Source organism: Ipomoea nil, unplaced genomic scaffold (assembly GCF_001879475.1).
Source record: "Ipomoea nil cultivar Tokyo-kokei standard unplaced genomic scaffold, Asagao_1.1 scaffold1277, whole genome shotgun sequence".
NCBI classification, from domain to species: domain Eukaryota; kingdom Viridiplantae; phylum Streptophyta; class Magnoliopsida; order Solanales; family Convolvulaceae; genus Ipomoea; species Ipomoea nil.
Genome location: NW_017617705.1, coordinates 231,333 through 375,511, shown reverse-complemented (window position 1 = coordinate 375,511; position 144,179 = coordinate 231,333). Strand labels below are relative to the sequence as shown.

The 144,179-nt window shown below is 38.1% G+C and overlaps 1 protein-coding gene and 2 long non-coding RNA genes across 6 annotated transcripts; 2 read left to right on the top strand and 1 right to left on the bottom strand.

The window, feature by feature from the left end:
• The first annotated feature begins 58,516 nt into the window (after positions 1-58,516).
• Positions 58,517-83,472, top strand: LOC109184664 (serine carboxypeptidase-like 18). 3 transcript variants are annotated; one of them, XM_019334689.1, is made up of 14 exons: positions 58,519-58,758; positions 59,174-59,319; positions 61,870-61,946; positions 62,040-62,162; positions 62,243-62,345; positions 63,071-63,108; positions 63,610-63,711; positions 69,530-69,565; positions 71,905-72,024; positions 74,108-74,176; positions 82,182-82,300; positions 82,952-83,065; positions 83,159-83,204; positions 83,287-83,472. In XM_019334689.1, exons 1-14 carry the CDS (start codon positions 58,583-58,585, stop codon positions 83,368-83,370), a joined length of 1,353 nt encoding a protein of 450 aa, XP_019190234.1. In that variant the 5' UTR covers positions 58,519-58,582; the 3' UTR covers positions 83,371-83,472. The 3 variants fall into 3 exon arrangements, with proteins under 3 accessions (XP_019190236.1, XP_019190234.1, XP_019190235.1); XM_019334691.1 differs by lacking the exon at positions 74,108-74,176 and having other exon boundaries at positions 58,517-58,758; XM_019334690.1 differs by lacking the exon at positions 69,530-69,565.
• On the bottom strand, positions 83,427-95,778 carry LOC109184665. Its single transcript, XR_002054845.1, has 3 exons — positions 95,767-95,778; positions 85,371-85,376; positions 83,427-83,504 (listed from the first exon to the last, which is right to left on the bottom strand). It is a non-coding gene; the product is annotated as an uncharacterized LOC109184665 (long non-coding RNA).
• A 41,241-nt stretch (positions 95,779-137,019) lies between these two features.
• Positions 137,020-137,898, top strand: LOC109184666. 2 transcript variants are annotated; one of them, XR_002054846.1, is made up of 3 exons: positions 137,020-137,124; positions 137,390-137,593; positions 137,729-137,898. It is a non-coding gene; the product is annotated as an uncharacterized LOC109184666 (long non-coding RNA). The 2 variants fall into 2 exon arrangements; XR_002054847.1 differs by lacking the exon at positions 137,020-137,124 and having other exon boundaries at positions 137,331-137,593.
• The last annotated feature ends 6,281 nt before the right edge of the window (positions 137,899-144,179 follow it).

Below are 144,179 nucleotides of genomic sequence, written 5' to 3'. Positions count from 1 at the left end.
TTGGGTCGGAACCCTAGTTTCTTTCTCTTTTTCTCGCCGAGTCTCTCAAACGAGGCGACTCCTGTAGGCTTTTTCTCGAAAACGTCTAAGGGTCAGTGCCTTGTTTCCTTATCTCTTATCGCCGAGTCCCTCAGTCGAGGCGACTCCTTAGGCTTTTTCTATCTCAGAAACATCCTGGGTCGGAACCCTAGTTTCTTTCTCTTTTCTCACCGAGTCTCTCAAACGAGGCGACTCCTGTTGGCTTTTTCTCGGAAATGTCTAAGGTCAGTGCCCTTGTTTCCTTATCTCTTCTCGCCGAGTCCCTCAGTCGAGGCGACTCCTTAGGCATTTTCTATCTCAGAAACGTCTTGGGTCGGAACCCTAGTTTCTTTCTGTTTCTCACCGAGTCTCTCAAACGAGGCGACTCCTGTAGGCTTTTTCTCGAAATATCTAAGGGTCAGTGCCCTTGTTTCCTTATCTCTTCTCGTTGAGTCCCTCAGTCGAGGTAACTCCTTAGGCTTTTAATATCTCAGAAACGTCTTGGGGTCGGAACCCTAGTTTCTTTCTGTTTTCTCACCGAGTCTCTCAACGAGGCGACTCCTGTAGGCTTTTTCTCGGAAATGTCTAAGGGTCAGTGCCCTTGTTTCCTTACCTCTTCTCGCCGAGTCCCTCAGTCGAGGGGACTCCTTAGGCTTTTTCTATCTCAGAAACGTCTTGGGGGTCGGAACCCTAGTTTCTTTCTTTTTCTCGCCGAGTCTCTCAAACGAGGCGACTCCTCTAGGCTTTTTCTCGAAAACGTCTAAGGGTCAGTGCCTTGTTTCCTTATCTCTTATCGCCGAGTCCCTCAGTCGAGGTGACTCCTTAGGCTTTTTCTATCTCAAAAACGTCTTGGGGTCAGAACCCTAGTTCTTTCCCCTTTCTCGCCAAGTCTCTCAAACGGGGCGATTCCTGTAGGTTTTTTTCTCGGAAACGTCTAAGGGTCAGTGCCTTTGTTTGCTTATCTCATCTCGTTGAGTCCCTCAGTCGAGGCGACTCCTTAGGCTTTTTCTATCTCAGAAACATCCTGGGGTCGGAACCCTAGTTTCTTTCTCTTTTCTCACCGAGTCTCTCAAACGAGGCGACTCCTGTAGGCTTTTTCTCGGAAATATCTAAGGGTCAGTGCCCTTGTTTCCTTATCTCTTCTCGTTGAGTCCCTCAGTCGAGGTAACTCCTTAGGCATTTAATATCTCAGAAACGTCTTGGGGTCGGAACCCTAGTTTCTTTCTGTTTTCTCACCGAGTCTCTCAAACGAGGCGACTCCTGTAGGCTTTTTCTCGGAAATGTCTAAGGGTCAGTGCCCTTGATTCCTTACCTCTTCTCGCCGAGTCCCTCAGTCGAAGGCGACTCCTTAGGCTTTTTCTATCTCCAGAAACGTCTTTGGGGTCGAACCCTAGTTTCTTTCTCTTTTCTCGCCGAGTCTCTCAAACGAGGCGGCTCCTGTAGGCTTTTTCTCAGAAACGTCTAAGGTCAGTGCCCTTGTTTCCTTATCTCTTCTCGCTGAGTCCCTTAGTCGAGGCGACTCCTTAGGCTTTTTCTATCTCAGAAACATTTTGGGGTCGGAACCCTAGTTTCTTCTCTTTTCTCGCCGAGTCTCTCAAATGAGGCGACTCCTGTAGGCTTTTTCTCGAAAACGACTAAGGATCAGTGCCTTGATTCCTTATCTCTTATCGCCGAGTCCCTCAGTCGAGGGGACTCCTTAGGCTTTTTCTATCTCAGAAACGTCTTGGGGTCGGAACCCTATTTCTTTCTCTTTTCTCGCCGAGTCTCTCCAAACGAGGCGACTCCTGTAGGCTTTTTCTCGAAAACGTCTAAGGGTCAGTGCCTTGTTTCCTTATCTCTTATCGCCGAGTCCCTCAGTCGAGGTGACTCCTTAGGCTTTTTCTATCTCAAAAACGTCTTGGGTCAGAACCCTAGTTTCTTTCCCCTTTCTCGCCAAGTCTCTCAAACGGGGCGATTCCTGTAGGTTTTTTCTCGGAAACGTCTAAGGGTCAGTGCCTTTGTTTGCTTATCTCATCTCGTTGAGTCCCTCAGTCGAGGCGACTCCTTAGGCTTTTTCTATCTCAGAAACATCCTGGGGTCGGAACCCTAGTTTCTTTCTCTTTCTCACCGAGTCTCTCAAACGAGGCGACTCCTGTAGGCTTTTTCTCGGAAATATCTAAGGGTCAGTGCCCTTGTTTCCTTATCTCTTCTCGTTGAGTCCCTCAGTCGAGGTAACTCCTTAGGCATTTAATATCTCAGAAACGTCTTGGGGTCGGAACCCTAGTTTCTTTCTGTTTTCTCACCGAGTCTCTCAAACGAGGCGACTCCTGTAGGCTTTTTCTCGGAAATGTCTAAGGGTCAGTGCCCTTGTTTCCTTACCTCTTCTCGCCGAGTCCCTCTGTCGAGGCGACTCCTTAGGCTTTTTCTATCTCAGAAACGTCTTGGGGTCGGAACCCTAGTTTCTTTCTCTTTTCTCGCCGAGTCTCTCAAACGAGGCGGCTCCTGTAGGCTTTTTCTCAGAAACGACTAAGGGTCAGTGCCCTTGTTTCCTTATCTCTTCTCGCTGAGTCCCTTAGTCGAGGCGACTCCATAGGCTTTTTCTATCTCAGAAACATTTTGGGGTCGGAACCCTAGTTTCTTTCTCTTTTCTCGCTGAGTCTCTCAAATGAGGCGACTCCTGTAGGCTTTTTCTCGAAAACGTCTAAGGATCAGTGCCTTGATTCCTTATCTCTTATCGCCGAGTCCTCAGTCGAGGGACTCCTTAGGCTTTTTCTATCTCAGAAACGTCTTGGGGTCGGAACCCTAGTTTCTTTCTCTTTTCTCGCCGAGTCTCTCAAACGAGGCGACTCCTGTAGGCTTTTTCTCGAAAACGTCTAAGGGTCAGTGCCTTGTTTCCTTATCTCTTATCGCCGAGTCCCTCAGTCGAGGTGACTCCTTAGGCTTTTTCTATCTCAAAAACGTCTTGGGGTCAGAACCCTAGTTTCTTTCCCCTTTCTCGCCAAGTCTCTCAAACGGGGCGATTCCTGTAGGTTTTTTCTCGGAAACGTCTAAGGGTCAGTGCCTTTGTTTCCTTATCTCATCTCGTTGAGTTCCTCAGTCGAGGCGACTCCTTAGGCTTTTTCTATCTCAGAAACATCCTGGGGTCGGAACCCTAGTTTCTTTCTCTTTTCTCACCGAGTCTCTCAAACGAGGCGACTCCTGTAGGCTTTTTCTCGGAAATATCTAAGGGTCAGTGCCCTTGTTTCCCCTATCTCTTCTCGTTGAGTCCCTCAGTCGAGGTAACTCCTTAGGCATTTAATATCTCAGAAACGTCTTGGGGTCGGAACCCTAGTTTCTTTCTGTTTTCTCACCGAGTCTCTCAAACGAGGCGACTCCTGTAGGCTTTTTCTCGGAAATGTCTAAGGGTCAGTGCCCTTGTTTCCTTACCTCTTCTCGCCGAGTCCCTCAGTCGAGGGGACTCCTTAGGCATTTTCTATCTCAGAAACGTCTTGGGGTCGGAACCCTAGTTTCTTTCTCTTTTCTCGCCGAGTCTCTCAAACGAGGCGACTCCTCTAGGCTTTTTCTCGAAAACGTCTAAGGGTCAGTGCCTTGTTTCCTTATCTCTTATCGCCGAGTCCCTCAGTCGAGGTGACTCCTTAGGCTTTTTCTATCTCAAAAACGTCTTGGGGTCAGAACCCTAGTTTCTTTCCCCTTTCTCGCCAAGTCTCTCAAACGGGGCGATTCCTGTAGGTTTTTTCTCGGAAACGTCTAAGGGTCAGTGCCTTTGTTTCCTTATCTCATCTCGTTGAGTCCCTTAGTCGAGGCGACTCCTTAGGCTTTTTCTATCTCAGAAACATCCTGGGATCGGAACCCTAGTTTCTTTCTCTTTTCTCGCCGAGTCTCTCAAATGAGGCAACTCATGTAGGCTTTTTCTCGAAAACGTCTAAGGATCAGTGCCTTGATTCCTTATCTCTTATCGCCGAGTCCCTCAGTCGAGGGGACTCCTTAGGCTTTTTCTATCTCAGAAACGTCTTGGGGTCGGAACCCTAGTTTCTTTCTCTTTTCTCGCCGAGTCTCTCAAACGAGGCGACTCCTGTAGGCTTTTTCTCGAAAACGTCTAAGGGTCAGTGCCTTGTTTCCTTATCTCTTATCGCCGAGTCCCTCAGTCGAGGCGACTCCTTAGGCTTTTTCTATCTCAGAAACATCCTGGGATCGGAACCCTAGTTTCTTTCTCTTTTCTCACCGAGTCTCTCAAACGAGGCGACTCCTGTTGGCTTTTTCTCGGAAATGTCTAAAGGTCAGTGCCCTTGTTTCCTTATCTCTTCTCGCCGAGTCCCTCAGTCGAGGCGACTCCTTAGGCATTTTCTATCTCAGAAACGTCTTGGGGTCGGAACCCTAGTTTCTTTCTGTTTTCTCACCGAGTCTCTCAAACGAGGCGACTCCTGTAGGCTTTTTCTCGGAAATGTCTAAAGGTCAGTGCCCTTGTTTCCTTATCTCTTCTCGTTGAGTCCCTCAGTCGAGGTAACTCCTTAGGCATTTAATATCTCAGAAACGTCTTGGGGTCGGAACCCTAGTTTCTTTCTGTTTTCTCACCGAGTCTCTCAAACGAGGCGACTCCTGTAGGCTTTTTCTCGGAAATGTCTAAGGGTCAGTGCCCTTGTTTCCTTACCTCTTCTCGCCGAGTCCCTCAGTCGAGGCGACTCCTTAGGCTTTTTCTATCTCAGAAACGTCTTGGGGTCGGAACCCTAGTTTCTTTCTCTTTTCTCGCCGAGTCTCTCAAACGAGGCGGCTCCTGTAGGCTTTTTCTCAGAAACGTCTAAGGGTCAGTGCCCTTGTTTCCTTATCTCTTCTCGCTGAGTCCCTTAGTCGAGGCGACTCCTTAGGCTTTTTCTATCTCAGAAACATTTTGGGGTCGGAACCCTAGTTTCTTTCTCTTTTCTCGCCGAGTCTCTCAAATGAGGCGACTCCTGTAGGCTTTTTCTCGAAAACGTCTAAGGATCAGTGCCTTGATTCCTTATCTCTTATCGCCGAGTCACTCAGTCGAGGGGACTCCTTAGGCTTTTTCTATCTCAGAAACGTCTTGGGGTCGGAACCCTAGTTTCTTTCTCTTTTCTCGCCGAGTCTCTTAAACGAGGCGACTCCTGTAGGCTTTTTCTCGAAAACGTCTAAGGGTCAGTGCCTTATTTCCTTATCTCTTATCGCCGAGTCCCTCAGTCGAGGTGACTCCTTAGGCTTTTTCTATCTCAAAAACGTCTTGGGGTCAGAACCCTAGTTTCTTTCCCCTTTCTCGCCAAGTCTCTCAAACGGGGCGATTCCTGTAGGTTTTTTCTCGGAAACGTCTAAGGGTCAGTGCCTTTGTTTCCTTATCTCATCTCGTTGAGTTCCTCAGTCGAGGCGACTCCTTAGGCTTTTTCTATCTCAGAAACATCTTGGGGTCGGAACCCTAGTTTCTTTCTCTTTTCTCACCGAGTCTCTCAAACGAGGCGACTCCTCTAGGCTTTTTCTCGGAAATATCTAAGGGTCAGTGCCCTTGTTTCCTTATCTCTTCTCGTTGAGGCCCTCAGTCGAGGTAACTCCTTAGGCATTTAATATCTCAGAAACGTCTTGGGGTCGGAACCCTAGTTTCTTTCTGTTTTCTCACCGAGTCTCTCAAACGAGGCGACTCCTGTAGGCTTTTTCTCGGAAATGTCTAAGGGTCAGTGCCCTTGTTTCCTTACCTCTTCTCGCCGAGTCCCTCAGTCGAGGGGACTCCTTAGGCTTTTTCTATCTCAGAAACGTCTTGGGGTCGGAACCCTAGTTTCTTTCTCTTTTCTCGCCGAGTCTCTCAAACGAGGCGACTCCTGTAGGCTTTTTCTCGAAAACGTCTAAGGGTCAGTGCCTTGTTTCCTTATCTCTTATCGCCGAGTCCCTCAGTCGATGTGACTCCTTAGGCTTTTTCTATCTCAAAAACGTCTTGGGGTCAGAACCCTAGTTTCTTTCCCCTTTCTCGCCAAGTCTCTCAAACGGGGCGATTCCTGTAGGTTTTTTCTCGGAAACGTCTAAGGGTCAGTGCCTTTGTTTCCTTATCTCATCTCGTTGAGTCCCTTAGTCGAGGCGACTCCTTAGGCTTTTTCTATCTCAGAAACATCCTGGGATCGGAACCCTAGTTTCTTTCTCTTTTCTCACCGAGTCTCTCAAACGAGGCGACTCCTGTTGGCTTTTTCTCGGAAATGTCTAAAGGTCAGTGCCCTTGTTTCCTTATCTCTTCTCGCCGAGTCCCTCAGTCGAGGCGACTCCTTAGGCATTTTCTATCTCAGAAACGTCTTGGGGTCGGAACCCTAGTTTCTTTCTGTTTTCTCACCGAGTCTCTCAAACGAGGTGACTTCTGTAGGCTTTTTCTCGGAAATGTCTAAGGGTCAGTGCCCTTGTTTCCTTATCTCTTCTCGCCGAGTCCCTTAGTCGAGGCGACTCCTTAGGCTTTTTCTATCTCAGAAACGTCTTGGGGTCGGATCCCTAGTTTCTTTCTCTTTTCTCGCCGAGTCTCTCAAACGAGGCGACTCCTGTAGGCTTTTTCTTAGAAACGTCTAAGGGTCAGTGCCCTTGTTTCCTTATCTCTTCTCGCCGAGTACCTCAGTCGAGGCGACTCCTTAGGCTTTTTCTATCTCAGAAACGTCTTGGGGTTGGAACCCTAGTTTCTTTCTCTTTTCTCACTGAGTCTCTCAAATGAGGCGACTCCTGTAGGCTTTTTCTCGGAAACGTCTAAGGGTCAGTGCCCTTGTTTCCTTATCTCTTCTCGCCGAGTCCCTCAGTCGAGGCGACTCCTTAGGCTTTTTCTATCTCAAAAACGTCTTGGGGTCGGAACCCTAGTTTCTTTCCCCTTTCTCGCCGAGTCTCTCAAATGGGGTGATTCCTGTAGGCTTTTTCTCGGAAACGTCTAAAGGTCAGTGCCTTTGTTTCCTTATCTCTTCTCGTTGAGTCCCTCAGTCGAGGCGACTCCTTAGGCTTTTTCTATCTCAGAAATGTCTTGGGGTCGGAACCCTAGTTTCTTTCTCTTTTCTCACCGAGTCTCTCAAACGAGGCGACTCATGTAGTCTTTTTCTCAGAAACGTCTACGGGTCAGTGCCCTTGTTTCCTTATCTCTTCTTACCGAGTCCCTCAGTCGAGGCAACTCCTTAGGCTTTTTCTATCTCAGAAACGTCTTGGGGTCGGAACCCTAGTTTCTTTCTTTTTTCTCGCCGGGTCTCTCAAACGAGGCGACTCCTGTAGGCTTTTTCTCGGAAACGTCTAAGGGACAATGCCCTTGTTTCCTTATCTCTTCTCGCCGAGTCCCTCAGTCGAGGCGACTCCTTAGGCTTTTTCTTTCTCAAAAACGTCATGGGGTCGAAACACTAGTTTCTTTCTCTTTTCTCGCCGAGTCCCTCAAACGGGGCAACTCCTGTAGGCTTTTTCTCGAAAACGTCTAAGGGTCAGTGCCCTTGTTTCCTTATCTCTTCTCGCCGAGTCCCTTTGTCGAGGCGACTCCTTAGGCTTTTTCTATCTCAGAAACTTCTTGAGGTCGGAGCCCTAGTTTCTTTCTCTTTTCTCGCCGAGTCTCTCAAACGAGGCTACTCCTGTGGGCTTTTTCTCGGAAACTTCTAAGTGTCAGTGCCCTTGTTTCCTTATCTCCTCTCACCGAGTCCCTCAGTCGAGGAGACTCCATAGGCTTTTTCTATCTCAGAAACTGTTGCCAGGAATCGAAAAGCCATATGTATTTTATTCAAGGTCAAACTTTAAACAGATACACGTGACTGACCTTTCACTGATAATATTTCTTCAAGTGGATTACATTCCAGATCCGGTCGACGGGCTTTCCTTCTATGGTTTCTAGTTTGTATGTGCCGGCCTGGACCACAGCGACAATGCGATAGGGCCCCTCCCATTTGACAGCGAACTTTCCCCCCTCCGTGGGTTGACTAGCCTGTAGGTTTCGCAGCATGAGGTCGCCCACTTGGAAGGCTCATGGGCGAATTCGGCGATCCCGGTATCTCTTCACAGTCTGCTGATATTCCACCATGCGTGCAAGCGCGACCTCCCTTCGTTCTTCTAAGAAGTTCTTTTCAATCCTGAGGCTCTCCTCGTTTCTCTCATCCGAATAATTGCAGACTCTGTGAGTGGGCTCGATGACTTCTATAAGTACCTTGGCTTCGAAGTCATATGCTAAAGAGAATGGATTCTCGCCAGTCGCCCGTCTTTGGGTGGTCCGATACGCCCATAGGACCCGGTCAAGCTCGTCCGCCCAGTTTCCTCCGACGACTTCTAACTTTTTCCAGATACCGTCTACGATCGTGCGGTTTGCATTTTCAACTTGCCCGTTAGCCTAGGGATAGGCGACCGACACTTTAATGTGTCGTATGCTGTGTCGTCGGCAAAAATCGGCAAATGGTCGACAGTCGAACTATCGACCATTGTCACTAACTATGTGTTCGGGTAGCCCGAATCGACAAATCTCCTTCTTCCATCGAAAGCGTCGACATTGATACTCAGTGATGGTGGCCAGCGACTCAGCTTTAATCCACTTGGTGAAGTAATCGATTGCTACCACACAGAACTTTAGACGTCCGGGGGCGACCGGTGGAGGACCCAGCAGGTCAATACCCCATTTTGCGAATTGGATAGCCGTGGTGACTGGCGTGTAAAAGGTAGCGGGCCAAGTATCTTTCCGGGCGAAAGCTTGACAGACTACGCAATTGGCTATCCACTCTATGCAGTCCCGCATCATAGTAGGCCAATAATAGCCCTGAACGACTAACTTACAGGCGATTGTGTGTGCGCCTTTGTAACACCTCGTGTTACGGCCTCTAAACCAATTAATTATTTAATCATTTACCCAAAAGAAAGAATTAAATTTCATTAATTAATCAGGAAGGGTCCACCATAAGCCCATGAACCCTTATCCCTAAAATCCATCCCTTAGTCCTATAGGAAATAGAATTTGCAAACCCATACCATTTAGATCCTAATTAGGACTCTTAGATATATAAATAGGAACCTAGGAGGCACCTAGAACTCACACCACAATAACTTTCACCACACAAGAATTTCCAAGAATTCCCATAGGAGAAATCAAGAAAGAAGAAATCTTAAAAGAAAGACCCTTCATAGCCAAGGAAATTAATTAAGGCTAAGAGGTAACCCATGTCTCAACAAAACCTATTTTCTTTGCTATAATCTTCTCCTTTGGCCTCCCTCTATATGCTCGTGTCTTGATGATTATCTTTATGTTATTCGCGATGTAATCCGGTTGATTGATGTGATGATTCTATGTGTGATCTTGATGTCAAAAAGAGGTTCTTGATATTTATGTGATGATTCTTGATAAATCTTGATGTTTCTTGATGATAGAGATAAAATATGATTTTGATGATTTGGATGGGATTAGAGCCCAAGGTTGGATTGGGAATTTGAATTGTGATGTTCTTGATTTACATTTGGGTGGGAATTCACATGTTCGGGTGTTATTTATGTTTAGAAGTCATGTTAGGATGCGGTCAATATGATTCTTGCTTTTGATCCATTAATTGCCTACGTGGTGTCGTTATTTGCGTTTAAAAGGGTCTAAGCATGGTTTCGGGTTCCACAAAGGATACGGGGGCGTTTAATTTGGAAAAGAGCCAGTAGGGGGTAGGTGGGGATAGGGGGACCCGCCACCTACCCGCTGCCCAAAGAGACACCGCTAGGCAGCGGGCAGGCGTCTGCCCGCTGGGCACCCGCTGCCCGAAAGTTCGTCGCCGGCTACCCGCTGGTTCGTCACTCACTCCGAGTCTTTGGCTTCCCCGTTTGATGTTCCCCAATCCTTGTAGTGTCCCAACGGACCCCGTTTGTCGTGCATGAGTCTAGTTTGATGTTTCGGGCGTCATTAGTAGGGTAGAAGAGTCTTAGGAATTTCATGCTAGTTTAATCGGTAACCCGTTGGCCTAGTTGGAAGATGTATGAACCCCTTAAGACTATTCTTAGTACGTGAATGATCACACATAGGTTTATTTATACGTCTCCCCCTTCCCAATGTGCCAATACGTGCTACTATGTGTTATGTGATGCGTGATTCCCCAATTTGGTTGCGATCAAATTGGGAGTTCCTGAGATGCGGTTCAGAACTTGGCTGCGGTCAAATTGGTTACTTGTGAGTTGCGGTTCATTTTCCTGGCTGCGGTCAATGATTCACTTCTTCGGCTGCGGTCCACATGGGCCTCGTGTGCTATGGTCTTCCGACTGGACGCGCCAGGCGGTGTGTAGGGCCATTAGCCCGAGGAAGACTGTAGCCCACCGAATTAGTGATCAGGCGGTGTGTAGGGCTATGGTTGGCTGCGATCCACCGAGTGTATGGGCCAGCGGTGTGTAGGGTCGTAGTCTCCGAAGATCATCGCCCACCGAATGAGTTCCTCAGGCGGTGTGTAGGGCTTGATCTACTTCGACCCACCGACTGAGTTCGTCATGCGGTGTGTAGGGTCGCAGTCCCCCCTTGTAAAGAGGATCACAATCCATCGACTGAGCGCGTCAGCGGTGTGTAGGGATGTGATCCGTCGTCGAGTTCGTCGACGGTCTATACGGTTGGTTGCGATCAACCCCTTCATGCCGCGGTATGAGGTAGGGTGTTGCGGGGCCGTGTTAGTACTATATGTACTAACCCTCATGTTCGGGGCATGCGATTAGTCCCGTGGCGCCACCAAAGTATGCTTGTGTGACTTGAATGATGATTGAATGATTATGTGAATGATCTGAAAGTGAACGGTGACCCTAGATACATGTTCTTTATGATATTGCTTCTATATAACTATCTATCATCGCTTAATGTGCTTTTCCCTATCTGTCGAGTCTATCCCTGGTTTTAAAGCTAGAGTCTCTTAAGTTTATATCTTCCTGCTTCGAAATGGTTTTCATATAATCTCTCTCTCTCTCTCTCTCTCTCTATATATATATATATATATATATATATATATATATATATATATATATATATATATATATATATATGTACGTATGTATTTCAACGCGTTGGAGTGGGTTACCAGCATCATTCGCTTAACAGATATATTTGGCTTTCAGGCACAGATGAGTAGACCCCGGAGCGCGCTAGAGATCCGGAGCGTAGATTAGTTAGTTTCCCTTTCGGCCTGCGTGCCACGATTATGTATTGACATTGCTTTGAGGATATTTAGTTAGCCTGTGCATCTGAGTTCTCCAGCTCAGATGTGGCATAGCACCCCACACTCTTGTGTTTAATTTTGGGATTTAATGAGAATTCACCTTTATTATTTAAGTTTTAAATGATTCGAAATTTCGGGGTGTTACAGTTGGTATCAGAGCCTAAGTTTGACCCTAGATAAGACTCTTAAGACCAGATTTTAGGACATTAGGCTTAAACTCTAGGAGTTTAGGAACAATAGGATTTAGGAATCATAGGACGCGCAGTGAGATTGTGAGACCCCTAAACTTTCCCTCACCCTAATTTACACTTAATTTAAAAGAACTTCCCTTACACTCATAGCATCAAGGTAAGGATGCAAAATAATATCAGCCTATGAACCCCCAGGATGGCACTGACAAGGAAACAGGCAAAGGCACCAGGACTCCCCACACAAGAATCCTTGATTCAGAATCTACAACGTCTGGCCCAAATTGCCCAAACACTAAACAACACAGTCCTCCACCCTTCACCACCAAACAGAAACTTGGAAATCCACCGCCAAATCTCAGAACACCGACCGCCTACCTTCTCCGGGGATGAAAGCCCCACAATTCTCGAAGAATGGATCGGAACCTTTGACAAAATATTCAGAGCAACGGGATGCCCGGAAAACCACCAAGTAGAAACGGCCTCCTTCTACTTCCGGCACGAAGCCGACATCTGGTGGGTCCACGAGAAACCCAGTTGCGAACGAAGCCCGGGATTCAACTGGGAGGCCCTAAAAACACGATTACGGAAACGATTCTACCCCAGTCACGTGAAAACAACCATATACGAAGAATTCCTCCATCTAAAACAAGGACCAACCCCAATCGCATAATACTACCGGCAGTTCCTCAAGCTAGCTTGCCTCACACCCGAACTGGTACCTATAGAGTCAATCAAAATCAAGAAAATTTATAACGGGCCTCAACCTCGAGAACCATAAGGCCCTAACCATACGAAAACCAAGAACTCTTGAAGAAGCCTATGCCAAGGCATTCCAACTACAACAAATACCAAGCAAGCCACAGGAAACGCACCTGGGACACAAAAGAAAAATCGAAGGAAACCACACAAACCGCCTTTCAATGGGACGACAACTGCACCTCAGCCTTCGAAGAACTAAAGGAAAAGCTGACCACAGCACCCGTCCTAGCTCTTCCCTCTGGAGTGGAAGGATTCAAAGTTTTCAGCGACGCCTCCAAAAAGGGACTGGGATGCGTACTAATGCAATGGGGCAAGGTAATAGCATACGCATCCAGACAACTCAAAACCCACGAGGAAAACTACCCCACACACGACCTCGAGCTAGCTGCCATCGTATTCGCCCTGAAAATTTGGAGGCATTACCTATACAGAGTACAATGCAAGATTTATACAGATCATAAAAGCCTAAAGTACATCTTCACCCAGAAGGATCAAAACATGTGACAACGAAGATGGTTGGAACTTATAAAAGATTATGACCTAGATATTCAGTACCACGAGGGGAAGGCTAACGTCGTAGCAGACGCCCTAAGCCGAAAGACTAACCACTCCCTCAACACCACCTGGATCCTGTCAAACGAGCTATGCAAGGACTTCCAAAGGTTGAATTTGGAGGTAGTGTGATGTGGATTCCACCGGATTGATATTGGATATAAAGGCCTAGAACTCCACCGCTCAAGTCACGATCCGTTTTCCCAATTTCTGTGTACTGATTTTGAAGTGTAGGGGTTGTTTTTTGTGGATTGTGGTTGATGTGGGGTATGGGAAATGGGTGAGGACGTGTATGGATGAATAGGGAAGCCGCCACACGGGGTTGAAGGGTGATAAGGCCAATTGGGACGCCACAAGGAGGGTAATATCCTTGATAAGTCAGAAATTCTTCCTAGAATGCTAGAAAGGAAATGGAAGTGCAAAGCACATATCCAAATGAATTCAACTTCAATAATCTACCCAAAAATGAGTTCTTTAGGCCTTTTAAAAAGGGCTATACACGTTCAAAGAAGGTGCATTTACTCCTTAGCTTGTAACATAAAAATACTTAAATTCAGAAATTACTACTATTGAATTTTGAAGTAAATGACACTTAATTCTTCCATGTGACTTGAGTTTAGCTCCTTTTGTCTTCTCCTAAGCTTAAGCCACGAAATTGAACCATTCTTAAAGGATTTCCCCACTTATTTTATGCCCAACTTATTGTTTCAATTCAGCACAATTAGCTTGGCACATTTCTTCAACAATTTGGTCTTCAAATTCTAGTTGGGCCTTGATTCTTTGTTGGTATTTAAATGGCAGCTTCTAAGGCCTCCAAATGCAAGGTTAAGATATTGACCCACTTGGTATCTTCCATGTTAAGTCCATCATGTATCTTGGTGCCATCTTCTTGCCAAAGTGTATGGATCAGTCCATTCATGGTCTCTTGCAAGTTTTTGGCTCTTGAACGAGTAATTGGACCTTCTCTTATTTGATGTGGGTCTCCAAGCCTTTGGTTGTCCACAACATTTCTCCCCTCTTCAAAAGGATTCGCCCACGAATCTTCAAAGGGAGACAAATCAGCTACGTTGAATGTTGTGCTCACATTATACTCACCGGGTAACTCTAGGACATATGCATTGTCATTCACTCTTGAAAGCACTTGGAATGGTCCATCTCCCCTGGGCAGCAACTTAGACTTCCTTTGGGCAGGAAAACGTTCTTTTCTCAAATGCACCCAAACCCAATCTCCAGGTTTAAAGATCATTGGTTTACGCCCCTTATTGACAAACTTTGCAATTTGCTCATTTTTCCTTGCAATTTGGCGTGTCACTTTTTCATGGATTGTCTTGACTGCCTCCGCCCTCTTTGCTCCATCTGTATTCAACACTTCCTTAATAGGCAAAGGAATTAAATCCAACGGGGTTAGTGGTTGAAATCCATAAACAATTTCAAAAGGAGATAACCCAGTGGTGCTATTAACATGGCGATTGTAAGCAAATTCAGCAAATGGCAAGCAATTTTCCCAAGTCTTTAAATTTTTCTTAACTAAAACCCTTAGTAAGGTTCCTAAAGTCCTATTTACTACTTCAGTTTTCCCATCAGTTTGAGGGTGACTAGTAGTAGAAAATAAGAGTTTAGTTCCTAGTTTTCCCGATAGGGTTTTCCAAAAATAGCTAAGAAACTTCACATCACGATCTGAAACAATTGACTTAGGCATGCCATGCAAACGCACAATTTCTCTAAAGAAAATATCAGCCACATATTTAGCATTATCAGTTTTATGGCAAGGAACAAACTGTGCCATTTTTGAAAAGCGGTCCACCACAACATATATAGAATCATGTCCCTTTTGTGTTCTAGGCAGCCCAAGGACAAAATCCATTGAGATATCAATCCAAGGATGTTCATCCACAGTTAAGGGTTGATAAAGTCCATGAGGCATGCTTTTAGACTTAGCTTGCCTACACATTATACATCTAGAACAAACCCTATGAACGTCTCGTTTCATTTTAGGCCAATAAAAATGTTCACATAAGACATCATAAGTCTTATGGATCCCATAATGCCCCATAAGGCCTCCTCCATGGGCTTCCTTGACTAGCAATTCCCTTAAAGAGCACATATGAATGCATAGTCTATCAGCCTTAAACAAAAACCCTTCATGCACATAGAATTTTTCATGAGAACTATTTTTGCATGCATGAAAGATATTGGCAAAGTAAGGATCATTTGCATACAAGTCTTTAATATGCTCAAAACCCAAAAATCGTGTATGCAAAGAGGTAAGTAAAGAGTATCTACGGGAAAGTGCATCAGCAACCACATTATCCCTACCATGCTTATATTGGATCACATAAGGAAAAGATTCAATATATTCAACCCTGATGCGGCCCAACATATGAAGATCCATTAAGAATACTAATTGGGCCAATCACAAGGCCCAAGTCCAAACAATTAAGGCAACTCTTCATTGGTGATGTTCAAAGATGGTGGAAATCCAAGTCAAGCCCATTTGCAAAATATGAAGAATAACTCAAGGCTTTTTTATAATTGTTTAAGTGCTGATTTTGGTGATTAAATTAGGCCCAAATCAGCCCTATTATTTTTGGTCATCATTAATTTAAATTGTTTGGCATAAAAGAGAAAACACTAGTTGTATTTAGAAAGGATTCCTTAAATCCTTTTCTAAATAAAACTCTATTTACTTGTTTTCTAGATTAGGTTTAGGACTCTTTTTCCCATTGTATTTAGATTACAATGCTGCCCTATACCTATAAATAGGGCACATCCATATCAGTTTTAGACAGGCTTTAATTCAATAAAATTCTTAAGTTTTTCTTTACACTTGTGTAAGAAACCTTATGGCTAATTGTGGACTCAATTAGTGGCTAGTCGTGGACTCGACTAGCAAATTGATTCGTGGACTCGAATCAATCTTACTTTCTTCAACCTTAGATTTAGGTTCGTGGACTCGTTCTTGAATCGAAGGAAACTAGATCCGACTCTAGTTGATTGAAGATTGCAACATCGAGGTACTTGAAGCTACATGGGATTCTTCCAAGTCTTCGCGGATTCGAGACAAAGGGTTTCTCGTGAGGTTTAAGGTATTTTGATCCATCTCTATCTTTACTTTGAGAGCATTCTTGGGACAATATTCCATCTTATTTGAACCTTGGACTAGGTTCATATCAATTTGGTATTCAGAGCCTAGGTTTGGCTCGTTATCATTGGAAATTTGGTTTCTTTGGTTCCCTAGGTTTATCTCGTTCTTATCTAACATACTACATTTATTCGTGTCTTATTCATTATAAAAACCCCAAAAAAAATTTCTTTTGCATTCTTGATTGTGTTCTTGAATCTTGATACATGTTCTCCAGTTTCTTGAAAAACAATCCCGAAAGTGTTTTCCCTTTTCCCCGTCCAATATCAACGTGACCACACACCTCCTAAGCACCATATTACCACATATTCTGTTAAGAAAACAACCCCATCTCACCCTTACCTATATCCGAAGCACATTTACGCGCAATCACGTCTCAATCACACCCTGTCCAGATTTCCGTGAGCTGTGACCAGTTTCAAAGAATTACCTATATCTCGGGATCCACTGGTTAGTTTCAAAGAAATTTGGATATGTTATAGATCTCTTCTGGGGCGTTCGTTTGATATATTATACACTGTCTAATTCCTTCTGGTTAGTGAGATATTGATTTTCAAAGTCAGGGCATTGTTTCTGTTTTTCTAGGCGATTCTTGAAATTCTTGATTCTGTTTTGAAGAGGTTGTGTGGATCCTCTTGGTCCGAAATTTTTGATGATATTTACAATAATTATTTGGAGGTTATTTATCAAAAAAATCAAAAAAAAATCAAGAAAGTTGAAAAAAAAAAAAGCAAAAAAGAGAAAGCAATAAAGAAGAATAATAAGGTTGGGGAAAGAATTTGGCTGGTAGGAGAATTTTGGAGGGACAAGGAAGGGGAAAAGTATAAGGTTGGAAGGAGTTTTTTAATGATTCCTAATTGGTTGTGGTACACGTGAACCCATTTTATATTCTATTTGTCTCTATCTTTTGATATTGGTCTTGCATATCTTTCTGCCATACTTCCTTCTTTAGTTTCCTTTTTCTTTCAAATCTTATTTAGTTTCTTTGCTCGTATTGTCCTTTTTCTTTGCTTCTTGCTCTCAATTTTATTATCTATCTCACGATACACCCTTACTCTCAAAGGCTTGTGAAGTCTTCCAAGGTACGTTTTCTTGAACTTTGAGGTTGAATCCATATCAACTTGAGTACCGGACTAGAATTTTCCTTTTTGGAAAAAGGTTTGTGAGAGTATCTGCCACCTTGAGCGATACACGAGTGGAGTGTGTGTTTGTAAGAGTGTGTAGTACACCACCAGAGCCATATAATCCACCTCTTACCTGCGAGCTGAGAATAGTGAGGGAGCGAGCCAACTTTTTGGTTTCACTAACGTGATTACTCACACATATTTTTTTTTTTTAGATATTTTGTTTCCTATACAGATGGCTGATCAAGTTCCAAACTTTCCCCAGACATTAGAACAAAAGATAGACAGGTTACTCAAACGAATGAATAATTTGGAGCAACGCTCACAGCAAGTGTAACCACCACACAATGATGAGCGACACCTGCCACCAGTAGGAAGAGTGGATCCTATATGTCAAAGGATCCAGCAGCGTAATGCGGAGTTGGGAAACATTAAACATGAAATTCCTAACTTCACCGGTGAGAAAGGACCTACCGAATACATAGAATGGGAGAATGCTGTTGAAACTCTTTTTTATTTAAAGCAATATTCTGATCTTACAAAAATTAGGATAGTTGCTACATCTTTTAAGGGGTATGCATTATCTTGGTGGCGAAAAAGAAATATAGAAAGAGTTGCTAATTTTATTCCCTATGAATCTTGGGTTCAAGTGAGGGAAGATATGCGCCTAACTTTTCGTCCTAAATCTTTTTTCTATGATCTTGAAAGAAAATTGCAGGGAACGGTGCAAGGAAAAAAGTCAGTTGATGAGTACTACCAAACTACAAATATTTTGCTTAAACAGGGAGACATACATGAAGAAGAGACAAAAACTGTTGCTCATTTCGTACATGGATTGAACTTAGAAATTCGATGTGGAATGAGTATTCAGAGATATGACACCCTTTATGATGCCTTGTATGCTGCACGTGAATCTGAGGCAAAAATCAAAGAGATGAAATTGTACAAGTCCAACAATGGTGCATCAAGATGGAACAACACAAGTTCCACCCCTAAAAGGCGTGATGAACATCCCCCTCCAAGAGATGATTCACAAGAAAAAGGTAAGGAAAAGGTAAGTGAGGCAGTGAGGCCTCAACATGATAGAGAATTGATTTGTTATAGATGTAATGGGAGAGGCCACATAGCTCGTGATTGCCCTAACAAAAGGGTAGTTAAGATAACAAAACAATCTGAAAATTTTGCTTCTTGTCTTGAATATAAGTCTAAGGATGAGGTATGTGACCATTTTGAAACTCTCAATGAACATGTTGAGGGAGAACCATTCATACCTTTAGATTCTGATTCTAAATATGTTGCTAGTGAGTCTAGTCATACTGTTGTTGTTAAGGAGGTTTTGAATGTTCACCCTTTAAAAGAAGATGAGTCTCAAAGAGAAAATATATTTTGTACTAAAGGGTCAATTAAAGAGAATGCTTGTCCTATGGTAATAGATTCTAGAAGTTGCACAAATGTGGGTAGTGCAGCTATGGTTAAATTTCCCCAGTTACCTTTGCTTAATCATCCAAATCTTTATTGTTTGCAATGGTTAACTGATGTAGGAGAAGCTAGAGTAACCAAACAGGCTCTTATTCCTTTATCTATTAACAGCAGGGCCGGATTTTAGGCTGTGCAAGCTGGGCTACCGCACAGGGCCCCCAATTTTAGAGGGGCCCCAAATTTTAGAGGCCCAATATTTAATATTTACCTAGCTAGTTTAGAAATAAAAATTAAAAGTTTACAATTAATCTTAAAAGGTTCTATGAAGAGATGGTTGAAATATGTATTTATTGTCTTTTAACTTAGAGGTCAAAGGTTCGAAACTCGTATATGTTAGTTTTAAAAATCATGATTTTGGAGGGCCTCAGTTATTTACCAGAACAGGGCCACAAAAATCTAAAATCCGGCCCTGATTAACAGTTACTCTGATGAAATCTTGTGTGATAATATCCCAATGCAGGATGCTCATATCTTGTTAGGTAGACCATGGCAATTTGACAGAAAAATAAGTTATGATGGAATGAGGAACACTTATGTGTTTTACATGAATGGAGTTACATATGTCTTGCCTCGTTTGTATCTTAAACAAGTAGAAGAAATTCAATTGACATTGATGCAAGCTCTCAAACCAGCATCAAAGGAAGAAATCAAAGAGAGAAAAGTGGAACCTCCATGTTTGGAATTGCAATCACCACTCCAATCTTCTATTTCGGTTTGTAGCCAAACAAAGGGACCACAATCAGTGATACAGTGGAAAGGACCAGCCCAAGGTGTCAAAGTGCAACCTCTCTTGGTAACTACAAAGGATATTAAGCAAGAGAAAAGAAGGGGAGTAACTATTTACTCATTTTTATTTCAAAAGCATGCATTAAAATTCTCTAGATTTGTTTGTCATGTTTCTATTAATGAGCTCCTTGCTAGATGTGTTAGAAATTTGTTTGCGTCCATACATCCGAGATTCCTTAATTTTGATTTTACTGAAACTTTATTTGATAGAGATAAGGAATCACTGGGAAGTTATAAGGCACATTTGAAAACTTCTTATGTGAAATACTACTTGCTCAAGGGGTTTTCGTTCAAAGTCAATGGGATTGGCACTTTTTGCTTGGATTTGAGCAATGATTTAATTATTGATTCACATAAAGGACAATTTGATTTTCCAAAGAGTGATGATGTTTTGCATGGATATTTTCATTGGCCAAAGAAGAAAAAAGATGTAGAATCTTATGTGCATAATTGTGCTACTTACCACCACAATGCATCTAAATCATTACTTGACAATTCAAACAAGATGCATAAATTTAATATGTCTCATTTTGTTGAATTATTACCATCCAGAATGTTTAAATTCCCTGATGTGTCATTAGACTTAATTGCCTTACTTGTTGATTGTAGGGTGATGATTGGAGCGACTCATGTCAAGCATCCCAAGAAAAAGTTCCATGAGCGTGATAAAACAGAAAGTGAGCTTGCTACTTTGTCTTTCACTGAAGACTTGGATTCGAGGACGAATCCTTTTCAAGAATGGAAGAATAATAGGAACCAGTACACATGGAATCCAGAAAGGGTAAATAGTGGGCTCATCACAAGGCCCATAACGACGACCTTAAAACATCATTGGTGGAAGAAACAACAAAGACCAATAATAAGTCCATTCGATAGAGGAAAATATTATAGTGGCCAATTTCAAGTGATATCATGGATCGAAGACAATGCTTACAAGATTCGAGGTCGAATCATTTTCAAGAAGGGGAGGATGATGCGGCCCAACATATGAAGATCCATTAAGAATACTAATTGGGCCAATCACAAGGCCCAATCCAAACAATTAAGGCAACTCTTCATTGGTGATGTTCAAAGATGGTGGAAATCCAAGTCAAGCCCATTTGCAAAATATGAAGAATAACTCAAGGCTTTTTTATAATTGTTTAAGTGCTGATTTTGGTGATTAAATTAGGCCCAAATCAGCCCTATTATTTTTGGTCATCATTAATTTAAATTGTTTGGCATAAAAGAGAAAACACTAGTTGTATTTAGAAAGGATTCCTTAAATCCTTTTCTAAATAAAACTCTATTTACTTGTTTTCTAGATTAGGTTTAGGACTCTTTTTCCCATTGTATTTAGATTACAATGCTGCCCTATACCTATAAATAGGGCACATCCATATCAGTTTTAGACAGGCTTTAATTCAATAAAATTCTTAAGTTTTTCTTTACACTTGTGTAAGAAACCTTATGGCTAATTGTGGACTCAATTAGTGGCTAGTCGTGGACTCGACTAGCAAATTGATTCGTGGACTCGAATCAATCTTACTTTCTTCAACCTTAGATTTAGGTTCGTGGACTCGTTCTTGAATCGAAGGAAACTAGATCCAACTCTAGTTGATTGAAGATTGCAACATCGAGGTACTTGAAGCTACATGGGATTCTTCCAAGTCTTTGAGGATTCGAGACAAAGGGTTTCTCGTGAGGTTTAAGGTATTTTGATCCATCTCTATCTTTACTTTGAGAGCATTCTTGGGACAATATTCCATCTTATTTGAACCTTGGACTAGGTTCATATCAAACCCACTTAGCATGACGCCTATTGAGTTTGCCTTTACCTCGCAAATATTTCAAATACTCATGGTCAGTATGAATGACAAACTCTTTAGGTCTCAAATAGTGCTCCCAATGTTCCAATGCTCCAACTAGAGCAAGGAACTCCTTATTATAAGTTGGATAATTTAGGCTTGCCCCATTTAGTTTTTCACTAAAATAGGCAATTGGTTTGCCACCTTGCATGAGGACAGCCCCAATACCAACTCCGGAAGCATCACAATCAATCTCAAAGGCTGCTTCAAAATTTGGAAGAGCAAGAATAGGAGAAGAACTCAATTTTTCTTTTAAAATTTTAAAAGCTTCATCTTGCCTCTCTCCCCAAATAAACCCAATATTCTTTTTTATCACCTTGGTTAGTGGAGCAGCAATAGTACTAATGTCTTTCACAAAACGACGATAGAAACTAGCTAGGCCGTGAAAGCTTCGTACCTCACTAACTGTCCTCGGTGTTGGCCATTCAAGGATAGCCTTAACTTTAGCTCCATCAACCTCAATTCCATTTGCACTCACAATATAGCCAAGAAAGTGAATTGAAGATGTACAAAATTCACACTTTTCAAGGTTGGCATATAGTTTATGCTTCCTTAAAATGGTGAATATTTTGTGCAAGTGTGTGACGTGTTCATTCAAATCATGGCTGTAAATAAGAATATCATCAAAGTAAACCACCACAAACTCACCAATATACCCCCGTAGCACATGATTCATGAGCCTCATGAAAGTGCTAGGAGCATTTGTGAGTCCAAATGGCATGACAAGCCATTCATATAGACCTTGTTTGGTCTTGAATGCTGTCTTCCATTCATCACCCTCACGGATTCTAATTTGGTGATAACCAGATTTTAAGTCCACTTTAGAAAACACGCAAGCACCACAAAGTTCATCAAGCATATCATCTAAACGGGGGATGGGAAATCTATATTTCACCGTAATCTTGTTGATTGCTCAACAATCAACACACATCCTCCATGTTCCATCCTTCTTTGGCACTAGTATCACGGGCACTTCACATGGACTAAGGCTTTCTCGAATTTGCCCCTTAGCTAAAAGTTCCTCCACTTGCCTTTGAATCTCCTTAGTCTCCTCAGGACTACATCTATAGGTTGGACGGTTTGGAATTGGTGCCCCGGGTACCAAATCAATACGGTGCTCGATTCCTCTCAAAGGGGGCAATCCCTTAGGAAGTTCCTTTGGAAAAACATCACCAAATTCCTGTAAAAGAGAAGATATTTCCTTGAGCATATGTTCAAGGCTAGTATTTTCAAGGTTAGCCTCTTTAAAAAGTATCAAGTAAATAGGTCTCCCCTCTCTCAAAACTTTTTCCACGATTTTTCCAGTACAAAAGAAATTTTGTTTCTTCTTTTTCTCCTCTCTTTTTTGTGCACTCATTTCTTTTATCTCTCCTTGTTTTCCACTCAATTCTTTTTCACTCAAATTTTCTATTTCACTCATTCTTTCTTTTCCATTCTTTTTTTCTTTTTCTCTCTCTTTCTTTTCATCCTCAAAAATCTGTTTTGGAAATAAAGGTACAAGTACAATTTTTCTACCATTATGAAAGAAAGAATATCTGTTGGTGTGTCCTTCGTGAGTTGTCTTCTTGTCAAACTACCAAGGACGCCCCAACAACACATGAGCAGTTTGCATAGGCACCACATCACACAAAATGCTATCTTCATATTTTCCAATAGACATGGGCACCATCACTTGCTTGTCCACTTTAATCTCCCCAGTTTTGTTTAACCATTGCAAAGAATATGGGGTAGGGTGTGATCTAGTTTGCAAGCCAAGCTTATTTGCCAATTCAGTGCTAGCAACATTAGCACAACTTCCACCATCAATGATCACCTTGCAAACCTTCCCATGAACATGACACCGTGTGTGGAAGATGTTCTCCCTTTGTGCCTCATCTTCTTTGGCTTGAGCATTCCACATTCTCCTCACCATCAAGAACTCCCCTTCTACAGCTTCTTGAATTTCAGCACTTTCCCCTTGTGAATCCTCATTGCTCATCTCTTGATCTTGGTCAGATTCAGTTTGAATATCACCAAAATCATTAATTATCATTGTTTTCTTATTAGGACAGTCTTTGGCAATGTGTCCTCTTCCTTGGCACCTAAAACAACGAACACCACTTGGTTTAGTTGAAGAAAATTCAACTTTACCTTTACCTTTATCAACAGCTTCTTTCGGTTTGCTAGCTTCTCCTTTGGAGTCATTTTTCCATTCCTTTTGTCCCTTGCTAGCTTTCCAATTTGAAGTGTTGGATGGGCCCTCTTTTTCCTCTTCATGAGCTTTTTCTCAATTTGGACAGCCTTTTGAACCATCTCTTCATAGTCCACAAAATCATGCATTTCCATCTCCTCACGGATGTCCCAATTTAGCCCCTTGATGAAACGGGCAATGGTGCTTTGTGGATCCTCCTCCAAACCCAGCTTTGTCATCAATTTCTCATTTTCATGGTCATATTCAGCTACGGACAGCCTCCCTTGCACCAAATCTTGGAGTTGTTGATAGAGCTCACGGTAGTACCAAGTTGGAATGAACTTCTTGCGCATGGCTATCTTCATTTCTCTCCATGATTCAATAGGCCAGTCTCCACTTCTTCTCCTTGTCAACACTAACTTATCCCACCATAAAGTGGCATAATCAGTGAACTCCAAGGATGCCAATTTCACCTTCTTCCTCTCCGAATAATTGTGACAATCAAACACCCTCTCTACCTTACTCTCCCACTCTAGATAGGCATCCGGATCACTCTTCCCCTGGAAATTAGGCATACTCATTTTAATGTTGCCCAAATCATCATCTACATCCCTTCTTGCTGCCCTTCTTCTCCCTCTTTCTCTCCTTCCCATTTCTATCTCACTATCCTCAATCTCCTCACTATCATAGCCCGTAGAAGACTCAACTCCCTCTCTCACATTCCCTTGGGCTCTCAAATTATTTCTCCTCCGTTCTCCCTCATTCCCTTGTGCCCTTTGATCATTTCCTCCCTCATTTCTATTTTGTTCCCTCTCCAATTCTAACCTCTCCAAACGGTCAGCCAACCCACTCATTAAATTACCAAGCCTAGTAAACTCCCCTTTCATAGCATCCACCATAAACTTGGTATTTGGACTCATGCTTGACTCATTATTAGATTGGCCAGACCCCGACATATTGAGATGCAATAGAAACAAAAGTGAAACAACAAGATAAAAGATTAAGTTGGACCTCACTTCTCTCCCTCACACTCACTCTTTTTAGGGGGTGATCACTCAAATTTTACCACTCATGTATGAACACTCTATTATGCTCACAAGTTCAAATCACACAAGTTGAATTCAAGGACCTTTCTTGGAATTCTAAGAACAATTTCAACTCAAACAAGGAGATACCACACACAAAGACGTAAGATGACAAGAATAAGAAAGGATATGAATGAAAGATAGAGGATATACAAAGTATATTTATGTGTGGCAACAAAAAAAAAATGAACAAAACTCAAAAGACAGAACTAGAAGATATCATCCCCAGAAAACAAGATTCTGCCAGTGTATTTCTCAGAATTTTCTGTGTTTGTGTATGGATTCTTTCGGCAAATTTTTTTTGTGGAAGGGAATATTGATGAGTTATCTATTACCACAAAAAAATTCAGATCAAATAAACAAGAGGAACTATTTTTTCAGATTTTTTTTCTAGCAGCGCAAATAGGACAATCCTGGCAGATTTAGAATATAGGATGGTTTGATGTGACTTTCAGTGTCTATCAACATATATGGATCTTTTTGAATGAGTTTAGACACATAAAAGACATATAGCGGAAGCAATATATATAGAAAAATTGACAACAAACCATGAAAAGAAAGCTTTTCATGCAAACTTGCATTCAATTCACAGATTTTGACATGGAACAAATTGACACAAGAAACTAAAGAGAACAAGTATTTCGTGACCTGATTTTGATGAGAATGGCAACCAAGGCTCTGATACCAAGATGATGTGGATTCCACCGGCTTGATATTGGATTTAAAGGCCTAGAACTCCACCGCTCAAGTCACGATCCGTTTTCCCAATTTCTGTGTACTGATTTTGAAGTGTAGGGGTTGTTTTTTGTGGATTGTGGTTGATGTGGGGTATGGGAAATGGGTGAGGACGTGTATGGATGAATAGGGAAGCCGCCACACCGGGTTGAAGGGTGATAAGGCCAATTGGGACGCCACAAGGAGGGTAATATCCTTGATAAGTCAGAAATTCTTCCTAGAATGCTAGAAAGGAAATGGAAGTGCAAAGCACATATCCAAATGAATTCAACTTCAATAATCTACCCAAAAATGAGTTCTTTAGGCCTTTAAAAAGGGCTATACACGTTCAAAGAAGGTGCATTTACTCCTTAGCTTGTAACATAAAAATACTTAAATTCAGAAATTACTACTATTGAATTTTGAAGTAAATGACACTTAATTCTTCCATGTGACTTGAGTTTAGCTCCTTTTGTCTTCTCCTAAGCTTAAGCCACGAAATTGGACCATTCTTAAAGGATTTCCCCACTTATTTTATGCCCAACTTATTGTTTCAATTCAGCACAATTAGCTTGGCACATTTCTTCAACAATTTGGTCTTCAAATTCTAGTTGGGCCTTGATTCTTTGTTGGTATTTAAATGGCAGCTTCTAAGGCCTCCAAATGCAAGGTTAAGATATTGACCCACTTGGTATCTTCCATGTTAAGTCCATCAAGTATCTTGGTGCCATCTTCTTGCCAAAGTGTATGGATCAGTCCATTCATGGTCTCTTGCAAGTTTTTGGCTCTTGAACGAGTAATTGGACCTTCTCTTATTTGAAGTGGGTCTCCAAGCCTTTGATTGTCCACAACATAGTGGAGCAAGGACAAACAAATTATGAGATCCACTTATTCAATGTCAGGATCATACCCACACTACTCGAAGAGATCAAAGCCGGGCAGCAACAAGACTCAGAACTAGATAAAATACGGCTCGACCTAACTCAGGGAAAGGACGGACCATTCGAAATATGCGAAGATGGTAGCCTCCGCTATCAAGGAAGATGGTGCGTACCCACGACACACCCCTACCTAAAACAACAAATCTTGGAAGAAGGGCACAACTCACCATACTCGGTGCACGCCGGAGGCGACAAACTATACCTAGATGTGAAAAAGATGTTTTGGTGGCCCAACATGAAAAAGGAAATCGCAGGCTTCGTGGGCAAATGTCTAAACTGCCAAAGGGTAAAAGCCGAACGATGCAAGCCCAAAGGACTCGTACAACCCCTTGAGATACCACAAGGAAAATGGGACTCCATATCAATGGACTTCGTCGGAGGATTACCCACAACACAACAGGCAAAGATAAAATCTGGGTGATAGTGGACCAGCTAACCAAGACTGCATGGTTCATTGCCATGAAAGAAACATGGACAATGACAAAACTAGCCAAGGCCTACCTAAACCGAGTAGTGAAGTACCACGGAATCCCCCGAAACATTGTGTCCGATAGGGATCCCAGATTCCTCTCACAATTCTGGAAGTCTCTACAAACAGCCATGGGGACACGGCTGAACCTAAGCACTGCCTTCCACCCCAATACCGACGGTCACACCGAGAAAACCATTTAGACCCTTGAAGATATGCTAAGAGCCTACATGTTAGACTTCCAGGGGACATGGGAAGAACACCTAGACCTCATCGAATTCTCTTACAACAATAGCTATCACGCAAGTATCCGCATGGCTCCCTACGAAGCACTGTACGGTCAAAAATGCAGAAAACCCTTATGTTGGGAAGACATGGTCAGCCCAGTGGCACTGGGACCCCCAATACCTACAAGACACCATAACTAAAGTCAAACACATACAAGAAAGAATGAAAGCCGCCCAAGACCGCCAAAAATCTTACGCCAACCTGGGAAGAAAGCAAGCCGAGTTCACCGTCGGGGAAAAGGCCTGGCTAAGAATCTCACTCACACGAGGGGTGATGAGGTTCGGAAGAAAGGGGAAACTCAGCGAAATCTTAGGAAAAGTCGGAACCTGGCCTACGCCTCGCCCTACCCATCGAACTGGAGCGAGTATACAACGAATTCCACATATCCCAACTAAAGAAATATATACACGATCCAAGCCACGTACTGCAACCCGAGGCCGTGGACCTTGACGACACACTAACTTACGAAGAGAAACCCATAAGGATCCTGGACTCCAAAACAAGAACCACTCGCCAGCGAACCATAGAAATGGTAAAAATCCTCTAGACCAACCACGGGGCCGAAGAGGCAACATGGGAACTCAAAGACACAATGAAGGAACGCTACCTCGAACTCTTCACACAAGGTAACCAAGGCGAAGGCGTAGGATAAGGGAAGAGGTCAACTCAGCAAAAACCAAAGCTTGAGGGGCGAAGCTTGCCATTAAGGGGGGGAGAGTGTAACACCCCGTGTTATGGCCTCTAAACCAATTAATTATTTAATCATTTACCCAAAAGAAAGAATTAAATTTCATTAATTAATCAAGAAGGGTCCACCATAAGCCCATGAACCCTTATCCCTAAAACCCATCCCTTAGTCCTATCGGAAATAGAATTAGCAAACCCATACCATTTAGATCCTAATTAGGACTCTTAGATATATAAATAGGAACATAGGAGGCACCTAGAACTCACACCACAATAACTTTCACCACACAAGAATTTCCACGAATTCCCATAGGAGAAATCAAGAAAGAAGAAATCTTAAAAGAAAGACCCTTCATAGCCAAGGAAATTAATTAAGGCTAAGAAGTAACCCATGTCTAAACAAAACCTATTCTCTTTGCTATAATCTTCTCCTTTGGCCTCCCTCTATATGCTCGTGTCTTGATGAATTCCTTTATGTTATTCGCGATATAATCCTGTTGATTGATGTGAATATTCTATGTGTGATCTTGATGATCTTGATGTCAAAAAGAGGTTCTTGATATTTATGTGATGATTCTTAAAAAATCTTGATGTTTCTTGATGATAGAGATAAAATATGATTTTGATGATTTGGATGGGATTAGAGCCCTAGGTTGGATTGGGAATTTGAATTGTGATGTTCTTGATTTACATTTGGGTGGGAATTCGCATGTTCGGGTGTTATTTATGTTTAGAAGTCATGTTAGGATGTGTTCAATATGATTCTTGCTTTTGATCCATTAATTGCCTACGTGGTGTCGTTATTTGCGTTTAAAAGTGTCTAAGCATGGTTTCGGATTCCACAAAGGATCCCGGGGCGTTTAATTTGGTAAAGAGTCAGTGGGGGGTAGGTAGGGATAGGGGGACCTGCCACCTACCCGCTGCCCAAAGAGACACCGCCAGGCAGCGGGCAGCGGGTAGGCGTCTGCCCGGCGGGCACCCACTGCCCGGAAGTTCGTCGCCGACGGGCAGGCGTCTGCCCGCCGAGCACCCGCTGCCCGGAAGTTCGTCGCCGGCGGGCAGCCAGCGGGTGGCCCTCCACCCCCCGGCTACCCGCTGGTTCGTCACCCACCCGGGTCTTTGGCTTCCCCGTTTGATGTTCCCCAATCCCCGTGGTGTCCCATCGGATCCCGTTTGTCGTGTATCAGTCTAGTTTAATGTTCCTGGCTGCGGTCAGTGATTCACTTCTTGGGTTGCGGTCCACATGGGCCTCGTGTGCTATGGTCCACCGACTGGACGCGCCAGGCGGTGTGTAGGGCCATTAGCCCGAGGAAGGCTGTAGCCCACCGAATGAGTGATCAGGCGGTGTGTAGGGCTAGGTTGGCTGCGATCCACCGAGTGTATGGGCCAGCGATGTGTAGGGTCGTAGTCTCCGAAGATCATCGCCCACCGAATGAGTTCCTCAGGCGGTGTGTAGGGCTTGATCTACTACGACCCACCGACTGAGATCGTCAAGCGATGTGTTGGGTCGCAGTCCCCCCTTGTAAAGAGGATCACAGTCCACCGACTGAGCGCGTCAGCGGTGTGTAGGGCTGTGATTCACCGTCGAGTTCGTCGACGGTCTATACGGTTGGTTGCGATCAACCCCTTCATGCCGCGGTATGAGGTAGGGTGCTGCGGGGCCGTTTTAGTACTATATGCACTAACCCTCATGTTCGGGGCATGCGATTGGTCCCGTGCGCCACCAAAGTATGCTTCTGTGACTTGAATGATTATGTGAATGATCTGGAAGTGCACGGTGACCCTTGATACTTGTTCTTTATGATATTGCTTCTATATAACTGTCTATCATCGCTTAATGTGTTTTTCCCTATCTGTCGAGTCTATCTCTGGTTTTAAAGCTACAGTCTCTTAAGTTTATATCTTCCTGCTTCGAAATGGTTTTCATATAATCTATATATATATATATATCTATATGTATTTCAACGCGTTGGAGTGGGTTACAGCATCATTCGCTGAACAGATATATTTGGCTTTCAGGCACAGATGAGTAGATCCCAGAGCGCGCTAGAGATCCGGAGTGTAGATTAGTTAGTTTCCCTTTCGGCCTACGTGCCACGATTATGTATTGACATTGCTTTGAGGATATTTAGTTACCCTGTGCATCTGAGTTCTCCAGCTCAGATATAGCATAGCACCCCCGCACTCTTGTGTTTAATTTTGGGATTTAATGAGAATTCACCTTTATTATATAAGTTTTAAAAGATTCGAAATTTTGGGGTGTTACAACCTTGGTGGGTCGCGCGTATTCCACGATGAGCCTCATCCATTATCCTTTCCGCATCCGTTCTGAGCATGCACTTGAGGAGGGGACCCCCGAATGATCGCTTATACAACTGCCCCTCTATGATCTCAAATGAAGGAGCCTTGCGGCGAACTCGGGCAGCGACCACGGGGTCATCCGGCAGTTCTCCCTTCTCTTTGTAACGACGAATCTCTTCTATCCAAAACGTTTCCGGGTTTTGTCACGGTCCCATTCCTGGGTCGTCACTTGTTGAATCTCAGTGGTTGTTTCATCTATGCTGGGTCGAAGCAGTTCCTCCTTCTGACAAATTCTCACAAGATGGTCTGGCACGCCTTCCAAGGCGATCTTCGATAGTATATCAGCCTCCATGTTGTCGGCCCGCGCGATGTATTCTATCTCGTAAGCCATAAATCCCTTCATTAATTCCGCTGTCTTCTCTTTATATTGAGCCATCCGGGCGTTCTTAGTTTCGCAGGTTCCGGACACCTGTCTTACTACCAGGCGCGAGTCAGTCTTGATCCGTAGGCGATCCGCCCCTAATGTCTTGGTGAGTCGTAGCCCTCCCAGTACTGCTTCGTCGGCCTCGTTATTGGATGTCTGGAACAAGTAACTCAGAGCGTAGCAGAACCTGAACCCTTCGGGTGTGATCAGCATGACTCCGCCGCCGCAATGCTGGCGACTCGCTGCTCCATCCGCATGCATCTCCCACCATTCACCGGGGCCCTCCTCTGAGGTCGAGGTCTTGTCATCTTCTCCTGCGGTGCACTCGACCAAGAAGTCGGCCAGGGCCTGCCCTTTAATCGAGGGGCGAGGCTGGTACTCGATTCCATATTGGGTTAGCTCTATCGCCCATTTCACGAGCCGTCCGGACGACGTGGGATTCCGCAACACACTTCCCAGAGGTTGGTCGGTCAGGACTCGGACAGTGTGGGCCTGGAAGTAGGGTGCCAACTTTCGCACTGTGATCACCACGTCATAAACTATTTTCTCCAGCGGCGTGTACCGAGTTTCAGCCGACTTCAGGGAGCGACTCACGTAATACACCGGGTGCTGAGTCCGTTCGTCCTCTCGAACAAGTACCAAGCTTATAGCCTTGAGGGACATCGCCAGGTATAAGAGTAAAGGTTCGCCGACCTGGGGGGGTGGACAGCACTGGAGGTGTGGAAAGGCACCTTTTCAGCTCTTCAAAGGATTGTTGGCACTCGGCCGTCCACACAAAAACCTCTTTCTTCTTCATGGCCTCGAAAAAGAGCACAGTCTTGTCCGCCGACTTACTTAGGAAGCGGCTCAGGGCGGCCAGTCGACCGGTCAGTCGTTGCAGATCCTTAACGGTGTCGGGAGGCTGCATATCCATTATAGCCTGCACCTTCTCGGTGTCGGGAGGCTCAATGCCTCTCTTGGTCAACATGTATCCCAGGAACTTCCCCCCTTGCACGACGAAGACACATTTCTTGGGTTAAGTCATAAATTATACTTAAGCATTACTTGGAAGCAGTCGACTAAGTCCCTAGCATAACTGACTTCTTCCTGGCTCTTCACTAGCATATCATCCACGTATGCTGCCATGGATTTTCCCAATAGGTCCTGAAACATCCGGGCAACCATTCGTGTATACGTGGCCCCTGCATTTTTTAGCCCGAAGGGCATAACTTGGTAACAGTATACGCCATCCGGGGTCAGGAAGGCTGTTTTCTCCTCATCGGCCTTGTGCATGTGGATTTGGTGATACCCTCGGAAGGCATCCATGAAGCTCAACAATGCCGACCCTGCCGTCTCTTCGACTAACTGGTCAATCCTGGGAAAAGGAAAAGGGTCCTTTAGGCAGGCTTTGTTAAGGTCGGTGTAATCTACACACATCCTCCAGGCTGGTGGTTTCGGCACAAGCACCACATTGGCTAACCATTCCGGATACTTGACTTCCCGGATATGGCCGGCGGCCAGCAGTGTATTTACCTCTTTCTTGACAAATTCTCTGCGATCATTAGCCAGGTATCGCTTCTTTTCGATCACAGGTCGGTGGCAAGGGTCGACGGCGAGCCGATGAGAGATTATGGACCTGTCAACTCCAGGCATATCATCGGGCCCCCACGCAAAAACCAAGCGGTTTTCTCGGAGCACCTTGATGACTTCCTCTCGCACCTCTTCGCGGAGGCCGCTCCAATCTTCACTCGCCTTTCTGGTTGAGACGGGTCAATCTCAACTTCCTCCAGTTCTACGGCCGGCTCGGGGTGAGGTGGCATCGTCTTCTTCGGGGGTCGTTCCGTGATCTCATGAACCTGCATCTCTCGTTTGCCCATACCTCGACAAGCTTGCAGGTTGCAGCCGCGGGCGGCTCTCCTGTCGCAACGCACCGTACCTACACCGCTTGGTGTGCGGAATTTTAAGCAAAGATGCTCGACGGAGATCAAAGCTCCCAGATCCTCCAAACCAGGCCGGCTGAGGATTGCGTTGTGAGAGCATGCCAAGTCGACCACGATGAACTTCATGTCTAGCTTCTATACAGCAGGATAGGTCCCAACCTCAACGGATAGAATAATGGATTCCTCAGCTTCCACGGAGTCACCTGTGAAACCAGCTAGTGGCGTTTTGACAGAGGCTAGTTGTTCCCGTGATAGCACCATTTTGACGAACGTCTAGAGATATAAGACATTGACGCTGCTCTCGGTGTCCACCAGGACTAACCGAACGACCACCCCATTTACATCCATAGCAATGACCAGGGCGTCGCGATGCGGTGTCTCTCCGGCGGGCAAATCTATGTCTGTGAAGATGATAGGCTCCCGGCACACTTTCTTCGAACCGCCTTCTCGTCCATACACGGTCCCTACATACAGTTGCCGAGCCCAGGCCTTTCTAGTGTTGGCAGAATCGCCTCCTTCAGGTCCGCCGACTATCATGTTGATAACCGGCTTCTGCCTCCACTGGGTTTCACCTTTGTCTGTCGCCGGCTGCTTGCTGCGATTGCCTTCAACCACCTTTGGGGGGTCGCCATCTTACTTAGTCGCCGATCTTCTTCGCCATTGGTTGGGAGGCGGCGTCCCTTGTTGGATGATCCCCTCGCTCCATGATCTTCTTCAGGTAGTAACACTCCTCCGTGTTGTGGGTGTAAGATTTGTGGTATCGACAATACTTAGACGACTTACCCGGGTCCTCATTTACTGCGCGCTCTCCGGTCGGAGGAAGTGGAGGCGATGCGACGGCCTGCACTTCATGTACCGAATGCTGGGAGATCGGCCGGTTAGGCTGGATGCTGGGCCTGTCGTATACGCGTCGAGCCTCGGGTCACCGGGCCGAGTCTGGACGTCTCTCCCGTACCTCTGACCGGGTTCGCTTTCCCCCGGAGGATTCTCTGATCTCACGTTGTCGTTTATGTTTCACGGCTTGTTCCGTATTGGCTCGCTTGTTGGCCATGTGAATAGCCTTCGCGTAGGTGGCGGGCCGGTTGTCTCTGAGGTCGCGATAAAGTTGGCCGGATCGCAGCAACTCGATGAATAAGGTGAGGGCAGTCTGATCCTCTACCTCTTCGATGGACTGAATCTCCTTTTGCCACCGGGCCAGGTAAGTTTTAAGAGATTCGCCCTCCTCTTGACGGATATTTCCCAGATATGTCAAATCTTTTTACGGTTTGATGTTAGCCGCATAATGACTCATGAAGCGATCGGCCAACTCTACGAAGCTGCGGATTGAGCCTGGGGGTAAGGCCACGAGCCATCTTTACGCCGAGCCCTTCAACGTTGGCAGAAAAGCGCGACACATGACGGGATCTCGGACCCCTAGGAATTGCATTTTGGCTTGGTAACTAAAGAGATGTTCGTGCGGGTCGCCGGATCCGTCGAAGGTGGCCTACTCCGGGAATTTAAAGTCATCGGGTATCCTATACGCCATAATCTCGGCCGAGAAGGGCAAGGCGGTGAGCAACGTCTGACCTGGAGACTTGGTTCTACCTTCCACTTGCTCCATCAAATTCCGTAGCTCTTGGTCCAAGTGGGCCACATCTTCGGCGTTTCGGGTATGGTTTCCCGTGGACTCGGTGCTTTCGCCGACCTGCGACTCGGCCTACCGCTCTTCATTGCGAGTAGGTCGCTCGGTCTGCCGTGCCCGAGTTCGAGTCTTCCTGGTGCGGGTTTTCTCTCGGGTAACTTCTTGATTTCGTTGGTTTGCCGGTGTGCGGCTGGGTTCTCTTTCCCCCAATCGTTCTCTCACCGATTGGCGTGCTGCATTCAGACCTAGCCTCAAATGGACTGATCGCGTCGGCGGATCCTCCGCTCGTCAATCTCCTCGTCTATCCCCATCCGACCTTTGGGATGGTTGCTGATTGCACGGCGGTGGTCGTGAAATCGACGGTTCTCCTCTCTCCCGATTCTCGGCAGCGATCGCTCGTCCAATGGCCCGAATCTGCTCCGGGGTGAGAGGTATCATCGGCGGGGGTCGGTTTCAGGGTGCCGAATCATTTCCTGACTTTGCGCATTTCGCTGATTCAGCTGATCTCTCAAGTCGGCTTCCGGTTTGCGGTTACGGTCGGAGGCACGGCTTTGTTCTTCAGACATTCTCTCACTTCGCTCGTCTCTCTTCTTTCGTGAACTTTGTTGCTCAGGAGCAAACGCGATCCTTCGTGGGTTCGATCCCCACAAACGGCGCCAGTGTTGGTTTTAGGGTTTATGGGCCCATGGAGGTCCAACAAAACCTTGGTCGATGGATTCACCTTTCAATAAAGCTAGAAAAATAGAATGGGGTGAATGAAAGTAGCAAAAGTGTGTTTTCTCTTCTCTGGGCATGGACTCTCTCCCTCTTTACATTCTATGATGGACTTTTATATAGGAGGCCCTCCTTTAATTCGATTTTAAGTACATTAAGGGGGTCTTAAGTGCTAATTACGTCGCAGGGCCGTTGGGGCTGCTGTTACTGGGCCTCCCAACGGCTCCTTGACCGAGCTCTTCAATGTCGTCAAAAATGCCGCACAACGGCTCTTTGCTGATCCGGCCGAGTCCTGGTCCCGACCTTGGGCTCGAACTGACTCCTAGACTCGGCCCGAGCTTCTTCCGGGCCTTGTTACTTATTCAGGCTCACCCCCCTTGGGCCGTATTTTATTCTTCCTGGGCTTCTTTATCCTTCTTAGACTTCTCCCTTCCTCTTGGGCTTCTCCTTTCGTACTTATTCTTCTTGGGCCGGGGTCCACACCCCATCAGTGGGCCTGAAATATTATATTCTGTGTATTTATGTAGTTGATTTTGTGCATCCATGTAGTAGTTCGCACGTTCTCACCTAAGAGGTAGTTCTCACTTGAACGTAAGCATGTATATATATATATATATATATATATATATATATATATATATATATATATATATATATATATATATATATATATATATATATCTGTGTGTGTGTGTGTGTGTGTGTAGGGAAGGGATCAGGTGCGGCAATGGCTTCCCGTGCGGTTGGGCGCACGTTAAGCATTTAACTAACGCACATTAAGAACACAACACACGCACATAAATAAAAAATCTTAAGAACAAAAATCACGCACCTTAAGAACACAAACCACGCACCTTAAGCACATAACAAAGCACCTTAAGAACACAAACCACGCACCTAAGGTTTTAAAAATGGTTCACTTTAAGTTTCACAGAACTGACACACCTTAAGCATACAAATCACGCACCTAAAGGAGGAAAACAACGCACATTAAGAACGAAACTCACGCACCTAAGATTCAACAACTACTCACATTAAGCACAAACCCACGCACCTTAATCACAAAACTGTACTCATGCACCTTAAGCACAAAACTCACGCATCTTAAGCACAAAACTCACACACCTTAAGCACAAAACTCACGCACCTTAATTTTCAACACTACGCACATTAATCACAAACCCTACGCATTTTAAGCACAAAACTCACGCACCTTAAACATAAGACTCACGCACCTTATATACAAAACTCACTCACCTTACTCACCGCACAACCGCCGGTTGACGCACCTTAAGCATTAAAATGGTGCACCTTAAGTACAAGTACAAACCACGCACCTTAAAGCACACAAACAAAACACCTTAAGAACACAAATCACGCACCTTAAGTACACAAACCACGCACCTTAAGCATACAACAGAGCACCTTAAGCATACAACAGAGCACCTTAAGAACACAAACCACGCGTCTAAGGTTTTAAAATGGTTCACCTTAAGTTTCACACAACTGACGCATCGTAAGCAAACAAATCACGCACCTTAAGAAGGAAAAATCATGCACCTTAATTAAGAAGGAAAATCACGCACCTTAAGTTTCAACAACTACTCACATTAAGCACAAATCTCACGCACCTTAAGCACAAAACACACGCACCATAAGACGAAAAACCACGCACCTTAAGTTTCAACAAATACTCACATTAAGCACACAAACCACGCACCTTAAGCACAAACCTCACACACCTTAAGCCCAAAAATGACGCGCCTTAAGAAGGAAAACCATGCTCCTTAATTTGACCTAGATGCAAAAATTACCAAATTACCACCGCTTTTTTTTTTTTTTTTTTTTTGGTTACCATATACTTTGATTTAACCAAGATCAATGGCTCATATTTTACCACACAACCGCACCTTGGCACACCAACCGCTATATGTATGTATGTGTGTGTGTGTGTGTGTGTGTGTGTGTGTGTGTGTATATATATAGGGAAGGGATCAGGTGTGGGAATAGCTTCCCGTGCAGTTGGATGCACATTAAGCATTAAACTGACGCACTTTATGTACACAACACATGCACATTAAGCCCACAAAAAAAACACCTTAAGAAAACAAACCACGCACCTTAAGAACACCAACCACGCACCTTAAGGGAGTGTTATGCCCTGGACCCGTGTCCACCATGTGCATGGTGGACACGCTGTACATTCATAATTTCTATGCTGTAGATTTATAATTTCTATACTGTAGATTCATAATTTTTATACTGTAGATTCATAAAATTTATAATGTAGATTCATAATTTCTATACTGCACATTCATAATTTTTGTACTGTACATTCATAATTTCTATACTGCACATTCATAATTTCTGTACTGTAGATTCATAATTTCTATACTGTAGATTCCTAATTTCTATACTGTAGATTCATAAAATTTATAATGTAGATTCATAATTTCTATACTGCACATTCATAATTTCTGTACTATAGATTCATAATTTGATAACGATGTGTTCATAATTTGATAACTATACAGTTTAGAAATTATGAGTCTACATTATAGAAATTATGAATCTGCAGTACAGAAATTATGAATGTGCAGTATAGAAATTATGAATCTACATTATAAATTTAATAAATCTACAATATAGAAATTATAAATGTACACCGTGTCCACCATGCACATGGTGGACACGAGTCCATAACATAATTTGCCCACCTTAAGCATGTAACAAAGCACCTTAAGAATACAAATCACGCACCTAAGGTTTTAAAAATGGTTTACTTTATGTTTCACAAAATTGGCGCACCTTTAAGCATACAAATCACGCACCTTAAGATGAAAACAACGCACATTAAGAACGAAACTCACGCACCAAAGTTTCAGCAACTACTCACATTAAGCACAAACCACTCACCTAAGTTTCAGCAACTACTCACATTAAGTACAAACACACGCACCTTAAGCACAAAACTCACGCACATTAAGTACAAAACACACGCATCTTAAGCACAAAACTCACGCACCTTAAGTTTCAACAACTACTGTCATTAAGTACACAACCCACACACCTTAAGCACAAATCTCACGCACCTTAAACACACAAACTCACGCACCTTATATACAAAACTCACGCATCTTACTCACAAAAATCATGCACCAAACATTTGACCTAAATGTAAAAAATTATCAAAATGCCACCGTATTTTTTATTTAATTTTGGTAATCTAAACGTTGATTTAAACAAAATCAATGGTTCTCCTTTCACCGCACAACCGCACCAGACACCATCAACCGCACTAGAACCCATTTCTATATATATATATATATATATATATATATATATATATATATATATATATATATATATATATATATATATATATAGATGATCAAGGGTTGAAATTAAAGAAAAAATGCGGTAGCATTTCTATAATTACAAATGTGCATCTTGTAATGTCAGATTGTACATTCGCAGATACTTAATTGTGCATCTCGACACATTTTCTAAATGCCCTACCAAGTATTTAAAAAAAATATATATGGTTTCATTTTTGTAATTAAAGTTGTGCATCTTATAATGTTTGATTCTGGGAGTACAGTTAGATAACTGATTGTGCACTGTGGCCATCGTAATTGTGCAATCTCCGATGTTAAGTTGTGCATTTTCACTGTCGGTATTGTGCAATTCGCGTTTCTAGTGTAGATTATTTATGAGTCACTTGGGGGTGTGCATTGTAGGTGTGACAGTTGTGCGCGCAATTGTGGGTTCACCCATATGTTCATTTGTCTTGGGTGGTGTGCAATGTACTGTTGGGTGTTGTTGCATCTGAAGTGTGCATCTCTGTCGTTAAGTTGTGCATTTCCCTAGTCGGTGGTCTACATTTTGGGTTGTGGCGGGAACGAGGGTGCTGAAAATCCTCCACTAAAGGTCGTGCGGTCGAAGTTAGAGCAAAAGGAGATGAATGAGTTGTGATCAGCTTCTTAATCCTACTTTTGGTGACAAGTAGTTGTAGAACTGGAGGAAAAGTGGGGTTCTCTCCTTATTTTGTCGATGTGTTGCTTTTTTTTTTTTCTTTTTTTTTTCTACTGGAAGGGGGGACCCAAAAACATACACAAGATTTAGTTATTCACAACATGACGCCACAAAGGCACACAGTGAAGATCATCATCTATAATATTCAGCATCTCCTCTGGGGGACTTTGAAGAACATGAAGGCCATTGGTGAAGTTTCTGGCCCCCACAGTTAAAGCATCGGCAAGGCGATTCTGTTCACGCACGACTAGCGACATACTCCATTCTTCTAAAACATTAGCCTCTTGTACGCAAGCGTCCAACAGATTCTGAACTAGATGTGTTACTTTTTTAGATTGATTAATTTACCCTTATGGCCTAATATGAGTAATTTACGATTCGTAATTTTTTTTTGTCTTTTCAAAAGAAAAGAGAGAGAGAGAGAGAGAGAGAAATAGTTAATCCAAGCCATATATTGTGAAATATGAAGAGCCCAAATTTTTCAACAAATTTTAAACTGGAGAGTGGTTCTCATGTGATGTAACAATATTTAACCCATTTTACTTGCACTAAAGTTCGAGTTATTTACAAAAATGTCATTGTGTTTTTTGTTTTAATTACATCTGATTCGTTGTATTATCAGATAGATGGCTCATTTTAGTTCTTTATTTCTCTTCTGCATGTCTGTTTTCACTAGAGTGCTTCCCTATATATATATATATATATATATATATAGAATTAGGTTCTGGTGCGGTTAGGGTGCCCAGGTGCGGTTGTGTGGTTTAATCTGGGGCATTCATCTCGCTTAAATTAACATTCATGATTACCAACATTTAAAAAAAAACGCAGTGGCAATTTTGTAATTTTTGCATCAAGGTCAAAATTAAGGTGAGCGGTGCTGTGATTAATGTGCGTGAGTTTTGTATATAAGATGCGTGAGTCTTGTGCGTAAGGTGCGTGAGTTTTGTGCTTAATGTGCGTGTGGTTGTGCCTAATGTGATCGAGTAGTTGTTAAAACTTAAAAAGTGTGAGCTTTTGTGCTTAAGGTGCGTGAGATTTGTTCTTAATGTGAATGGAGTTTGTGCTTAATGTGCGTAGGGTTTGTGCTTAATGTGTGAGGTTAGTGATTAATGTCAGTAGTTTGTTGAAACTTAAGATCTGTGAGTTAATACTTAAAGTGCGTGAGTTTTGTGTTTAATGTGCGTGAAGTTGTGCTTAATGTGCGTGGGTTTTGTACTTAATGTGTGTGAGCTTGTGCTTATTGTGAGACATTTTAAAATCTTAAGTGTGAGTTTTGTGCTCAAAGTGCTTTGTTCTGTGCTTAATGTGCTCGAATTTTGTACTTAAGGTGAGTGATTTGTGTTCTTAAGGTGCTTTGTTTGTGGATTTAAGGTACGTGGTGATTTGTGTATTTAAGATGTGCCATGTTAATGATTAAGGTGCGTCCAACTGCACAACCGCACGGGAAGTCATCCCTGCACCTGAACCCTTCCCTATATATATATATATATATATATATATATATATATATATATATATATATATATATATATATATATATATATATATATATATATTCAAATTTCTGATGATCTACCCATAAAAAGATTTTTTTCTTTTCATATTTGTTGTAATGAAAAAAGTACGTGAAAATATTTAGAAATATATATAACACCGTCAATTTCAATGGAAATATTTTCTTCACATATTTCAAGAAGAAAAGTTCTTATCTCAACGAGTACAATGTGCTGAGCATATAATCATTAATGTACAATCCAACTATCAGCTTAGGCTTTTAGTTGAGATGGAACACATGCTTCATTTTGGTATCAGAGTCAGATCAAAGGTCTTTAGTTGAGATAGAACATATGCTTCAATTATGTATGGAGTAATTATTATTTTGGTGATCGATAAATTGTACGGAGTATATCTTGAGAAAATAGTATTATCGATAAATATTACGGAGTATTATCTGTTGGAAATAGTCCATTCAAAGGACATCATTTACGGACATAGTTGTGTGGCAGCATGAATTGCGCTAGTGTGTGGATGGGGCTGGTTGAAGGTTTCTTAGTCCTGTACTATAAAAGGGGCAACCCTCTTTTGTCTAAAACACACCAAAAAGAAATATCTTCTTCTTTCATTCCTTCTTCATTACTAATATATATTATATAATATTATATATATATATATATGAATATATAATATATAATATATAATTTCGGGCCTGCCTATTCAAGTCTGAGCAATAGTGAGGTTCGCCTACGTGATTGCTAGTGCAAGCTATCCGTAGTAGGTCTGTGTAGCCTGTCGAAAGCGTGTCTGGGTTCTATCTGCACCGTTACCGGGCAAATAACGCTTTTAAGATAGTGTTATTATAACACGGCACAGATTTCCTTTCAACCATACACAATAATGTCCGTGCTTCTTAAAAAGCTTCCAGATCGCACGTTGACGTTGCAATTTTCCGCAACAGTTAAAAGCGTTATTTTGCAACAGTCAACCTTTAGCATTATGGCACATTCTGTCTTATCGGATCTATCAAAAATCACCGCGCTTGATGAGAAAAATTACAGTAGGTGGGCTCAAAGAATGCTTATTCTCTTTGAACAATTAAAGTTGGTTTACGTGCTATATTTAGTTGCACCTGAACCTACTCCAACAGTGTTCTCTCCCTTTGTTGCTACAAAAGCTAATCATGAATCTGATTACATTCCGGGTGAAGAATCGAGAGAAAGCAGTCCTGAAATAGATTACATTCCGGGTCAAGAACCGGGTGTAATGTGACACCCCAAAAATCCACATTTCAATCCATGAATTAATTGAGTAATTAATTCTATATCTTTTGAGGAATTGATTCCTAAAATCCTGATTTTTAATACTCAAGGACTAGAATTTGACTAGTCAACCTTTAAGTTGTGTTGTACCTTGTGCTTTGAGGGGAGTTCCCTTGTTCCTTACACTTTCTAAGGGTTAGTAAGGGTATCCTTGTCTTTTCACCAAGAGTTAGTATTGTAACATAACCTAGAAGACTTCTTCATTTCATTCTTTACAATTCCTAGAAAAATATCTCTACCTTCTCTCTAGAAAAGAAGTGTAGCTTATTCTCCAAGCCAAGTTGAGACCCTTGTCAAGATTGCAGGTTTTGCTTCCAAGATTCAACCTTTCACCTATTTGGGCATCTAGGAGGGTAAGATCTAAGCTTGTCTTGTGTTTTTGGTTCCATCTTAGTTGTCTTTTTCTTAAAGGTAGGATCTTTATGATCTTTTGGTTTTATCTTGAAGTGGGTTTGGAAAGTGAGCCTAGTGAAGAGCTTGTGTGGTGTAAAGTGAAGTCTTTTGTTCTTCAAGAGGTAACCCATGCTCTACAAAACCTATTTTTCTTACCTATATGAATATTTCTTGGATTCTACATGTGTTTTGCTATGAAATGTGAGGGTTTATGCATTTATCTTGTGATATTGCATATCTAGAGCTTGTGTTTAGGGTTCCTTTGTGCCATTGCTTGGCATTTTCCATGGTTCAAGTCATTTTGTTGTGTTGGGTGAGATTTGGCATGTTTTGGACTTGAATTTGTGTTTGGAGAAGAAAATCCCCGAAGGGATTATTTACACAGGAGCATGTACCCGCGGGCGGAACGGCGGGGAAAGCCCTACCTGTAACACCCCAGATTTTCAAAACATTTAAAACTTATAATAAAGGTAGAATCTTATTAAATCCCAAGCTATAAATACAAGTGTTCGGGGTGCTATGCCACACCTGGGCTAGAGAACCCAAGTGCACAGGCTAACTAACTAATATCCTCAAAGCGTAAATACGTAAACGTGGCACGCAGGCCAAAAGGGAAACTATCTACTTCTAAGTTCTAGCGCACTCTAGTGACTTAATCTTCTGTGCCTGAAAGCCAAATATATCTGTTCAGCGAGAGATGCTGGTAACCCACTCCAACGTGTTGAAATACAATACATATATAGATATATATATATAGATATACGAAAACCATTTTGAGCATGAAGATATATCCTACGAACTCTAGCTTTAAAAACTGGGAATGACTCGACAGATAAGGCCAGACACAAGCGACAGTTATAACGAGCATATGCAGTTCACAACAAATAAGGCAGATAAGGCAAAGCATAAACAATGATCATAATCCAACATGAACAATCCCCAACATAAATCCCATAGTCACATCCCCCAAGATACTCGTAATCACAACTCGTCCCTGTCACAACACATAACACACTTTGTTGGCGCCACAGGACCAATCACATGCCCATACATGAGGGTCAGCGCATATAGCTCTGACATGGCCCTGCAGCACCCTGCCCCGTATCGCAACACGGAGGGGTCGATCGCAACCGACCGATGAACCGCAGCTCATCATAGTGTTTGATCGCAACCAAACAGTGGACCGCAGCCCAAGAGAATGTCATCTGACCGCAGCCAGGAAAAAGGACGAACCGCAGCTCGTATAGAAACGTTTGATCGCAACCAAACGGTGGACCGCAGCCCAAGAGTATCAATCTGACCGCAGCCAGCTTCTGAACCGCAGCTCAGGATAACCAATCCGATCGCAACCGAATTGGGGTAACACACACACATAACACATAGCAAGCACATGCAACCCACATTACACATTATGAAGGGGGAGAAAACGTATAACAAAACCTATGCGTGATCCATCACATACTAAGAATAGTCCTAAGGGATTCATACTTCTACCACCTAGGTCAACGGGGTACCAATTCAACTAGCATGCAATATAATAGACTCATAAACCTACGAACGGTACCCGAAACATCAAACTAGACATAGGCACGATAAACGGAGTCCGTTGGGACACCACGGGGAACGGGGGAACATCAAACGGGGAAGCCGGGATCCCAAGGTGGGATAATTTCCAGTGGGTAGCCGGTGGGTGGGGGGGCCACCCGCCGGCTGCCCGCCGGACTTTACTGTTCCGGGCAGCGGGTCGCCGGCGGGCAGCTGCCCGCCCGCCGGCCACCCGCTGCCGGGCGGTGTTTCACGGCCGTGGGTAGGTGGCGGGTCCCCTACCGTACTGACTCTTTTCACACACTTTACGCCCTGGGAACCGTTGTGGAACCCGAAACCATGCTAAGACACTTTACAACGCAATTAACGACAACACGTAGACAATTAACGAATCAAATACAAGAAACGAACGGCACATAACCTATCATGCTTTTCTAAATATAATCAACCCCCAAACATGCGATTTCCCCACCCGATAATCCAAGAATAAGATCATACGATACAACCTAGGGTTCTAATCACTTTTATATCAACAAGAATACGGTTCGTCTTCTAATTGCAAGATTCGGTAAGAATAACACATAAACATCAAGAGCATCACACAATTATCAAGAACAACACATAATCATCAAGAACTCCATATAATCATCAAGAATCTCCCAATATCAAGATTATCAAGATCCCCCATGGGATCATCACATCAATTACCAATAATAATCACCATAACTCGCCAATATACAATAATATGGGGAAACCCTAAGGGGGAATTATAACTATGAAAATAGGTTTTGTTGAGACATGGGTTACCTCTTAGCCTTAATTAATTCCTTGGCTATGAAGGGTCTTTCTTTAAGCTTTCTTGCTTTCTTGATTTCTTCTATGGGGATTCTTGGAGTTCTTTCGGGGTGGTGGGGCGTTATTTTTGTGGGGAGGTTCTAGGTGCCTCTTAAGTCCCCTATTTATATCTTTAGGAGTCCTAATTAGGAACTAATATTATAGGCTTGCTAATTCTATTCCTTTTGGAACTAAGGATTGGGTTTAGGGGTTGGGTTTATATATGAGGGCCCACGGGCTATGGTGGGCCTTTTTCCCTAATTAATCATTATAATTTATTCTTTCTCTTGGGCTATTGATTAATTAACTAATTGGTTTTAGGACTCGTAACACGGGGTGTTACACTCTCCCCCCCTTAACAGGAAGCTTCGTCCCCGAAGCTTGGCCCTTGGTGAAAGGTTTTCTTTTAGTTACCTGGTGTGAAAAGCTCGGGATACCGCACCTTCATTGTGTCCTTAAGTTCCCATGTTGCTTCCTCGGTCCCGTGGTTGGTCCAGAGGACTTTCACTATTTCTATGGCTCGGTTCTGGGTGTTTCTTGTCTTGGTGTCCAGGATTCTTACGGGTTTCTCTTCGTATACTAGTGACTCGTCGAGGTCTACGACCTCGGGTTGGAGTACGTGGCTTGGGTCGTGTATGTATTTCTTTAGCTTAGATACGTGGAAGACGTTGTGTACCCGTTCTAGTTCGATGGGTAAGGCAAGGCGGTAGGCCAAATCCCCGATTTTCTCTACGACTTCGTAAGGGCCGATGAATCGAGGGCTGAGTTTTCCTTTTCTTCCGAACCTCATTACTCCTCGTGTGGGCGAGATCCTTAGCCAGACCTTGTCCCCGAGGTTGAATTCGGCTTGTTTCCGCTTTAGGTCGGCGTAAGACTTCTGGCGGTCTTGGGCGGCCTTCATCCTTTCCTGGATGTGTTTGACTTTAGCTATGGTGTCTTGGAGGTATTGGGGGCCGAGTGTTACCGGGTTGACCATATCTTCCCAACATAAGGGGGTTCTACATTTCTGACCATATAGTGCTTCGTAGGGTGCCATGCGAATGCTCGCGTGGTAGCTGTTGTTGTATGAGAACTCGATGAGGTCTAGGTGCTCTTCCCATGTCCCTTGGAAGTCTAGCATGCAGGCTCTTAGCATGTCCTCGAGGGTTTGGATGGTTCTCTCGGTTTGGCCGTCTGTGGTGGGGTGAAAGGCTGTGCTTAGTTTTAGTTGCGTCCCCAACGCCGATTGTAGCGATCTCCAGAATTGCGAGAGGAACCTGGAATCTCTATCGGACACAATGTTTCGGGGGACTCCGTGGTACTTCACTACCCGGTTTATGTAGGCCTGGGCTAGTTGCGTCATTGTCCATGTTTCCTTCATGGCAATGAATCGTGCTGTTTTGGTCAGCCGGATCCACTATGACCCAGATTTTGTCCTTGCCGGTTCTCGTTGAGGGTAACCCTCCGACGAAGTCCATGGATATGGAATCCCATTTTCCTTGTGGTATTTCAAGGGGTTGTACGAGCTCCTTGGGCTTGCATCGTTCAGCTTTTACTTTTTGGCAATTTAGGCACCTGGCCACGAAGTCTGCGATTTCCTTCTTCATGTTTGGCCACCAAAACGTCCTCCTTACGTCTTGGTATAACTTGTCACCTCCTGGGTGAACTGAGTACGGGGAGTTGTGCCCTTCCTCCAAGATCCGTTGTTTCAAGTGAGGGTGCGTTGAGGGTACACACCACCTTCCTTTGTAACGGAGACTGCCGTCCGGGCGTGCTTCGAAGGGGCCTCCCTTCCCTTGGGTTAGGTCGTGGCGAATCTTATCTAGTTCCGGGTCCTGATGCTGCCCTGCCTTGATTTCCTCGAAGAGGGCGGGTATGGCTTGCGTGTTGAGTAGGTAGGCATTGGGGCGGGTTTGTCCTTGCTCTATTATTTCTAAGTGTAGTTTTTGGAAGTCCCTGTACAGTTGGTCCGGTAGGACCCACGTGGTGTTGAGGGAATGGTTCGTCTTTCGGCTTAGGGCGTCCGCAACGACGTTAGCTTTTCCCTCGTGGTATTGGATGTCTAGGCCGTAGTCTTTTATGAGTTCTAGCCACCTTCGTTGTCTCATGTTTAGGTCCTTTTGGGTGAAGATGTACTTTAGGCTTTTATAGTCGGTGTAGATTTTGCATTGTACCCCATACAGGTAGTGCCTCCAGATTTTTAGTGCGAATATGATAGCAGCTAGTTCGAGGTCATGGGTGGGGTAATTCTCTTCGTGGGTTTTGAGTTGTCTGGATGCGTACGCTATTACCTTGCCTTTTTGCATCAGCACGCATCCCAACCCTTTCTTGGATGCGTCACTGTAGACCTCGAATCCTTTCGTTCCGGAGGGGATGGCTAGTACGGGTGCCGTGGTTAGCTTGTCCTTCAATTCTTGGAAGGCTGAGGTGCAGTCGCTGTCCCATCGGAAGGGGGTTTCCTTTTTCATGAGCTTAATGAGGGGTTGGGCTATTTTGGTGAAGTCGGGTACAAACCTCCTGTAATAACCTGCCAGGCCCAGGAAGCTTCGGACTTCCGAGAGTGAGCTCGGCGTGGTCCATTCTCTAACGGCGCAAATCTTAGCGGGGTCCACCGTGATCCCCTCTTTGGTTATCACGTGGCCCAAGAAGGCTACGCTGTCTTGCCAGAATTCGCACTTGGAGAATTTAGCGTAAAGTTGGTTTTCTCTGAGGGTTTGCAGTGATATGCGAAGGTGTTTCTCATGTTCTTCTTTATTTCGGGAGTAGACTAGGATGTCGTCAATGAATACAATGACGAAGTCATCCAGGTGAGGTCGGAATACTCGATTCATGAGGTCCATGAATATGGCGGGCGCGTTAGTGAGGCCGAAGGGCATTACGGTAAACTCGTAGTGGCCGTAACGTGTCCGGAAGGCTGTTTTCTGGATGTCTGGTTTGGCCACTTGGATTTGATGATACCCGGATCTTAGGTCGATCTTTGAGAATACCCCTGCCCCTTTAAGTTGGTCGAATAAGTCATCTATTCGGGGAAGGGGGTACCTATTCTTTATTGTAACTTGGTTGAGTTCCCTGTAGTCGATGCACAGGCGCATGCTTCCATCCTTTTTCTTAACGAATAGTACCGGTGCTCCCCATGGGGAGGTGCTGGGTCGGATGTAACCCTTATCTAGCAGTTCTTGGAGTTGCGTTTTCAGTTCCTTCATTTCCTTTGGTGCTAGTCTGTAGGGTGGTTTAGAGATCGTGGCGGCGCCCGGTATGAGGTCTATGGTGAACTCGACCTCTCTGGCCGGGGGTGCCCCGGGAATTTCGTCTGGGAAGACGTCGGTGAACTTGTTTACCACTGGGATGGCTCGTGGTTTGAGTATTTTGGCGTTGAGGTCTTCGACTGAGCATAAGAAGGCCTCGTTTCCTTGGCCCAGATACTTCTTAATTTTCATCATGTTTACAAGTTTGATCTCCGGATCCTGGCGGGTACCGCGGTATGACACCCTCTTACCGTTTGGTCCTCGTAGGACCACTTTCTGCTCTCCGCACAGGATTTGCGCTTGGAATTTTCCTAGCCAGTCCATGCCCAAGATTACTTGCATCCCATCTAGTTGGAACTGGATTAGGTTGCTGGGAAATTCCACTCCTTGAATGGTGATCATTACATGCTCGTACATGCGATCACATTTTATGATCTCGCCCGAGGCCACCTTGACTTGGAGTCGGACCTTGGTGCTGGCGTTAAGGCCGAGCTGGGCGGCGAACTTGGTTGCTATAAATGAGTTGGTAGCCCCCGAGTCAAATAGTATGGTGGCTGGGGTGGCGTGCACTAGGAAAGTTCCGGAGACTATGTTGCTATCTCCGATCCTGGCCTTGCTTAGGGTAAGGATCCTTCCCCGGGCAGTCGGTGTGATGGCCTGGTCAAGTGAGGTGGTTTTGGGGTTCTTAGGTTCTTTGGTGGGAATTGGGTGACTTCTTTCGGGCTTCCTTTTATACCCCAGTTGCGTCCCTTGGGGCGGGTTCGTTACCTGTTGTAGTTTGCATGCCTTGGCGTAGGCTTCTCCGAGGGTCTTTGGTTCTTGGGCGGCCAAGGCCCTCTGGTGTTCGGGGTTAAGGCCTGCTAAGAATTTCATGACCTTGATCCCCTCGGTGGATACTAGTTCGGGGGTGAGGCGAGCCAGTTGGCAGAATCGTTGGTAGTATTCTGAGACTGGGGCTGCCCCTTGTCTTAGATGGAGGAATTCCTCGCATGTGGCGGCTTTCAGGTGGTTGGGGTAGAACTGTTCTCGTAACCGTGTTTTTAGGCCTTCCCAGTTGAATCTGGGGTCTTGTTCGTACGTAGGTCCCTCATGTGCCCACCAGATGTCGGCCTCGTGTCTGAAGTAGAAGGAGGCTATCCCGACTTGGTGGTGTTCGGGGCATTGGGTTGCCCTGAATACCCTGTCAAAGGTCTCAATCCATTCTTCGAGGGTCGTGGAGTCTTCGTCTCCCGAGAAGGTGGGTGGTTGGTGTGCCGAGACTTGGTGGTGGATCTCCAAGTTCTCGTTTGTTGGTAGAGGTTGGGGAATGACAGTACTTAGTGCCTGGGTGATTTGGGCCAGGCGTTGTAGATTCTGGGTAAGGAATTCCTGAGTAGGGCGTCCCGGTGTTCCCGTCTGTTTCTTCTTGGGTGCCATCCTGGTGGTTAAAGGTTGATATTATTTTGTGTTTTCACCTTGATGTAATAAGCGGAGGAGAGTTTCTTTATATTAGAGAGGGATGAAGTGAGGGGAGGTGATGTGTAGGTTTCTCAATCTCACCGTGCGTCCTAAGATCCCTAAGACCTATGTTCCTAAGTACCTGGAGTTCAAGCCTAATGTCCTAAGGTCCGGTCTTTAAGAGTCTTTTCCTAGGGTCAAACTTAGGCTCTGATACCAACTGTAACACCCCAGATTTTCAAAACATTTAAAACTTATAATAAAGGTAGAATCTTATTAAATCCCAAGCTATAAATACAAGTGTTCGGGGTGCAATGCCACACCTGGGCTAGAGAACCCAAGTGCACAGGCTAACTAACTAATATCCTCAAAGCGTAAATACGTAAACGTGGCACGCAGGCCAAAAGGGAAACTATCTACTTCTAAGTTCTAGCGCACTCCAGTGACTTAATCTTCTGTGCCTGAAAGCCAAATATATCTGTTCAGCGAGAGATGCTGGTAACCCACTCCAACGTGTTGAAATACAATACATATATAGATATATATAGATATACGAAAACCATTTTGAGCATGAAGATATATCCTACGAACTCTAGCTTTAAAAACCGGGAATGACTCGACAGATAAGGCCAGACACAAGCGACAGTTATCACGAGCATATGCAGTTCACAACAGATAAGGCAGATAAGGCAAAGCATAAACAATGATCATAATCCAACATGAACAATCCCCAACATAAATCCCATAGTCACATCCCCCAAGATACTCGTAATCACAACTCGTCCCTGTCACAACACATAACACACTTTGTTGGCGCCACAGGACCAATCGCATGCCCATACATGAGGGTCAGCGCATATAGCTCTGACATGGCCCTGCAGCACCCTGCCCCGTATCGCAACACGGAGGGGTCGATCGCAACCGACCGATGAACCGCAGCTCATCATAGTGTTTGATCGCAACCAAACAGTGGACCGCAGCCCAAGAGAATGTCATCTGACCGTAGCCAGGAAAAAGGACGAACCGCAGCTCATATAGAAACGTTTGATCGCAACCAAACGGTGGACCGCAGCCCAAGAGTATCAATCTGACCGCAGCCAGCTTCTGAACCGCAGCTCAGGATAACCAATCCGATCGCAACCGAATTGGGGTAACACACACACATAACACATAGCAAGCACATGCAACCCACATTACACATTATGAAGGGGGAGAAAACGTATAACAAAACCTATGCGTGATCCATCACATACTAAGAATAGTCCTAAGGGATTCATACTTCTACCACCTAGGTCAACGGGGTACCAATTCAACTAGCATGCAATATAATAGACTCATAAACCTACGAACGGTACCCGAAACATCAAACTAGACATAGGCACGATAAACGGAGTCCGTTGGGACACCACGGGGAACGGGGGAACATCAAACGGGGAAGCCGGGATCCCAAGGTGGGATAATTTCCAGTGGGTAGCCGGTGGGTGGGGGGGCCACCCGCCGGCTGCCCGCCGGACTTTACTGTTCCGGGCAGCGGGTCGCCGGCGGGCAGCTGCCCGCCCGCCGGCCACCCGCTGCCGGGCGGTGTTTCACGGCCGTGGGTAGGTGGCGGGTCCCCTACCGTACTGACTCTTTTCACACACTTTACGCCCTGGGAACCGTTGTGGAACCCGAAACCATGCTAAGACACTTTACAACGCAATTAACGACAACACGTAGACAATTAACGAATCAAATACAAGAAACGAACGGCACATAACCTATCATGCTTTTCTAAATATAATCAACCCCCAAACATGCGATTTCCCCACCCGATAATCCAAGAATAAGATCATACGATACAACCTAGGGTTCTAATCACTTTTATATCAACAAGAATACGGTTCGTCTTCTAATTGCAAGATTCGGTAAGAATAACACATAAACATCAAGAGCATCACACAATTATCAAGAACAACACATAATCATCAAGAACTCCATATAATCATCAAGAATCTCCCAATATCAAGATTATCAAGATCCCCCATGGGATCATCATATCAATTACCAATAATAATCACCATAACTCGCCAATATACAATAATATGGGGAAACCCTAAGGGGGAATTATAACTATGAAAATAGGTTTTGTTGAGACATGGGTTACCTCTTAGCCTTAATTAATTCCTTGGCTATGAAGGGTCTTTCTTTAAGCTTTCTTACTTTCTTGATTTCTTCTACGGGGATTCTTGGAGTTCTTTCGGGGTGGTGGGGCGTTATTCTTGTGGGGAGGTTCTAGGTGCCTCTTAAGTCCCCTATTTATATCTTTAGGAGTCCTAATTAGGAACTAATATTATAGGCTTGCTAATTCTATTCCTTTTGGAACTAAGGATTGGGTTTAGGGGTTGGGTTTATATATGAGGGCCCACGGGCTATGGTGGGCCTTTTTCCCTGATTAATCATTATAATTTATTCTTTCTCTTGGGCTATTGATTAATAAACTAATTGGTTTTAGGACTCATAACACGGGGTGTTACACTACCCGCCACCCACCCGCAGGTACATGGGAATGTGGGTGGTGTACCTGCGGGCAGAACCACGGGTAGGGGCCTACCCGTGGGTCCACCCGCGGGGAACACGATGGTGTTCATTCGGGATTTGTTCTCCGTGATTTGTTTGTCTTGGAACTTGATCTTTTGGCTTCCCGATGTTCTTGTGTGGAACTATTTGAGCATCTTCTTGATGTTTCGTAGGTCTAGAACTATATGGTAGGTATCCATGTAGGACTTTGGTGTCTTGAATCGTGCTAAGTGTTCAACATTGTGTTTCGTTGGACCAAGAGGTGTCTTGTGTGTTCCTCGGAACTATCTTGAGTTTCCCCGCTGTTAAGCATGCTAGTTCGTTGTCTTAATACTAGCGTGTGTGTAGTTTGTACCTTCCATTTGGTTGATGATAACTTGTGTTATTCATCGTTGTTGTTGTTGGGCTGTGACCTGTTCCTTGATTGAGTATGTTTCATATCTTCATTGCAATCCTTTGATTGATTCCTGTTGAGGTGTGGTGTGTGTGGCTTTACCTGGATTGCACGATTAGTGGTATGGGACACTAGTCACCAAGGTATTGCAGCGGTCCTCGTGGTGGCCGTGACGTGATTATGGAGTGTGACCTGTGTGTCAGGTTCACGTATTTCTTGGGTAAGGCGTGTGTCGCCGAGGCGTGTGTCGCCATGTGTGTGAAATTGGTGGTTTTGTTGGTGGTCTGTTGGTGGGGGACGACGGTCCCAGGAGGGAAAAGGTTGGACTAAGAAGTACAGGGGTTCCTGGAGGTAATGGTTGGAAAGAATATACAAGGTTGGGGGTAGCCATAAGGTTGGAACAGGACATAAGGCAGGCATACCAACTCGTGATGGGTGATGTTGCGAGGGCTTGTAAAGCCGGCGTTGTGTAATCTTCTCTCGTGACGTGTGTAGTCACGGAGGCTTGTGTTGTTTGGCATGTGTTGCCGTTGGGTGAGTCTTTATCATTGCGTGTGGTTAACCTTTGTGGTTTGGGATGTGTTCCCGGTGTTATCTTTGTGAGTGGTGAGTCTTGTGTTAACTATTGATCTTGGCTTTTGACTTATATACTTATGTATTCCGTTTCGAAAATAGTTTTATGGCTTATATCTATCTATATATGATACTTAACGGTATTGGTGGGTTACCAGCATTATTCGCTGACCGGGCGTCGTCCCATGTTTATCTTTGTATCTTTCAGGTGATGTTTAGACGAGCGCGATGTCTAGAGCCTGGTAGCTTAGCTCCTTTACCTTTGTGGTTTTTGTGGCCTGTGCGCCAATGTAGTTAGATAGACTGATGTTTGGGATAGATGTACACTTGCAGATTGTTTGCCGTAGCGTTTACCGTGTTTGGTAGACGTGGCGTGACACTCCGTTGGATTTCTTTTTATCCAGTTTCGTTTTTATCTTCCGCTGTGCTAGTTTTGTCGCTTAATCTGCATGTGTTTAAGGCTTTTATATAGGTCTTGTTTGGGGGGTGTTACAGTTGGTATCAGAGCCTAGGTTTGAGCCTAGGAAGAGTTAAGTCTAGACTTTCTAAGTGGTTAAGTGTGCTTTGAGACCTCTAAGCGACCTTAAGAAGCTAAGTGTTAGGCTTAGGACTCTAGGTTGCGCGGTGAGATGTGTGTTGCTTTCTGTCTTGCCTGTTTGCTCTTTTGGTAATCTCGTTGTTGTTGTAGAAGTTTGCGATGCCTCCTCGTCCCCGCGCTCACACCCCAGAGACCCCGACCAACGAGCAACTCGCTCAGAATCTCCATCAGCTGACGCAGACGATGCAGTCGCTCAGTGAATCCTTGCTGAACAACAATCAAGCTGTGCCGCCTCCTCCTCCCGCTGGGCATCGCGATGTAGGTCGTTTGGTGTCAGGGCATCGGCCGCCAACCTTCGCTGGCGAGGAAGACCCTGTAGTCCTAGAAGAGTGGCTACGGGTGTTTGATAAGATCTTCACCGTGGTGGGCTGCCCCGATGATATGAACCTAGTCCAAGATTCAAATAAATGGAATATAGTCCCAAGAATGCTCTCAAAACTAAAGATAGAGATGGATCAAAATACCTTAAACCTCACGAGAAACCCTTTGTCTCGAATCCTCAAAGACTTGGAAGAATCCCATGTAGCTTCAAATACCTTGATGTTGCAATCTTCAATCAACTAGAGTCGGATCTAGTTTCCTTCGATTCAAGAACGAATCCACGAACCTAAATCTAAGGTTGAAGAAAGTAAGATTGATTCGAGTCCACGAATCAATTTGCTAGTCGAGTCCACGACTAGCCACTAATTGAGTCCACAATTAGCCATAAGGTTTCTTACACAAATGTAAAGAAAAACTTAAGAATTTTATTAAATTGAAGCCTGTCTAAAACTGATATGGATGTGCCGTATTTATAGGTATAGGGCAACATTGTAATCTAAATACAATGGGAAAAAGAGTCCTAAACCTAATCTAGAAAACAAGTAAATAGAGTTTTATTTAGAAAAGGATTTAAGGAATCCTTTCTAAATACAACTAGTGTTTTCTCTTTTATGCCAAACAATTTAAATTAATGATGACCAAAAATAATAGGGCTGATTTGGGCCTAATTTAATCACCAAAATCAGCACTTAAACAATTATAAAAAAGCCTTGAGTTATTCTTCATATTTTGCAAATGGGCTTGACTTGGATTTCCACCATCTTTGAACATCACCAATGAAGAGTTGCCTTAATTGTTTGGACTTGGGCCTTGTGATTGGCCCAATTAGTACTCTTAATGGATCTTCATATGTTGGGCCGCATCATCCTCCCCTTCTTGAAAATGATTCGACCTCGAATCTTGTAAGCATTGTCTTCGATCCATGATATCACTTGAAATTGGCCACTATAATATTTTCCTCTATCGAATGGACTTATTATTGGTCTTTGTTGTTTCTTCCACCAATGATGTTTTAAGGTCGTCGTTATGGGCCTTGTGATGAGCCCACTATTTACCCTTTCTGGATTCCATGTGTACTGGTTCCTATTATTCTCCCATTCTTGAAAAGGATTCGTCCTCCAATCCAAATCTTCAGTGAAAGACAAAGTAGCAAGCTCAATTTCTGTTTTATCACGCTCATGGAACTTTTTCTTGGGATGCTTGACATGAGTCGCTCCAATCATCATCCTACAATCAACAAGTAAGGAAATTAAGTCTAATGACACATCAGGGAATTTAAACATTCTGGATGATAATAATTCAACAAAATGAGACATATTAAATTTAGACATATTAAGTCTAATGACACATCACGTATTTCTTGGGTAAGGCGTGTGTCGCCGAGGCGTGTGTCGCCATGTGTGTGAAATTGGTGGTTTTGTTGGTGGTCTGTTGGTGGGGGACGACGGTCCCAGGAGGGAAAAGGTTGGACTAAGAAGTACAGGGGTTCCTGGAGGTAATGGTTGGAAAGAAGATACAAGGTTGGGGGTAGCCATAAGGTTGGAACAGGGCATAAGGCAGGCATACCAACTCGTGATAGGTGATGTTGCGAGGGCTTGTAAAGCCAGCGTTGTGTAATCTTCTCTCGTGACGTGTGTAGTCACGGAGGCTTGTGTTGTTTGGCATGTGTTGCCGTTGGGTGAGTCTTTATCCTTGCGTGTGGTTAACCTTTGTGGTTTGGGATGTGTTCCCGGTGTTATCTTTGTGAGTGGTGAGTCTTGTGTTAACTATTGATCTTGGCTTTTGACTTATATACTTATGTATTCCGTTTCGAAAATGGTTTTATGGCTTATATCTATCTATATATGACACTTAACGGTATTGGTGGGTTACCAACATTATTCGCTGACCGGGCGTCGTCCCATGTTTATCTTTGTATCTTTCAGGTGATGTTTAGACGAGCGCGATGTCTAGAGCCTGGTAGCTTAGCTCCTTTACCTTTGTGGTTTTTGTGGCCTGTGCGCCAATGTAGTTAGATAGACTGATGTTTGGGATAGATGTACACTTGCATATTGTTTGCCGTAGCGTTTACCGTGTTTGGTAGACGTGGCGTGACACCCCGTTGGATTTGTTTTTATCCAGTTTCGTTTTTATCTTCCGCTGTGCTAGTTTTGTCGCTTAATCTGCATGTGTTTAAGGCTTTTATATAGGTCTTGTTTTGGGGGTGTTACATGTAACTCTGATGCAGTTTAGAAATGACAATTTGGCAGCCAGATGATACCTTCTGTCACAAATGAATGACGATTTGTTCGACATCTATGTCAAACAAGACTCGGCAAAAGTCATTTGGGAATCACTGTCAGAAAAGTACGGTGCCAATGAAACTGAAAATCAAAGTGTCAGAACTGTCTACGACAAAAGGAGTAGAAAAATCAAGAAGTTCAAAGGAAGGTGTTTTGCGTGCAGAAAGCAAGGACACCAAGCACACCAGTGCTACCATCATAAGGGCAAAACTAGCAAAAGTCAATCTAACAGAGCAAGATGAGTATTGAGTCTCTTGAAATAAGTAGTTATTTTTGAGTAACTATATTTGCTCTAGTTCTAAGGGTTCGCATGAAGTATAATTATCTTAGTACTGAATTCTAGTTGAGTTGTCTAGATTTTGATTACTTGGTAGTACTAACTTCTTTAGTATGTTGAATACTAATGACATTGATTGAAATAATATGTGCATAGATATTGCTCAAACTTTTTACTAAAATTATTTATAAAGAATAAGAGCATATATCATAGGCTTCAATTGTAATTTAATGAGAACATGGGAAAGTCATCATTCTTGAACACTCTGTCTAGGAAGATGGTTTTTAAGTAAACTTCGGTTTCACCACTCGACCTGGGAGTACTTAAGAAGTAGGGTGTTGATCATGCAGGCTAGTTAGAGCGCCACTTGATCTTCACCTGAAATGAGGATGACTTTCATATGCGCTAATACAATCAAAGCATTGCAATAAAAGTTGTTGAAGTACTGCAATATTAATATTGATCTGCATCCTATGAATGCTTTATATGAGTTTTAAATTCCTTAAGGGAAGGGAAAATTGTGCAAGTGGCAACTCTGAAGTCTCATTGTTGAGAGATATTCCGAATAAATATGAGCTCGAACATATTCCTTTTGTATGAGATTAATTTCTTATAAGAATATGATGTGAATTTTGTGATTATGTTGTTCAACTTGATGTAGCATGTGGACAACATTATTTCTATGGCTTACTAACAATGAGCATTTGTATATATATTATTTAAACTCTTGGTTGAGTCATATTGAAATACCTATAATTCCTAGTTAAAGGGTAATTGTGATCAATTGAGATAACCAAGTTTGTTGAAATATATTCAACTGTTGAGCATGTATCAGGCAGAGTGCGAAGCTTCTATAATGCTCCATAAAGCAAATCGGCAAAACTCAGTCTACAAAGGAGCTAAGGTTGGGCACCAAAGATCAGTCTGGGTAAGAGATCATCAAATACGTTTGACAAAAATATTTGTGAGTGTTGCATTGTGGGGGTAATAAACTCATATTTTCATCAAAAGTTTCTCTATGGTATTGAGAATAATGATGAAAGAGAATGTTTCATGTTAAACATGAAAATCTCAATGGATTATTTACGAGTAAACGAAGTACTCGTCAAAGTGCATGTAAGTTTGGTCAAGAGAATCAACTTACTTGAGGGCTAATTATGAGGATTAGTCATTGACTCATTGGAAGGACTTAAAGTCCAAGTAATAATGAATTCATGGTGGATCCCACTTCTGTGGTCAAACGAAGCCATGAAAAGAGTTACAAAATAGTGCACTAGTTGGTCATTCCGACAGTGTGTGTACTTGTGAGGTTGAGCTACAGCTCTTAATGAATTCATAACTCTTTGAGATGGGGTGGTTTTGTTGAGACAAACCTAATGAATTCACCGCATAATGACATGAGTACAAAGTGCTCTTGGTGCCTTATACTCAATTGGGATGGTCTATGGTGAGATAGACCTAAAGAGATCCCTAACTTGAGTGGAAAAGGGCTAACCGCCTCTTATGAAAGACAATGGGGTTATCCCAAGAAGCTGAGTGGCTAAGAAACATGGTGATAACCGTGCAGTTGTGGGGGGTGTCCAACACCTCCACCACATTGTGATTCACAAACTGTCGTTTGCGTTGCAAATAACAGTGCCTATGATAGAAAGAAAAGACTTACAACTGATTTATGTCTTTAACTACTCTATAAGACTTTAATGGTAGTCTATATTGAGATAGACTTGATAGAGTTAAAAGTCTATATTGAGATAGACTTGACAAGACGTAAAAATCTGTAATGCGGTAAGACTTGTCAGAGTTAAAAGTCTATGTTGTGATAGACTTTGACAGGGTAGAAATCCATTTTGAGACAGACGTAACATTCTTGAATATTAAGGGTATTCATAAGGATCAAAGAGTTTGACTTTCGTAGAACCTGCTTTTTGAGTTGGTGTGTGCATTCGAGTTCAAAATTTATCTAACCGGTGAGTTCAAGATTCACATCACTCCCGGGAAGAAAATTACTCAGTGTCACTACGTGTCAGTTCAAGTTCTCAAACACTGACATTAAGATCAACTCATTTGTATTGCTCAGACATTATTTTCTTCTAGCCTTCTACTTTGAATGTGTGGGGGATTGTTGGAAATAGTCCATTCAAAGGACATCATTTACAGACATAGTTGTGTGGCAGCATGAATTGCGCTAGTGTGTGGATGGGGCTAGTTGAAGATCTCTTAGTCCTGTACTATAAAAGGGGCAATCCTCTTTTGTCTAATATATATTATATAATATCTGTTATATATATATATATATATATATATATATATATATATATATATATATATATATATATATATATATATATATGAATATATAATATATAATTTCGTGCCTGCCTATTCAAGTCTGAGCAATAGTGAGGTTCACCTACGTGATTGCTAGTGCAAGCTATCCGTAGTAGGTCTGTGTAGCCTGTCGAAAGCGTGTCTAGGTTCTATCTGCACCGTTACCGGGCAAATAACGCTTTTAAGGTAGTGTTATTGTTACACGGCACAGATTTCCTTTCAACCATACACCAATAGTGTCCGTGCTTCTTAAAAGGCTTCCAGATCGCGCGTTGACGTTGTAATTTTTTCCAACATTATCTTGAGAAAATAGTATTATCAATAAATAGTACGGAGTATTATCTTGAGAAAATAGTATTATCTTATGATTTGATTGGATGATGAATATTATAATTAAAGGGTAGTTTAAGTAATTCAATTATTATAATAAATCGTAGAGTCACGTGTAAGCTCGTAACTCTTGCAGAAGAAGCAAACTAGTCCGTATTAATAAAAATTAGAATTTAGGTGCGAAGCCGCTGTCACTATATGTTTTTGTTTGTATAAAAGAGCAACAACATAGCAGCGAGCAAAAATGGGCCTTTTCTTCTTCTGACAATTAAATTAAATTTGACGAAAATGTTGTTGGCAAATCTTTTGCGACGAAGATGCTCCGGTTCTCTTCCCTTGCTTCTAGGAACCGTCGTTGTTTTATGGTTTTGCTCTTCACATCATGTCGCAGCAACAGGCTCTAAGGTGGAGTATCTCCCAGGGGTTCGACCTGAAGGGCCTCTTCCATTTGAACTTGAAACCGGGTACAACTCTCATCTTATTATCATAATTCATATTCAAATACTTTGAAGAGTAGGGTCCTTTTTATAATAATTGCAAATTTGAAAGTTTAGTAATACTAAGATTTTACTTTTTGATTTTCGAGATGGAAGGTGTGGATGCATTCACGCTTTCAATTATCTGGAATACACTGTCAAGCATTTCTATTTTTCAATGGACAATCGTAATTAATAAAATTTACAAAAATATCATTATATTTTTTCTTATTTTTCATTAATTTTTAACCTTTGATCATCCTAGATGGACAGATCAGATTTGTCCACAATTCTTGCTTGGTTATTCTCATTTGATATCTCAATTATATATATATATATATATATATATATATATATATATATATATATATATATATAATGAATTTAATGTACTTTGGTGTAGATATATCGGTGTTGGAGAATTAGAAGATATACAACTTTTTTACTATTTTGTAAAGTCTGAATCAAATCCCAGTATTGATCCTATTGTGCTTTGGATCACCGGTGGTCCCGGATGCTCTTCTTTTGTTGCAATGACGGAAGAAATTGGTGAGCTTTAAATTTGTACTTTTTATTATTATTATCATAGGTTTTTTACATGTGCAACTTTGATGTGTTAGAAAAATATTTTAAAATTATTTTTGTTAGTAAATATTTTTATTTTTCTTTAATTATTTCAACAGATTTGTTGTGATTTATTTTCTAATGTGACATTTTGTTGCTTAACAGAACTTTTAATTTAGTCTTTAGATATGTAAATTTTATCCGCTAATATTAAATTAAATACCATAAAAATTGAATTATAACTAACTTGATTCAAGTATAATTATATAAAGAGTTAATTCCAGCAATGGTCCTTCAACTATTGTGATTTTCCAAAATTGGTCCTTGTCTTTTAATTTGGACAAAATAAACCTTTGACTATCAGATTTGTTCCACCATTGGTCCTTCCGTTAACCGTCAGTTAAATAGGTGTTAAATGAAGGGCTAAAAAGGGTAATTTCCTCTGTCCAATCGTCATTTTGCAATTCTGCCTGCCAACACCACAGAAGATCATAACCTTCGAATTTAGCTTCATCTTCTCTTCCAAGTTCCAACCCATAGCGAAATTAAAGCTCCACTAATCTGTCATGTATTCCAGCTAACTAAATCGGGCCACTATCAAGAAGCTATCTTTAACTTCTTTGTCTACAGTTCCAATCCCTCTCCCAATCCATGGTCTGGTCGTTTTCATCATGCTCTCCATAGTCTTCGAGTGGGGGAGAAAAGCTTTCAGATTTATACTAGCGGCCATGGAATCGAACCAGGAGACCCAGAAAAAAATTCATGATTTTGAGCCGTCTACAAGGAAGAGGATCGATGATGGCAGAGAAGAAGTGGAGATGGTTTTCGGCAGGCTGGGGATTTTTTGCCACTCCGAAGCTGCAAAGATTCAAGAGCGGTTCGACTCGGAAGACCTGTCGCCATAGATGACGAGGTCAAAGGTGCATGCTTTCGATGTGTTTGATGAGAACAGAGATGGGTTTATTGATGAGAGGGAGCTGCAGAGAGTTCAGTGCCTTCTGGGAATGAAGGAAGGGTCAGAGGTGCAGAGGTGCGAAGATATGATCAGAGTGTTCGATGAAAATGGCGATGGGAAGATAGATTTCCATGAATTCTCAAAGCTTATTTGAATTCGTACTACTTCGGATTGAGACAATCAGTGACACTATCTCGCTGCTTTCCACACCATCTCTCTGCTTGTTTGTTCATTTGTTTCTGACATACAAAAGGATAATAATATATCACGATGCTCTTCTTTTATTTATGTAAATCCCTTTAGGCTAGAATGCAAGAGATGAAGGAAAAGGGACACAAGTATTTGGGTAATGGGGATGCAGATTCACATGTGTGCAAAGTGTGTTTTGAATCTCCTACAACAGCAATGCTTCTTCCTTGCCGTCATTTTTGCTGTAACTTGTCTCTAGATTTTAATTTATTTTCTTTTCTTTCTTGTGGTATTCATAGTTAAGCCATTTTGATTCATGTAAATATGTCTTGTAATAATATTTGCAGTGTGCAAGTTCTGTTCCCTTGCCTGTGCCAAGTGTCCACTTTGTCGGACAAAGATTGTCGATAGGATTAGCTTCTTGATGGTGGCCCGGTTTAGGCAGTTGGGAGACATGGCGGATTAGGGAAGCTTTAATTTCGTTGTGGGTTGGAAGAGAAGATGAAGCTAAATTTAAAGGTTATGATCTTCTGTGGTGTTGGCAGGCAGAATTGCAGAATGGCGATTGGACAGAGGAAGTTACCCTTTTAGCCCTTCATTTAACACCTATTTAACTGATGGTTAACAGAAGGACCAATGGTGGAACAAATCTGATAGTCAAGGGTTTATTTTGTTCAAATTAAAAGACGAGGACCAATTTTGAAAAATCACAATAGTCGGAGGACTATTGCTGGAATTAACTCTTATATAAACAAGAGTACAGTGAATTCCATTTTTGGCCCTACACTGTTATAGGGGCGTTTCCAATTTTAGTTCACCTTAATTTTTTTTGCCACTTTATAACCACTATTATTGAATGTGTTCCACTTTTAGTCTCACCGTTAGTATTTACATCAAGAGGCCGTGTAATCTAGGGGTATTTTGACATTTCTTCTCATCCAAGACTATGTTTGACTAAAGAAATGAGAACATTAAACCTAAAACCTAAGAAACCTCGCCGGCCCTTGTTGGAACGAACGAAACGATGTAGCTTTGGCTTCCCATTCTCGTTGTTCGAAGAGCCATCTTCGAATATCGGAGGAGGAGGACGAAGCGCCTGGATTAAAAGAGAAGAGACAAACATAAAAAGATCAAAATACTCTTTGATTATATACAGCCTCTTGACGGAAATATTAACGGTGGACTAAAAGTGGAACACATTCAATAACAATGGTTGTAAAGTGACAAAAAAATTAAAGTGAACTAAAATTGAAAACGCCTGTATAACAGTAGAACCAAAAATGAAATTCATTCTATATACAATGCCTATAAATTGTTTCAAGGAATAACTGACAGTAATACAAATATTATGTCAAGGAAAAAATTCTAAATTAAATTAACCATATGCACAGGGCCATTGTCATTTGATCTACCAAAGAATAACTGGACTTTGCCTACATTGTCACTAAATCCTTATTCATGGACAAAGGTACTTTACTTTGTGCTTTTATAGAACATTATTAATAAATGTTAAGGTCAATTTCAATTGGCTAATATATGAAGTGCATAAAATTATTGCTAGGTTGCAAGCTTTATCTATCTAGATTATCCCGTGAGAGCAGGATTTTCGTATGCTAAAAATTCAAAAAATTATACTGCGAATGATGTAGAAGCAAGTTATCATGCAGCTGAATTTATTCGCAAGGTAAACACTTTTCAATTTTCATTGTGATAAGCACATTGTGAAAATTGCATTAATTAACTAATACTTGGATTATTCTATAGTGGTTTGAAGATCATTTTCAATATCAATCCAACTCATTCTATGTTGGTGGAGATTCATATTCTGGTATTACCGTTCCAATGGTTGTTCAAGCCATATCATATGGTAAGTCATTAAGAAATATTCCATTGAAATGTATGTGATTCATTAAAAAAAAAAAAACAAAAAAAAAACATGATAATTAAACTAAGAATGTATCAAATATGAATTTGTAGCATTGGATTTATAGACTTACAGTAGTTACTTAATGAACATCTGCTAGTAACTTTATTAACATAGAATAATTAATTAATGAATAAGTTGTAGTGATTTTATGAACATATAGTAACACATGCATTACTGACTTCATGAACCTAGAATAGTGACTTATTGAACTAGTAGCATTCACTTAATAAACATACAATAGTAACTTAATTAACTTGTTGTAGTGAATTTATAAATATGTAATAATGAACCAGCAATAGTGACTTTATGAGCCTATATATTAGTTTAATTTTTTTAAAAAAAATTAATATAATCTCATTTTAAAGATCTCAATTAAAGTTTCTAATGATATTTTTTATACAGAAATTTTATTTGTATTAAAAAAAAATTAAGTTAGAAAACAAATTTAATGATATGTTTGGAATTATGTGATATATTTTGACTGAGTTGGGTTAATATTCTTTTGGTAGGGAGAGTTGGGTTAATATTATTATATGAAAATTGGTCCAAATACTATCCATCATCAAATGTTTGAATATCATGAATCTTTATTAATAATTTAAATTTACAGTCAATATAAGTATATAACATAGTACTTCAATAATTGCCCACATGTTAATTTACAGGGATTGATGCAAGATTTAAGCCACACGTTAATCTTAAGGTTGGTAAAGATTTTAAGTATGAACATGTTTCATTTAAAAGAAAAAAAAAAAAAGACACACACACACACACACATATATATATATACATATATATATATATATATATATATATATATAGACACACACACACACAATGACATTAAAGTACAACAAGTGACAATAAAGTGCAACTAAACAAAGTTATGGAGTGCACCTGTTGAAAAATGTAGCAACATTTTTACAAAGAATTTAAACTTTAATTTAAAGTGCAATTAATAATAACATTATAAAGTGCAACTATCAACACTATAAATTAAAGTGCATCTTTTAATTGTACTTATGCGTATGAGAGGTGCACTTTTTGGTGTAGTTAGTTACACTCTATGATACTATTAATAGCACATTAAAATTTGAATCATTTCTTCCCAGTTTCATTGCTTTGAGTAATTCCTAGTTCTATCATATTAGAATGTTCTTATTTCATTCAAATCCTACATGTATATATGTAATACGTGCATTAGGGCTACGTCGTTGGAAATGGAGTCACAATTCAATCTGTCAACTACAGCGATATTTTTCGAACGGCTCGCGGATTAAGTCTTATTTCAGATGAACAGTATATGGTAATTGTTCTTGAGTGTTCTTCTTTTATGTATTAGGTTTGTAGAAACTTCACAATACTTAAAGCATATCATGCCTAATATTATACTCCGTAAATAACAAGGGGCAATACAATTTTTGTCAATAAGATGATACTTGTTTAGATAATTAATTTTTTACACGCATTGTGCGAGTGGGATAATATCAATAATTATTTTTAAATAAGTACTTCAAAGTATATCAATGTAAGATTATACAGGAGATGTTATGCGTAGGCAACTGAATGTTGAATTTTTTTATTTAAATCAGTAATTCAAAGTATATATGAATTCAAGATAATATAGGAGAGATTGATTATAATTGTCAATAAAATAAATGTTTGCAACTTTGTAATAACGCTAGTCTAAATACCTAGCCTAAAAACGATATGATAGTCTAAATAAATACTACTTTTGGTTGAATTTATCTAAGTCTTCTTAATTCTCTTTTGGGTAGCATTGCCCTTGTTTTCATCTTCAGTAGTACTAGTCGTCTTCTTTTTTATTGAAGTTTTCATGCATTGATAAAATTTTGAGAATGATGTGTAAACAGGTTCAATTGGAGCCAGTGAAATGTCAACATTGTCAATTCTTTGGACAATGGTCCTACTGTTTAAAGTCTAGGTGTTGTTGTATTTCTGATCAACAACTTTGTAGTTACGTCGCGCAAGTTTGGCAATGATGTAAGAACAATTTTGTCCGATAAAAAATAATAATACAATATTTATAAAGTAATGTACAATTGTACCATTATAGAAATACATAAAATAAAAATATTAATATTAATACCATAATGACCTAAATCATTCCAATATTGCAAAAGCATAATTGAGATATTGAGTATTGTTCTAAATAATCAAAAGAAGATTAATTGAAGGGGGTAAAAAAAAACTTAACCTAAATTTGTTTTTAAAGGAATAAGGATCAAATAGGCCAACTGCACACAATAATGTAATTAGGCCACTGAACCTAAAAAGGCTACAATTGGATATCTAAACTAACCAGTTTCATGCAATTAGTCCAATTTGTAGGTTTTTAAGGTTTCTAGCAGGTCATCTCTAATTTAAAATATTTTTTAAAAAATTATTATTTAAAATAATTATTTTATAATTTAAAAAAAAAAACAATCGGAGATGAAGGGGTCCCCTTTGTCTCTGGCTGTTTTTTTTTAATTATTTTTTATTTAAAATTATTAAAATAAAAGTTAAAAATTATTTTTAAATTCGGTAACCGATATAATAGGTAAACAAGTCATTTTTGGTGGAATTGGATTCATTTGAATTGTTTAGGGACCTAATTGTAATTTTTTTGAGTTCGGTGGCCTAATTGCATTTTGGTGTGTAATTTGATGGCCTCTTTGACCCTTATTTCTTTTCTTTTCTTTTTTTTTTTAAATGTAAGAAAATTGATTTTCAAAGTTCATGGTTTTCAACTTTGAATGCTATGTATTTAGTCGGGCTAATTATTTGACCAAAGTTTATGTTAAATTATTCGTAGTATATGTTTACGAATTATGCCAATTCTTTCGGAGAAGAATTATGCCAATTCTGGTAGGATGGGGTTTGAACCTAATACCTTTATTATAGAACTTAATGAATAAGTTAAGAATAATAAATAGTTGACCAGAATATTCTGTTACTAAAGTTTAACAAACGAAATATGAGGTTATTTAAGGGAAGAAAATAATATAATAGATGGTAAAGAAGAAAAATCATAAAAAAAAAATACTAAAATCAAAATAATATGTACCATTCATTTCAACAAACAATTACACTTACATTTTTTACTTCCCGTTAGAGGCCTAACTTTATTGGTTCTTATTAGATTTGTATATTTTTACTACTTGTTTTTTGTACTCTCTACCCAATTTTATGTGTCTTGGTTAATGAAGGTTTACTAGAGTTATTTACAATTCAAAATTTTAAAATATTAAGTTTAGTGTTAGTATATACTCCATAAAATTTATATATATACTAGTTTTTTACGCGCATGGTGCGATTGGGATAATGCCTAATGTTTTTTTTTTAAAAAAAAAATAAGTGCTTTAAAGTATATCAAGGAAAGATTATATTGAAATTGTTCATGCATAGATAATTGAATGTTGAATTTGCGTATTTCAATAGGTAATTCTAAGTTTACAAATGCAAGATAATATAGTCAAGATTGATTATAATTGTCAATAAAATAATTGTATAGGTATAGTTGAAGCCAAATACGGAAAATAAGGGAGAGCAAATAAAAATTAGGGCATAAAATATTAAATAGATACTAATATTGAAGAGCTAACTACTGATTGTCAAACAAAGACATTGCGAGATAGTTTTCCACTTCAATCTGTTGTGTGATTTGAATACTTTTTTTTGTCAATAAATCTCCCAAGTTTAATATGATTGGCTTAATTATATTTTTAAAACAATTATTATTATTATTATTATTATTATTATTATTATTATTATTATTATTATTAAATATATGTATACCATTAGGTTATTTTACATGTTAATCTAAACAGTTAATTTTTTCAAATATCTTTTTACCAACCGTTGATATAATTTGTTGGTCAAATCCACTACCACTAACTGCTGATTATCAAACAAGGACATTGCGAGGTAGTTCTTACTTCAATTTGTTGTGTGATTTGAATACTCTCTTTGTCAACAAAACCCTCAAGTAGTTAATATGATTGACTTTATTAATTATATATATTTTTATTTTTTCATGGTATTAATAAAATACTTGGTAAATAAATATATAGCATTATTTTGTATTATAACTTTGATATTTAATTAAAAAATAGTGCACAAAAAAGGATAATAGACAATGTAGTGAATATACAATTGATGAATTTGAATGTAAAGAATTTTTACATTGGAGAAAAATAAAGACAATATATAACTAATAAAATTATTTCTCTTAATTAATTTATTGATAATGAATAATATTTTTTTTTAATAAAGACATTGTAGGGACAATGTAGCGAATATAATCAATTGATGAATTTGAATGTAAAGAATTTTTATATTGGAGAAAAATAAAGACAATATAACTAATGAAATTATTTCTTTTATTTAATTTATTAGTAATGAATACTTTTTTTCTTGAATAAAGACATTGTAGACATATAATTCTAAACTAAAGAAATGCATATGCATTATTTTTTGTTGTAGCTACTAAATTATTATTTTTAATTTAATAAGAGTAAAATAGAGTACTAATTATGCCAACTTTGATTGGGATGTGGTTCGAACCTAAGACCTTTCTTATTGAAATCAATGAGTAAGTTAACGGTGAACTAACATAAATTAACAAAAATTTTTTACTTAGGTGCACTTAGTATTGATGCTCAGTGTAAATTTTTACTTGCACCCATAATGCAATTTACATGCACTTGTAATACATTTTACTTGGACTTCGATGTTCAATTATTTACGAAAATGTCACCGTGCTTTTTTAAAAAAATCAGTGTTTCTCATCCATTATATTAGATCTGGACAAGTGGACGGACAGAATTCATTCCTATTTTGCGCCTGAGCGAAGTATTCGCACCTGAGTGCGATTCTATATATATATATATATATATATATATATATATATATATATATATATATATATATATATATATATATATATCTGTGTGTGTGTGTGTGTGTGCGCGCGCGCGCAAGCGCAAACATGTGTATTATTATTATTATTATTATTATTATTATTATTATTATTATTATTATTATTATTATTATTATTCCAAAAGGCTGAACCCCAATCCTAAGGGCCTTATTATTATTATTATTATTAGTAGTAGTAGTAGTACTAGGGAAACGTTTGCTTCAAATCTTAGAATCGAAATTCTAATAAGAATAAAATATTTAGTAATTGTAATAAGTTTAAGAAAAAAAAGTTCCTTTGCTTCGTAGGAAATAAAAATTGAATTAAGATAAAAGTAATTAATTAACTAAAATCAAAGTATACAAATTTATATATATATAAAAAAAAAGTATATAATACACTTATACACATATATTAGCTAATTGTCATTAGTGTGATTACATCTTAGTTACCTTTTCAAATATATTAAATGCATTCATGGCAACGGTTTTTTTATTTTATTTTTTAAAATTTTTTCCTCCCTCATTTTTGATTACATTGTTCAAAACTAGAGAAATGAAAGATTAATAAGTTTTATGATAACTAAGATTTAAATTCAAAATGAGGACCAAGACTATGTGGTCTAATGGTATCTGGGTTAGACTTCCATTTGGAAGGTTATGAGTTCAAGCCTCAGTGGAGGCGTTATTGGTTCTTTGTGTTTCAGTAGGTTGAGAAAGTATATGAACAGATACTACAATGTAATAGGGCCAGTGACATTCAAAAAAAGAATAAATGAAAAAAAAATTCAAAATGAGGATAGTAAAGTTTGACAAACAAACGCCACATTAATTATTTTTAGTTTTATTTATTTAACTAATCATTTATTTTTGGGATAAGGGTCAAATATATCTTCCAACTATATATCAAATTAAAGTTCAATTAGACCCATGTTTCCAAAAAAAAAAAAAAAAAAAAAAATCCAATTAGACCCGTAAACCTGTTAAATTTGCACAATTAACTTATTTAACAAGTTACCAAAAGGTAACCTGCCAACTTTTCTTACATGACTTGCATCTTTTGTCGAATCTTATTTAAAAATTAAAAAAAAATTATTTTAAAAACTAATTAAAAAAAAATTCCAACTTGATAAAGAATCCCGGACATCTCTGTTAAGCTTCTTCGTCTAATCTACTATGGATGACTGCCAGGTAGCCATGGTGGGCTTCTCCGTCTAGGATGGAGATACCCGCCAAGATTTTTCGTCCATGGCAGCAGCTTCTTTGGCAGCCAAGCTGCCGTCGATTTCCATGACAGCTTGGCTACCATGTTTTTTTTTTTAATTTAATTTAATTTTTTATAAATAAATATTATTATTTTAATTTTTATACGGAGTAATTTTTTAAAAATGTTAATGTAAGAGGCATCTTATGTGGCATCCTACATGGCAGGTGACTTAGGAGTAATATGTTATTATAGGTTAAATATGTTAATTGCACAAATTTAACAAGTTTAAGGGTCATCAAGCACCTTGTGCTCTGATGGCACCTCTGTGATTCTCCTTGAGAGAAGGTCACAGGATCATACTCCGGTGGTGGGGTATTGACTCTTTGGGCTGTAATAGATAGAAAGAGTATATAACAGATATTACCATGTAATAGAGTCAACACTATTCAAAAAAAAAAAAGTTCTAATTAGAGGTTTTTTTTTTTTTTTTTTTTTTTTTTTTTTTTTTTAATTCAAGGATCTAATTGCACTTTAGTATATAGTTGATGATTTTTTTTTACCCTAATCCATTTAGTGTTTTTTTTTTTTTTTTTTAATTCCAATTTCCTTTTATTACCAAACATTTGTTCTACTTTTTCTTAAATCCATAGCTATTGCTAATTATTTAATTCCTAATATTATTCAATTCTCATATCCCAACTAAACGTGACCTAAATTTATAAACGGGATATGTTTTTTTTTTTGAGTTCTACTACAAAGACTTCCAAAATTCTACTACCTGAGGTGGCAAATCAGAATTGCTTATTTTCATCATGTGGGTCCACAGAAAAATGTCTACGTTAAGAGCATGTGAGAGAGAGTACAAGTTGGGCGTTTAAAATTAGAGTACATCAAATATTTTCTTTTTTTTTTTTTATTTATTTAAGTACAACTGACTCGGTTATAATCTAGATATGTTAATTGCATTATAATGGCTAACTACAATCACGTGCAGACAGGGAAAGATTGTACGGGAGATTGCAATGGTGCGGTAAGCAATCATTTAAATTATATTTTTATCGTGTATAAAATATATGAAAGATACACACACACACACAAAAAAAAAAAAAAAAAAAAAAGCTTAGATGGAGTATATATATATATAATTCAGTTCTCGTGCGATTGGGTGTCTCTCGTATGGTTGTGCGGTTAAATCTGAACCATTGATCTTGCTTAAATCAACGTCCAGAATTACCAAAATTTAAAAACAATGAAAAAAAATGTGGTGACAATTTGGTAATTTTTACATCTACGTCAAATTTAAGGTGCGTGGTTTTTGTGATTAAGGTGCGTAAGTTTTGTACTTAAGGTGCGTGAGTCTTGTGCTTAAGGTTTGTGTGTTTTGTGCTTAAGGTGCGTGGGTTGTGTGCTTAAGGTGCGTGCGTTCTGTGCTTAAGGTGCGTGCTTAATGTTGGAATTTTTAGCTAAAAATGACATTTTGAGTGATGATTTTGTGGTACAAATATATGTGGGTCCACTTCCGATTTGGGTCGGGTCAAAGTGGATTCGGGTTCTTCGTAGTGAGACGAAGAATTTGATATAATGTACGCTCAAAATGGGTAATAGGTGAATGAGAAATTGATTATCAAAGTGAACCTATTTTGAGAGAAGTCAACAACTTAAACCTATTGTTTAGTGGCTAATTAAGATTAGCACTAATCTTGATGCTAATTACTTAGCATTCACGCAAGAATGCTTGTAATTAGGCTTTGGTAAAAGGTTAAGTGGTAATTAAGCTTTTGAAAGCTTGATTAGTGAATTGGGAAGTGTACTTTCGTGTTATGCCTTCATGCATGGACGAAAGATGCTGCACGAAACTTGAAAGTTTAATTGTAAGCTTTGGTTTTGGTGCCTTGATTTTTATTAATCTTTGGCTTAGGCACCTTTCGTGCTATGGATTCGGTGAGCATGAGTCAATGCTATATGCATTGATTCGTGCTGCACCGTTTCGGTGCGTGTGGATCACTCGGGTGTGGTTTTCGGTCCCAATTCGTTAAACCTTCGGGTTTGTACAGACTTCTCGGTCACTCAGATATTTTGAAACAGGTCGTTGTGGTCGGTACGAATTAATCGCGTATTAAGTTCGTGACCGTTGGAATTATTACGATAATAATTACGACCGTTTCAAACGTTATTATCCAATTATTAAATCTTGGATTTATGTTGGTTAATGGCCATTATAATGCTACTTAATTCCTCTTTCCCTACAAATAGCTTGTTATGTTGGCATAATGTTTTTTACACCATTTTTTTTTGAAACTCAAAAAACCATTGTTTTTCTCTCTAATCTCCCTGATTTCAAAAGAGAAAATTGTTTGCCAACATAATTCCATAAAACATCGGAGTGCTCAACTTGTGTTCTAGTTCGCCGGGCTTTGGGTTGGAGTGCTCGAACGCCAAAGTCGTAGTCCGTTTTATCCTGGGAGACTGACGCCACAACGATCCTAGCACCCTCGGGAGGTGGCGAATCGGTTTTAAGGAGAGTGTGTGTACACACGACTCGGGCTTCCTCTGCTTCATCTTTCTTCTCGTTGGGTTAAAACCACAGGTTAGAAACCCGTTCTTGCTTTTATTTTGTTCTTGGTTTCGGACCAAGTGGTGGGATTAATCTCAGATAGATTAAATCCTTGTACTAGTTTTGTACTAGTTGTGGTGGGATTAATTTCGTGGAAATTAAGTCCCGTGTACTAGTTTCGTACTAGTTGTAGTGGGATTATTTTGATAAAATAAATCCCTAGTTGGTTAATATATATACGAGGTATATATATATGTATGTAATTTTGGTTTCGTACCAAAATTGGTTGGAATTAATTTTGTATAAATTAAATTCCATCTTTCGGGACAAATATATATTTTTTATATATATTTTGTGTATCGATTTATTCACTAATTTCCAACACTTAAGGTGCGTGAGTTCTGTGCTTAATGTGAGTAGTTGTTGAAACTTAAGGTGCGTGATTTTTCTTCTTAAGGTGCGTTGTTTTCCCTTCTTAAGGTGCGTAATTTGTACTTTTAAGATGCGTCAGTTGTGTAAAACTTAAGGTGAGTCATTTTAAAACTTAGGTGCGTGGTTTATGTTCTTAAGGTGTTTTGTTGTGTGCTTAAGGTGCGTGGTTTGTATACTTAAAGGTGAGTGGTTTGTGTTCTTAAGGTGCTTTGTTTGTGTACTTAAGATGCGCAATGTTAATGCTTAAGGTGCGTCCAATCACACAAAACCGCACAAGAAGCATCACCCGCACATGAACCCTTCCATATATATATATATATATATATATATATATATATATATATAATCTTCTGTCTTAACGGGGCATGTCCAATAATGTGCAGTTGGGTGCAGAGATTACTGGGGAACATTATTATTGGCCTAATGTTATTGGAGAAGACAATGATGCTAAGAGGTTTCGTGGGTACAATGTACATGCCTTTGATCGTCATTTAATATTTAAGGTAAGATCTTATTTTTTTAAACAATTAAATTGTAACCCAATTTCTTTTGTATGAGATTGCTATTGGAAATAATGAACCAAAGTCGATTTAATATCGTGAAATAATATTTATATATATACACAGAAAGTATATAAATTATTATTTGATATATATATGAAATATATATATATATATATATATATATATATATATATATATATATATATATATATATATATATATATATATATATATATATATATATATATACACACACACACACGAAAAAATATATATAAAACGGACCCCAAAGGTTATATATATAATATATATATCAACCAAAATGGAATTTATAATCCTTAGATTATAATTCCAACAAAAAAGAAACGGAGTAAGGATTTATTGCTTAAAAGCATAATCCCAAAACCGGAGAAGAAAGGAGATGAAGAAGAGTGGTAAGTACGAGTCAGGCGAAACACCATTTTTCCTTAACTTTATTTGCCACCTCCCAAAAGTGCTAGAAGCGTTGTGGCCTAGGCTTCCCAGGATAAAACGTACTACGATTCAACGTTTGAGCACCCAAACGAATGAACCCGGCGAACTAGAGCACGGACAGAACAGAGCAGCAAGAACGGAGTAGCTAGGAGCAGAGTTTTCAGAGAAGAAAACGAACTTCTTGTTGTGTGTGTTGTGTCTTGTTCGTAGTAAAACCTGCTGCCCCAACAACATACTTATATGGGAGATTGAGGTGTAAATAACATTCAACAACGACATTAATTCTGGAAATAACATGACTGGCTTCACCCTGCTGCCCCAACAACAAACTTATATGGGAGATTGAGGTGTAAATAGCATTCAACAACGACATTAATTCTGGATTTTAATATGACTGGCTTCACCACTCCATTCCGGGCCACTTCAGTAGCTATGTGTTGGAAAACTATTCGGAAAGTTGGCATAACTTAGCTTGTAAGGCCTGGCAATTTTCAGACAACATTCATGCATGCAGGTGCCGGCGCACACGAGCTCATGTTTAAATCAAGCCTTTTCGATATACTATACAATTCAACCCCCAAACCCCTCCCCTGTGCGCAAGAGAGAGTGTCTGTGCTATACAATTCTATAAGCTAGCCTTAAAAGAGCTCTTGTATAAATAGTAGTGCAAGTCTACTTCCCAAACCAATTTGGGACAAAAGCTACACTTTTTCCCTTCATTTTCCAACTCAAATGGGTCTACTTTGAGAATCAATATCTCATTCACCCATTATCCGTTTTGAGCGTACAATATATCAATCTCTTCGTCTCACTATGAAGAACACGAATCCACTTTGACCCGACCCAAATTAAAAATGGACCTCACTGATAATTGTACCACAAACTAGCTACTGAAACTGCCATTTTAATTCTATTTTTTCAACAATTGCCACATCATCTGTAATAAATTTCAAATATTTAATATGTTTTATAATTTTTAACAATAAAGAACCAATCACATTTATTTGGAGGAAAAAATGTTTTTTTTTTTTAAATACATAAACATCCGAAATCACTTTTCATTCTAAACTAATTAAATCTACACATATATATCTAATGAGTTAATACCATCAGAGGTCCTCCGAGTATAGTGATTTTGCCACGTTTAGTCCTAAACTTTCAAATTGACCATTTGTGGTCCTTCAATTTTCAAATTTAACCATTCGTGATCCAAGTTAACCACCCATGGTCCTTCAAATTTTGAAATTTAACCAGTCGTGGTCCTCTTGAAAGGACCATGATTGGTTAAAATTTAATAGTTAAAGGACCATAGGTAGTAACTTGGATCACGAATGGTTAAATTTAAAAATCGAAGGACCACAGATGGTCAATTTGAAAGTTTAGGACTAAACGTGGCAAAACCACTATACTCGGAGGACCTCAGATGGTATTAACTCTATATCTAATACTCCAAAAAAAATTGAGCGGCATTCTTTTTCTTTTTTTTTTTTAAAAAAAAAAAATCATAATTACTTTTAAAATTCAAACTCAACATTTTTGTTCTTTCATCTTAATTTTTCCAATGAATAAATTAATGTTCCTAACTGTGATATTAAATGCAACATATTAGGCTGCACTAATTGCTTCTCAGTGGATGAATCATGATGATAACGTTCAAGAGGCCCTGCATGTTCGGAAGGTAATAATTTTTTTTTTTTTTGTTTTCTTTAAATCTACCATCTACAATACATAGATACAAATATCTACATCTACATCTACAATTCTAATAAGAGCTAATAATGTTAAGCCCTTAACTGGAACAAAAAAAATGTCGGTCCTATTGTTTCTTAAAATGAATGGTCCATATTATAATATTGTTTCTTAAAATGAATGGTTCATATTATTTTTATTGTAGTATTTTTTATTGATTTTCCTTATTTGCCCTCTATTATATTATTTTCTTCCCTTAAATAACCTAAATTCCGTTAGCATAAACTTTAGTAACGGAATATTCCGTTAAGTATTTATTATTTTAACTTACACATTAATTTCTATAAGAAAAGTCTTAGTTTCAAACCACATCCCAATTAGAGTTGGCATAATTGTTAAACATATACTACGAATATGTTAAAATATATTTAAAATATCTATCTACTATACTAATAAGAGCCCAAGAGAGTTAGGCCTATAATGAGTAGAAAAAATGGCGGTCAAATTTTTTAATCAAATGAATGGCTCAGATTGATCAGATTTTAATTTTTCCTTAAGATTTCCTAATTTATCCTTAATGAATATGATTTTCCGTTAAATATTATCTTTTCTGTTAATTTCTGTTAGTTCACCGTTAACTTACCCATTGATTTCAATAAAAAGGTCTTAAGTTCGAACCTCATCCCAATCAAAGTTGGCATAATTAGTACTCTATTTTACTCTTATTAAATTAAATAATAATTTAGTATCTACAACAAAAAATAATACATATGCATTTCTTTAATTTAGAATTATGTGTCTACAATTTCTTTATTCAAAAAAAAAAAAAAATTCATTATCAATAAATTAAATAAGAGAAATAATTTCATTAGTTATATTGTCTTTATTTTTCTCCAATATAAAAATTCTTTACATTCAAATTCATCAATTGATTATATTCGTTACATTGTCCCTACACTGTATTTATTAAAAAAAATTATTCATTATCAATAAATTAATTAAGATAAATAATTTTAATTAGTCATATTGTCTTTATATTTCTCCAATTTAAAAATTCTTTACATTCAAATTCATCAATTGATTATATTCACTACATTTTCTATTATCTTTTTTTGTGCACTATTTTTTTAATTAAATATCAAAGTTATAATACAAAATAATGCTATATATTTATTTACCAAGTATTTTATTAATACCATAAAAAATAAAAATAAAATATAATTAATAAAGTCAATCATATTAACTACTTGAGGGATTTGTTGACAAAGAGAGTATTCAAATCATACAACAAATTGAAGTAAGAACTATCTTGCAATGTCCTTGTTTGACAATCAGTAGTTAGCGGCTAGCGTTAGCAGATTATATTAGCGAATTTGACCAGCGAATTATATCAACGGTTGGTAAAAAAATATTACAAAAAATTAACTGTTTAGATTAACATGTAAAATGACCTAAAGTACTTACCTTGATATAGTTTAAAGTACGTATTAAAAAAAAAACATTGGGCATATTATCCCAATCGCGCAATGCGCGTAAAAAACTAGTACAAATCTAATAAGAGGCAATAATATTAAGCCCTTAACTGGAACAAAAAAATATCGGTGTAATTGTTTCTTAAAATGAATTGTTCATATTATTTTGATTTTAGTATTATTTAATGATTTTCCTTATTTACCTTCTATTATATTATTTTCTTTCCTTAAATAACCTTAAATTTCGTTAGTATAAACTTTAGTAATGGAATATTCCATTAATTATTTATTATTCTTAACTTACTCATTAATTTCTATAAAAAGGTTTTATGTTCGAACCTCATCCCAATTATAGTTGGCATAATTGTTAAACATATATACCACGAATATGTTAAAACCTATATATATATATATATATATATATATATATATATATATATATATATATATATATATATATAATGACTAAAAATCATTTGAATTTCTTGCATTTAAAAAAAAATAAATTTAGGTTAATTTTTTTTTTGTTTAATTAATCTTCTTTTGATTATTTAGAACAAAATTTAATATTTCAATTATGCTTTTGCATTATTGGAATAATTTAGGTCATTATGGTATTAATATTTTTTTTATGTATTTTTGTAATGGTACAATTGTACATTACTTTACAAATATCATACTATTATTTTTTTTTATCGGACAAAATTATTCTTACATCATTGTCAGACTTGCGCGACCTAACTACAAAGTTGTTGATCATGAATACAAATTGCACCACCCGCATGAGCAGCTCAATTGGTCACAGAGGTGAAACTTTGGAAGAATGACTAGAGATCTAGTTTCACTAGCGATAGTGTGTGAACAACCTCTCAAAGTGAGGGGGTTCCTTGTGCACAGTGAGCACATGTCTAGCCTCTGTGGTTCATGCTCTGTTGGGTCAGGGTGTGGGGGGCCCTTAGGGTTGGACTCTAAAACGGTACGACTATTTTTCAAAGATTTGACAATGTTGACATCTCACTAGCCCCAATTGAATAAGTTTACACATCATAATATTATCAATGCATTAAAACTTCTAAAGAAATTTGGTAAGTTAATTTAATTTTTACTATATCATTATAACAATATCTATTGTGACCATATATTTTGATTGATTTAATAGCAATTGACAACAATTGTAGCAATTGTCATTGATACACTCTCAATACAATTTGTCTCAACAACGAATGGAAATTAAAAAATCAATGATTTCATTATTGTTGATGAAAAGTATGCACGTCACTTTATAACTCTTATTAAATTAAATAAATTAGTAGGTACAACAAAAAATAATACATATGCATTTAATTAATTTAGAATTAGATGTCTATAATGCCTTTATTTTTTTAAAAAATATACATTATAAAAAATTTAAAAAGAGATATAATTTCATTAGTTATATTATCTTTATTTTCTACAATTCGAAGATTCCTTACATTCAAATTTATTAATTTATTATATTCACTACATTGTCCATTGTCTTCTTTTTACATTACCTTGTAATTAAATATCAAAGTTATAATACAAAATATGTTATATATACTTATTTACCAAGTGTTTTATACAAATATAATAAATATTAATATTTTGTTAAATACTTTCACATGATAACCTACGATACACATTTCACAATACATGAAACATGTAGGGGAATAACTACCACTATCAAATATCAATAGGTGCTTGTAAGATAAAGAGTTCATAGTACAACTAAGACCACAATCATATACACAACAAGGCAAATCTAAAGCTTCCTACACTATAATCTCATTGCACGATGTATCCCTCTATGGTAGGGAAATTATGCTGTGGAACCGTGTCCACTTTGCAAGGTGGACACGATTTCAAAACTGTTCATAATTAAGAATATATAGTTCAAAAATTATGAATATAGTTCTATAATTATGAACATATTTATGAACATATAGTTCTGTAATTTTGAATATAGAGATTCAATAATTGTGAATATGAAGTTAAAAAATTATGAATATATAGCTTTATAATTATGAACATATAATTTAGTAATTATGAACATAGAGTTCTGTAATTGTGAATATAGAGTTCAATAATTATGAATATGAAGTTCAAAAATTATGAATATATAACTTTATATTTATGAACATATAGTTCAGTAATTATGGACATAGAATCGTGTCCCACCTTGCAAGGTGGACACGGTTCCACAACATAACGATTGTCTATGCTACAACCGGTAATCCAATTGCAGATGACACACTACCAATAAAAAAAAAAAAAAAAAAAAGAGGACGTGTACTGAAGATGAAGATAATGATAATTCTACCAAAAAGAGAATTAAGAAGAGTTAGAGAAATTTAAATCAAAACTAGTATTTATTTAGACTATCGCTTTTAGACTAGCATTATTACAAAGTTGCAAGCATTTATTTTAGTGACAATTATAATCAATCTCTCATATATTATCTACATTTATATACTTTAAATTACCGATTCAAATAAACAAATTCAACATTTATTTACCTATATATGTTTGAACATCTCTTATATAATATTGCATTGATATACTTTGAAATATTTATTTAAAAATAATTATGGGACATTGTCTCATTCGCGCAACTAGTCTACTATACTAATAAGAGCCCAAGAGAGTTAGGCCTATAATGGGTAGAAAAAATGGCGGTCACAGATTTTAATCAAATGAATGGCTCAGATTGATTAAAAGATTGATAAGATTTAAATTTTACATTAAAATTTCCTAAAATACTCACACACCGTTACTAATTCCGTTAAAATTTTAAGAATTGTCGTTAGTTCACTGTTAACTTACTCATTGATTTCAATAATAAAAAAAAAAAGGTCTTAGGTTCGAACCTCATCCCAAACAAAGTTGGCATAATTAGTACTCTATTTTAATCTTATTAAATTATATAAATAATAATTTAGTAGCTACAACAAAAAATTATAGATATGCATTTCTTTAATTTAGAATTATGTGTCCACAATGCCTTTATTCAAAAAAAAAAATATTCATTATCAATAAATTAAATAAGAGAAATAATTTTATTAGTTATATTGTCTTTATTTTTCTACAATATAAAAATTCTTTATATTCAAATTTATTAATTGAGTATATTCGCTACATTGTCCTTACAATGTCTTATTTCAGTGAAAAAAAAAAATTCATTATCAATAAATTAAATAAGAGAAATAATTTTATTAGTTATATTGTCTTTATTTTTCTACAATATAAAAATTCTTTATATTCAAATTTATTAATTGATTATATTCGCTACATTGTCCTTACAATGTCTTATTTCAGTGAAAAAAAATTATTCATTATCAACAAATTAATTAAGATAAATATTTTCATTAGTTATATTGTCCTTATTTTTCTCAAATGTAAAAATTTTTACATTCAAATTCATCAATTGATTTTATACACTACATTGTCTATTATCTTTTTTTTTTTTGTGCACTATGTTTTTAATTAAATATCAAAATTATAATACAAAATAATGATATATATTTATTTACCAAGTATTTTATTAATACCATGAATTTTTTTTAAAAAAATATATATAATTAAAAAAGTCAATCATATTAACTACTTGAGTGATTTGTTGACAAAGAGAGTATTCAAATCACACAAAAAATTGAAGTGAGAACTACCTTGCAATGTCCTTGTTTGATAATCAGCAGTTAACAGTTAGCGTTAGCAGATTATATTTGCATATTTGACCAGCAAATTATATCAATGGTTGGTAAAAAGATATTTGAAAAAATTAACTATTTAGATTAACATGTAAAATGACCTAAGGGTATACATATATTTAATAATAATAATAATAATAATAATAATAATAATAATAATAATGATAATTTAATAAAAGAAATAAAATTAATAAAGAAAAAAACATAAGAGGAGCCGAACGTTCGGCTCCCCTTAGGTTTGCCACTTTTCTCACATCGGTGGGAAAAGTGGCATGGGATCCTTGGGGCTCCTAAAAAGGATCCTTAAGGCTCCAATTTAAAAATTAAGCTTGTCCATCCGTTGATGGGCAAGTAGTGAGCCAGTGAAACTGGCTCTTGTTATTCGAGTCGAAATAGCTCTACAGTAAACATTTAAAAAAATATATATATAGAGGTGTTTTGGGGAAATCATTCTCAAAAACGCTAAGTGAAAATATAGTAAATTGCAATGTTTGTATTTTTAGTAGTTTGGAACAAATTGTTGCTTCAAACAGTTGAATAACCAAACACTTTCTTTAGCATTTTGATCTTTGGGTTACATCATATTTACCAATCGTCCAATATCTTTGGGTTACATTATAATTATAAATTTTTTAAATTTTTACTACATCTAAATTTAAATTCCTTAAATTAGAAATTTCTTTATCCATAATAATTTATTCAACAATAATGGTTGAACACTGAGCAAAACACCTAAAAGGCTGGTACCGTTAATTCATTCATTGATCTTGTATATATATGCATTTATTAAATATGTTAGAACCATTTGCAACAAATATACTTGGTTACTATTTAAAAGAAAATTTAGTAACAATTATAATGAATCTCCTATATTACATTGTATTCATATACTATGAGTTACATATTTAAATAAACAAATTCGATATTAAATTATTTATGTATGAACTTCTCAGATTGTTAAGATTTTAATTTTTCTTTGAGATTTTCTAATTTATCTTTAATTATATGATTACCCGTTAACTTTTTCGTTAAATACCGTTAGTCTAATTTTAATATTAAAGTCTAATATAGAATTATAACTACACCATTAATCTAATTCTAATATTAAAGTCTTAATAGAACTCTAACCATAAATCCTACTGTCGGAATCTCCTCAAACAATATTAGTATATATTTAATATTTTATGCCCTAATTTTGATTTGCTCTCTCTTATGTCCCGTATTTGGTTTCAACCATACCTATACAATTATTTTATTGACAATTAGAATCAATCTTGACAATATTATCTTGCATTTGTAAATTTAGAATAACCTATTTAAATACGCAAATTCAACATTCAATTATCTATTCATAAACAATTCCAATATAATCTTGCATGGATATACTTTAAAGTATTTATTAAAAAAAAAACATTGGGCATTATCCTAATCGCGCAATGCGTGTAAAAAACTAGTTTTCTTAATAAATGAAAAGTGTAATGACGGAAGGTTTCTCTCCACAAAATAATAATAATAATAATAATAATAATAATAATAATAATAATAATAATAATAATAATAATAATAATAATAAATAAATAAAAAGATTTTAAAATGTTGTTGATTAGGACTGATTTAATACCACTTACATAATGTTTTTTTAAAAAATACCACTTGCATAATAACTTAAAATTTTAACATTTAAAAATAATATTAACATTATTAGTGGCCTTAAAATTTTAGATATAAAGGTAAAAAAATATATTTTTATATGGAATGTTTTTGAGAAGTTAATTCAGACGTATAACCATATAAAACATATATATTTTTTATTTTAATTTTAAAGTTAATTTCATTTTATCCTAAATTTATAGGTGTTAGTCCACTTTTAGTCTTTTTTTTTCTTTTTATTATTTTTTTTTTCCAAAACACATTCTTTGGTCATAGTCTTATTGTAACATGACCATTTTTGGTTCTCTGTCAACTAGATTGTTTAAATGGAGTTAAATACATTCGCAGTTTGTTCTATTAGTTCTAAGTGTTAAGTCTTTTTCCTTTTATTTTTGGTCCTAGATTTATGTGTCATTCCACCTTTAGTCTTTTTTTTTTCTTTTTTTTTTTTTTTTTTTTCAAAAAATCCTTATTGGTCCTAACATTATTGTAGCATGATCACTTTTTGTTATCTGTCAACAAATATGTTTAAATGACATTAAAAATGACGTTATGTCCTAGAAGAAAAAGGAAGATTGTGAGTGATTAATAACGGCATTTTTAATGTCATTTAAACATATTTATTAACAAAGGATAAAAAATGATCATGCCACAATAATGTCAAAACCAACAGGGATGTATGTTTTGTAAAAAAAAAAAGACTACAAATCTAATGACACATATAAATCGAGGATCAAAAAAGAAAAAATACTTTAACACTTAGAACTGAATAGACCAAAATCCCTTATATTTAACACAATTTAAACGATTTTATTGGCGGAAGACTGAAAATGGTCATTCCACCATAATACTAAGATTAAATAAGGATATTTTTTCTTAAAAAAAAAACTTAAAAGCAAAATGACACATAAAAATAGAAGTAAATCTTAATTTTAATAACAAATATATCGGCCGGTTATGTTGATTGTGCATTGAAATGGTTAAAATAGTTTTTGCTAAAATACATAACATACGGTGGTCCTTGTGTTCACTTCTTAATTCTTATCAATGAAAACTTCAAATTTATACTGTTTTGGAAATTTCTTGTAATCAAGTCTAGAACACTGACTATATATCCTTCAATTTTGGATTGTTTTGACATATATAGGGATGCGGTGAAAAATGGTCTAAATGCAGGATACCTTTGCGATATAAAAGAACTGTGAACGATACTAGACCATATCATGCAAATCTTAGCACAAAAGGTTACAGATCTCTTATATACAGGTTTGTTTTATATACAGTAATACAAGTGTAGTTAATATGAAATAATGTTCTTTCAGAATGAAAATATTTATTTACTAGTTATTTGAATGAAAATTGAGTCAATACCATAAGTGATTTTCCGAATATAGTGATTTTGTCACGTTTAGTCCTAAACTTTCAAATTGATCACTCATAACCTTTTGATTTTCAAATTGTTACCATCCGTAGTCCAAGTTAACCATTCATGGTCCTTCAACTTTTAAAATTTAACCAGTTGTGGTCCTCCTAAAAAGTACCATGGTGTTTAACTTGGATCACATATGGTAACAATTTGAAAGTTGAAGGACCACGAATAGTGAATTTGAAAATGTAAGACTAAATATGACAAAACCACTATATTCAGAGGATCCTAGATATTATTAACTCAATGAAAATTTTATAATGCCTTTGAGGCAGTTTAATTGCCTACTACTATAAATCGAATGTGTTGTGGTATTTCTGTAAATAATTGTTAGTTTGTTTACAAAATTGACCTCACTCATTTCTATTTATAGTAGCAAGTATGATACTTTTTTATATTCAAGATATTTACTACTAAGTATATGTTTCAATGTTCCAATGATTTATCTTATTACTAATCTAAATAAATGATCATACCTATTTCTATTTCAGTGGAAATGCTGATTTGTATGTGACTTCATTTTATGCTGAAACATGGACAAAATCATTGAATTATTCTGTAATTGATGATTGGCGACCTTGGTGGATGAACAATCGAATTGTTGGGTATGTTATAAAAGTTCACTACAATAGATTTATGATATATGAATTATAATTAAGAAACGCTAATTAAAATGAAATCATTCAATTGTTATGCAGTTATACAAGGACCTTCTCCAACAACATGACATATGCCAAAATCCTGGTGATAATTTACTCCTAGAATGTTGTTTACTAGCTCAAAATATATCTATTTATGTATAACTCTTAGTTTATATTTGTAACAGGGATCAGACCATATTGCTCCAACAATAACACCTGCGGAATGCTTCATTATGTTTAAGAGATGGATATCACATGAACAACTTTAATATTGTATGACAATGGTAAAATATACATTAGAAGTATGTTTCCTTCAAAAACATATGGCTGTACTTGAGTTTTATTTTGATGGTTTATGATGAAATTCATGTCAACAAATACAAAATATTGTTATAATATTATTCTAATTGTTAAACAAAAATACAAGTAAAGGGAAGAAGGAATTGAAAGAGAAAAATTGAGAGAGCAAGCGGATCATCATCTATTCGATTCATTCTCTTACAAAGGTATATAGATACAAGGTAATACATATGAAAGGTAATTACTCTATTAGTTACAACTATTACCATATAATAATAATGTCCACAACAATATTTTGTTTACAACACTCCCCTTTGGACATTATTTGATATGATCCTGCCTCGTAAAAACTCGTTAGGAAAAGCCTGTGGGAAAAACCTAGACAAAAATAGTATATATATATATATATATATATATATATATATATATATATATATATATATATATATACATATATATATATATATATATATATATATATATATATATACATATATATATATATATATATATATATATATATATATATGTGTGTGTGTGTGTGTGTGTGTGTGTGTGTGTGTGTGTGTGTGTGTGTGTGTGTGTGTGTGTGTATTCAAATAAGGACAAGTATATTATAGAGGACTGTGAGGACAGATGTAGTGTGTGCCATTAACTGGTATGTCGTGTGCATGGCCGAATGTAGTCGTGTGTCATAGTTTGTATATCGCGTGCTAGATTTGTTAATTTATAGAGCCTGGGTTCGAAACCTGATGTTTACATTTATTCTTGTGTGCCATTATGTATTAAGTTGTGTGCCTTGTATTAATTTATTGTGTGCCCATTATTTGTCCTTACAATCCTCTATATATTGTTGTCCTCATTTGAACTCAACCCTATATATATATATATATATATATATATATATATATATATATATATATATATATATATATATCACTCATGCCTCGTTAAAAACTTCACTAGGAAAACCATGTGGGAAAAAGCCTAGTTGAAGAAAAGAGTACATGATATTTGTAAACTCATATATTATACTGATTGCCTCATTAAAAACCTTAACTTAAGAAAACCCTGTAGGAAAAACTTAGTTAAGGGAAAAAGAGTACAATCATAAGCCTTCAAGGCATAATCGGTATAATCTTCAGGATTTTGGGGTTTGTCTACTTAAGCAATTATTTTGCAACTTTTTTCCCATTTACATTACTATATCATACTCATGCCTCATTAAAACCTCACTAGAAAAACCCAGTGGGAAAATTAGTTGAGGAAAAGAATGCATGAAGTATGTGTATTCTTATTTTAGATTATTAGCTGCCTCATTAAAAACCTAAGATTTAAGGAAAATAGTACAGCCGTTAGTCGTCAAGACCCAATCTTCAGGATCAATTCATGTAAACTGATACTCCCCCTCAAGATAACAATCTTTAATTCTCATACATTAAATTTCCAAAATGTATAGAATAATTTGTAAATAAATATGTACAACTGTCAATAATATACTCTATAATAATCCCGTGACTCTTCTGGAGTTCACTTGGTATAATACTATAATATTGACATTACAATATCTAGTCAAACGAATTTCATTATATATCTTTTTATCATTTGTGCAACACAATCTTTATTGACCCTCTATGGGAAAATGAGGGTAAATATAGTACAACCAATTTTGGAACTTGGCATTATGGGGATACAAAAATAATAGCCAGTACCCAAGTAGCCATTATATATTTGTTTGTCTAAGTATCCAATCAAAATCATATATTGGCTAACTGGTGTATAAAATTCTTTAAGGAAAAACTCGATCTTTAAGTCGAGATAATATCAGCCTTTTATTAAAAAAATCTCCATCTTTAGACATGAACTGATATCATCAAGTTGTTTAGATATTTCATTGATGTTTACACTATCAATATTGACTACGATAATAAATAACAAATAAGTTCATTATCAACTCTTTATCGAGCACATAATGCTACATATATTCCTTCTTAATCAGGATAATAACTCCATTCGCAACTCTTTAAAGAGTAAATAATGACACATAAATACATATTCCTTCTTCGAGAGGAAAATACTCAGCCAATTCTTAATTATTTCAGGTCAAATAAAGACCTTAATATTTTAATGTTGCGATTTTCACTTTTTCTCACTTTGAGAACTTAAAATCCTTCGGGGACTTTTGAAATTAATATTAGTTGTATATCTAAGTTTATTATTCTGCCAATAATATTATGTCGCGGAACTTAATGCCATTTATCGTGGGAGAGTATATTTGATTAAAATCAATTAAGGGTCTCTGCGTGAACCCATAGGCTACAGAATCGCTTCATATCTTATCACCTCGTTATTCTTGTTTTTCTTCCCACCATTTGTAACCTACAGGGTTAATACCTCAATGGTGTACGAAAGGAATATATTAGCAAGTGCCTTTAATTGCTCTCTTTATACGTTAATCAATCTAGGCGCTTCTGGCACCTAGTTCTGGATCCAGATTGTCATATAATATGAGCAATTTGAAGGCGATTGTTTTGTCGAAAACTTATAACATTTTCAAGACTTTCTCCCGTATTTATAATCGTTTATGGCAATATTTAATTCAACCAGATTCTAGACATTTTCCACAACTATTCAGATCACATTTGGTTGTCCCGCATCCCTAGTATTATATTTGTTTGGTGCACCTATGAATTGACTAGGGTTTCTCATCACCTGGACGAGCTTCTCCAGGACAAAAATATTCAAGCTTTTCCAAGAATGACAATGTTTATTTGCTAGATCTAGTATTATGATTCTTATCTCTTGTCACCAATAGATTTCCTACATTTCTAGTGTCAAGGAGTATCTGTCGATATATTTGGTCCAAGTTGGGGAAGGTATATGGACCTAGTCACTATTTTATGATCACTATGATCAATAGATATGTTTGGCAGATTATTTGCTAAAGTCGCAAATATATAGATTATCTTTTGAACTTCTAGTTCAGTCTAACTAGTACGTGGGTTTTTTAACTAATGAAGATTTTTCCATTGCATGAAACTTCTCGGCATTTCATTAAATTTGGGCTCATCTCCCCCTAATGCCGTGAAATGATCTTCATGATGCATGTATGTAGTCAGCGTATCTATTGATCTCCTATAATGGGCTCTAGGTATTTAAACAACTGACGGAGGTTTATAGCCCAAAGAGATACGCGTGAGGTGGTGATACAATAAAATGGACTACATACTAAGACTAGAAACGCAGATCGGGAAAAGTATAATTCTATCACGCACTATGTGTATGGGGAATAATTACGATATGCAGTGAGTCAGATTTGAATTAATACAAATATCTCCAAAAAAATAGATAATTTGGTAATTTCTCCTTCACACATGCATTATAATTTACTCATATATGGGTAAGAAATTTCAATATCTGACTCATTATGTTTGCCCTAAGTGACCCAATTGTTCATGCCATAATTTAAAAGAATTTGGGTCTTTACAATTTGCAAAAAAAAAATATCGCAACATATGGAGTACTCATAAGTATATGCAATCATATATGTCCAAATAGAGAAAGCATACATATTAATTAAATGAGATTATACGAATACGCAACCATCTTAAATAGGTGATGTGGATCTTTGGGGGATGAACTCAAGATTCGATTCACCAAAGATTCCTTCGGTTGCCCGATCTTTTCCTCACCAAAACAGCAGGAACAACAATTACGGTTTGAGGGTGTTGGAGATGGAATTGGTTGATGTAGGGGTCGGTTTGGGGGATTATTTTTGTGTTTTTCTATAAAGATATTTCCGCCACACCTTGGTCCTAGGTGATAAGGAATGGATGGCACCACAAGATTGGTATTATCTTGATAAGCCTAGAATAACATCTCTCAACACACAAGAGAGACAACAAAATGCCTAAGCATTTCTTTCATTCAACTTCATTCATCTCTATCTTTAAAATTCTGATTGTTCTTAGCCTTTAAATAGGCTAATACATAACTCTCAAGGAGATCAAAAGACTCCATTACAAGGCAATGAATGGTATTCATTCATCCTAGACATGTAACCTAAAATAAATTAAATATAGCACATGAATAATATTAAAACTATACTAAATGAGAATTTATTTGCCTTAATGGATTGAGTTTAGCTTCATTTGAATTGTCCCAATGCAGCCACGAAAATTTGGACCATTTAGATTAATTCCTCACTTATTTTTGGCAAATTGCATGGATTAATCCATTTACAACCCGTCGCAATTTCTTAGCTTTTGAACTTGTAATTGTGACTTCTCTTATTTGTATGTTGATCTTTGAGCCTTTGGTTGTCCTCATCATTCCCTCACTCTTTGAGAAGATTCGTCCTCGAATCAAACTTGCCTCGGTCAAATAGAAATGAGTAAATTTCCCAACGTGTGAATTGTATGTCTGCATCAATGAAAGTGAGTGATCCCATGTTTCCTTGAACTTGGCACAACATTACCACAAATGCATTTAACTTTTGATGTCCCTTTGTCATGCTTCCAAACCTATTCTCAATCCTTGAATTACATTCATGAACATGCAATAAACTTGAAACAAAGATTATTTGGTTCTCAAGGTCTTCTCCCTCATTCTCTTTCTCACAAAGTTCATAAGACAATTCTTCTTCCTCATCTTCACTTTTTTTCTCAATCTTTCCTTCTTTTTCACTCAAATATTCCTCATCTTTGTTTTCACATTTGTGTTCACACATGTTTACATCCTCATTCATTACTTTTGAGCCCTCATCATATGACAAGGAAAAAGGTATCAAATTCTCAACCTCTTTTTGCTGCAATTTCTCTTCAATTTGTTTGGCATTGTATAGTAAATTAAACAAGCACTTGCACCGATGAGGAAGCAATCGTGCAATTTCTTTTCTAACACCATACACAAATCTGTTCTTAGTAATCATAGCTGGTTCAATCACGCCATCACGGATCATCAAATCTCTTAACTTATTGTAGAATTCTTCCACACTAAGAGATCCTTGTTGAAGTGTATTTAACTCAAAAGACTCCATGGATAATATGAAACAATGAACAATAAACTAGAAAACACAAGGAATGGCAACACAAATCTGGACAGATTTTAAGAGTGACTTTGAAGAATTTTCTGGAATATTGTGGATGATATTTTGACCCAAACTTTTCATGAAACTAAAGAGTGGTAAGTTTTGTACTTCCAAAAAAAATTTCAAAGCAATTGGATATGTGGAAGTATTTTTTTTGGAATTTGTTCTCTCAACAGTGCAGGCTGAAATGTTGACAGAAACTGTTCTAACAGTGGCCGGAATTCAACGAATTTTCTGTGTTTATAGGAATATGATTTTAACACAAAACTTTCATGAAACAATAGAGTGTTAGGTTGGGTACTTCCAAAAAAAATTTCAACACAATTGGATATGTGGAAATATTTTTTTGGAATTTTTCTTTCAGAAGACGCAGGCTGAAAATTTACTGCAGAAACAAATGAAACAAGAATTGATTGGTAGAGTGTTAACCTCTTTTGTGTGAGGAATGAACCCAAAGCTCTGATACCAAACTGATACGGATCTTTGGGGGATGAACTCAAGATTCGATTCACCAAAGATTCCTTCGGTTGCCCGATCTTTTCCTCACCAAAACAGCAGGAACAACAATTACGGTTTGAGGGTGTTGGAGATGGAATTGGTTGATGTAGGGGTTGGTTTGGGGGATTATTTTTGTGTTTTTCTATAAAGATATTTCCGCCACACCTTGGTCCTAGGTGATAAGGAATGGATGGCACCACAAGATTGGTATTATCTTGATAAGCCTAGAATAACATCTCTCAACATACAAGAGAGACAACAAAATGCCTAAGCATTTCTTTCATTCAACTTCATTCATCTCTATCTTTAAAATTCTGATTGTTCTTAGCCTTTAAATAGGCTAATACATAACTCTCAAGGAGATCAAAAGACTCCATTACAAGGCAATGAATGGTATTCATTCATCCTAGACATGTAACCTAAAATAAATTAAATATAGCACATGAATAATATTAAAACTATACTAAATGAGAATTTATTTGCCTTAATGGATTGAGTTTAGCTTCATTTGAATTGTCCCAATGCAGCCACGAAAATTTGGACCATTTAGATTAATTCCTCACTTATTTTTGGCAAATTGCATGGATTAATCCATTTACAACCCGTCGCAATTTCTTAGCTTTTGAACTTGTAATTGTGACTTCTCTTATTTGTATGTTGATCTTTGAGCCTTTGGTTGTCCTCATCAATAGGTTAAATGCCAAATAGATGTATAGATGGTGAGACCATTCAAGATCTCAAAATTTATTTTCTCAATTTATGATGAGGCATCATCATCAAATATTCACAATTTGTTTGCTTTAGGCAAACCAACATGATGTGATTCACTTTTGGCTATCAATCACATAGCATTTTTGCAGATCAACATAACATTAAAAATAGAAGTTGCAGACTTCATTCATGAGTCATTAGTCACCCAAAGGTCAATCCCCATTCGAGGTCTTCCAGACCTTATTAGATAAATAGCCCAATCACTGATATGAACCTAGTCCAAGGTTCAAATAAAGATGGAATATTGTCCCAAGATTACTCTCAATGCAAAGATAGAGATGGATCAAAATACCTTAAACCTCACGAGAAACCCTTTATCTCGAATCCTCAAAGACTTGGAAGAATCCCATGTAGCTTCAAGTACCTTGATGTTGCATTCTTCAATCAACTAGAGTCGGATCTAGTTTCCTTCGATTCAAGAACGAGTCCACGGACCTAAATCTAAGGTTGAAGAAAGTAAGATTGATTCGAGTCCACGAATCAATTTGCTAGTCGAGTCCACGACTAACCACTAATTGAGTCCACAATTAGCCATAAGGTTTCTTACACAAGTGTAAAGAAAAACTTAAGAATTTTATTGAATTAAAGCCTCCTCAAAACTGATATGGATGTGCCCTATTTATAGGTATAGGGCAGCATTGTAATCTAAATACAATGGGAAAAAGAGTCCTAAACCTAATCTAGAAAACAAGTAAATAGAGTTTTATTTAGAAAAGGATTTAAGGAATCCTTTCTAAATACAACTAGTGTTTTCTGTTTAATTCTAAACAATTTAAAATAAATGATGACCACAAATAATAAAGCTGATTTGGGCCTCGGATCTTGTGATTGGCCCAATTTGTAATCTTAATGGATCTTCATTATGTTGGGCCGCATCATCCTCCCCTTCTTGAAAAATGATTCAACCTCGAATCTTATAAACATTGTCTTCGATCCGTGACATCACTTGAAACGGGCCACTATAATACTTTCCTCTATCGAATGGAATTATTATTAGAATTCCTTGATTTTTTTCACCAATGATGCTTTAAGGATGTACTTTTTGGCCTTGTGATGAGCCCACTATAGACCCTTATTGGATTCCATGTGTGCTGGTTCCTATTATTCTCCCATTCTTGAAAAGGATTCGTCCTCGAATCCAAATCTTCAATGAAAGACAAAGTAGCAAGCTCACTTTCTGTTTTATCACGCTCATGGAACTTTTTCTTGGGGTGCTTGACACGAGTCGCTCCAATCATCATCCTACAATCAACAAGTAAGGCAATTAAGTCTAATGACACATCATGGAATTTAAACATTCTGGATAGTAATAGATCAGCAAAACGAGACATATTAAATTTAGCCATCTTTTTTGAATTTTCAACAAGCACAACATCTTTCCTTCTAGAGCTTAAGGCTAAACCAAACACAAAATCCATGGAAATATCAAGTAATGTTTTAGATGTATTGTGGTGGTAAGTAGCACAATTATGAACATAAGATTCTACATCTTTTTTCTTCTTTGGCCAATGAAAATATCCATGCAAAACATCATCACTCTTTGGAAAACCAAAGTGTCCTTTATGTGAATCAACAATTAAACCATTGCCCAAAACAAAGCAAAAAGTGCAAATCCCATTGACTTTGAACCAAAACCCCTTGAGCAAGTAGTGTTTCACATAAGAAGTTTTCAAATGTGCCTTATAACTTTCCAGTGATTCCTTATCTCTATCAAACAAAGTTTTAGTAAAATCAAAATTAAGGAATCTTGGATGTATGGAGGCAAACAAATTTCTAACACATCTAGCAAGTACGTCATCAATAGAAACATGGCAAAGAAATCTAGAGAATAATAATGCATGCTTTTGGAATAAAAGTGAGTATAAAGTGACTCCCCTTCCTTTCTCTTGCATACTATCCTTTTTAGTTACCAAGAGATGTTGCACTTTGACACCTTGGGCTGGTCCTTTCCACTGTATCACTGATTGTGGTCCCTTTGTTTGGCTAAAAACTGAGTTAGAGGATTGGAGTGGTGATTGCAATTCCAAACATGGAGGTTCCACTTTTCTCTCTATGATTTCTTCATTCTTTGAGGCTGGTTTGAGAGCTTGCATCAATGTCAATTGAATTTCTTCTACTTGTTTAGGATACAAACGAGACAAGAAATATGTAACTCCATTCATGTGAAACACATAAGTGTTCCTCATTCCAACAGAACTTATTTTTCTGTCAAATTGCAATGGTCTACCTAACAAGATATGAGCAGCCTGCATTGGGATATTATCACACAAGATTTCATCAGAGTAACTGTTAATAGATAAAGGAATAAGATCCTGTCTGGTTACTCTAGCTTCTCCTACATCAGTTAACCATTGCAAACAATAAGGATTTGGATGATTAAGCAAAGGTAACTGGGGAAATTTAACCATAGCTGCACTAGCCACATTTGTGCAACTTCTAGAATCTATTACCATAGCACAAGCATTCTCTTTAATTGACCCTTTAGTACAAAATATATTTTCTCTTTGAGACTCATCTTCTTTTAAAGGGTGAACATTCAAAACCTCCTTAACAACAACAGTATGACTAGACTCACTAGCAACATATTTAGAATCAGAATCTAAAGGTATGAATGGTTCTCCCTCAACATGTTCATTGAGAGTTTCAAAATGGTCACATACCTCATCCTTAGACTTATATTCAAGACAAGAAGCAAAATTTTCAGATTGTTTTGTTATCTTAACTACCCTTTTGTTAGGGCAATCACGAGCAATGTGGCCTCTCCCATTACATCTATAACAAATCAATTCTCTATCATGTTGAGGCTTCACTGCCTCACTTACCTTTTCCTTACCTTTTTCTTGTGAATCATCTCTTGGAGGGGGATGTTCATCACGCCTTTTAGGGGTGGAACTTGTGTTGTTCCATCTTGATGCACCATTGTTGGACTTGTACAATTTCCTCTCTTTGATTTTTGCCTCAGATTCACGTGCAGCATACAAGGCATCATAAAGGGTGTCATATCTCTGAATACTCATTCCACATCGAATTTCTAAGTTCAATCCATGTACGAAACGAGCAACAGTTTTTGTCTCTTCTTCATGTATGTCTCCCTGTTTAAGCAAAATATTTGTAGTTTGGTAGTACTCATCAACTGACTTCTTTCCTTGCACCGTTCCCTGCAATTTTCTTTCAAGATCATAGAAAAAAGATTTAGGACGAAAAGTTAGGCGCATATCTTCCCTCACTTGAACCCAAGATTCATAGGGAATAAAATTAGCAACTCTTTCTATATTTCTTTTTCGCCACCAAGATAATGCATACCCCTTAAAAGATGTAGCAACTATCCTAATTTTTGTAAGATCAGAATATTGCTTTAAATAAAAAAGAGTTTCAACAGCATTCTCCCATTCTATGTATTCGGTGGGTCATTTCTCACCGGTGAAGTTAGGAATTTCAAGTTTAATGTTTCCTAACTCGGTATTACGCTGTTGGATTCTTTGACATCTAGGATCCACTCTTCCTACTGGTGGCAGGTGTCGCTCATCATTGTGTGGTGGTTGCACTTGCTGTGAGCGTTGCTCCAAATTATTCATTCGTTTGAGTAACCTGTCTATTTTTTGTTCTAATTTCTGTGGCAAGTTTGGAACTTGTTGAGCCATCTGTAAACGAAAAAAAATATCTAAAAACAAGACGATATGTGAGTAGTCACGTTAGTGAAACCAAAAATTTGGCTCGCTCCCTCACTATTCTCAGCTCGCAAGTAAGAGGTAGATTATATGGCTTTTGGGGGTGCACTACACACTCTTACAAACACACACTCCACTCGTGTATCGCTCAAGGTGGCAGATACTCTCACAAGCCTTTTTCCAAAAAGGAAAATTCTAGTCCGGTACTCCAGTTGATATGGATTCAACCTCAAAGTTCAAGAAAAACGTACCTTGGAAGTCTTCACAAGCCTTTGAGAGTAAGGGTGTATCGCGAGGTAGGTAATAAAATTGAGAGCAAGAAGCAAAGAAAAAGGACAATACAAGCAAAGAAACTAAACAAGATTTGAAAGAAAAAGGAAACCAAAGAAGGAAGTATGGCAGAAAGATATACAAGACCAAATCAACAGATAGAGACAAGTAGAATATAAAATGGGTTCACGTGTACCACAACCAATTAGGAATCATTAAAAAACTCCTTCCAACCTTATACTTTTCCCCTTCCTTGTCCCTCCAAAATTCTCCTACCAGCCAAATTCTTTCCCCAACCTTATTCTTCTTCTTTATAGCTTTCTCTTTTTTTTTTTTGCTTTTTTTTTTCAACTTTCTTGATTTTTTTTTTTTTGATTTTTTTGATAAATAACCTCCAAATAATTACTGTAAATATCACCAAAAATTTCAGACCAAGTGGTTCCACACAAGCACTTCAAAACAGAATCAAGAATTTCAAGAATCACCCAGAAAAACAGAAACGCTGCCCTTACTTCGAAGATCAATATCTCAATGACCGTAAGGAATTAGCAAGTGTATAATATATCAATAGAACGCCCCAGAAGAGATCTACATCATATCCAAATTTCAGATAAAACTAACTAGTGGATCTCGAGATATAGGTAATTCTTTGAAACTGGTCACAGCTCGCGGAAATCTGGACAGGGTGTGATTGAGATGTGATTGCGCGTAAATGCGCTTTGGATATAGGTAAGGGTAAGATGGGGTTGTTTTCTTGACAGAATATGTGGTAATATGGTGCTTAGGAGGTGTGAGGTCTCGTTGATATTGGACGGGAAAAAGGGAAAACACTTTCGGGATTGTTTTTCAAGAAAGTGGAGAACATGTATCAAGATTCAAGAACACAATCAAGAATGCAAAAGAAAATTTTTTTGGGGGTTTTTTTAATGAATAAGACACGAATAAATGTAGTATGTAAGATAAGAACGAGATAAACATAGGGAACCAAAGAAACCAAATTTCCAATGATAACGAGACAAACCTAGGCTCTGAATACCAAATTGATAAGAATCTAGTCCAAGGTTCAAATAAAGATGGAATATTGTCCCAAGATTACTCTCAATGCAAAGATAGAGATGGATCAAAATACCTTAAACCTCACGAGAAACCCTTTGTCTCGAATCCTCAAAGACTTGGAAGAATCCCATGTAGCTTCAAGTACCTCGATGTTGCATTCTTCAATCAACTAGAGTCGGATCTAGTTTCCTTCGATTCAAGAACGAGTCCACGGACCTAAATCTAAGGTTGAAGAAAGTAAGATTGAGTCGAGTCCACGAATCAATTTGCTAGTCGAGTCCACGACTAACCACTAATTGAGTCCACAATTAGCCATAAGGTTTCTTACACAAGTGTAAAGAAAAACTTAAGAATTTTATTGAATTAAAGCCTCCTCAAAACTGATATGGATGTGCCCTATTTATAGGTATAGGGCAGCATTGTAATCTAAATACAATGGGAAAAAGAGTCCTAAACCTAATCTAGAAAACAAGTAAATAGAGTTTTATTTAGAAAAGGATTTAAGGAATCCTTTCTAAATACAACTAGTGTTTTCTGTTTAATTCTAAACAATTTAAAATAAATGATGACCACAAATAATAAAGCTGATTTGGGCCTCGGATCTTGTGATTGGCCCAATTTGTAATCTTAATGGATCTTCATTATGTTGGGCCGCATCAATGACCAAACACATTGTCAAGTATGGAAGATCTAAAACTCAAAGAGTATATTTCCACAAAAGTTAAGTGTTGATGTCTTTCAAAAATCGACGACACTCAAAGCACTTAGTATAATTTTGTCATGGAGTACTATGTGACTATCATAGGTGACAATGTTTAAAATAATTTTGGTCATGTACTTCTACTGGAGTACAACGAATTCATGTACCATTCGAAAGGTACCATCCAGGAAGTAAAACCCATCCAGAAAATTAAACATAGAGAAGTAAATTCTAAATTGTCAAATAATTCTGGATGACCCACAAGAATTAACTTCTCAGATCATGCATTCTATTCTATACATTAATGGATCACAATAATTTATTGATCGTACAATCCTTCAGGGATCAACTTAGGCTCTATGAATCTTTTTCGATCAAATATTCATAACCGATGGTTTAGACCAAAATATGTCAAATAAAAATTAGTGCTCTAAGTATTTACCTTCTGGGCAAAACTATATTGAAAATATGCACTATTGTTTTGTTTAAATACTCAACTTTGAGATATTCAAGATTCAAGACTCCTGCCATATAATTTTATGATAAAAATTAGCACCATCAATATGCATGAATTTGGACAAATAAATCATTTGACTTCCAAATCAGAATTAAGTTAATTTGACATTGGTCATATAAGTTATCCTAGTGCTATTATCATACAACAAGTGCTATGAATTCGCCTTCTGGGCAATGCTATGTTTAAAAATTCATGTTATAACCACTTGTTGATCAAGACAATCCTACAAGGGTTATCATATAATAAGTGTAGAAATTAATGGCTTTAATTTGCCATCCGAGCATGGCTCCCAATAAGATTTAAGAGAAATCTAAAAATATATGGCCTATAGCAAAGAATTGTTACCATCAGGAGCAAATCAATAAATGCTCTTTTGTGATGACTCACATCGCTGTAGAGCATGAGATAGCAATTTGTGACACAACAATAATTTGTCACTTGACAACAAGTGCACCGACCATACAATGTATGCGGTGGTCACATCAAGAAAGTGTCACAATATTATGTATTTTTTAATTTAATTAAGCTCTCTAATTCTATGCATGCGCATCAACTGGATGCAAAAACATATGGCATATCTCCCTCCGAAACAGTGTGATAATCATTCTCCTAGAGTTAATCATGTGATAAAGGCAGTCTTCAAGGATATATGATCACTTACACATAATAGCTAACTATCACATAACAATATATGCATGTACATCTCATAGAAGAATTAAATATAGGTACTTAGCTTATATGCGTAGCAAGGTCCATGAAGCACTATCCAAAAATTTCGTGCCCTTCAGTTGCAACTTCGATCTCTAGCTGCTACATGAACGGCAATGCTCAGGAAAAATATTTATGTTCACACATATAACCTGTAAATATTCTCATACATATATGTGCATGTGTATTTTTAAAAGGATTATAAAATAAAATACTTAGTAAAAAAACACGTGAATCTTGAATGCAAGAATTAACCTAGGGTTCTAATTAATTTTATTTCCATTATAAAGCTGAGCTAGTTCCAGTATTACTCCAGTTATAATAACGAACATAAAAACGAGAGTAATAAAGGAAAACGTGCACCAGTAAATGTTCACGCAGTTCGGAGCCTCACTCCTACGTCTGCGGGGCCACTCACATCAACCCAAATCCACTATGATAAAAGGAGTACAAGAGGAGAGTTTATTACACACTAAAGTATAACTACTCCAGAGCCTACTCCAGTGAATCCGATGTGCAGGTGATCTTCATTGCTTCATGATCTTGTGAAGAACCCTTCTCCACACTTAGTAATACAGAATATATTCATAGCAAGTAGATGAAGAAACTCGGTACAAAAGCTTGTCAAAGTGTGTAATCAAAAGGCTAACCAAAGTAGCATTTTATATAGGTAATGAGAGGTTTTCTTCGATCCACAAATCATGCATTCTTTCCTTCCTTGATTTCGGCTGCTCCAATCGATTTAGAACTCCTCCTAGATAGGTCTTGACTGATTAAAAGATTTGAAGAGGTTTTATAACTCCTGGACTACTTTCTTGTGTTGATCCTGTCAACTACTCCAGACGTTATGACTAACCCAGCATCTAATCCAGAACTACTTTGACAACTAATCCAAGCCAATATTAAGAGGTTTAATGAGCTACATTTATTACACTTACAATCTCCCCCTTTGGCTATTAGTTGACAAAACTAACTAAAAGATCTCAACGGCTTATAAAAAAAAAAAAAAAAAAAACAATAGCCAGATGAGAAAAAGATACAACTTTGACAAAAGTGGATTAGTCACTAGTCAGGAGTAGATAGCTACACACCCTTCTTAGACTTAACAATGATGTGCCAGAGAACTTAACCACATTTAAAGCATACAAGCACATAATAATTTTAAAAACACATAAATCACATAGGATGACAACTTGGCATTTAACATAGAGGCACTTATCACATAGACCATGCAAAAACTTATTAGATAACTACATATAACTAGAAGCAGATAGCACACCACATTTATTCACTGGCACATATTGTAAGTTCACAAAAAAACACTCCCCCTTACTACGTGCACTCCCCCTTTTTGGCAAGCTAATGGACAAAGAGCAGTATCAGAGTTGGGAGGAGGAGGAAGAGGTCTCGACGGCTTCAGCATCACCAACAGGAGCAGAAGGAGAGACACCTTCAAGAGAGGCGATGTGACGATTGGTGCGGAGCAGCTGAGCCTCGATAGTGGAGATGGAAGATTGAAGGGCAAGAGAAGCATCCTTCATGGTAGCAATCTGAGATGTGAGAAAGATAGCCTTCTGTCGAAGAACAGCCAGGGCCGATGTGGAGTCATTAGCCAAATTAGACGATAGAGAGCCCGAGACTGAAGTTGGTGGAGCAGCTGGAGTAGGAGCAGGTGGAGTTGATGTAAGAGTGGCCCGATTATCATAGTGTGATTTCTTGAAGAGGCGAGAGTCCATTGAGGTCTTGTGAGTGACATGACAGAGCTCTTCATTGGAATAAAGTTGTAGACCTTGCTGTTGTAAGATCCCCGTGATCAGACATGGAAAAGCGAGATGAATCTTCGCTTCCTTCTTCTTTGCAAAGCCCATAATGTGATGATAAATGAGATGGCTAAGATCTATGGGCAATGATGTCTAACTTTGTACAGAAGAGAAGCCATTTTCTTGGTGACCGTGTGCATAGAGACATTCGGAAGCCAGTTACTCGAAGCTAAGCGGAAGATGACGGGCACATTCGAAGGAAGGCCCTCTTTAGGCCAGACAACAACTTCGTTGTGGGTAAGATGAGAGGCAAGAAAATCACCAGCAGGTTCAAACAGATCAGCACAAGCATCACGCTAAAAAAAAAAGTATTGATAATAGCAGGACTGAAATCATACCAAACATCCCTTATGAAGACCTGATGATAATGGGAAGAAACCGGTAGAAGAGAATCAGACTATAAATTTACATAGAACTCCGGAATAAGCCAAGCAGAATAAACACCCACATTCTGTATGGTCTGAAGTAGGTTCTAGGCACGAAGGAGAGGAATGACATTGCAACTGTGAATAAGATACTCAATACTGAAGTTCTTCTCAACAAGAATGTCACGGCTAGAATGTAGCTTCCATAAGACTTCCAGAGCAGGGGAAAGAAGAATAGGTCTGAAAGACGTCTCCTTGGATATCCTAGAAGTCCTGGACTTAGACGAAGCAGCTAGCTTTGGAGCTGGAGTAGAAGCTGGATGAGGGGCTGGACTAGAGAAGCCAGACCTAGACCTGGTACGCAGAGCAAGACCAGACAACTTATGTTCTGTGTGTTTGCTTGGTCGAGTCTCAGACACAAATTCGACATCTTCTGACAAATTTAGTTTCCTCTTAACAGCCGGAGCAGAGACTGGAGGAACTGGAGGATCATCCGGATCAGTGACTTTGGCCTTCCCTTTCGCCTTAGATGATGCAAACGGCACAGCGATGACCAGTACAGACTTTTCAATTCGAGCAGAGTTAGGCATATTGGCGATAATATCAGACATAATCGCTGCTTGAATAGACGGATCCTCAGGTTCAGAAACAATTTCATGTATGGATACCCCAACATCCCCTGGAGCATAGCCTGGAGCAGAGGTGCGATCAAGCGAAGAGTGATGCTCAGGCATTGTGGGGATGGCCTCTTCTGAGCGATGTGGCAGAGAACCTGTGAAAACAATCATAGACAGAGGCACAAGAGACAATCCAGCAGAGGGATCCTAATAACATAGATGTATAGACACAGCAACAACACAACATCAACAAAACAAAAAATAGAAATAGAAGCAAATTAGATTCAAAAGAAAGGTGCACACTTACACAAAAACAACAAGTAATTACCTCTAAAGAGGGTAAAAGAAGTCAAACCGTAGACTGAGCTCGTAACTTTCGTGCCCGAAGCTCTGCTTAGAGACCTCCTTCATCGAAAACTTAATTAAGAGGCCAGGGTTCATCCTTGATGCCCGAACCTTTTGCAAAGATTGCCTTTGAGTCTCGCACGGATAATTCTTCCATCAGTGCTGGATGTCGAAGGAGAGTGGCAAGAACACGCCTAGTGGAGAGATCAGAGATTGGTGTCGTGCCTCGAAGAATTTGGCGATAGAGATCCAATCGCTCATCCTCAGTCAGGTAAAACAGGAAGGGATTAAGATCGGAGTGACCTGCCATGTGAGGATGTTCGAAAACAAGAGAGGATTTTGTGGTAGATTTTGTCTAGATTTAGGATTGAGGAGAAGAGTTTGAGAAGAGTTAAAAAGAAAGAGAGAGATAATTTAGGGATTTAGGATCCGAAATTTGGGGAAGAGCTGATGGTGTCTAACATCGGCGCACAGGCCAAAGCATAACAAAGTTCAAGGGGTCTAATCTAACAGTCTCTAGACCGCGCTCTCGTCTACTCAGCACCTGAAAGAAACACATAAAATATGGGACGACGCCCGGTCAGCGAATAATGCTGGTAACCCACCAATACATGTGAAATATCATATGTAAATAGTTTATATATACAAAATCATTTGCGAAACGGGATATAGTATATATATATATATATATATATATATATATATATATATATATATATATATATATATATATATATATATATATATATATCAATCAAAGCCAAGATAGAAGTTAAACACGAGACTCTTTGCACTCACAATAAAGACAAGGGAACACATCCCAAAACAACAAGAAGTAATAACGACTCACAAGAACGGCTCAAGGCATAATCTACCATCACACAGTAGATTAACACCCGACATGCATAACACAAGAGAATAAGGACACAACCATTGGCAACACATTGCCTTTGTGACAACACATGTCACAAAATAGAGAAACACACAACAACGGCTACACAAGCCTTCGCGACATCACCCATCACGAATTGAGATGCCTTCTATAACACCCCCTAAATTTCCAAGCTATTTAAATCCTTAAATATGCAGATATCTAAACAAAACATCAAACACAGCGGAAGACTGAAAGAGGAATATATAAACTGGAAGTAAAAGGGGTGCTATGCCACGCTCACCCAGTGGTGAACGCACAGGCTAACATCTGCATAATTCAACATCTAAAACCATACATGTTCAAAGTACTAAGTCTAAACTGGGCTCACAGGCCACAAAACACAAGAAAGGAGCTACACTAGCTGGCAATAAACCGCGCTCTCGTCTAAACATCACCAGAAAGAAACACATAAAAGATGGGACGACGCCCGGTCAGCGAATAATGCTGGTAACCCATCAATACATGTGAAATATCATACATAGATAAGATATATGCTTGTAAAGTCATTTGTGAAATGGAATACATATATATATATATATATATATATATATATATATATATATATATATATATATATATATATATATATATATATATATATATATGTAAGTTCAAAATCAAGAGCAGAGGTCAACACAAAACTCAAAGCACTCACAACAAGGTAAGGGAACACATCCCAAGACTCGAAGAACAACAACGACTCACAAGGACGACTCAAGGTATAATCTATCATCACACAATAGATTAACACCCGACATGCACAACTCAAAAGATAAGGACACGACCAATGGCAACACATGCCTTTGTGACAACACACGTCACAAGAAGAGAACTCACAACAACGGCTACGCAAGCCTTCGTGACATCACCCATCACGAATTGATATGCCTTCCTTATGCCCGGTTCCAACCTTATGGCTACCCCCAACTTTATGTCTAGTTCCAACCTTTACCTCCAGGACCCCTGTACACCAAGTCCAACCTTATTCCTCCGGGAACCGTCGTTCCCCCTCCAACAGTCCCTCTAACAGAACCACCGATTTCATAGTACACGAGGGTACCGATCACACACACAGCAACACATGCCACCCAAGAAATACGTGAACACCTTACACAAAGGTCACAAACTCCATAATCACGTCATGGCCACCACGAGGACCACTGCCGTACCTTGGTGACTAGTGTCCCATACCACTAATCATGCAATCCAGGAACAGCCACACACACCACATCAACAGGAAACAATCAACGGATCACAACGAAGATATGAAACCATACTCAATCAAGGAATGGATCACAGTCCAACAACGACGATGAATAACACAAATTATCATCAACAATAGGAAGGTACAAACAACACACACGCTAGCATTTAAACACCGAACTAGCATGCTTATCAAACGGGTAAACCAAACGTAGTTCTGAAGAACACACAAGACTCACCATGGTTCAACGAATCACAATGTTGAACACTTAGCACGATTCAAGACACCAAAACCTACATGGAATCCTACCATATAGTTCTAGACATACGAAACATCAAGAAGACGCTCAAATAGTTCCACAAAAGAACATCGGGAAGTCAAAACACCAAATACCGAGTCAAAAGAATCACGGGGAACAAATCCCCAACCAACCACATCATGTTCCTTGCAGGTGGACCCATGGGTAGGCACCTACCCGTGGTTCTGCCCACGGGTACAACACCCACTGGCCATATGTTCCCCGCGGGTGGACGCCTACCCGCTGTTCCGCCCGCGGGTACTGATATGAACCTAGTCCAAGGTTCAAATAAGATGGAATATTGTCCCAAGAATGCTCTCAAAGTAAAGATAGAGATGGATCAAAATACCTTAAACCTCACGAGAAACCCTTTGTCTCGAATCCTCAAAGACTTGGAAGAATCCCATGTAGCTTCAAGTACCTCGATGTTGCAATCTTCAATCAACTAGAGTCGGATCTAGTTTCCTTCGATTCAAGAACGAGTCCACGAACCTAAATCTAAGGTTGAAGAAAGTAAGATTGATTCGAGTCCATGAATCAATTTGCTAGTCGAGTCCACGACTAGCCACTAATTGAGTCCACAATTAGCCATAAGGTTTCTTACACAAGTGTAAAGAAAAACTTAAGAATTTTATTGAATTAAAGCCTGTCTAAAACTGATATGGATGTGCCCTATTTATAGGTATAGGGCAGCATTGTAATCTAAATACAATGGGAAGAAGATTCCTAAACCTAATCTAGAAAACAAGTAAATAGAGTTTTATTTAGAAAAGGATTTAAGGAATCCTTTCTAAATACAACTAGTGTTTTCTCTTTTATGCCAAACAATTTAAATTAATGATGACCAAAAATAATAGGGCTGATTTGGGCCTAATTTAATCACCAAAATCAGCACTTAAACAATTATAAAAAAGCCTTGAGTTATTCTTCATATTTTGCAAATGGGCTTGACTTGGATTTCCACCATCTTTGAACATCACCAATGAAGAGTTGCCTTAATTGTTTGGACTTGGGCCTTGTGATTGGCCCAATTAGTATTCTTAATGGATCTTCATATGTTGGGCCGCATCATCCTCCCCTTCTTGAAAATGATTCGACCTCGAATCTTGTAAGCATTGTCTTCGATCCATGATATCACTTGAAATTGGCCACTATAATATTTTCCTCTATCGAATGGACTTATTATTGGTATTTGTTTTTTCTTCCACCAATGATGTTTTAAGGTCGTCGTTATGGGCCTTGTGATGAGCCCACTATTTACCCTTTCTGGATTCCATGTGTACTGGTTCCTATTATTCTCCCATTCTTGAAAAGGATTCGTCCTCGAATCCAAATCTTTAGTGAAAGACAAAGTAGCAAGCTCACTTTCTGTTTTATCACGCTCATGGAACTTTTTCTTGGGATGCTTGACATGAGTCGCTCCAATCATCATCGTACAATCAACAAGTAAGGCAATTAAGTCTAATGACACATCAGGGAATTTAAACATTCTGGATGGTAATAATTCAACAAAATGAGACATATTAAATTTATGCATCTTGTTTGAATTGTCAATAAGCACAAAATCTTTCCGCCTAGAGCTTAAGGCTAAACCAAACACAAAATCCATGAAAATATCAAGTAATGATTTAGATGCATTGTGGTGGTAAGTAGCACAATTATGAACATAAGATTCTACATCTTTTTTCTTCTTTTGATATGAACCTAGTCCAAGGTTCAAATAAGATGGAATATTGTCCCAAGAATGCTCTCAAAGTAAAGATAGAGATGGATCAAAATACCTTAAACCTCACGAGAAACCCTTTGTCTCGAATCCTCAAAGACTTGGAAGAATCCCATGTAGTTTCAAGTACCTCGATGTTGCAATCTTCAATCAACTAGAGTCGGATCTAGTTTCCTTCGATTCAAGAACGAGTCCACGAACCTAAATCTAAGGTTGAAGAAAGTAAGATTGATTCGAGTCCACGAATCAATTTGCTAGTCGAGTCCACGACTAGCCACTAATTGAGTCCACAATTAGCCATAAGGTTTCTTACACAAGTGTAAAGAAAAACTTAAGAATTTTATTGAATTAAAGCCTCCTCAAAACTGATATGGATGTGCCCTATTTATAGGTATAGGGCAGCATTGTAATCTAAATACAATGGGAAAAAGAGTCCTAAACCTAATCTAGAAAACAAGTAAATAGAGTTTTATTTAGAAAAGGATTTAAGGAATCCTTTCTAAATACAACTAGTGTTTTCTCTTTAATTCTAAACAATTTAAAATAAATGATGACCACAAATAATAAAGCTGATTTGGGCCTCGGATCTTGTGATTGGCCCAATTTGTAATCTTAATGGATCTTCATTATGTTGGGCCGCATCATCCTCCCCTTCTTGAAAAATGATTCGACCTCGAATCTTATAAACATTGTCTTCGATCCGTGACATCACTTGAAACGGGCCACTATAATACTTTCCTCTATCGAATGGAATTATTATTGGAATTCCTTGATTTTTCCACCAATGATGCTTTAAGGATGTACTTTTTGGCCTTGTAATGAGCCCACTATAGACCCTTATTGGATTCCATGTGTGCTGGTTCCTATTATCTTTGGCCAATGAAAATATCCATGCAAAACATCATCACTCTTTGGAAAATCAAATTGTCCCTTATGTGAATCAATAATTAAATCATTGCTCAAATCCAAGCAAAAAGTGCCAATCCCATTGACTTTGAACGAAAACCCCTTGAGCAAGTAGTATTTCACATAAGAAGTTTTCAAATGTGCCTTATAACTTCCCAGTGATTCCTTATCTCTATCAAATAAAGTTTTAGTAAAATCAAAATTAAGGAATCTCGGATGTATGGACGCAAACAAATTTCTAACACATCTAGCAAGGAGTTCATTAATAGAAACATGACAAACAAATCTAGAGAATTTTAATGCATGCTTTTGAAATAAAAATGAGTAAATAGTTACTCCCCTTCTTTTCTCTTGCTTAATATCCTTTGTAGTTACCAAGAGAGGTTGCACTTTGACACCTTGGGCTGGTCCTTTCCACTGTATCACTGAGTGTGGTCCCTTTGTTTGGCTACAAACCAAAATAGAAGATTGGAGTGGTGATTGCAATTCCAAACATGGAGGTTCCACTTTTCTCTCTTTGATTTCTTCCTTTGATGCTGGTTTGAGAGCTTGCATCAATGTCAATTGAATTTCTTCTACTTGTTTAAGATACAAACGAGGCAAGACATATGTAACTCCATTCATGTGAAACACATAAGTGTTCCTCATTCCATCATAACTTATTTTTCTGTCAAATTGCCATGGTCTACCTAACAAGATATGAGCATCCTGCATTGGGATATTATCACACAAGATTTCATCAGAGTAACTGTTAATAGATAAAGGAATAAGAGCCTGTTTGGTTACTCTAGCTTCTCCTACATCAGTTAACCATTGCAAACAATAAGGATTTAGATGATTAAGCAAAGGGAACTGAAGAAATTTAACCATAGTTGCACTAGCCACATTTGTGCAACTTCTAGAATCTATTACCATAGCACACACATTCTCTCTAATTGACCCTTTAGCACAAAATATATTTTCTCTTTGAGACTGATCTTCTTTTAAAGGGTGAACATTCAAAACCTCCTTAACAACAACAATATGACTAGACTCGCTATCAACATATTTAGAATCAGAATCTAAAGGTATGGATGGTTCTCTCTCAACATGTTCATTGGGGGTTTCAAAATGGTCACAAACCTCATCCTCAGATTTATATTCAAGACAAGAAGTAAAATTTTCAGATTGTGTTGTTATCTTAACTACCCTCTTGTTAGGGCAATCACGAGCTATGTGGCCTCTCCCATTACATCTATAACAAATCAATTCTCTATCATGTTGAGGCCTTACTGCCTCACTTACCTTTTCCTTACCTTTGTCTCGTGAATCATCTCTTGGAGGAGGATGTTCATCACGCCTTTGAGGGGTGGAACAAGTGTTGTTCCATCTTGATGCACCATTTTTGGACTTGTACATTTTCATCTCTTTGATTTTTGCCTCAGATTCACGTGCAGCATACAGGGCATCATAAAGGGTGTCATATCTCTGAATACTCATTCCACACCGAATTTCTAAGTTCAATCCATGTACGAAACGAGCAACAGTTTTTGTCTCTTCTTCATGTATGTCTCCCTGTTTAAGCAAAATACTTATAGTTTGGTAGTACTCATCAACTGACTTATTTCCTTGCACCGTTCCCTGCAATTTTCTTTCAAGATCATTGAAAAAAGATTTAGGACGAAAGGTTAGGCGCATATCTTCCCTCACTTGAACCCAAGATTCATAGGGAATAAAATTAGCAACTCTTTCTATATTTCTTTTTCGCCACCAAGACAATGCATACCCCTTAAAAGATGTAGCAACTAGCCTAATTTTTGTAAGCTCAGAATAGTGCTTTAAATAAAAAAGAGTTTCAACAGCATTCTCCCATTCTATGTATTCGGTAGGTCCTTTCTCACCGGTAAAGTTAGGAATTTCATTTTTAATGTTTCCTAACTCCGCATTATGCTGCTGGATCCTTTGACATCTAGGATCCACTATTCCTGCTGGTGGCAGGTGTCGCTCATCATTGTGTGGTGGTTGCACTTGCTGTGAGCGTTGTTCCAAATTATTCATTCGTTTGAGTAACCTGTCTATCTTTTGTTCTAATGTCTGGGGCAGGTTTGGAACTTGTTCAACCATCTGTATAGGAAAAAAAAAATTCTAAAAACAAGAAGATGTGTGAGTAGACACGTTAGTGAAACCAAAAATTTGGCTCGCTCCCTCACTATTCTCAGCTCGCAGGTAAGAGGTGGATTATATAGCTCTGGGGGTGCACTACACACTATTACAAACACAAACTCTACTCGTGTATCACTCCAAGTGGTAGATACTCTCACAAGCGTTTTTCCGAAAAGGAAAATTCTAGTCCGATACTCAAGTTGATATGGATTCAACCTCAAAGTTCAAGAAAACGTACCTTGGAAGACTTCACAAGCCTTTGAGAGTAAGGGTGTATCGCGAGATAGGTAACAAAATTGAGAGCAAGAAGCAAAGAAAAAGGACAATACAAGCAAAGAAACTAAATAGGATTTGAAACAAAAAGGAAACCAAAGAAGGAAGTATGGCAGAAAGATATGCAAAACCAATATCAACAAATAGAGACAAATAGAATCTAAGAGGTTCACGTGTACCACAACCAATTAGGAATCTATCAAGAACTCCTTCCAACCTTATACTTTTCCCCTTCCTTGTCCCTCCAAAATTCTCCTACCAGCCAAATTCTTTCCCCAACCTTATTCTTCTTCTTTATTGCTTTCTCTTTTTTTTTTTTTCAACTTTCTTGATTTTTTTTTTGATTTTTTTTGATAAATAACCTCCAAATAAATACTGTAAATATCAATAAAAATTTCGGATCAAGAGGATCCACACAGCCCCTTCAAAACAGAACCAAGAATTTCAAGAATCACCCAGAAAAACAGAAACGCTGCCCTTACTTCGAAGATCAATATCTCAATGACCGTAAGGAAGTAGCAAGTGTATAATATATCAATAGAACGCCCCATAAGGGATCTAAAACATATCCAAATTTCAGATAAAACTAACCGGTGGATCTCGAGATATAGGTAATTCTTTGAAACTGGTCACAGAATGCGGAAATCTGGACAGGGTGTGATTGCGACGTGATTGCGCGTAAATGCGCTTTGGATATAGGTAAGATTGAGATGGGGTTGTTTTCTTGACAGAATATATGGTAATATGGTGCTTAGGAGGTGTGAGGTCTCATTGATATTGGACGGGAAAAAGGGAAAACTCTTTCGGGATTGTTTTTCAAGAAACTGGAGAACATGTATCAAGATTCAAGAACACAATCAAGAATGTAAAGGAAATTTTTTTAGGGTTTTTTATGAATAAGACATGAAAAAAAAAGTAGTATGTAAGATAAAAATGAGATAAACCTAGGCTCTGAATACCAAATTGATATGGACCTAGTCCAAGGTTCAAATAAGATGGAATATTGTCCCAAGAATGCTCTCAAAGTAAAGATAGAGATGGATCAAAATACCTTAAACCTCACGAGAAACCCTTTGTCTCGAATCCTCAAAGACTTGGAAGAATCCCATGTAGCTTCAAGTACCTCGATGTTGCAATCTTCAATCAACTAGAGTCGGATCTAGTTTCCTTCGATTCAAGAACGAGTCCACGAACCTAAATCTAAGGTTGAAGAAAGTAAGATTGATTCGAGTCCATGAATCAATTTGCTAGTCGAGTCCACGACTAGCCACTAATTGAGTCCACAATTAGCCATAAGGTTTCTTACACAAGTGTAAAGAAAAACTTAAGAATTTTATTGAATTAAAGCCTGTCTAAAACTGATATGGATGTGCCCTATTTATAGGTATAGGGCAGCATTGTAATCTAAATACAATGGGTAGGAGAGTCCTAAACCTAATCTAGAAAACAAGTAAATAGAGTTTTATTTAGAAAAGGATTTAAGGAATCCTTTCTAAATACAACTAGTGTTTTCTCTTTTATGCCAAACAATTTAAATTAATGATGACCAAAAATAATAGGGCTGATTTGGGCCTAATTTAATCACCAAAATCAGCACTTAAACAATTATAAAAAAGCCTTGAGTTATTCTTCATATTTTGCAAATGGGCTTGACTTGGATTTCCACCATCTTTGAACATCACCAATGAAGAGTTGCCTTAATTGTTTGGACTTGGGCCTTGTGATTGGCCCAATTAGTATTCTTAATGGATCTTCATATGTTGGGCCGCATCAGGTACGTACCTGTGCCCAAAATAATCCCTTCGGGGATTTTCAACACCATGCTCAAATTCAAGTCCAAAATATGCCAAATCTCACCAAATACAACGAAATGACTTGAATGAAAGGAATAGCCAAGCAATGGCATACAAGAACCCTAAACACAAGCTCTAGATATGCATTTTCACAAGAAAATGCATAAACACTCACATTTCATAGCAAAACACATGTAGAATCCAAGAAATCATTATATAGGTAAGCAAAATAGATTTTGTAGAGCATGGGTTACCTCTTGTAGACAAAAACCTTCACTTAACACTTCACCAACCTCCTAATAAGGCTCACCTTCCAAACCCACTTCAAGAACACACCAAAAGATCATAAAGATTCTATCTTTAAGAAAAGACACCTAAGAAAACACTAAAAACACAAGATGAACATAGATATTACCCACCTAGATGCCCAAATGTATGAAAGGTAGAATCTTGGAGACAACTCTTGAAGATTTGACAAAGCTTCAACTTGGCTTGGAAGAAAAGCTATCAACCTTTTTAGAGAGAAGGTAGAGCCAAAGTTTGGAAAGTGTAAGGAGAGAAATGAGAATTGTCTACTAGGTTAGCTTGCATTACTGACACAAGGTGAAAAGTCATGAATACCCTTACTAACATGAAGAGGTGTAATGGGACAAGGGAACTCCTCTCAAAGCTCAAGGTACAACGTTGACTATGGGGTTGACTAGTCATTAATAGTCCCCGACTATTGAATTTTAAGGATTTTTAAGAATTAAAATACCAATTGGTTTAGTATTAATTACTTAATTAATCCCATAATTGAATTTGGATTACGGGGTGTCACACCTTCCTTATGCCCGGTTCCAACCTTATGCCTACCCCCAACATTATAGCTATTTCCAACCATTACCTCCAGGACCCCTGTACTTCTGAGTCCATCCTTTTCCCTCCTGGGACCGTCGTCCCCCACCAACAACCACCAACAAGACCACCAATTCATAGTACACAAGGTACCGATCACACACACGGCAACACATGCCACCCAAGAAATACGTGAACCCATCACTCAGGTCACAAACTCCATAATCACGTCATGGCCACCACGAGGACCACTGCCGTACCTTGGTGACTAATGCTCCATATCATTAATCGTGCAATCCAGGTACAACCACACACCACACCACAACAGGAATCAATCAACGGATCACAACGAAGATATGAAACCATACTCAGTCAAGGAATGGAACACAGTCCAACAACAACGATGATTAACACAAGTCATCATCCACAATAGGAAAGGACAAACAACACACACGCTAGCATTTAAACACCGAACTAGCATGCTTATCAAACGGGTAAACCAAACATAGTTCCGAAGAACACACAAGACTCATCACGGTTCAACGAATCTCAATGTTGAACACTTAGCATGATTCAAGACACCAAAACCTACATGGATTCCTACCATATAGTTCTAGACATACGAAACATCAAGAAGACACTCAAATAGTTCCACAAAAGAACATCGGGAAGTCAAAAGACCAAATACCGAATCAAAAGAATCACGGCGAACAAATCCCCACACAACCACCATTGTGTACCCGCGGGTGGGGCCACGGGTGGACCCCACCCGTGGTTCCGCCCGCGGGAACCACCTCCCAAACCACCATGTACCCTGCGGGTGGGGCGACGGGTAAGCCACTGCCCACCGTTCTGCCCGCGGGTACACTCCTGTACCACAAAATAATCCCTTCGGGGATTTTAAACTCCAAGCTCAAATTCATGTCCAAAACATGCCAAATACCAAATACAACAAAATGACTTGAATCAAAGGAATAGCCAAGCAATGGCATACAAGAACCCTAATAACAAGCTCTAGATATGCATTTTCACATGACAATGCATCAACACTCACATTTCATAGCAAAATCACATGTAGAATCCAATAAATCATCATATAGGTAGACAAAATAGATTTTGTAGGGCATGGGTTACCTCTTGTCGACAAAAACCTTCACTTAACACTTCACCAAGCTCGTAATAGGGTTCACCTTCCACACCCACTTCAAGAACACACAAAAAGATCATAAAGATTCTATCTTTTAGGAAAGACACCCTAGAAAACACTAAAAACACAAAATAAACATAGATCTTACCCTCCTAGATGCTCAAAGGTAGGAAAGGTGGAATCTTGAAGACAAACTTTGAGGATTTGGTAAAGCTCCAACTTGGCTTGGAAGAAAAGCTATCTAACTTTTAGAGAGAAGGAGGAGCTCAAGTTTAGAAAGTGTAAGGGGAAAGAATGAGGAGTGTCCTCTAGGTTAGCTTGCAATTCTAACATAGGGTGAAATGTCTTTATTACCCTTACTAAAATGAAGAGGTGTAAGGGAACAAGGGAACCACTCACAAAGATTTAGGTACAACATTTGACTTTGGGTTGACTAGTCAATTACTAGTCCCCGACTATTGAATTTTTAGGAATTTAAGGAATTAAATTATCAATTGGATTAGGATTAATTACTTAATTAATCCCTTAATTGAATTTGGATTACGGGGTGTCACATCATCTCCCCCTTCAAAGAAGCTTTGTCCCCGAAGCTTGGGTACGACGAATTAGATCAAACGGTGAAATGGAACAACAATATGACAAGAGTGTCAAGAACATCCTTATTTGGTCAAAACTCAAAGGATTCAAAATGGTACTAAACATAAGCAAGGAGTCATGACATTCAAGAGTTGGAAAGTAATAATCAACGGAGATAGAGAGCATATCAAACTCTAAACCAAACACAACCAACAACTTCTACCCACTCACTCAACAACTAAACAACTAGCTCAAAGCACCAACCGCAAACTAACAACCAACCAAGCAAACAGGCAAGACGAACACACGAAGCAAACATAACAACTAGCAACGATAGCACAACTAAAAGATACACAACCTAAAGAAAAAGGGCGAACGGGGTTACCACAACACTAAGCTAGAACGACTCGCTCTCCGATCCATCGGTGCTCTCCTCAGACTCTTCTTCGTCTCCTCCTCTTCAGGTTGAGCTGGCCTCAATCTGATCCAACCTCTGGTGAACGGCAACAAACTACGTCTTCATAAAAGCGAAGCCTTCTTCAATCATCCGATTCTGCTGACGTAGCAAGGTGACCACACGCTCCTCGTGCGTCATAGCATCGTGCTCCCTTTTGGTTCAGGCTTCTTTCCTTCTTCGATTCTCTTCACTCTTGGAGTCTCTTTCCTCGGCTTCCGCAACTTCAGGCGCTTCCACATCCTCCTCATGGTCTGCTTCACCCTCGTCCTCTACATCACCTCCCAAGCTCTGGACAGCAAGGTTCAACTTACCAACAGGGATCTCGAGCTCAACTGCCAATTCTGCTCTTTCCTCGGGAGCCTTCCTTGCAACCTCTTCAAGAGTGATATAATCACCATCGTCCAACTGAAACAAGTTGCAACTTCGCAAAATGATAGCATCCAATACCATCATTCCAACGGGCTTCGGGATACAACCATCAACGCTCACACCTTTCTTGACAATACAGCTCAACACCATACCATACGGTAGGCTCTTTCGGTTGTGATCATGACAGAAGACCATATGTTGCAACATCAAAGCCGGCAAGTTGAACTTTACCATGTTTTAAGGCAAAAAGCAAAGGTGCACTCCAACTTTCCCAACAACCGACTTTTGTTGTTATTGGGCAACAAGCAATCTGACACAAGCATAACCAAAAATCCTTTGTTCGGCGGACAACCACTTCTTCTCCGGTCTTGAAGCTTGAGTGAAACCACTCGTGCGACCCAACAAATAACTCAAATAGTCCCGGTACCCCATGGTATCCGTACTAATCTACGAGTTACCACTGTACTGAGCAACTCCCGAAGCAAATAAACTCAAAAGCTGAGCTAACCTCTTTTCATACAAAACCACTTTCACACCTCTCACCTTAGAGTTGATTTCAAGCTTACCACCATCCTTTGTCACAACCATGTGACGGTAAAATTCCTTAACCAAGCTGGGATAAGTCTCGGCCCTTATGGCGAGAAACCCATCTAACAAACCTTGAAATCTAAGCATATCTAACAAGGAACTAGAAAAGGATTCTGGGTCAAAAGCCTTACCTTCAAGAATGAGATAATGGGCATCCACCCATTCCGCTTTTCTTGCCAAACTTGACCTCCTAGGCATGATTGGAGATGACCCAAAGCTCAACAAAAGGAACCCAAAGCTTTCTTCTTTTTTTTTTTCTCCTTCTCTCTCTCTTTCTCGCTGCTCGGCTTCGCGGCAGCACAGCAGGTCGACGGCGAAGCTCCGGTGGGCGGCGGCGAGTCGGCGACGGCAGGTGGTGGCCCAGTGTCGCGACGGGGACAGGGCGACGGGGGATGGGGAGGGGGTGTCTCGGTTGCACACGGGTAGGGGAAAGAAGGAGAGAAGAATTTGGGGGTTTAGGGATTTGGGGAGGAATTGGGGAAAAAGATGATTTAATTTGGGGATTTGGGTAAAGTGAGAATTTATGGTTTAGATGAAATTAAAATTGGGTAAGTTTCAAGAAACATAATTAGCTCAAGTGGTTAATGAGTTGGGTTGGTGAGTGGTACACCTGGGTTTAAAACTCAAAACTTGTAAATAAAAGTTTACTTGTCTTTTAAGCTACACAAGAAAGGATTTGATGGATTTTTCTATTCCAAACTTCAAAGATTGCTTAGAGGATTTTAGGTGGCTCACAAGGAGGAAAGGTTGCAATATTCATGTGCAAAGATTATGGAATTAACCCAAGCATGACTCATTTACGGATAAACAACTAACTCTATAAAAAGGCTCACACATGAAACTAAGAAAATTATTCATCAAAGAAAGCTTACAGCTACAACCAAAAGAATCATTCACCAAGGGAAAAACGTGAAAACGGTAACAAGGCAATTCAAATAGGCAACGGAGGAACCAAGACAACACACGAAGACAACCAGAAACAAGATGCGTTCTAAAGGCAAGGGGTAGACTAGGAAAAGGTTACCTGCTAGCTCTTCCTCCACCAAGCCCTCGGTCTCTGCCTGCGATCGTCCCATCACGAACACCCTTCCTGACGGCATAGACCCAGCTGCTCCACGGCTCGAATTACCTCCTGCTGCTCCTCCGGCTCCTGGGGGTGGTGGCAACGCCCTTTGGTTGGCTTGCTGAGGGCACTCGGCAACCTTGTGACCCCTATCCCCGCAACGGAAACACCGGAACGCTTGACCATTGCAATCCTGACCCGCATGCACTTTCCCACATCTACGGCAAGGAAACGCCTTGGCTTGATTTCCATGCTCCTCTCGGTTGGGTCCTTGGGTTGGAGATGATGCATTCTTGGCTTGGAAACTTGGCTTGGGCCTCTTGAAGCTGGAAGAGCCTCCACTCTCGGTTCTTTTTCTTGCAAGCTCATAAGATCCTCGCTGCAACTGCTGAACACGATAAAAATCTGCGGCACTCAGGTATGCTTCCTTCAAAGAACTCGGCCTACTCACGGTTAGGGCCTTCCGTGCCTCGTAGTTCAAGCCAGCTACGAACTTCTCAACCTTGGTGAGCTCTGTGGGCACGAGCATCCGGGCGAAACGCGCAAGCTCTAGAAACTTCTTGTGGTACTCAACCACCGATAGAGATCCTTGCTGGAGATGGAGGAATTCCTCATACATTGCAGCCCTAACATGCGCCGGATAAAACATCTCGCGCATCCGATCCTTCAGGGCAGTCCAACCAAACTCAGGTTCCTCAAGGCAAGTTGGGCCCTCATGTATCCACCATAAATCGGCCTTAAGACAGATGTAGAACGTCGCAAGCTCTACCCTTCGCTCTTCCGAAAAATCGACAACCGAGAAGATCTTATCAAACGTCCTCATCCACTCTTCCAAGACAACCGGGTCTTCCTTTCCCGCAAAGGTCGGTGGCCTGTGACCCGACACTAGACGCCCCAAGTCCCTATGCCCAGCAGGCTGAGGAGGTGGTATGGGATGATTGTTATTCAGCAAAGCCTCACTAAGTGTCTGCATAGTCTGTGTCAACTGCTGAAGGTTCTGGGCAAGCTGCTCATTCGTCGGGGTCTCCGGCGTACGCGCACGAGGACGAGGAGGCATCACAAGCTTCTATAACAACAACACGGTTACCAACAAGACAACAGACAAGCAAACAACTATAAACAACGCTCAGCTCACCGCGCATCCTAAGAATCCTAAGTCTACACACTTAGATTCTTATGGTCACCTTAAGGTCTCAAGCCACACTTAGCCACTTAGAAGTCTAGACTCTATCATCCTAGGCTCAAAACTAGGCTCTAATACCAACTGTAACACCCCCGATTTCCATATCAATTTAAACTTAAACATGCAGATAATTCTAACCATAAAAGGCATACACAGCTGAAGACTAGATATGGAATATATGGAAAACGTAGAGTGCTATGCCACGCTCACTCGACAGTGAACGCACAGGCGTAAACATCTGCACAAAATCCACTATCTAAAATAAGGTCAAGGACAGAAGGACTAAAGTCTAACATCGGCGCACAGGCCAAAACATAACAAAGTTCAAGGGGTCTAATTTAACAGTCTCTAGAGCGCGCTCTCGTCTACTCAGCTCCTGAAAGAAACACATAAAATATGAGACGACGCCCGGTCAGCGAATAACGCTGGTAACCCACCAATATATGTGAAATATCATATGTAAATAGTTTATATATACAAAATCATTTGCGAAACGGGATATAGTATATATATATCAATTTCAAAGCCAAGATAGAAGTTAAACACGAGACTCTTTGCACTCACAATAAAGATAAGGGAACACATCCCAAAACAATAAGAAGTAATAACGACTCACAAGAACGGCTCAAGGCATAATCTACCATCACACAGTAGATTAACACCCGACATGCATAACACAAGAGAATAAGGACACAACCATTGGCAACACATTGCCTTTGTGACAACACATGTCATAAAATAGAGAAACACACAACAACGGCTACACAAGCCTTCGTGACATCACCCATCACGAATTGAGATGCCTTCCTTATGCCTGGTTCCAACCTTATGGCTACCCCCAACCTTATAGCTAGTTCCAACCATTACCTCCAGGACCCATGTACTTCTGAGTCCAACATTTTCCCTCCTAGGACCGTCGTCCCCCACCAACAACCACCAACAAGACCAACAATTCATAGTACACAAGGTACCAATCTCACACACGGCAACACATGCCACCCAAGAAATACGTGAACCCATCACTCAGGTCACAAACTCCATAATCGCGTCATGGCCACCACGAGGACCACTGCCGTAACTTGGTGACTAATGTCCCATAACATTAATCGTGCAACCCAGGTACAGCCACACATACCACACCACAACAGGAATCAATCAACGGATCACAACGAAGATATGAAACCATAATCAATCAAGGAATGGAACACAGTCCAACAACAACGATGGTTAACACAAGTCATCATCCACAATAGGAAAGGACAAACAAAACACACGCTAGGATTTAAACACCGAACTAGCATGCTTATCAAACGGGTAACCCAAACATAGTTCCGAAGAACACACAAGACTCATCAGGGTTCAACGAATCACAATGTTGAACAATTAGCACGATTCAAGACACCAAAACCTACATAGATTCCTACCATATAGTTCAAGACATACGAAACATCAAGAAGACACTCAAATAGTTCCACAAAAGAACATCGGGAAGTCAGAAGACTAAATACCGTATCAAAAGAATCACGGCAAACAAATCCCCACACAACCACCATTGTGTACCCGCGGGTGGGGCCACGGGTGGACCCCCACCCGTGGTTCCGCCCGCGGGAACCACCTCCCAAACCACCATGTACCCCGCGGGTGGGGCGGCGGGCAGGCCACTGCCCGCCGTTCCGCCCCGCGGGTACATTCCTGTACCACAAAATAATCCCTTCGGGGATTTTCAACTCCAAGCTCAAATTCAAGTCCAAAACATGCCAAATCTCACCAAATACAACAAAATGACTTGAATCAAAGGAATAGCCAAGCAATGGCATACAAGAACCCTAATAACAAGCTCTATATACACATTTTCACAAGACAATGCATCAACACTCACATTTCATAGCAAAATCACATGTAGAATCCAATAAATCATCATATAGGTAGACAAAATAGATTTTGTAGAGCATGGGTTACCTCTTGTAGACAAAACCTCCACTTAACACTTCACCAAGATCCTAATAGGGTTCACCTTCCACACCCACTTCAAAAACACACCAAAAGATCATAAAGATTCTATATTTTAGGAAAGACACCTTAGAAAACACTAAAAACACAAGATAAACATAGATCTTACCCTCCTAGATGCTCAAAGGTAGGAAAGGTGGAATCTTGAAGAAAACCTTTGAGGATTTGGTCTCCAACTTGGCTTGGAAGAAAAAGCTATCTAACTTTTAGAGAGAAGGAAGAACTCAAGTTTAGAAAGTGTAAGGGGAAAGAATGAGGAGTGTCCTCTAGGTTAGCTTACAATTCTAACATATGGTGAAATGTCTTTATTACCCTTACTAAAATGAAGAGGTGTAAGGGAACAAGGGAACCACTCACAAGCTTTAGGTACAACATTTGACTTTGGGTTGACTAGTCAATTGATAGTCCCCGACTATTGAATTTTTAGGAATTTGTGGAATTAAATTATCAATTGGATTAGGATTAATTACTTAATTAATCCCTTAATTGAATTTGGATTACGGGGTGTCACAACAGCAGCTGCCGGTTGCAATATATTCAGTTTCAGCTGTGCTGAGAGATATCGAATTTTGTTTCTTACTTAGCCAGGCGACTAAGTTTTTCCCAAAGAAGAAACAACCACCAGTGGCACTTTTACGATCATCTGCATTCCCGGCCCAGTCGACATCACTGTAACCTACAAGATTCAAGTTAGTATCATTTGAAATCCAGATACCATAATCGAGAGTCCCTTTGATGTATTTAATTATCCTTTTTACTGCTTTGAGATGAGATTCTTTAGGGGCGGCTTGAAATTTGGCACACATTCCAACACTTTACATTATTTCTGGACGGCTCGTTGTTAAGTATAGTAGACTTCCGATCATGCACCTATATAAAGTAGGATCAATAGGTGTCCCTGATTCGTCTTTGCTTAATTTTGTAGTTGTAGATATTGGCGTTCGTGCTTCTTTAGCTGACTCGAGTCCAAACTTCGTTAGAAGGCCTTTTGCATATTTTTCTTGAGATATAAAAATTCCTTCATTTGTTTGTTGAACCTATAGGCCTAGAAAATAGGTCAGTTCACCGATCATACTCATTTCGAATTCCTGTTGCATGACTTGAACCAGTTGATTTGTAACACCTGTTTGGGTGGAACCAAAGATATCGTCAACATAAACCTGAGCAATAGTAACATGTTTACCTGACCTTTTGATAAATAAGGTTTTATCGACTTCCCTTCGGTTGTAGCCATGCTGGAGAAGATACTGGGACAGTCTCTCATACCAGGCCCTTGGTGCTTGTTTTAGACCATATAGAGTCTTGTCCAGTTTGTAGACATGGTCAGGATGATGAGGATCTTCGAAGCCTTTTGGTTGAGCAACATATATATCTTCGGATAAGTAGCCATTTAAGAACGCCGTTTTGATATCCATCTGAAATAATTTTATCCTTAGAGAACATAATTCGTCCTCGAATCCAAATCTTCAGTGAAAGACAAAGTAGCAAGCTCACTTTCTGTTTTATCACGCTCATGGAACTTTTTCTTGGGATGCTTGACACGAGTCGCTCCAATCATCATCCTACAATCAACAAGTAAGGCAATTAATTCTAATGACACATCAGGGAATTTAAACATTCTGGATGGTAATAATTCAACAAAATGAGACATATTAAATTTATGCATCTTGTTTGAATTGTCAACAAGCATAAAATCTTTCCTCCTAGAGCTTAAGGTAAATCAAACAGAAAATTCATGGAAATATCAATTAATGATTTAGATGTATTATGGTGGTAAGTAGCACAATTCTGAACATAAGATTCTACATCTTTTTTCTTCTTTGGCCAATGAAAATATCCATGCAAAACATCATCAGTCTTTGGAAAATCAAAATGTCCCTTATGTGAATCAACAATTAAATCATTGTCCAAAACAAAGCAAAAAGTGCCAATCCCATTGATTTTGAACCAAAACCCCTTGTGCAAGTAGTATTTTCCATAAGAAGTTTTCAAAAGTGCCTTATAACTTCCAAGCGATTCCTTATCTCTATCAAATAAAGTTTTAGTAAAACCAAAATTAAGGAATCTTGGATGTATGGAGGCAAACAAATTTCTAACACATCTAGCAAGTAGGTCATTAATAGAAACATGGCAAACAAATCTAGAGAATTTTAATGCATGCTTTTGAAATAAAAGTGAGTAAATAGTTACTCCCCTTCTTTTCTCTTGCTTATTATCCTTTTTTGTTAGCAAGCGAGGCTGCACTTTGATAGCTCTGGCTGGTTCTTTCCACTGTACCACTGATAGCAGTTCCTTTGTTTGGCTACAATCTAAGTTAGAGGACTGGAGTGGTGACTCCAATTCTAAACATGGAGGTTCCACTTTTCTCTCTTTGATTTCTACCTTCATTGAGGCTAGTTTGAGAGCTTGCATCAATGTCAATTGAATTTCTTCTACTTGTTCAGGATACAAACGAGGCAAGACATATGTAACTCCATTCATGCGAAACACACAAGTGTTCCTCATTCCATAAGAACTTATTTTTCTGTCAAATTGCCATGGTCTACCTAACAAGATATGAGCAGCCTGCATTCGAATATTATCACACAAGATTTCATCAGAGTAACTGTTAATAGATAAAGGAATAAGAGTCTGATTGGTTATTCTAGCTTCTCCTGCATGAGTTAACCATTGAAAACGATAGGGAGTTGGGTGATCAAACAAAGGTAGCTGAACAAATTTAACCATAGCTGCACTAGCCACATTTGTGCAACTTCCATAATCAATTACCACAGTACAAGCATTCCCTTTAATTGAACCTTTAGCAAAAAATATATTTTCTCTTTGAGACTCATCTTCTTTTAAAGGGTGAACATTCAAAACCTCCTTAACAACAACAGTATGACTAGACTCACTATCAGCATACTTAGAATCAGATTTTAAAGGTATAAATGGTTCCCCCTCAACATGTTCATTGGGGGTTTCCAAATGGTCACAAACCTCTTCCTCAGATTTATATTCAAGACAAGAAGTAAAATTTTCAGATTGTGTTGTTATCTTAACTACCCTCTTGATAGGGGCAATCACGAGCTATGTGGCCTCCCCCATTACATCTATAACAAATCAATTCTTTATAATGTTGAGGCCTCACTGCCTCACTTACCTTTTCCTTACCTTTGTCTCGTGAATCATCTCTTGGAGGAGGATGTTCATCATGCCTTTGAGGGGTGGAACAAGTGTTGTTCCATCCTGATGCACCATTGTTGGACTTGTACCTTTTCATCTCTTTGATTTTTGCCTCAGATTCACGTGCAGCATATAAGGCATCATAAAGGGTGTCATATCTCTAAAAACTCATTCCACATCGAATTTCTAAGTTCAATCCATGTACGAAACGAGCAACAGTTGTTGTCTCTGTTTAAGCAAAATATTTATAGTTTGGTGGTACTCATCAACTGACTTTGTTCCTTGCACCGTTCCCTGCAATTTTCTTTCAAGAACATACAAAAATGATTTAGGACGAAAGGTTAGACGCATATCTTCCCTCACTTGAACCCAAGATTCATAGGGAATAAAATTAGCAACTCTGTCTCTATTTCTTTTTCGCCACCAAGACAATGCATACCCCTTAAAAGATGTAGCAACTAGCCTAATTTTTGTAAGATTAGAATAGTGCTTTAAATAAAAAAGAGTTTCAGCAGCATTCTCCCATTCTATGTATTCGGTAGGTCCTTTCTCACCGGTGAAGTTAAGAATTTCAAGTTTAATGTTTCCTAACTCCGCATTACGCTGCTGGATCCTTTGACATCTAGAATCTACTCTTCTTGCTGGTGGCAGGTGCCGCTCATCATTGTGTGGTGGTTGCACTTGCTGTTAGTGTTGCTCCAAACTAGTCACTCGTTTGAGTAACCTGTCTATTTTTTGTTCTAATCTCTTACGTGTGTTTGGAACCTCTTCAGCCATCTGTAGATAAGAAACAAAATCTAAAAACAAGAAGATATGTGAGTATTCATGTTAGTGAAACCACAAAATTGGCTCGCTCCCTCACTATTCTCAGCTCACGGGTAAGAGATGGATCATATAGCTCTGGGGGTTCACTACACACTCTTACAAACACACACTCCACTCGTGTATCACTCCAGGTGGCAAATACTCTCACAAGCCTTTTTCCAAAAAGGAAAATTTCTAGTCCGGAACTCAAGTTGATATGGATTCAACCTCAAAGTTCAATAAAAACGTACCTTGGAAAACTTCACAAGCCTTTGAGAGTAAGGATGTATCGCGAGGTAGGTAATAAAATTGAGAGCAAGAAGCAAAGAAAAAAGGACAATACGAGCAAAGAAACTAAATAAGATTTGAAAGAAAAAGGAAACCAAAGAAGGAAGTATGGCAGAAAGATATGCAAGACCAATATCAAAAGATAGAGACCAATTAGATCGTAGCAAAAACCATCACAAATCGACAACGGATTACATTCCGTGGCGATGTTTCCGTCGCGATTCGTGATTTTTCTTGTAGTGAATAGTCATAGGTCTCTAGATTAACAGTAAAACGGAATCAACTTATAACCATAGCTTATATTAATCATACAATTCTGGAATGAAATATGTAGAAATCTTAGAAGTTTATTAAAACATATCAGATCTATGAACATACAAACAAAAACAAAACAAGATCGATGTGCATGCATATTCTTAAGAAACAAACAACATCAAATCGACTAAATTCTAAGATTTTTGAAATGAGAACAGTCAATCCGAAAAAACCCTAAATTAAATTTAGAAATTAAGAGTTTGATTCTAACCTCGAATGAGATCACTAGCTTCAATACATCCAGATTTCAAGCTCAAAAAGAGGTTGAAAGCACAGATCGTGGCGAGAAATGACAAATTTGAGATGATGTAGTGATAGACAGATTATCGCGATTTAGACGCGATTTGAGAATAAATCTCAAAATTATTTGGCCATGAAGAGATGAAGGCAAAAGAATGATAGTAAAATGATGTAGGTATAGGCTTGAGAGAGAGATTTGGAGAGTATTGAAGAGAGCTTCAAGCTCTCAGATCTGTTCGGATAGAGAAAGGAGAAGGGTGTCAACCCTTCGTCCTCATCTCTTATGTATTAATCAGAAGAAAATAATATATATATATATATATATATATATATATATATATATATATATATATATATATATATATATATATATATATATATATATTGTAATTTTCAGCAATTTATTTTATAATGTTAGGCTGTTTTATAGCAATTACAAATTTATGTTCTAAAATAGTAAAATGAATTATGTTATGTGTATTTAATTTATAAGATTTATATTTATGATATATCATAATTAATTATAATTTTATCCATGGTTCACACCACATTGTGGTCCATGGTACACAGCACTTTTTGGTCTATGGTCCACCAAGTAATTTGTCTTATAATGTTGGCCTTAGTGATACTAATTATAAAATTAGGTTGTACATTAGTCAAATTATAACGGCGTTATGTGTACTTAATTGAAAACATTTATAAATATGATCTTTTATTTTTTATTATAATGTTATTCATGGTCCACAATTATGAACATAAGATTCTACATCTTTTTTCTTCTTTGGCCAATGAAAATATCCATGCAAAACATCATCACTCTTTGGAAAATCAAATTGTCCCTTATGTGAATCAATAATTAAATCATTGCTCAAATCCAAGCAAAAAGTGCCAATCCCATTGACTTTGAACGAAAACCCCTTGAGCAAGTAGTATTTCACATAAGAAGTTTTCAAATGTGCCTTATAACTTCCCAGTGATTCCTTATCTCTATCAAATAAAGTTTTAGTAAAATCAAAATTAAGGAATCTCGGATGTATGGACACAAACAAATTTCTAACACATCTAGCAAGGAGCTCATTAATAGAAACATGACAAACAAATCTAGAGAATTTTAATGCATGCTTTTGAAATAAAAATGAGTAAATAGTTACTCCCCTTCTTTTCTCTTGCTTAATATCCTTTGTAGTTACCAAGCGAGGCTGCACTTTGATAGGTATGGCTGGTTCTTTGCACGGTACCACTGATAGCGGTTCCTTTGTTTGGCTACAAACTAAGTTAGAGGACTGGAGTGGTGACTCCAATTCTAAACGTGGAGGTTCCAGTTTGCTCTCTTTGATTTCTTCTTTCTTCAAGGCTGGTTTGAGAGCTTGCTTCGATCTCTGTTGAATTTCTTCTACTTGTTTTGGAAGTAGAGGCTTAAGCACATGTATAAATCTATTATAGGTGACATTGCATGTGTTGTTGAGTGCATTATAATAAAAATGTCTATCATGTTGCCATGACCTTCCAAGTGAAACATGTGCAGTACGCATTGGCACAATATCACATAGAACCTCATCATAATACTTGTCAATACAAAAAGGAATAAAAGCTTGTTTAGTCACTCTCACATCCCCTGAATCAATAAGATTATACGGTTGGGGGTGATTGATAAGAGGTAACTTAAGGTAGTCCACCATGGCTGTACTAGCTAAATTCATACATCGATCCAAATTGATAACGATAATGCATCCCTTTCCATGAATGTTTCCCCTAGTATAGAGTGGCGGTTGCACTTGCTTAGGGTGTTGCTCTAGATTAGTCATTCGAGTGCTTAAACCTTTGATGGCAAAGGCTAGAGCATCTATTTTCTGCTCTAACCTCCTACGTGTGTTTGGAACCTCTTCAGTCATCTGTAGATGAGAAACAAAATCTAAAAACAAGAAGATATGTGAGTATTCATGTTAGTGAAACCAAAAAGTTGGCTCGCTCCCTCACTATTCTCAGCTCGCAGGTAAGAGGTGGATTATATAGCTATGGGGGTGCACTACACACTCTTACAAACACATACTCCACTCGTGTATCGCTCGAGGTGGCAGATACTCTCACAAGCCTTTTTCCAAAAAGGAAAATTCTAGTCCGGTACTCAAGTTGATATGGATTCAACCACAAAGTTTAAGAAAACGTACCTTGGAAGACTTCACAAGCCTTTGAGAGTAAGGGTGTATCGCGAGATAGGTAATAAAATTGAGAGCAAGAAGCAAAGAAAAAGGACAATACGAGCAAAGAAACTAAATAAGATTTGAAAGAAAAAGGAAACCAAAGAAGGAAGTATGGCAGAAAGATGTGCAAGACTAATATCAAAAGATAGAGACCAATTAGGAATCTATCAATAACTCCTTCCAACCTTATACTTTTCCCCTTCCTTGTCCCTCCAAAATTCTCCTACCAGCCAAATTCTTTCCCCAACCTTATTCTTCTTCTTTATTGCTTTTTTTTTTCAACTTTCTTGATTTTTTTTTTATTTTTTTGATAAATATCCTCCAAATAATTACTGTAAATATCACCAAAAATTTCAGACCTAGTGGTTCCACACAAGCACTTCAAAATAGAATCAAGAATTTCAAGAATCACCCAGAAAAACAGAAACGCTGCCCTTACTTCGAAGATCAATATCTCAATGACCGTAAGGAATTAGCAAGTGTATAATATATCAATAGAACTCCCCAGAAGAGATCTAAAACATATCCAAATTTCAGATAAAACTAACTAGTGGATCTCGAGATATAGGTCATTCTTTGAAACTGGTCACAGAATGCGGAAATCTGGACAGGGTGTGATTACGACGTGATTGCGCGTAAATGCGCTTTGGATATAGGTAATAGTGAGATGGGGTTGTTTTCTTGACAGAATATATGGTAATATGGTGCTTAGGAGGTGTGAGGTCTCGTTGATATTGGACGGGAAAAAGGGAAAACTCTTTCGGGATTGTTTTTCAAGAAACTGGAGAACATGTATCAAGATTCAAGAACACAATCAAGAATGCAAAGGAAATTTTTTTAGGGTTTTTTATGAATAAGACACGAAAAAAAGTAGTATGTAAGATAAAAACGAGATAAACCTAGAAAAAACAAAGAAACCAAATTTCTAATGATAATGAGATAAACCTAGGCTCTGAATACCAAATTGATATGAACCTAGTCCAAGGTTCAAATAAGATGGAATATTGTCCCAAGAATGCTCTCAAAGTAAAGATAGAGATGGATCAAAATACCTTAAACCTCACAAGAAACCCTTTGTCTCGAATCCTCAAAGACTTGGAAGAATCCCATGTAGCTTCAAGTACCTCGATGTTGCAATCTTCAATCAACTAGAGTCGGATCTAGTTTCCTTCGATTCAAGAACGAGTCCACGAACCTAAATCTAAGGTTGAAGAAAGTAAGATTGATTCGAGTCCACGAATCAATTTGCTAGTCGAGTCCACGACTAGCCACTAATTGAGTCCACAATTAGCCATAAGGTTTCTTACACAAGTGTAAGAAAAACTTAAGAATTTTATTGAATTAAAGTCTCTCTAAAACTGATATGGATGTGCCCTATTTATAGGTATAGGGCAGCATTGTAATCTAAATACAATGGGAAAAAGAGTCCTAAACCTAATCTAGAAAACAAGTAAATAGAGTTTTATTTAGAAAAGGATTTAAGGAATCCTTTCTAAATACAACTAGTGTTTTCTCTTTTATGCCAAACAATTTAAATTAATGATGACTAAAAATAATAGGGCTGATTTGAGCCTAATTTAATCACCAAAATCAGCACTTAAACAATTATAAAAAAGCCTTGAGTTATTCTTCATATTTTGCAAATGGGCTTGACTTGGATTTCCACCATCTTTGAACATCACCAATGAAGAGTTGCCTTACTTGTTTGGACTTGGGCCTTGTGATTGGCCCAATTAGTATTCTTAATGGATCTTCATATGTTGGGCCGCATCACCTTTTATGGACGACTATTTAAACAACAATTTGTTTGTAGACGAGTATTGTGATTTGGGTGATGCCACCAATATTTGCGTCCATTGTGGGGCGTTGTTTTGGTTCGAAGAAAGGAATAAAAACTATTCCACTAAAGGTTCACCGATGTTTTCGTTGTGCTGCAACAATGGGAAGATTAAGTTACTGGATAATACGTTGCCACCAAAAGGTATATTTGATCTATTTTTCGGCACTGATGAATTATTAAAAAAATTCCTCCAGAACATCAGAACATACAACAACATGTTCTGCTTCACATCAATGGGCGGAAAAATAGACAAGAGCTTGAACAAAGGAGGAGCACCACCTGTTTTCAGATTAAGTAGACAAAACTATCACTTAATGGGCAGTCTCCTTCCAAAAGACGGGAAAGAACCACATTTTGCTCAGTTGTACATATACGATACGGTAAATGAAAAGACCAACCGTATAAATGCTGTGAGGTAAACATGTTGCTGTTAGTACTCTTCAACTGCGAGTTTTTGTTTACATACTTATCAATGCATTGCTTTCGTTCGTGTAGGGGTAGAGCTGATCAAGATGACATTCATGTAGAAATAGTGAATGTGGTTCAGAAGGAGCTGGATCAAAATAATGTTTTGGTTAAGTCATTTCGGATGGCTAGATCTGAGCTTGATAGTAACCCATGCGCTGAAGTCAAAATAAAGTTACTGGGGAAACGCACTAAAGATCCAATGACATACAATCTGCCGCAAGTGTCCGAAGTACAGCTTTAATAGTTGGAGATCTGGATACCAGTATTGGTGAGCGTGATATTGTTTTTCAAGCTAAGGGTGGGCAATTGCAGAGAATTAGTGAATTAAATCCTTCATACCTCCCACTTCAATACCCCCTGTTGTTTCCATATGGTGAAGATGGATATCGGGAAGACATTGCATTCTCTAACGTACATGGCAATTGTTCAGCTGGTGGTCGACAGAGGATTAGCCCCAGGGAGTATTTTTGCTATCGATTACAGACTAGAGATTTTGCTCCCAGTACACTTCTATTTGCAAAGCGCCTGTTCCAACAGTTTGTTGTAGATGGATACACAATGGTGGAGTCCGGAAGACTCATTTATATCAGGACACATCAAAAAAACCTAAGATGTGAATCATACAGTGGGTTGACTGACGCTTTAACTAGGGATGAAGTCAACCCCGCAGCACAAGGTCGAAGAATAATACTACCTTCAAGTTTCACAGGCGGTGCTCGGTACATGATACAAAACTACCAAGATGCCATGGCAATATGTAGATGGATTGGTTACCCCGATCTATTTATAACATTTATATGCAACCCAAAGTGGCCTGAGGTACAATGTTTTCTAAAAGATAGAAGGTTGAAAGCAGAAGATCGACCTGACATCATCTGCCGTTTATTCAAGATGAAGTTGGATTCCTTGCTAGCTAATTGTAGAAAGAATAAACTTTTTGGCTCTGTGGCTGGAGGTAATCTTTTAGTTTAATTTTACATTCATGTGTTTACAATTACCAAAAATTACCATCCATTGATTTGGTTATTGCTATTGTGTGGCAGTTATATATACCATTGAGTTCCAAAAGCGAGGTCTTCCGCATGCTCATATATTGTTTTTTTTGGAAAAAAATAAGGACGTTAGTCAAGTTGTTACTCTAGATAAGATAATTTCTGCAGAGATACCAGATGAAAAGACAGATGTACAATACTACAAAGCGATAGAGGAATTTATGATGCATGGCCCATGTGGAAAAGCAATGACCAATTCTCCCTGTATGGTCAATGCACGATGCTCAAAACATTTTCCTAAGAGATTACATTTGATGACGATGGTTACCCGGTATATAGAAGGAGAGACAACGGCAACATAGTTACAAAGAACGGGATCGCGTTGGACAACATGTATGTGGTACCACACAATAGACATTTATTGCTTAAGTATAAGGCTCATATAAATGTCGAGTGGTGCAACCAGTCACGCTCAATCAAGTACCTGTTCAAGTATGTTAACAAGGGTCATGACCGAGTAACTGCCAAATTCTACAAGACAACCAGTGATGAAGAAAATGGCAAAGCCATAGACGAGATCAATATGTACTACGACTGTAGGTACATATCACCATGTGAAGCGGTCTGGTGTTTGTTTGGTTTTGATATACAGCTTAGGGCTCCTTCAGTGGAAAGGTTAAGTTTTCACATTCCCAATCAATAAAGTGTGATATTTGCAGATGATGATCCTATTGAGAACATTGTTAATAGACCAACAATAGCACAGAGCATGTTCTTAGAATAGTTTGAGGCGAAGAAAACTTTCCCTGATGCAAGAGAGCTTACTTATGTTGAGATGCCCACAAGATTCGTTTGGAAGAAAGATGTCCGAAAATGGCAGCCAAGGAAAAAAGGATTCTCAATCGAACGGATATTTTATGTTCCCCCAGCTACTGGCGAAATATTTTATTTGAGGTGTTTGTTGAATAAAATACGTGGGCCTACAAGTTATGAAGATATCAGGACTGTAAATGGTGTCCGCTATGACTATTTCGAGACGCGTGTTATGCAAGAGGTTTAGTTGATGATGATAACGAATATGTTGATGCAATAGATGAAGCCAGTCATTGGGCGTCAGCAGATCAACTGAGGAGATTATTTGTTACATTGCTAATGAGCAGTTGCATGGGTAAACCGGAAATAGTTTGGTATGTTGTGTGGCCACATTTGTCAGATGATGCACAATTCCAGGTCCGCAAACAATTGCACAATTGAGGTACTCATACATTCCAGAAATAATTTTTCTTATATTGCTAGCACCATATAAGGTTAACTTAAATGTAGGGATGTTAATTTTTAAATGTTATATAACATTATGCAGATTTTGTGTTGACCGAATCGCACAAGATGAACTTTGCTTTAGTGGAGATTGAAAAACTATTATCTATTCATGGGAAGAGTTTGAAGGACTATCCTGAAATGCCCACGGCAAATTTTACTGCATTAAATGTTATATCGAACAGGTTTATACAAGAGGAATTAGCATATGACTATGTGGAACAAGAGAAAGAGAACCAGGATTTGGTAAGGCAATTAACCAAAGAGCAAAAGGTCATATACAATGAGGTGTTAACCGATATTGATCGCCAGGCTGGAGGGTTATTCTTCGTTTACGGTTATGGAGGTACTGGAAAGACGTTTTTGTGGCGTGCATTGTCCTTTGCATTAAGGTCTAAAAGTGAAATAGTGTTAAATGTTGCATCCAGCGGTATAACGTCGCTTTTATTACCAGGGGGCAGAACTGCACATTCTCGGTTTGCCATACCGATATCTGTTAATGAAGATTCCACTTGCAACATCAGTCACGGCAGTCAACTAGCAGAGCTTATTGTGCAAAGTAAGTTGATCATATGGGATGAAGCTCCAATGATGCACAAATTTTGTTTTGAGGCCCTAGATCGAACTATGAGGGATTTGATGCGTTTCAAAAATCCAAGGAGTTATGATATGACATTCGGTGGTAAAATAGTTGTGCTCGGTGGGGATTTCAGGCAGATTTTACCTGTCATTCCTTAGGGTACAAGACAGGATATTGTCCGTGCAAGCATTAGCTCCTCATATTTATGGAAATCCTGCAAAGTATTGAGGCTGACTAAGAATCTACGCCTAAGAAGTGTACAATCACAAATCGAGTGTAGAGAGATCGAGGACTTTGCAAAATGGATAGCTAATATAGGTGACAGAACTATTGGTATTCAATGTGATGGTGGTTCAGATATTACAGTTCCTGAACATTTATTGCAAGAGTGCGAGGATGACCCTATTGCCACAATTGTTAATAGCACCTTCCCGAATTTTAGACAAGGGATTGGTGATCTGTCATACCTTAATGATAGTGCAATTTTGGCTCCAACATTGGATGTCGTAGATAGCATTAACCAATACATGAATGACCATAATCCGGCTGAGGGTAAAACATACTTGAGTTGTGATTCAGTTTGTAAATCAGATTCAAATGTTGACATGTTAGCAGATTTTCACACTCTCGAATTCTTGAATGGCCTTAGATGTTCGAGAGTACCAAATCATGCTTTGACATTGAAAGTTGGGTCACCTGTTATGCTCTTGAGAAATATTGATCACACACTCGGATTATGCAACGGTACAAGGTTGATTGTTACTAGGTTAGCTGATCACGTGTTGGAAGGCAAGATCATGCGCGGTACAAATGCAGGAACAAGAGTATTAATTCCTAGAATGTCACTGACACCATCAGATCCAAGATTGCCTTTCAAATTTCAACGGAAGCAATTCCCGTTGATGCTATCTTATGCCATGACAATCAACAAAAGTCAAGGACAAACACTTTCTAGAGTGGGATTGCTGTTGAAAAAACCTATCTTTAACCATGGACAATTGTACGTAGCTGTTTCAAGAGTTAGTAGCCCAAGGGGTTTGAAAATTTTGATTTGTGGTGAAAATGTACCATGTCTTAGTACGACTAAAAATGTTGTGTACAATGAAATATTCAACAATGTATAATAACATACGCAATGTTTTATTCCTATTTTTTCTTCGGTTAGCAATTGTATTTTTCTTCTTCTTATTATATTATACGACTTTTTCTATGTAATATATACGTACCTTTGCATCGCAGTGGGTTCAACAAACAGAGTATTCAAGAATTCAATAATGTCCAATAAAATTTATAAATTCATTATTTCAAATTTATTAAGTGCTAAAAATGTATATCTTTTCATCTAAGTATATTATACTTAATATAATATACAGTATATATAGCCGTGCATCGCACGGGTGCAACTACTAGTACTATGTTAATAATTTTAATAATAATAATAATAATAATAATAATAATAATAATAATAATAATAATAATAATAATAATAATAATAATAATAATAATAATAATAATAATAATAATAATAATACTCCCTCCGTCCCGAATTGGTTGTCTCATTTTCTTTTTGCACGCTTTTTAAGGAATTAAAGTAAATGCTATGTATTTTCCAATTATGCCCTTCACTTTTTCACTTTTGGAAATAAAAGCAAAAGTGATAAGGGTAATTTGGGAAAAAGTAAAATGATGGTGATGTTCAATTTTAGAAAGAGGACAACATTTTGGGACAAACAAAAAAGGAAAGTAAGACATGCAAAATGGGACAGAGGGAGTAATATATTAAAACCATAAGATTGTAACCAATCAAATGGCTTCAAATTCCCGCCCAAACTAAACTGTGCTGTTTTGGACTATACAATATTGCGCTCAAAGAATTCGGATTAGCTTTATCTTTAAAATAAATGTGTTTGTATTTGAATTAAATACTAAATCTATTATCAACCACCTTTTTTGTTTCCCAAATTTGTGGGAAGTTGTTCCGCCATTTGCATTAATAAATACATCACTGTAAATTCAAATTAATCTTGGATGTTGAACCGTTTTGTGCAGCCTTCATAATTCCAAGAAAGTTTTCAATTTTGAAAGACACTATTCAGAATCTATATAAACCTCCCTTGATAGCAATCTGCACTCCCAAATTCATCATCTATCCAGTTCAAACCACCTGGCAAATACACAAAGCAACAATAAAAAATCTGGTCGAAAATAACATGTCATCGCAGTACATATCTATTAAAGATATTGGCCCTCAGCATACTGACTCTGATTTGGTATGTTATTTCTTTGTTTTTATTTTTCTTTTGGATTTTATCATGTTTATCCAGTTAGTTCACTGCAATGCAGGAACTCTGAATAGATGGAAATGAAGCAACAACCATGGTGAGTGAATGAGTGAAGTCATTTTGCACCTGGTGTTGATAAAAAAAAAAAAAAAGATCCTATTTCAAAAATGATAGAAGAATGTGAAGATGATGAATCAGACATGGTAATACTATAATCCTACCATATTGATGTTGTTTATAAATTCTTCAATTTATTTCATTCATGAATCAGACATGGTAATACTATAATTCTACCTCTACATGTGTTAAATTTCCTGTGCATATTTCAATTGTATTATTTCTTATACATTTTTATCTAAAATTTTATATGAAATAAGTTTGGAAGAAAAACAAATGTACAATGTTAAAAACAAACTTTTGTCAATATTGCTTCAATTTTTTTGCACACTGTTCACTATTTAAGCTTCAAACCAATCTTTCACTGCCTAATATTTTAGTTTTCTCACTACTTTTAAAAACATGAAACATATACTCATCTTAAAAAAATATTTTTGATAAAAGTTTCTATTTTTAAATTTCCAGGAAGCTTCAAAGGGTGATGAGGTAAACAACCCAAAATTGAAAGACAACCAAGAAAAAGATGATGGCTTATCAGATCAGGTAATTATTTTAAATACACAAAATATATATTTTTTTGTTTCTTAAAAAAACTGATATTGATGTAACTTTCTATTTTTAAATCTCCGGGAAGCTTCAAAAGGTGGTGAGGTAAACAACCCAATAAATGCAGAACAGACCAAAAAGAAGAAATGATACTGACACTGAAGACTCAAATATTGTGAAAAGATGCCTTATGGACCCATTTTCTTCAACCAACTAACTTAAGATGGTGAAGGAAATCAACCTTTTTTTAGAATTGTTAGTGTACTAAGGACATCAACATTATGATGCTCTCACATTGGATTGGACTTATATCACCATTTTTTGGATGATTAATTAGTTATGTTTGATGTGTTAAATGCTTTACTAAATGCCTACTTTGAAGTTTCTATTTTTCTTGCTATTTAACTTTTTGCAGAAGGGATACTAAACACGCATTAGGACTCAGGATGGAAACATGAGGCAGCGAACAACATCAGTCAGCAATTCCAGAGTACAATTAGGCCAGGGATATGATAATACTGGAACTGCCTAGCACCAAATATTTACAAAAAGGTTGTACCAGAAGGTCATCTAGATCTAGACTATGTAAGGCAAGTGGGCATGGTTCAAAAAACTGTTTAGAAATTATATTCTCCAGATTGCTAAATCCATACTTAGGATACCATATATATACCATAGCAGTTTGATAGCCACTAACTTATTGATTAAGTAGTAACATCAATAGAATACACACACAGAAAAGTACACACTCATAATATCATGGACGAACAAGTTAATATAAAAGATAATTTAAGTATTAAGATAAAAAAAAAACTGCACAAAAATAGACTTTTAATAGTTAAGTGTCAAAATCGTGGTTTACAGTCACTAACAGCTAAAAAAAGAAGTTAATTTGCTATCAGAGCTTCTATACATTATATAAAAAAACATGCTTTTTAGAAACATGATACAAAATCATACACTATCATTAATTTTTTTTTTTTTTTTTAAAAAGCCATTCCAAAACAATGAAAAGAAATTTAATTTTTTCTTTTAAACTTCAATAAGTAATTCCAAGAAAATAATTTGCCAATTTTTTTTTTGTTTAATGGTGTAATTATACATTTTATGTATATTAATAGTTTATTTAATAAATATAAATTATTATTTAATAATAATTTATCTAATAGTCTGAGAAAATGTATATTTGCAGTGGAGACAAACCTGGGTAAAAATAAATATGAAAATTGGTAAATTTAAGTTTTAGATTTCACAAATTAGGGCAGATTTATAGACATAAATTTAGGGGAAAAAATACTCGAAAGATTTGCATAGCAAATGAGTCAAAATCGAAACATTTCACAATCAAAACCAAAACATCTGGGACTAAAAACCCTAATCAAAATCGTAAGTTGTAAGCTAAGCATTTCCAGAAATTAGGTCAGATAATACTACATCTAAACCAAAATTATGTAGATTAATTGTAAAAATTAGACACAAAAATTAAAAGAAAAGATAAAGGAATACATATCTGGGTGTTAGCCTTCGATCCTTCCGTTTTGATGCTTAGTAGGGTTTCCATACTAAGATTGAATAAGACGCAGAGTAATAGAAAGATCAATGACTGATAGACGACCGATCGATGAGAGGAAAACCACAGATGTAGAACGAGAGAGAGAAATCGATGAGAGATTTGGGAGAAATGAAGAACGAGAAACACATATCGAAGAGAGATAAATTAAATCAGAGATGAGAAATGAAGAACGAGAAGCAGAGATGTTCTACGGCTTTCGAAAGTGGAAATGCTATTATCATCATCATCATCATAACCATCACCATCACCATCACCATCACCATCATCATCATCATCATCATCAGGGGTGGGCACTTCGGTTCGGATAAACCGATCCGAACCGATCCGAACTAGTAATAGAAAACCGAATGGTTCGGGATTTTGTAACCCGAATGGTTTAGTACCGAACCGAACCGAAACCGAACGGTTTGACAAAAACCGAACCGAACTGAACGGAATGCTATATATATAATTTTTTTAATAAATAATAATAATAATAATAATAATAATAATAATAATAATAATAATAATAATAATAATAATAATAATAATAATAATAATAATAATAATAATAATAATAATAATAATAATCTTCACCCAATAATAATAATAATAATAATAATAATAATAATAATAATAATAATATACTTAATCAAGTTACGTGAAGTATTGTATTTAACAAATAGAGTAATTAATATGTTGTATAGCAAAACATTATAAACAATTTCTTAGAAGATTTAATCACATTTTTGGTTATGTTGTTCGAGTATTTCCTACTTCGGTATGTGTTCACTCAATTTTTCTTATTAAATTGTAAATTTGGTCTCTCTAGCTACCAGGCCACAGCCAACTAGATCTGGACCATTATTAATTGTGCATTTGCAGTTGTATAGTTGATAATGGACTAGATCTGACCATTGATCTCTATTTATTAATAGACACTAGTACAAAATTGAGAATAGACGCACCACTTTACATGTCACCTTTATAGTGAAGGTGTTGTGGAAAGAAAATGGTACAACTTTCCGCGACTCCAACTAGGAACAGGTGCCTCAAAAATTATATTATTAAAATAATAATAGAGAAATCCGCGACACCAATTGAAAAAAGGTGCCACTAATATTATATTATTAAAATATTAATAACAGTATCCGCGGCACCTACTAAAGAAGGTGTCGCGGATATTATATTATTAAAATAATAATAATGGAATCCGCGGCACCCTCAACAGAAGGTGCCGCGGATACCATTTTATTATTTAAATAATATAAAATTAAAAAACCCCCAAATCGCACTTCTTTCTTTCTCTAGACTTCGCCATTACTAAGTAAGCGATGATGCTTCTGGAGACAGAGAGAGACGGATCTGAGGGGTTGTGACGGAGTGTGGATACTATGAAGATGAAGAAGAAAAGTTGTGCCGGATAGCCCACGCCCTCCGGTAGCCGCCAACCGCCTCGCCTCTCCTCGCCGCCCCTCGCCGCCAGCAGCCACAGCAACAACGATCGCCATCACCAATCGCCTCCTCGCCGCCTCGCCACCAATCGCCACCAAATTCAAGGTAGGTCATTTAAAATTTGTAATTTTCTAGATCGTGAATGCAGTTTTCAACACTTTGAATATCAATTTTGCTTTCTTTATTGGGTTTGAGGTTTTGAACATATCACTGTGTCAGCATTTTTCTCTTCAGATTTGAGGTTGGCGGTGAGGCGGAGGGCGAGGGAGGGCGACGGCGGTCTTCCTCCGGCGAGGTTTGCTCTCTTCATTTTCTCTCTTGTTTTAAAAAGGTTTTCGATCCATCTCTCAGGCCTAGCTTCTCCAGATCCGGTGGCATCGAGCTCCAGATCTGGTGACACTATTTATGTTGTGCCACTGTCAAATTAAATGTTCTATTTAGGTGATTCCACCAAGTTAGGGCTTCTCAAAGAACTTCCTGGTGCAGAAACGAATTTGAAACTCTTTGAGGCAGATATATACAGACCAGATGAATTTCACATATATATATATATTTTTTCAAGTTTCTTTTTGGTTCTTACCGGCAAAACTTTCTTGTCTCTTGTACATTTTAATTAAAATCTATTAGTAGTATGTTTTCCTTCATTTTGGTTGCCCTGAGTAATATTTTCAGTGGAACCTTAAGCAGTTTTTTAAACCAAAAGAGGTTGAAATGACTTTGTGCATTGGTCCTTCTTGGCATGGAGTACACTTGCCTCTTGGGAAAATTTTTACTTCTAATATAAATTACCATTTTATGCTCTTCCTGGCTCTTCTTAAAAACCTGCATTTCTGATCAACAAATTTCAAATTATCCACATGCCAATGGTTCTTGTTTATTTGGTATTTACATTTTCAATGACAAACTTCACTTTATTTAACATTTTTTTTTTTGTTGTTGCAACAGCCTCAGTAAAGCTCATGTGTTTGTCAGTGGACTCAAAGGGACTGCTATAGAGGTACTTCAAAAAACTTGCTAATAATTTTATGGTGATATACTCTTGACTCTAGTACATTGTGGTTACATGGACCGTTTTCCTAATTGGAATATGCTGTATGGAACATCTGTTGGGTTGCCGTTGGAACTCTTAAAGGATTTATTTTAGACTCTCATTAGGAGTTATATTTGCTTGAATAAGAAACTGCAGAGTATTTCCTTTATCTATATTTGCAGTTCTGCAAAAATATTGTTTTAGCTGGAGTTGGTAGTTTGACGTTGAATGACGATCGCATGGTGACCGAGGAATTACTTTCTGCTAATTTCCTCATTCCCCCAGATGAAAATGTTTTCGGTGGGAAATCTGTTGCCGAGCTCTGTTGTGATTCTTTGAAAGAATTCAACCCTATGGTTTATGTTTCTGTCCAAAAAGGTTAGTTTACTTTATGAGTTTTGAGACTATTGAAACAGCTTGCATAGAATGCGAAACTGAGGGAAGAAATTGATTAAGTCACTTGTGGTCTTGAATGATTAGGTAAATGCAACTCCTGATGGCTCGAGGGTTTTGCCAATCCAGCTTTAATAGTGTATGGTGTACATGTTGAGCTTGTTTGGTCTCAAGCTACTTCTGGCAGTTATATACAATACAGGCTATTATGGTATATTTCTCCACATTCTCTCATATATCCGTGTGTACGTATATCTATCAGAAAAATGAATTTGAAATCATTCTATTCTCTGTTCTTACAGTAAGCAGTGTTTCATACTTGTTCCTATAACTATGTACACTGTTTTATACTCATCCACCATTTATTTATTTTGTGGGTGGGAAAGGAATAGTGATCCTTTTGGTGTGTTCAGTATTATTCTTTTTGTAATCTTCATTGCCCCTCACTTTTTTGTGCGATTATTTCCTTAATGCAGTATTAGCGGTATATATGGTGAGAATCCATCAGACCATTTGAAGGAAGACGATAATCTCTCAAATCAATGTGGTGTAGGCTCTTTAAAACGGAAAATTTATGGTGGTATTTTGGATATAAACAGCTTAAAGATGCTCAAGAGAAAAGAGATGTATTTTTTGTCCTCTGTTTTCTGATTCATAACACTAAGCCAGTTGGCCACCAGGTATTTCTCTTACACTTTGTTTCTTCTGCATGCACTCATTCTTATTATTGCATTGTGTGCAATTTTATTATTATTATTATTATTATTATTATTATTATTATTATTATTATTATTATTATTATTATTGAATTGCAGGATCTTGTTGGGCTGGTCATCTCAATGCTGTTACTTAGAGATTTTAGCTTAGTGCTGCTTACATTCCTCCAGTTGTATTCAGTATCTCTCTTCATTGTCACTTTTTTTTATTAATAAATTTATTAGTCTAGGATACATTGGCTAGGAATAATTTCTATGTATTTGTGCTATGAAAGTGGGAGTTTATTTATTGTTTTAAAAAAAATTAGTTGCCTCTCTTCTCTCTCTTTCTATATATATATATATATATATATATATATATATATATATATATATATATATAAAAAAAAAATAAAGAGGTATCTGCGACACCCTCTGTGAAGAGGGTGCCGCAGATAGACTAATTTAAAAAAAAATAAAAAAGGTTTTCCGCGACACCCACCTGTGTGTGGGTGTCGTGGATATGTATAATAATAAAATAAATAAATGACTTTCTGAGGCACCTGCTACGTAGCAGGTGCCTCGGAAAGTCTATATAAAAAAAAAATAAAAAATCAATTGACAGCTTTCCGTGACACCCTATACGGGTGCCTCGGAAAGCTAACCACTTTCAGTGGCTCTAGAATTCGAGTCACCTGCACAGGTGACTCGGAAAGTGTTTTATGGGTGACTTGGAAAGTATTTTTTGTACTAGTGAGATCAGATCTATCTACATGAACTCATTGGAAAGGGGTGGACTCACTATATATATATATATATATATATATATATATATATATATATATATATATATATATAGAGAGAGAGAGAGAGAGAGAGAGAGAGAAGAAAGTTCAAATGCGGCGGGGTCTTCCCGTGCGGCGGTGCGGCGAAATTTTAGAATACGCCAACAGTGTTAACAACATACACCAACAGTGTAAGGGAAACACACCACAATGAAATGTAAAAAAAACACCAAAAAATATACAACAGACCCAAAAAAATATACCATATAACTCAACACCCCAATGGTGTATTTTCGAACACTGTAGATGTTTTTACTAACACCTAATGGTGTGTTTTTGGTGATGCGTACCTAATTTGTTTGTGTTGTTGTGGTGTATTTTTCTAACATTGATGAGGTATATTTGTTGAACTATTGGTGACGCCGCACCATAAGACACCGCCGCACTTGAACCTTCCCCTCTCTCTCTCTCTATATATATATATATATATATATATATAATTTAATTACTAGCTTAGCTAGCTTCCATACAAATTAAACAACGTAACATACATCAACTAAATGCATGCAGGAGGACATCTTCTGCCATCATACATTGATACAAGATCTGCTGTGGAACACCCTTCAATACTGCACTGAGCCCATGATGAGGCGTTGGCCATTCAAAAAAATTAGAGAAATAGCTGTGAGAAAAGTAATCAGCCACATGCGCTATGGAGCTGAAGTGAGCAGATACATTACCACTGGTGCAGTGGAAAAGGTTTGAATACACCAAATAATATATATATTAATGGAAAAGTATATATATAGATGAGGATTGATTACCATAACACAACTACTAATAATAATAGACTCCTAACACTTCCCTCAAACATAAGATTCGTGCGCAACAACATTGAGCTTGCCACAAAGAAAGATGAACCGTGGTTGACTCCGTTAGACCCAAGACTACCGTTTAAATTTCAAAGTAGTTTCAAGTTATGCTATCATGTTGGTTTGTTACTTAAAAGCCTGTTTTTAACCATGGTCAATTGTATGTAGCAGTTTTTAGGGTTAGTAATGTTGATGGTCAAGTCTTAATTTGTGGTGAATCTGGACTTCTTCTAAACACTACTCAAAATGTAATTTAAAAATAAATTTTTAATAATGTGTAATTATTTTTATTTAGGGAAGGTGGATCAATTATATTTTATCAATTTACTATATCTTTAACTTTACCGGTACTATTTCTTCAATTTATCAAAATGTTATATCTTGAGCCCTAATAATATGACCATGCATTGCACGGGAAAACGAATCGTTGCTTTTTTAAATTACAAATTGAAGATATCCTTTCTGAAAGGATGTTAAGTTTAAATAACATAGTTATTTTTTATCATTGTTCCAAAGTTTGCCCCTTCGTTTTTCTATAACAGTCCTGATTCTGATTCAATTCTACCTCTATATAAAGAGGTCGAATGACTTGCAGAAGTACAACTTGAGACTATGAGAATAAGTAATACTCTGAACCAAAAATATGCCTTCTCCTATGTATCTGTTGAGGGAATCAATCCACTCACTCCACTGCACACCAAAAGAGCAATAAGGTTAGATTACCATAAGTTAGAGGGATCATGGCCAATTATGTGTAGCATGTTGGCCAATTATATGTAGCAGTTTCTAGGGTGTGTAATCCTGATGGTCTTAAAGTCTTAATTTGTGGGGAATAGAGGTCTTTTAAACAATACTCAAAATGTAGTTTACAAAGAAATCTATAATAATGTGTAATTGTTTTATTTATGGAATGCCAATAAATTATATTTTGTCTATTTATTACATTTAAAATCTTATTGGTCCTATATCTTCAATATAACAATCTTTTATATATCGCACCATAATATCATGGTCGTGCATCGCACGGGGCAACTACTAGTAATAATAATAATAATAGTATTGGTAATGGGAATGATCAAAGAGCAGAATGATTCACAGGTTCTCTGTTGAAATGGCTAGTTTAGGAGTTGAGTTTAGATCGGGTGTTGACTTTTGGAGCTTAGCTTGAGGTAAGTTTTTATATTTGTCAAAATTACTTTGCCCTATCAAATGTGCTATTTATCTGATTTGTGTCCTTAATATTGTTTTGAAAATGTGTTTGCGTTTAAATGTGTGATAAATAGCAAATGTGTATATTTTTGGCGTTATCCTATGATTTACAAAGTATGAATGTGTATGGTTATATATTGAGGAGATTATGGGAATTTTGTGAGTATGAAACTACATTTATTTTTGGGCGATATAAAATATAATTTATATTGGAAGATATGAAATTGTATTTATTTTTGGAGGAAATGAGTAATTTAGAGAAAATGTATTATTTTGTATACTATTATTATAACATCCCACTTTTCTAACTCTTAATTACAACTCTAAACAACCAATTAAATAAACTAAGCAGCAGAATTAAAACTAATAAGATAACCAGTGGGAGTGTCACCGCCACAACCACCACTCCGTGGTGATTGCACAGGCTAAAGGGATAAAACTAGAAATAAAGTAAAAGTCTGGCATCTATCATAAAAACTAAAAACATAAGGGGGAAATAACGTCACCCCAATAGTCTACAACATCCTCAAAACCATAAAGTCGATAAGTCTAAAATCTATAACATAATCATCAATAAAACTAGAGTTTAGATATCTCTAACTACGAGACTAATCTAACTCGACTTCTTCACACTGCTGGGCCCACCTGAAAGGGGTTTTGCAAGCAACACATAGACAAATAGGAAAACACTCGTTAGCACAAAGCTAAGTATAACCACACTCAACCCTGTAATGCATTCTAGCATTTACTTAGAAAACATTTGATTTCTTTATAACAATAAGCTCATCTCAAATCATCTTTAGATTTATCACATTCTTTCTAGATGCTTGCACCCTATAATATCAGCTGGCATGCTTATATATGTATAAGACTGTTCACATAGATTCATCAACATATAAACTTCTCAAATAACTTAACAAGCAATTCATGCTTACAGATATGATCATGCTAATAGACCATATAACAGGTGTTCTCATGCTTTCACATTGTCATCACATAACTTGATAAATAGAGCTTCTTGTACAACAAAATAATCATGCTCGATGAAAAATCTTAAGTCAACCTTCCCATTATAAAATCTCATACGATACTCTACTCACATGCAATCTCGTGTAATACTATACATCACTCTCATATGCAATCTTGTGCAAAGCTATAAACATATTCATATGCAATCTCATGAAATACTATAATCATTCTCATATGCAATCTCGTGCAATACAATAGGTCATACTCATATGCAATCTCGTGCAATACCATACATCATACTCATATGCAATCTCGTGCAATACTATACATCAAACTCATATGCAATCTCGTGCAATACTATACGTCATACTCATATGCGATCTCGTGCAATACTATACATAATTCAAATAGGCAATCTTGTGCAATTCAATAATCGTACTCATATGCAATCTCGTGTAATGCTATAATCATACTTCTTATGCAATCTCATGCAATACTATATACATACTCATATGCAATCTCGTGCAATACTATAATCATACTCTTATGCAATCTCGTGCAATAATATAAACATACTAATATGCAATCTCGTGCAATTATATACTCATACTCATATGCAATCTCGTGCAGTAATATACATATATATTGATTCTGTTTCTTACATACCGGACTTGGTTATTTGCTTAAGCATGAAAGTTTGGTTATTTTCCTAATTAATTCATTCATATATCGGCTAAGAACTTTCATATTACTACTTAATTATTTGATCAATATGCATCATTTGGATATTTGTTATTTGATGGAATATTTTGAAACTTGCAATTGACGACCTTATTTGATCGATAATTGCTCACTTTTCTTAATTATGATTGTTCGATTATTTTGATAGTTAACTTACTTATAGCTTGATAAGTACTTACATGAGTTTGCCTGAAAGTTGTGGGAACGTAACTTTATTCTTTAGGAGGGGAGTAATGTGATGTGTGATCCTTATGATGTCTTGAACTTTCGCTTAAGTCTTTCGTATTCCTTGTTCATATCATAATAATGTTATTCCTTGATGTTTACCATGAATTCAAGTCCCTTTTGTTGTTCATATAAGTGTGGGATTCTTTGGACTTAAATTTGTGCATTCTTGGGACTTTTCCCAAAGTGATTCCTTCTTCACAGTCACGTTCCAGTGGAACCTTGGCAGGAGGTCGACCTCCCACCACGTGCCCACTGTCACGTTCCAGTGGGACCTTGACAGGCGGTCGACCGCCCACCTCGTGCCCACTAGTACGGTATGTTTTCTTGACTTCTCGTTTTATTGATCCATTGTGTGATTGTATGTCTTCCTTGATGATTCCTTATGTGTTTAATATGTGAATAACAATCTATACTTGAACATGAAGGTTGGATTATTTCATAATTATATACACATAATAGATAAATGCATAGGTATGTAGGAGCGTATATGTGCACGTTACATAGTAATCCTTGTCCCCTAACTCTATTACCTAATATCGTCATAAACCCTATTACATGTTGGGCCCAACACTATACTCGTAGTTCTAATATACGTATACATAGTTATACATATATGTACCAAGTTTTGACCTTGAAGACAATCTGAGAGGAACCGGGAGAAATCTGTGAGACCTAAACCAAGTGGTCACTTCAAAACTATTTTTGAAAGAAATCCATCTTGACCCCCCCCCCCCCCCCCCCCCCCCCCCCCCCAAACTATTTTTAAAACTATCCTTCTAGACTCTGGTCCATGTTGCATGGTGGACCACAAGCTTCCAATGCCTTGTTTAATACCCTTGACCACTAAGATAAGGACCCCGTGAACAAACATTTATACATAAATAGGTATATCCCTACTATTCTAATTATATTCCCCTAAACTTCTATTATATATATATATATATATATATATATATATATATATATATATATATATATATGTATATATATATGTATATATATATATATATATATATATATATATATATATATATATATATATAGGGTGAGGATCAAGTGAGGATAGTGTCTTAGGTGAGGATTGTGGATTATTTTTATCCTTCGGATGAAAGAATTGAATGGCTGAGATTGCACAAAAGCTGAGATATAAAACACACTTAAATAGATAGTAATGGTAGAAGTAATAAAGGTAGGGGGTAAAAAGGTAAATCTTAATGTGAATGTGTCACTCTCGCACAAGGTAAGAGCGAAAAACCCGAATCCTTAGGGTTGACACCATTTTTGTAGTTCAGATGTCGATCTCCCACAACCAATTGAGCCAAGGCTTTGCACAATCAAGCACGACCCTTGTAGAGTAGGCGACAACACCATCATCGGCACTATGGCTCCGCACTGGCTCACTATGGCTCCGCAACTGATTGAAATAAAACTTCAATGTATATAAAATGAAACTAAATATGTTATAGTAACAGAGTTACTTTACGCAGAATAGGTGCCACATTTATTTTTTTTATTAAAAGAAACGACACTGTTTGAGACCATGGTCACTATATATTACTGCCTAACTAGGATCATCCTCGTATACAAAGGGACAAATTTAATATTATTTGAACCAAATTTACTAGCAGCTAATAATTAAGAGATTAAAATGTTTTTTTTTTTTTTTCTGTTGAAAGTTTAAGTTTTGTACGTGGATTATAGTAATGCAATACCAAAATTTTAAATGTAAGTAGAATTGCAATTAATTTTTTATTTTTTGGTGGTGAG

What these genes read in the sequence shown, in the direction of transcription:
- LOC109184664 (XM_019334689.1), top strand. Translation starts at nt 58,583, where the DNA reads ATGTTGTTGGCAAATCTTTTGCGACGAAGATGCTCCGGTTCTCTTCCC. An exon ending in ATCCTTATTCATGGACAAAG is followed by an intron (nt 61,947 to 62,039) that starts GTACTTTACTTT and finishes AATTATTGCTAG; the next exon opens with GTTGCAAGCTTTATCTATCT. An exon ending in TACAGATCTCTTATATACAG is followed by an intron (nt 82,301 to 82,951) that starts GTTTGTTTTATA and finishes TTTCTATTTCAG; the next exon opens with TGGAAATGCTGATTTGTATG.